Source organism: Manis javanica, chromosome 7 (assembly GCF_040802235.1).
Source record: "Manis javanica isolate MJ-LG chromosome 7, MJ_LKY, whole genome shotgun sequence".
NCBI lineage: Eukaryota > Metazoa > Chordata > Mammalia > Pholidota > Manidae > Manis > Manis javanica.
Genome location: NC_133162.1, coordinates 44,839,935 through 44,961,830, shown reverse-complemented (window position 1 = coordinate 44,961,830; position 121,896 = coordinate 44,839,935). Strand labels below are relative to the sequence as shown.

The 121,896-nt window shown below is 44.7% G+C and overlaps 2 protein-coding genes across 6 annotated transcripts; one reads left to right on the top strand and one right to left on the bottom strand.

Annotated features, from left to right (window-relative positions):
* Positions 1-568: 568 nt before the first annotated feature.
* SGPL1 (sphingosine-1-phosphate lyase 1) lies at positions 569-69,471 on the top strand. Of its 2 annotated transcripts, none has more exons than XM_073240896.1 (15): positions 569-649; positions 1,410-1,470; positions 29,473-29,638; positions 34,381-34,448; positions 37,508-37,655; positions 39,631-39,707; positions 41,102-41,230; positions 57,512-57,600; positions 58,945-59,050; positions 60,485-60,583; positions 61,267-61,416; positions 62,730-62,968; positions 64,077-64,223; positions 65,238-65,358; positions 65,891-69,471. In XM_073240896.1, exons 2-15 carry the CDS (start codon positions 1,444-1,446, stop codon positions 66,029-66,031), a joined length of 1,707 nt encoding a protein of 568 aa, XP_073096997.1. In that variant the 5' UTR covers positions 569-649; positions 1,410-1,443; the 3' UTR covers positions 66,032-69,471. The 2 variants fall into 2 exon arrangements, with proteins under 2 accessions (XP_073096997.1, XP_036854721.1); XM_036998826.2 differs by having other exon boundaries at positions 573-697.
* A 1,448-nt stretch (positions 69,472-70,919) lies between these two features.
* Positions 70,920-75,638, bottom strand: PCBD1 (pterin-4 alpha-carbinolamine dehydratase 1). 4 transcript variants are annotated; one of them, XM_017661747.3, is made up of 5 exons: positions 75,439-75,549; positions 74,744-74,869; positions 72,651-72,782; positions 72,046-72,126; positions 70,920-71,264 (listed from the first exon to the last, which is right to left on the bottom strand). In XM_017661747.3, the coding sequence occupies exons 1-5, from the start codon at positions 75,439-75,441 to the stop codon at positions 71,166-71,168; spliced, it is 441 nt and encodes a 146-aa protein (XP_017517236.3). In that variant the 5' UTR covers positions 75,442-75,549; the 3' UTR covers positions 70,920-71,165. The 4 variants fall into 4 exon arrangements, with proteins under 4 accessions (XP_017517236.3, XP_073096998.1, XP_017517237.2 ...); XM_073240897.1 differs by lacking the exon at positions 75,439-75,549 and adding an exon at positions 75,050-75,338; XM_017661748.3 differs by lacking the exon at positions 74,744-74,869 and having other exon boundaries at positions 75,439-75,592.
* Positions 75,639-121,896: the final 46,258 nt, after the last annotated feature.

The window sequence follows — 121,896 nt, the reverse complement described above, 5'->3', positions numbered from 1 at the left end:
CTGATGAGCATTTTCACTTGAATGTTAGATGATTCCCAACAACACTCAGGAAAATCAAGTCAAATGGGTGGTAGCATTTTTGCCCAACACCAGTGGTCTCTGTTCTCCAATTTTGTAGGGGACAGGGGTTAGATGGGGATGGTACTCCAGTAAGTTTTCATGTCGCTTTTGTTGAAGCATCACTGACCTCGATGTAAGTCTCCAGGAAAGACACAAGGGGCAAAATCTCTTAGTCACCCATTAAAATCACAAAGGTTTCTCTAGGGATCCATCTTGAGTCGTTGTTTTGTATGAGTCTGTACAGAGCTATAGGCTCACCCAGGGGCTCCAAGTGACCAATGTGCCCGGTTAAGTTGGTATTTAAAAAGAAAGCCTGAAGAAGACGATGACCCACTGGGGTCAGAGGGTACTAGTCTTAAGAAGGCCGCGCACGCGCTGTGGGCCTGGAGGGGAGGCGGGTCTCGCGCGCGGGTCGGGGCGTGTGCGCGCCTGGCGGCGGGGCCGCGCACGTGGAGGCGGGGAGTCGGCCCCGCGCCGCGGGAGCTATTTCCGGGCGGGGAGGGGCGGGGTGGGGCGGGGTTGCCGGCGGCCAGTGGCTTCCAATCTCGGCCGCGGTAGGAACCTGATCTCTGCCGTCTGCAGTCGCGCGGTGTGTGTCCGAGGGAAGGAGTGAGGAAGCTGGTTCCTGGCTGAGGAGGTGGGGGAGGAAGGAGGGTCGGGCCTGGGTCGGCAGGTTTGGGTTGGGTAGAGGAAGAAGGGCAGGGAGGGCCTGAGGGGCTAGCGGATACGGGGCGGGCTCGGGTGCGGGCTGAGAATGGGGCATCGGCCACCCCAGGTGAGGGAGCGGAAGGGCCGCGAGTAGGCGGGGCAGGACGCCAGGGCCGAGAGGGAGCGGAATCTGAAACTGCACTCGCATGGCGGGGGAGTGGACTTGGGGCCGGCAGGATCGCTGATCCTTCAGAAGAGAGGAAGAGGCCCTGGGAGGAAGGGAAGAAGTCGAGAGCCAGGCCAGCCTGGTCCTAAAGGGAGTGCAGCGGAGGCAGGACCCGGGATGGAATGCCTTGAGCGCCCCATTTTCTGCCCGCCGCGTCCGCTCGAATGGGCTGGGCTTCGGGGACCCAGGCCCCGGTCGAGGGCGGGCTGGGCGTGTTCCTTAGTATCGACTTCGGCTGGACAGCTTTGTGGGAAGCTTGGTCTGGATTCGTTTGTTCGGATGTGGGGCGGATGCCTAGGGCCAGCAGGATTCTGATTGGCTGGTTTGGGTGATGGGGGTGGAGTGTGGTAGCTCGGAGTGAAATCTGAGCCCTCAAAGGAAAGAGAACCATTTCTTGATTTCTGTGGTGGATGTAGGTGGGCGAACGTGAAGGCGTAAAGCCTTAAAAGTAAACAAACCCGGTTCCTTTTTGCAGAGGGAAGCACTGAAAGGACGGCTGGGAGAGGAAGATGCCCGGTACGGATCTTCTGACGTTGGTGAGTCTCCCAAACTTCTCCCTGATGTAAGGCACTTGGTCCTTAAGTTTTATTTTTAGTCCGAAGGTTCTGAGTGTGTAGTTTTCACCATTGATGCTTGCTTTTGATAGCTGAGCATTTCTGCTACCGTTTCTTTTGGATTTAGTGATTATGAAGGGATAAATGGCTGAGTTAAACATATGAATATATTTATTTCGTACATATGAAAAATGTTCTTCGAAATTTGCAGTTGATTTTAATCTTTCCCTTCCCATACTACCAGAGCACTTTTAAAACTTAAACTGTGTCTGGGTCTGCTGTATATTAATTTTTAAGTGTGTGTCTCCCAGACTAAGAGATGATTCCTTCGAAGGCAGATCTTACCGTCTTACTTGTCTAGAAGAGGAATAAACACCTGTCATGGTCCTCTGTATATTCTGAGTGCTTAACAGATGATTGTTGAATTAGTTGGAATTTAAGTTTTCTTGCTGGGTGTTTGCCTGCTTTGGTAGAGGCTGTTTTTTTTCCTCTTGATACCCTTTTTGCTTTTGTTTCACGGAGCAGGGTGAACACATTGCCAAATGAGGGTTTATAAAATGACGTTTTATTCTTGGAACATTTATGAGTCTATAGAGGCCTTTTAGTGTGAGAATTTCGGGGAGCCCATGGCTTTTCAGAAAAAGTACATTTAGTTTTTTATGAGTTAGTTTGAGTGTGAGGTTTCTGTGCAAAAACACCGATTGAAAAACAGTTCCTTTCCCTTTATCTCACTAACCAAATCTGCCAGTGGGAAATTGGCAAAAACTACGAGTGAGGGTTTTTTTTATACTGGTGTTTACTTTTTATAGTGGCAGAACCTTTTAAGATCTGCTGGAGGGATAAAAAGGGAAACTATGTTTTGATTAGTTCTGGTTGGAGTGAGTGAGCGGATGATTTTAGAGACATAGATAAATAATTGATTTATCCATAGTTCTTGATGAAGAGTTTGCCTAAAATAGTTTTCTTGCCTCAAACTTCGTGGTTATCAGTAGATAATAGACTTAATTAATTTTAAATTTTATTACATGAGCATTAGAAAAGTTGGAAACTGTAAGCAAAAGGAAGCAACCTGCAATAATTCCTCTGTTCAGAGGTAACTATTGTTAGATCCTTGGAGGGTTAGTGAAGAATGATTTGTAACAATTGGCAATTTCTGCTTTTCCTCTTGTAGATCAGTATGTGTATGGTAAATAAAGATGCCTCTATGTAACCAGGATACACTTAGATGCCTGGAGATGTGCTTATTACTTCTTGGGCCTATGGTCTTAGCAGGGAGTACTTTTATTCAAATGCTAACTTCGGAGTCAGTTTTGTTTTGAGGTATTTTTCTAGCTGTCACCACTACCTTTCACTTCCTCATTTGATAATCTAGAATATTTAGGGGAGTTTCTTTGCTTGTTAGTGTAAGGAATTAATTCACAGGAATAATGACGGAGCTTCAAGAATCATCAGTGTGACATGCTGTACATGTTGCTCGAGGTGCTTTCTCTGGGAGAGTTGTCACTCTTTCCTTGACTGTACTGTGCTATTTGAGACTAAACGGTAAAGAACCAGTGACCAAGGCTGGGTTTTCAGTTGGGGCATGATCTGAGTTCCCTAGCTAATTTGTGTGATGTGTGAGACATGTTCTTGGCCCTCTAGCTGGAAACAGAGGACCCCAATTAAAAAATAACTTCAATGCAGGGCAGCATATCATGGAATCTTAGAAGTCATATGATGCCACTTCTTATCTGTGTTGCGCACAGATCCTTTTTAGAATGTCTCTGTTAAGTGGATATCCAGTTCTCCATCTTTTCTGCTGGGGGAATAATAAGGTTTTTACTTTTTATAGTAAAAACTAGGACACAGTACAAGGTGGATTCAAGAATAATAATACAAGCCTGAGAGCCAACATTTATTGAACATGTATTACATGTTAGGTGCAAAACTCTTTGAAAAATATGTGGCATCCTTCTTTTATAGGTGAAAACTAGACTTGGAAAGGGTGCTTCATCAGTCAAGTGGGGGAGCCACATTTAAACACAGTTGGTCTGACTTGAGATCCCTTCTTACCTGCTTTGCGATGCCTCTGGACCATATTCAGCATAAGGGACAGAGTTTGCTGAACTTTGTGACTGATAGAGGGTTTGTGTAGAGCAGAAAGGGTAGGTGAGCTTCTCCTTCTCTGGGCACTTTGGAAGTGTGTGGCTGTTGTGGGTGGGGGGTATTTTTGTTTTCTGCTATAGTCTTATCTGAAAATACATGCTTTATTATACAAGTCTTATTTTCCCTTACATTGCTGTTAGGGTATTATATTGAAATTTAAAAAGTTGTGACTGGGTATAATGTTAGAACTCTTTAATTTAATTTCAGAATAATAAAGGGGCATTATAAGATATTTGTTATGGAAAGAGGGCAGTGGGTCTGATGGGGTTGAAAACCACTTGTGAGGGCAGTGTGCTCTGGTAATAAAACTTGACAATGATCAGGAGTCTGCATATGACAAACCTTGTATTCCCGGCGGAGGAGCTTGGACTATCAGCCCTCAGTGCTTTCCTGCCCGTACTTTTGCCCTCATCTGAGTGATTAGGGTGGTTTGCCTACCTTTCTGCTTGCTCATGTGTGACATGTCATGGACTGTAATACTTTACAGTTGTGCTTCTGGATAAAATGAGTGAGTGTGTATTCTTGTGAGAATTGTGATGCTTTCAGAGGGAATTTGAGTCAAAATATTTTAGCAATCTTTGGCCACTTGAGCAACCATTCTTTTCATCCATATTCTCCTTCCGAGTCCTAGCGGGTGGTATGACTTTGCAAGTTGCCAAATACTTGTAGCTTTTAAGAAAAATGTACTTTAAAACCAGGTCTCCTCCTTAGGTGGTTTTGCTCTTTCTCCATAGAAGTGGTAGGTTAGGGTTACCATATATGCCATGGTAGTGCTTGGTGGGGTGTGAGTGATAATTGTTTATCTAGGGCCGAGGTTCTCAACCTGGGTGATTTAGTCCCAGGGACATTTGCCAGTGACTGGAGACAGACATTTTTGGTTGTCATATACTTGAGGAGTGCTAGAGGTCAGGGATGCAAGTAAATGGCCTATTAGTCACACAGTCCCCAACAGCTAAGAATTATCTGGCAGAAAAGGTCAGCAGTGACCAAGTTGAGAAACCCTGGTCTAGGGTTCCTTACATAGACAATGGGATCAGTTAACATGGGATCTTGCATTCGTATGGGTGGGGGTTGAGTCTTTTCTTAGGGTGCGATCGGTCTGTTATAGTGTTACTTGGGGTTATATTGCCCATGGATCCAGCCCTGCTGCTTTAGATTAATAATATATATTGGAGAGTTTAGCATTTTCTTCAGCAAAATTTACTTTTTCTTAAGTGTAATTCTTATGAAATGCTTTCCTTGTGCTGTTTCTGTCTGTAGATAACACTCTTTTCTTGATTTGGAAATAGTAAGCCTGTCTCAGTTTTTTCAGGTTCAAAAATTCGTATCTTTCCAGATCTTAACAGCTTTGTCTCTGACCCTTGAATCTTTTTCAGGGATGTTTCCTTCTGAGTCTCAAATGGGATTTAAGCAATTAACTGAAAGATGGACACTAAAAGCTCATTTTTGTTTGAATCTGGTGTCTTATTTGTAGGATTATCTAGAAAAAAGGGAAAATTCGTTAGGACCAGTGGGGTCTTTAAAATTTTGTTGACATTTTGAGTGACCATAGTAGGATGAGCATTGTATTTGACATTGTTCCAATCTTATAAATAAAACAAAACTATAATGACAAGTATGATAATTTCTGCAATTTTTGATTAAAGGAAAGGGAAATTATAAATAGATAACCCCCAAATCTTAGTATTGGTCTTGGCTTTGTAGTCACTGTATCAGGAATATTTAGTAACATTACCTTTTTAATTGGACTTTGCCCAATCTAATATTACTTACAGTTTGTACACATTGGTAGCAGAATTGGGAATCAGCCTGGGATTAAAAATTTTCCACAGGGAATTAATTTGTAGTGAATCAGTCCATTTATGGAAACATACAGAATGCAATTACTGAGAGAGAAGCCATGCTATGGGGAGGTAGGAGCCATTTGGAAAGATAGAATAGTGCAGGCTAAAAGTAGCATGTTGACTGTATTAGTTATCTCCTGGCACACTCCAACAGTGTGATTGAGGAGATGCAGGGATTATTACAAAACTGAGCAGGGTGAAGATGACCAACAGAGGTTGGTGGAACACCTTAGAACTAAGGGCCTTTATCATTCTTAGGCATGAAGGGGCAAGAGAGGGAGTAGTTTCTGGGACCTTGAGAGAACTTAGCTGAAGGAGGTAAGAATGTAAGAACGAAGCCACTGCTAACCAGTGGCCTAGTAGGAAAGGAATCAAGGGGAATAAATACCTCAAACTCTTTCTTTTCCTACCCCCTCCTTCTAGAGCCTCTCATTTGTCAAACGCAACTAGAAACCAGGGGATAAGGGAGCCCAAGTGATTTAATTCATAGAGGGCAACCCTGTGAGGCACATAGCAGGGTTGGAGAAGGTTGGGAGGAGGCCTGGAGGAGAAAGGGAAGACACCCAGCATGCAGAAGTCAAGGTAAAGTTGGTTTTGAAATGCACCAGTGAGAACATAAGTGTTTGAGCAGAGTCTTGAAGAACAGATAGGACATGGAATGTTATAGAAAAGGGATGCTCTCACTGATAACAGAAGGAGAGATTTCAGAGGCAAAGTGTTGCCAGGGGTTTGGCAAGCCCTGAGCTGCTTTGTTCCAGTGGTAGACTCAGAATCTCAATTGCCCGATGGGTTTTTAGAAATCTATAGTCCTTTGCTGTGCAGGAATCCCTTCCACAGTGCCCTGCCAGGAGTGGGTGCAGAATACTTTCACAGGGAGTTCTTTCCATTGTTGGACAGCCTTAACTGTTAGTAAGTTTTTCACTTATCCAAATCACTGAATGTATCAGGATTAGGTTTGGCTGTATATAACAGGAAAATCTAAAGTAATAGAGATTTTTGAAAGGTAGAAATAGACTTCTCTAAAGTAGGAGAAATCTAGAGTAGATCCTGGCTGATACAGCCATTCCTAGGTCTTTGACAAGGTCCTACTGCACAAAGTGCATCCCCTCTTGGTCCAGGATAGCTTCTTTGAGCTTGACCTACCAGGTTCATGTTTCATTTAGCCAGGAGAGGAAAGGGAAGGAGAAGGGCTTGTTTTCCTCTTTAATTAAAAATGTGTGCATGTGAAATTTACTATACATACAGAAGGATGTATAAAGCACATACCTACATTTCAAAGAATATTAAGAGAAAATAATCATGTCTTTACTACCCTAAGAAACAGAACATTTACCCCACCTCTGTGTGCCCCACCAAATTACATCTCCTTCCCTCCTTTCTAGGAATAACTATGATCCTGATTTTTAGAATAATTATGCCCTTGCTGTTTAAAAAAAAAAAATTGTGTTACCACCTAATATGCATCCCTAGATTCAGTTTTATTTGTTTTTTAACTTGATATAAATAGATTTACAGGCATACCTTGTGTATTGTGCTTCACTTTATTGCACTTTTCAGGTACTGTGTTTTTTAGAAACTGAAGATTTGTGGCAACCCTGAGTTGAGCAAGTCTACTGGCGCCATTTTTCCAGCAGTGTTTGCTCACTTCTTGTCTCTTTCTCACATTTCAGTAATTCTTGCAATATTTCAAACCTTTTCACTATTAAGTACAGTTGTTATGGTGATCTGTGATTGTAGTGGTTTGGGGTGCCACAAACCATACTCATATAAGACAGCAATGTTATGTGTGTGCTGACTGCTACACTGACCAGCCAGCCATTCTGCCAACTCTTTCCCTCTCCACGGGTCTCCCTATTCCTGGAGACACAACAGCATTGAAATTGAGCCAAATAACAACCCTGCAATGGCTTTTAAATGTTCACATGAAAGGAAGAGTTGTGCATCTCTCAGTTTAAATCAAAAGCTACTCATGATTCAACTTAGTGAGGAAGGCAGGTCCAAAGCCGAGACAGGCCAGAAGCTGGGCCTCTTGTGCCAGACAGCTAGCCATGCTGTGAATGTGAAGGACAAGTTTCTGAAGAAAATTAAAAGTGCTACTCCAGTGAATACACAGATGATAAGAAAGCAGAAACAGCCTTATTGATAATACGGAGAAAGTTTGAGTGGTCTGGATAGAAGATCAAATCAGCCATAACATCCCTTTAAATAAATAAGAGCCTAATCCAGAGCAAGGCCCTAATAACTCTCTACAAAAGCTGAGAGAGGTGAGGAAATTGCAGAAGAGACATATGAAGCTAAGAGAAGTTTGATTCTTGGGGTTTAAGGAAAGAAGTTGTTTCCACACCCTTCTGAAGAGGGTTCACCATTCTGAATATCATTGACAAAAATACATGATTCATGGGAAGAGGATAGCATTTGGAAAAAGTTGATTTCAGTCCTCATGGGTGACTTTGAGGGGTTCAAGACTTCAGTGGGGAAGTAACTGCAGTTGTGGTAGAAATAGCAAGAGAACTGAAATTAGAAGTGAGGCCTGAAGATGCGACTGAACTGGAGCAATCTCATGATAAGGCTTGAGTGGGTGAGGGGTTGCTTCTTATGGATGTGCAAATCTAATAGAGAAGCAAAGCAAGTCGTTTACTGAGATGGAATTTACTCCTAGTGAAGATGCTGTGAAGTTTTGAAGTGACAACAAAGGATTTAGAATATTACATAAACTTTGTTGATAAGGCAGCAGCAGGGTTTGCAAGGACCGAATTCCAATTTTGAAAAAGTTCTGAGTAAAATATCATCAAACAGCATCACATGCAACAGAGAACTTATTTGTTAAAGGAAGAGTCTATTGGTGCAGCAAACATTGTTGTATTATTTTAAGAAATTGGCATGGCCACCCCAACCTTGGGCAGTCACCATCAGTGATGCAGAGCAGTCCTCCTATCCCATTCTTTTGGCACACTTACTCCATGAAGTGAATAAATCACTTTTGGATTTAAAAACAGAAGAGTTTCTTTTTTGAGGTGTAACTTGTACAGCAAAAGACATAAATCTTAATTGTATAGGGCAATAAATATTTCCATATATATATACTATACTCACAGCCCAGATAAATATCTGAAAAATGCCAGCATCCCAGCAATCTCCTCCTATCCTTCCCAGTTGCTACTCACCAAAGGTTATTTTCGCTGTAGATTAGTTTTGCTAATTTTTGAACTTGCTGTAAATGGAAACATACAGTACCTTTTCAGTTGTGGATGTCTTTCTTTGCTCAACATCTTGTGAGATTCAGCCGTGCTCTTACATAGCAATACTTTTAATAATTACTGCCTTGTAGCTTTACAATGTATAAAAGACCAGTTTATTTGTTTTATAGTTGATGAGCCATGTATGTTTCTAGTTTTTGGCTATTATGAACCCATTGCTCCATTCTAGGGCATGTCTTTTGGTAAACATAAACAGACTTGCTGGGTCATAAGTATACTGCCAAATGGGTTTCTAAAGTGGTTGTGCCAATTAGGATTTTCTTAATATATAATTTAGGGAATTAGCTTTGGGCAACAAATCTTACATTTCTGTTAACTGCACACTAGACATTGGAAAGAGCTTTGAGAACTCTTTCCTGAAGTAGTTATGCACTTTTAAAATGTAAAATACCTTTCCTTTTCTGTCATTTCCCCAGAGAATAAAAGCCCACCACCTTCTTTATGTAGTGAAACTACTGATAAATGTTTTATGGAAATAGCGTTGTTGGTTCTTTGAGCATTAAAAGTGCACTGTTAACGACAGAGTTTAGATCTGTAAAACACCATGTGTAGCAGGCTAAAATAAATCCTCAGGAATTTTTTGGAATCTACGTTGTGCTTGGTACTGGGGAGACCTTTTCTGGAGGCTTTTTCTGAAGGCATTTAATTTCACTCCTTTGAAATGCATTTTGGCAGATGGGTGTAAAAAAGAGTACATTAATCTTGTCTTGAGTTCCAGTCTTAATGGTGCTGAGTCTTGGAGACAATTGAGTCAAATAGCAGAAAATTCTGTTTTCAAACTCTAATAAGGAATACTAGGACAAGAATTCCATGGTACTAGACCTCTTCCTTGTGAGGTCTGTTGCAGCCAGGGTTGAAGAAAGCCTAGGATTATATTACCCAGCCCTTTTTTATATGAAACTTATTATTTCAGATGCTTTCCCAAGAGTCATGGCTATCGCAGTCAACAGTGATCTATCTTGCTGACTGAAATCAGGTTTATGATCTGTAAAAATAAATAACTGATTTAATCCTGTTTTGCAGGTAGATAAGGGGGCATGTGCAACCTTCTGATTGAATTAGATTATTGAAGGCTAGGCTAAGAGTTGACTTAACATTTGACTTACAGAACTGAGAAGCAGCTTATTAACATGTATTTTATTACTATCATCTGTAAGAAACACAACGTAGGCATGGGAATCTTAAAGCTCTCCCTTTGTGACTGTGTCTGGGACCTTACAAAGGTAAACTGATGCACCTAAGACAGCAGTTTCCATGCTGCTGACTGATAAGGAAAGGAAAATGTTTATCATCAGAGGATTCAGATTTATCAAACATTTAGTAAGTGTTTCTTATCTGCAGTCATTTTCTTATTACCTTGCTTCATTTAATATGCACAACAATCATGTAAGTGAGTGGTGCTGTCTTCTTGGGAACTTTTTGTTGCGTTATAACAATGGCAGATGAGCAAAATCCAGTTGCATAGAGGTTCAGCAATGTGCCAGAGGCCACACGCTGCCAAGTGAGAGCTAAATGTATAGTAGAAGCCTTTTAATGATCAGTCCAGACTTTGCAGAACACTGCAATTGCTTGTAGCACGCTTATTACGTGACTCATAAAAAGGGTCCATAGGAGTAGTGATGAGGTGTCAGTTCAGGACAGTACTCTGAGTGAAGGGCCCCCACCAGTAAGATGGCAAACTTCCGGCTTCTCTTCGGGGTCCTCGGTTCCCGCCGGCGCCACCTGAAGCCCAATCACCTCTCGCTCCCCTCCCAATCCCAGCACCTAGCCAACAGCCACCAGCCCCGTAGAAGTGACACCTCAATCAATTCATACCCCTTCCTATATAACCCAGCACCTTTCCCTAGTAAAGCAGAACTCTCCGGTGAATTGCTGCTGTGTGTCGCTCCTTTCCTTTCACTGAGGTGGTGTCCTTTTCAGATATCCTGGGTAGTGCCTGGAGTACGTGGTCATGAATTGCCAAAGGAAAAGTGTTTTTATAAAGTTCCATCAGTTTTGTAGTTAGTAATTCTCTTTTTAGATGCTTAAAAAATAGTTTTAGACAATAATGACCCTTTTGTCTTGTTTATACATAATTGTTCTATAGATTTCTAAGTTATTTTTAGATACTTAGGATTGCTTTCATCTTGAGTCCAAAGCTTTACTTTCTTTTTCTTGAACTGCAAAGTTTTGGCTTTCTTTGGCCCACATGGAAACATTATTCAGGATGATCTTTTTTTTTTTTCTTCTTTTCTTTAAAGAAAGCCTGTGAATCCAAAGAATCTTAGGTGGTTGGTCTTAACTGAGAGAACATTTGGTAAACAAAAAGTGGTGACTTGTTCAAAATGCTTTTCTTTCCTTCAAAGTATACAGTTCCATGGTTTTCTGTATATTCACGGAGTTGTGCAGCCATCACCACAATCAACTTTAGAACATTTTCAGAAGAAATCCCATACTCATTAGCAGTTACTTCCTATGTCCTGCAGGTCCTCTAGCCCTAGCAACCACCAGACTACTTCTTTTCTGTAGGTTTCCTTACTCAGAACTATTCATATAAATGGAATCATAGAATGTGTGGCCTTTTATGATTGGCCTTTTTTCACTTAGCGTCATGTTTGCAAGGTTCATCCATGTTGTATAATGCATCAGAATTCCATCCCTTTTTATTGTAGTCATACGGCTTTTCCTGGAGAATTTTAAGTAATGTATATATCCATTAGTGTTTCTGTTTTGTTCTCACCTACAGGGAACATAGGGGACTTGGGTTTACTTTACATATAACAGGATAGTTTGTCATTTTAAGATTACTTCTATGATTTCATTTTATAGAAGGGATTTTAACCTGGGGACTATGGACTTCAGTGACAGGCCTTGAGGATGTCCTGACCCTTCTGTAATTATTTGCAAGATTTTACCAAGCATTTTTTGGTGGGGGAGTTTAGGGACTGAGAAGATTTAGTTTTTGTTGAAAGGTAATTTTCAAAAAAAAAGATAAAATCATGACAGTGCACAAATATAAAATGATGAACACACATTAAAGATTTTATTTTACCTATAATGGGGAAACCAGGCAGAGGTTATAACCAGTTCAGAGGAGACATCCAAAGAACAGACACATTTTAGATTAGGAATTATTAAAATGAATATGCAAAAGAAGTCAAAACTGGGTTTTTTCCAGTAGTGGAGAGGGAAGTCATTTGAACCTTTGTGGACACAGCAGATTTTGCATGTTTATAGATTAAGATTAGTTTGCATTGCTATCAGTTACCTACCGATTCTAGAGCTGTAATAGCTTCCATATAATCAGAACCAGATAACCCAGGGGTATATCCTAGACAGTGCATAATTTTCCATTGGAAGCACACATTTTCTCGTATGCTTTCAACAGGTTACCGGAAAGTCTGAAACACTTCCATTTTTTTTTTCAGATTTAGTCTTACTTCAGTTTTAAAAAAGTAACTCCTTTTCTGATTAGATTTTGAAGGCAGACCGACCTCCCAAACGGAGTTTATATCAGCTGAGGGTCAGTCAGAGAGCCAAGGATAGGTCTCTGGTTTATTCTTTTGAATAGGATTACATGCTGCAAAGTTCCAGAGAAGTAGACTTTGCAGCTTATTTAGGTTAACACTCCTCGCAAATATTCAGTATTTCTCATCTCTAATAGCAGCCTAAGTATTGAAGAGGGGGTTTCAGTAAGTAGTTATAATTTGGAAGTCCAAGTGTCTTCACTCAGTGACAAAGGTAGATAATCCTACTAGTAAAATAAGTATTGGAAGGGAGAAGCCCAGATGACTTCTCCAAATGTGGTAGGCTCAGAGACTACCCCAAGACTTCTCCTTTTATGTATGAAGAATATGGGATTATTCCCACTAGGCCTTGCTTATTATGCAACAAGTTCTCATTTCTGGTCTTCAGAGGATAATTTCTTTTGTACTCTGAAAGGTAACTTCTGTGCATATGCACAGTTATTTAGCCACTTACTGTAAGATAGTTCACAGCAAATTTGGCAGCATTACGTGTTCATAGTACTTTTGCATAGTACTTTCCCCTCACATCTTAAATAATTGCCTTACGCTGAGAATGTATTTACCAACAAAACCCATAATTGCTCTTACATTGACATCCCTCAGCTTATTCCTCTGCTTATATAACTTGCAGTCTTCTCTACTAGTTTAAGATCCCTAAAGTGCCTTTCTTGATGTATTTTAGAAGAGAGGTGTTCAGAATTGTTAGTTGACAGAATCAGCATCTGTCTTTAGTTGATGCCTTGTCCTGACCACAAGTAAACATAACGAAAAATTTAAACGGCCATTTGGCAATGTTTAGGGGTATCAGCTTTCATGAGCTCAGAAACTTTGATTTTCCATGAGCAGGCTCCTAATGCTTCAGAACATTGCATGTCTGTCTCCTTTCTGAGGCCAACATTGTATCTCAGTGGTGATAGGTGCTTTGCTTAAATCCTCTAGTGCTCAGTGTAGAGCAATTCGATTTTGTACTTGTGAAATAGAACTGAGCATGTGTATTTGCTTTTGAGGCATGACTGGAAGGGAAAATGTGGACCATTAAACTTCCTGAGATGAAGTTCTCAGATACTGAATCTCTTGACCCACATAGTGGAGTTTTGGGGGAAGTTACATGGTTCACTTTTTACCGCCGAAGAAATGATGATTCAGTCTCTTCAAACATTTCTGTATCACAGTCGGCTGGAATGGCTGTTTGGTTTTGTTGCTCAATTCTTACTTTAATAACGCCAGGGAGTTTTCCCTTTGGGCTTGTGATCTGTTTTTGCTGATCGACTTATGTGCCTTTTGAGATCCTAAAGACAACAGTGTTTCCTTACCTGTTTACTTTTCACTTTGAAGTTCTGCAGAATGTGTTATGAAAGAGAATCAGATTCACTTAGTTTTGTTTTTGTATGTGTGTTTTTAAGGCAAAGGTAGAGAAAGAATAACATTAACTCTGTAGATCTCTTTTGTTTTTAACTTTTTTCTTAACCTGAATTTTAGTCTTTAGGGTACTATTTTTTTTTTTTTTGAGAGGGCATCTCTCATATTTATTGATGAAATGGTTGTTAACAACAATAAAATTCTGTATAGGGGAGTCAATGCTCAATGCACAATCATTAATCCACCCCCAGCCTAATTCTCATCAGTCTCCAGTCTTCTGAAGGATAACGAACAAGTTCTTAAATGGTGAACAAATTCTTACATAGTGAATAAGTTCTTACATGGTGAACAGTACAAGGGCAGTCATCACAGAAACTTTCGATTTTGATCACTCATTATGAACTATAAACAATCAGGTCAAATATGAATATTCGTTTGATTTTTATACTTGATTTATATGTGAATCCCACATTTCTCCCTTTATTATTATTATTATTATTATTATTTTAAATAAAATGCTGAAGTGGTAGGTAGATGCAAGATAAAGGTAGAAAATATATTTTAGTGTTGTAAGAGAGCAAATATAGATGATCAGGTGTGTGCCTGTAGACTATGTATTAATCCAAGCTAGACAAGGGCAATAAAACATCCACGGATGCAGAAGATTTCTCTCAAAACAGAGGGGGTGAGGTTCTAAGCCTCACCTCTGTTGATCCCCAATTTCTCACCTGATGGCCCCCTTGCGACTGTGCCTGTCTTAGGTTGTTCCTCCCTTGAGGAATCTTACGCATCTCTGGCTAACCAGTCATCTTCCAGGGCCGTACAGGGAAATGTAAAGTTGGTAAGTGAAGAGAGAAGCCATATTGTTTGAAAAGGTTAGCTTTTTACTTCTTTGCAGATTTATGCCCTGTGGCTTCTATGCCCAGCATTTGTCTTCAGGTATCTTTACCACTTGGAGGAATTATGATACTCGGTGAATTCGATATGAGGCACGAATTCTATTTAAGGGTTGTAATTAGGAAGGAAGAAGAAAAGCTATAGATGTAGCATATGGAAGAAAACACGGGAAGATGGATTATTTCTTTGACATATCTTCTTGTAGAGTAACTTCAGCATGTATAGGTTTTAAACTACTAATTAAATTGTGCACACACATTAACATAATAGGAATACAGTTACATAACCAACGCAGATGTATAATTACCAGCCATCTCTAGTGAAGCCAAGAAAACCAGTCAGGCACCCTAGGCATTTGTGAAAATTTGTCTATGATATGATGGATATTGTCCAACTGTACCTGAACAGTCTGAGAGAAATCAGACAAATTAAAGCAGCCCATTTCTGGGATCTGTTCACATCCCATATATTCTTTTAACCGTAGATAGTCTATAGTCATAAGATTTTGGAGTGCTACAACTTGCACTTCTCCTAATTCTTGGTTGAGTTCCAACAGTATAGATCCAGTCAAATTTGTTGTTTTACTGTATGCACAGGCCAGCTTAGATATCTCTTTCTTCATTCCAATGGCAAGTCCAGGAACTGGTGGGATGAATGCAGCTACAACTGCAGCATTGCCTGGATCTTTGTTGAGGTTTTTTGATGATCATCTTCTGGTATGACTCTTCCAGAGAGTGCTGATGTTGGAAATTCTTCTTCATATCGTATCTTAGTTCATTTTCTGGGTAGCCAAATTAGGCTTTGATCCTCTGTATAAACACAAACAGACCCTTTGCCCACACTTTGATATGCCCTTTATACCATTGTGTAGAGCTCATTGGAGGTCACCACACAGGAACTGCTTTTTTTTTTTTTTAAGAGAAAGCAATATTATCAGAAAAAGTGTACCTCCATAGCTGATCATCTGACACCCTTTAAGTGATCAAAATTAAGGATATTTAAAGCATGCATTAATCGTTGATTTACAGTTAGTTTTATCCTATCAAGGCGTAATCCCCCTTCTCTTTCTTTCTTTTTTTTTGTTATCTTTACTCTACACTTACATGACGAATATTATGTTTACTAGGCTCTCCCCTATACCAGGTCCCCCCTATAAACTGCTTTACAGTCACTGTCCATCAGCATAGCAAAATGTTGTAGAATCACTACTTGTCTTCTCTGTCTTGTACAGCCCTCCCCTTTCTCCCCACCCCATGCATGCTAATCTTAATACCCCTCTTCTTCTTCCCCCCACTTATCCCTCCCTACCCACCCATCCTCCCCAGTCCCTTTCCCTTTGGTACCTGTTAGTCCATTCTTGGGTTCTGTGATTCCACTGCTGTTTTGTTCCTTCAGTTTTTCCTTTGTTCTTGTACTCCACAGATGAATGAAATCATTTGGTATTTCTCTTTCTCCGCTTGGCTTATTTCACTGAACATAATACCCTCTGGGTCCATCCATGTTGCTGCAAATGGTAGGATTTGCCCTCTTCTTATGGCTGAGAAGTACTCCATTGTGTATATGTACCGCATCTTCTTTATCCATTCATCTACCGATGAACATTTAGGTTGCTTCCAATTCTTGGCTATTGTAAATAGTGTTGTGATAAACATAGGGGTGCATCTGTTTTTCTCAAACTTGATTGCTGCGTTCTTAGGGTAAATTCCTAGGAGTGGAATTCCTGGGTCAAATGGTAAGTGTGTTTTGAGCATTTTGATGAACCTCTATACTGCTTTCCACAATGGTTGAACTAATTTACATTCCCACCAGCAGTGTAGGAGGGTTCCCCTTTCTCCACAGCCTCGCCAACATTTGTTGTTGTTTGTCTTTTGGATGGCAGCTATCCTTACTGGTGTGAGGTGATACCTCATTGTAGTTTTAATTTGCATTTCTCTGATAATTAGTGATGTGGAACATCTTTTCATGTGTCTGTTGGCCATCTGTATTTCTTATTTGGAGAACTGTCTGTTCAGTTCCTCTGCCCATTTTTTAATTGGATTATTTGATTTTTGTTTGTTGCGGCTTGTGAGCTCTTTATATATTTTGGATATCAAGCCTTTATCAGATCTGTCATTTAGAAATATATTCTCCCATACTGTAGCGTTCCTTTTTGTTCTATTGATGGTGTCTTTCGCTGTACAGAAGCTTTTCAGCTTAATGTAGTCCCACTTGTTCATTTTTGCTGTTGTTTTCCGTGCCCGGGGAGATATGTTCAAGAAGAGGTCACTCATGTTTATGTCTAAGAGGTTTTTGCCTGTTTTTTTCCAAGAGTTTAATGGTTTCATGACTTACATTCAGGTCTTTGATCCATTTTGAATTTACTTTTGTGTATGGGATTAGACAATGGTCCAGTTTCATTCTCCTACATGTAGCTGTCCAGTTTTGCCAGCACCATCTGTTGAAGAGACTGTCATTTCGCTATTGTATGTCCATGGCTCCTTTATCGAATATTAATTGACCATGTATGTTTGGGTTAATGTCTGGAGTCTCTAGTCTGTTCCACTGGTCTGTGGCTCTTTTCTTGTGCCAGTATCAAATTGTCTTGATTACTATGGCTTTATAGTAGAACTTGAAGTTGGGGAGTGAGATCCCCCCTACTTTATTCTTCTTTCTCAGGATTGCTTTGGCTATTTGGGGTCTTTGGTGTTTCCATATGAATTTTTGAATTAGTTGTTCCAGTTCATTGAAGAATGTTGCTGGTAATTTGATAGGGATTGCATCAAATCTGTATATTACTTTGGGCAGGATGGCCATTATGACGATATTGATTCTTCCTAGCCACGAGCATGGGATGAGTTTCCATTTGTTGGTGTCACCTTTAATTTCTCTTAAGAGTGACTTGTAGTTTTCAGAGTATAGGTTATTCACTTCTTTGGTTAGATTTATTCCTAGGTATTTTATTCTTTTTGATGCAATTGTGAATGGAATTGTTTTCCTGATTTCTCTTTCTATTGGTTCCTTGTTAGTGTATAGGAAAGCTACAGATTTCTGTGTGTTAATTTTGTATCCTGCAACTTTGCTGTATTCTGATATCAGTTCTAGTAGTTTTGGGGTGGAGTCTTTAGGGTTTTTTATGTACAATATCATGTCATCTGCAAATAGTGACAGTTTAACTTCTTCTTTACCCATCTGGATTCCTTGTATTTCTTTGTTTTGTCTGATTGCCGTGGCTAGGACCTCCAGTGCTATGTTAAATAACAGTGGGGAGAGTTGGCATCCCTGTCTAGTTCCCGATCTCAGAGGAAAAGCTTTCAGCTTCTCGCTGTTCAGTATAATGTTGGCTGTGGGATTATGATATATGGCTCTTATTATGTTAAGGTACTTGCCCTCTATTCCCATTTTGCTGAGAGTTTTTATCATGAATGGATGTTGAATTTTGTCAAATGCTTTTTCAGCATCTATGGAGATGATCATGTGGTTTTTGTCTTTCTTTTTGTTGATGTGGTAGATGATGTTGATGGATTTTCGAATGTTGTACCATCCTTGCATCCCTGGGATGAATCCCACTTGGTCATGGTGTATGATTCTTTTGATATACTTTTGAATTCCGTTTGCTAATATTTTGTTGAGTATTTTTGCATCTACATTCATCAGGGATCTTGGTCTGTAATTTTCTTTTTTGGTGGGGTCTTTGCCTGGTTTTGGTATTAGGGTGATGTTGGCTTCATAGAATGAGTTTGGGAGTATTCCCTCCTCTTCTATTTTTTGGAAAACTTCAAGGAGAATGGGGATTATGTCTTCTCTGTGTGTCTGATAAAATTCTGAGGTAAATCCGTCCGGCCCAGGTGCTTTGTTGTTGGGTAGTTTTTTGATTACCGTTTCAATTTCTTTGCTCGTAATTGGTTTGTTTAACTTTTGTGTTTCTTCCTTGGTCAGTCTTGGGAGGTTGTATTTTTCCAGGAAGTTGTCCATTTCTTCTAGGTTTTCCAGCTTGTTGGCATATAGGTTTTCATAGTAGTCTTTAATAATTCTTTGTATTTCTGTGGAGTCTGTCATGATTTTTCCGTTCTCATTTCTGATTCTGTTGATTTGTGTTGATTCTCTTTTTCTCTTAATAAGTTTGTCTAGAGGCTTACCTATTTTGTTTATTTTCTCAAAGAACCAGCTCTTGGTTTAATTGATTTTTGCTATTGTTTTATTCTTCTCAATTTTATTTATTTCTTCTCTGATCTTTATTATGTCCCTCCTTCTGCTCACGTTAGGCCTCATTTGTTCTTCTTTTTCCAATTTTGATAATTGTGATCTTAGACTATTCATTTGGGATTGTTCTTCCTTTTTCAAGTGTGCCTGGATCACCATATACTTTCCTCTTAGGACTGCTTTTGCTGCGTCCCACAGAAGTTGGGGCTTTGTGTTGTTGTTGTCATTTGTTTCTATATATTCCTTGATCTCTATTTTAATTTGTTCGTTGATCCATTGATTATTTAGGAGCATGTTGTTAAGCCTCCATGTCTTTGTGAGCCTTTTTGTTTTCTTTGTAGAATTTATTTCTACTTTTATACCTTTGTGGTCTGAAAAATTGGTTGGTAGAATTTCAATATTTTGGAATTTACTGAGGCTCTTTTTGTGAGCTAGTATGTGGTCTATTCTGGAGAATGTTCCATGTGCACTTGAGAAGAATGTATATCCTGTTGCTTTTGGATGTAGAGTTCTATTGATGTCTGTTAGGTCCATCTGTTCTAGTGTGTTGTTCAATGCCTGTGTGTTCTTACTTATTTTCTGCCCGGTGGATCTATCCTTTGGGGTGAGTGGTGTATTGAAGTCTCCTAAAATGAATGCATTGCAGTCTATTTCCCCCTGTAGTTCTGTTAGTATTTGTTTCACATATGCTGGTGCTCCTGTGTTGGGTGCATATATATTTAGAATGGTTATATCCTCTTGTTGGACTGAGCCCTTTATCATTATGTAGTGTCCTTTATCTCTTGTTACTTTCTTTGTTTTGAAGTCTATTTTGTCTGATATTAGTACTGCAACCCCAGCTTTCTTCTCACTGTTGTTTGCCTGAAATATGTTTTTCCATCCCTTGACTTTTAGTCTGTGCATGTCATTGGGTTTGAGGTGAGTTTCTTGTAAGCAGCATATAGATGGGTCTTGCTTTTTTATCCATTCTATTACTCTGTGTCTTGATTGGTGCATTAAGTCCATTTACATTTAGGGTGACTATTGAAAGATATGTACTTATTGCCATTGCAGGCTTTAAATTCGTGGTTACCAAAGGTTCAAGGTTAGCCTCTTTAGTATCTTACCACCTAACTTAGCTTGCTTATTGAGCTGTTATATACACTGTCTGGAGATTCTTTTCTTCTCTCCCTTCTTATTCCTCCTGCTCCATTCTTCATATGTTGGGTGTTTTGTTCTGTGCTCTTTTTAGGAGTGCTTCCATCTAGAGCAGTCCCTGTAAGATGCCCTGTAGAGGTGGTTTGTGGGAAGCAATTTCCCTCAGCTTTTGCTTGTCTGGGAATTGTTTAATCCTGCCATCATATTTAAATGATAGTTGTGCTGGATACAGTATCCTTGGTTCAAGGCCCTTCTATTTCATTGCATTAAATATGTCATGCCATTCTCTTCTGGCCTGTAGAGTTTCTGTCGAGAAGTCTGATGTTAGCCTGATGGGTTTTCCTTTATAGGTGACCTTTTTCTCTCTAGCTGCCTTTAAAACTCTTTCCTTGTCCTTGATCTTTGCCGTTTTAATTATTATGTGTCTTGGTGTTGTCCTCCTTGGATCCTTTCTGTTGGGGGTTCTGAGTATTTCCATGGTCTGTTCGATTATTTCCTCCCCCAGTTTGGGAAGTTTTCGGCAATTATTTCTTCCAAGATACTTTCCATCCCTTTTCTTCTCTCTTCTTCTTCTGGTACCCCTGTAATACGGATATTGTTCCTTTTGGATTGTTCACACAGTTCTCTTAATCTTGTTTCATTCCTGGAGATCTTTTTATCTTTCTCTGTGTCAGCTTCTATGCGTTCCTGTTCTCTGGTTTCAATTCCATCAATGGCCTCTTGCATCTTATCCATTCTGCTCATAAATCCTTCCAGAGTTTGTTTCATTTCTGTAATCTCCTTTCTGGCATCTGTGATCTCCCTCCAGACTTCATCCCATTTCTCTTGCATATTTCTGTGCATCTCTGTCAGCGTGTTTATGATTTTTATTTTGAATTCTTTGTCTGGAAGACTGGTTAGGTCTGTCTCCTTCTCTGGTGTCTCTGTGATTTTGGTTTGCCTGTAATTTTGTCTTTTCATGGTGATAGGAGTAGTTTGCAGAGCTGGGACTAGTGACGGCTGGAAGAACTTCCCTTCTTGTTGGTTTGTGGCCTTCCTCTCCTGGTATAATAGCGACCTCTAGTGGCTTGGGCTGGGTAGCTGCGTGCAGACATTGGTTCTGCCTCCTGCCCGGCTGCTATGGAGTTTATCTCCTCTGTTGCTGTGGGCGTAGCCTGGCTGGGCCCCTTTGCGAGGCGCTGGGTTCTCGCAGGTGTGGATGTGGTCTGGATGTTGTCCTGTGTCCTCTGGTCTTTATTCTAGGAAGAGTTGTCTTTGTTATATTTTCATAGATATATGTGGTTTTGGGAGGAGATTTCCACTGCTCTACTCACGCCGCCATCTTGGCTCCGAAGTTTCCTAGGGTGCTATTTGATCTTAAAATTTTAAGGTAGTGAGTGAAGAACTGGGTGAAACAGGTTTTTCTTTTCCTCAACAGCCCATTCCTGCTTTAAAGCTTGTATTTCTGGCTCTTCTGGAGTAACTTTTGAATAGTGCAATTGCATTAGAGGTGAAGAAAATGGAAGGAGGAGAAAAACAAATTCCTTTTTCTCTGCAGGACTGCATTTTCCTTAGTATCTTTCTATTGAGTAAATACTAGCCAGGAGCAATAAGTTGGTCTTGAGGACTGGACCCTGATGTTAACACTTCCAGCAATGCTTAGTTGATGTCATTTTACCCTAAGAGATGGAGAGCCACTAAGTTTGGTGATTGAGCCTCATTTAATATGTTAAATCAATTATTGAGAATTCTGTTATGAAAGAAATGGATAGAGAAGAAAGGGGCACATTATAATATATAGAAAGGGTTCTTAACCATTGATATCTCTCAGAATCACCTGGGGAAGTTTTTCAAAATAGGTGTTTCTGGGCTCTACTCTATATTTACTGAATCTTTGGGTGTGATACTTTGTAGAAAGCTCCTTGGATAATTTTGATATACTCCACTGGTTTAATTTAGGAGAGAGTATTGGGATCTCTGCGTCTAGTTTGATCTCAGGGAAGGTACATTTTAGTTTAGTCTTTGAGCCTCAATTTTTTTATTGCTGAGATGGCTTGAATGAGGTGGTCCTTTAGTTCTTTCAAACAGCAGCATTTTATGATTTTGAAGACAGCTCTCCTAAAGTACTTTCCAAACTAATTTCTTTCAGTGTTTCTTTTGGAAGCAGGTAAGTAGTGTGTGTAAGTCTCTAGATGAGAGAAGAATGAGATATGCAGTTTGAGAAAGCCATTGACTAGCAGGCCATACCCCAGAAGCATTCTGCTCTTGTAGGACAGTGTTAGATGGTTTGGCAATGTCGCCTTTCTTAGTTGGGAGAGTAGTGAAGCTGTGGGCTCTTGATTTGGCTTTGGAGAAAACTAGATGATGTGATTGTGAGAATTGTCTGCTTTGTACCTGTTAGTCTTCTGATGGTTTGTGCCACTGATAGTTTGGCTTTGGAAATTGGACAGTGAAAGATGTAGTGGAAAAAATAATGCATTTTAGGCCAAAAGGTTTGAGTCCTGGTTCTGCCATTTCTAAGCTGTACGACCTTTGGGCTTCAGTATCTTCACCTTTGAAGGACAGAGAGTGGTCATGAACTGATCTTTAAGCTCCCTTACAGCTCTGACGGTCTGTGATATGATGTATCTTGTGAGCTCGTCAGGAGGGTGCCAGTGTATGCAGAATCCATTTACAAATGACCAGCCTTTCTGCACGTTCAAGCCACTGCTACTGGGAGAGACGTGGAAGAGGGGTGGCTGGATTTTCCTAGAATCTTATAAAACAAACATAAATATAAGCAGTATTGTAATTATTTCACTTTAGTTAAATAAATATTGAGTTCCTACCCTGCTGAAGATGCTAGTTTAGGTGATGTAGGAGATATAAAAATTATGTTTTCTCTTTTAATTTGTATTCTTATATCAGCACCTGGCACCATACAGGGTTCAGATATTAAAACAGTTTTTGATTTTCCCTCACCAGGGTTGAACGTTTTGCCTCTAGGACAGAGTAACTCACAATGCAATTGGCTAATGAAGTTTGGCCCTGATTGACCCTTGAATAATAACTCAGTTGAGGCATACTGGATATTTGGCATATTAGAAATGGAGAGCTGACACTGTTTTGATATGAAGATGAACCTTTTGTAAGAAAGTAGCTTTCCCAGAATCCTGATTTTACGACACAGTAGTAGTCTTACTAGGCATTATTGTTTCGAATTTCTCCTCTAGTTAGTGAGACTTATAGTGGGAACCCAGGTCTGTATTGTGGCCAGCAGTACACATTCAGACAGGTAACAGTTGGAGAGGTACAAGTTGTTACTGGGGCAGAAAGAAACCAGTTCATGCGCCCTTTAGTTTTGATCATGCTACCTTAGTTGACTTTGTGCTGTGGAATGATCAACTGAGCAACATTGCTATGTTCTTTTTGGCTGGGAATCTGTTTCTGTGGCATTTCTGAAATTATTAGTAGAGTAGCTCAGTCTGATAGCAGAAATGATTTTCTTTGATCTTCAGTCTGATTTTCTATAATGTGAGAGGAGCAGGAAGGAGAACGCACCCTGGAGTACTGGTTTGTCTCTGCTTGGCTTTACAGCACTTGGTTTTCTTTGGTACCTTTTTAGGTCTTACTCCTCAGTTATGGGCAGATTGTATGCTGTTTTGAGGCCCTTAGAGGTATGGTTCCAGGTGTCTTGGAATACAACTCTGAGTGTGAAGCCCCAGGTTTTAGTCCTGACTCTGCTACTTACTACTTGGTTTGCCATAAAGCAAGTCACTTAACCTTCCTGTTTTCCCTACCTATTAAGTGAAACCATTCATTCTTAACCTAAGGACCTCATGAAGTTATAAAGTACAAATAAAATAACATGGAATATGTTTAAATTTTAAATTGTGTCAGTTTAAATTTTGAACTGGCCTTCTCTTTCTTAATGAATTTTGTTCCCTCTGTAATCAGGTAGTCACCAAATATTTTGAGCTTTAGAGGAAAGAGAAAGTTGAAAGTGAAACAAATAGTGAACTCTGAGCCCTGTAAAACAGTGCTATTCATACATGGAGTAGGCACTCAGAAAGTAATTGGCGAATGATGGAAACCCTCAAACCAGCAATAGGCATGTCTGTAGCAGTGGCCGCATTGCGGGGCAGCTCTCTTCTTAAGGATGGTGTGGTAGACAGTTGCAGGGGCTGCCTGAGTGGAGATGCCTTTGCTCTGGAATAAAACAAATACAGATGGTTAGCCCCTGTTAAATAATGGAGGAAAGATTGTTATCTCCCACCATCCATGGTGAGTCTGAAAATGTCTGACAGATGTCTTTTCTTTTTTAATATTACTGATTTTTAGAATATTTTTTCTGTATCAATGGGAAATTATGAAACTTAGTTGGGAAGAAGTATCACCACCTAGTTGGTAGCTGCTCAAGCAGTAGTAATTCTGAAAGAAGTGTTTTTGGAGGGAGTGCGTGTGTGGATATTTCCACTATGAGAAGTTTGCTTTCAGAATCTTGTTCTCTTGGAATGATTTAGGGACTGAGAGTTTAATGGCACTGGGGATAGCTGTGGGCAATGGAAAGTAACTTGGGACTGAAGAATTCTGAATATCCTGGACTTAGTTACTTCATCACATCATAATCCTAGCCTCACAGAAGTGTTAAGAGAATAAATTCTAAGTGTGAAAAGTACCTAGATTGTGCCAAGAGGAAAATAGCCCCAGTGTTAACACTTGTTACTGCATTACACAACCGCATGCTAAATTTAAGGAAACAAGGAAAAAATCACTCTCAGGGGCTGGTTTTCAGCCTGAAGGTTATGATGCATTTAGAGGGGGTGCAGCATCTGTTTACTGGGTCAGGCATAGGAAAGAAAGAAAAGTGCATCACAAGTAATACGGTGTTAGGTTTTACCTTGGATTACTTTGGAAACCTTTGTTGTGGTTTTACATCTTCCTATTAGTGTGTGTACTAGATTGTATTGTGAAGTACATTTTTGTGGGACTGTATTGGAAAAGTTTGAAACTAATCGGTCTGAAAAGTAATGTGCCCCAAATTTACAGGATTTGTAGACCTCCACCATCATGTTACATTCACAAAGGGGTCTTGCTTCCTAAAGCGATTTGGGGCTGAGAACATTCAATATGATCAGGAATAGTAGCTACTAAACTCCCATGAATTCTAAAGGCTGCCTTATGTCTAAGAATGATTAAAATTATTTTTATTTTGATGTCTTTTCAGCATCAACTAAAACCTAAATTATTAGATAGGAAATGCAATGAGTAAGAAGAGAAAGGCTGGTTAAGTTTACTTATTGTTACTTGACAATAGCTTCTTACAGTAGTTAATATTTTGAATCTTAATACTACTAAGGTTTTTTTTCCTTCACTTTTAAAAGATTTATGGTATTCTTTACTATCATTTTATATGCATTCTTTGGGCAAAGTATTGTTTCATTTTGTTTTTTTTCTAGAGGAATACATTTCCAATTTGGTCAAACTGTGATGGAAGGAATGCTTTATTTGTGGAAATTTTACCAAAAGTACTGTTCTGTTGAATAAGGGTTGGAGATAAACATTCACACTCACCCACAGACAGGCATATACTCAGATACAATTTATTTATTTTGTGACTGTTATTTTATGTCCCTTCTTTTAGATAAAGAAATAGAGGCACACATTGGTGAAATAATTTGCCTGGAGTTATACAGTAAGCTAGTGGCCTTCATAGTGATCATTCATAGTTCTTCTTTTTCCAAAGATACTATATGTAGATCAAGTTGAAATAAACATAAGCCTAAATATTATAAATATACATACAGGTGTATATAGATAAGTATTTATGTAAGCAAAAAGACATGGTGGGAAATAGTAATTATAATTATATTAAGTTCTTGTGCAATCTTTATCTAGATGTGTTTGTCTGTGGTCATGACCTACTATACGATTTTAGTTTGTCATGAACTGTACCGTATAACCAAGATATATTTTGCCAAGAATATAAATTATGAAAGAAAACTCTAGGATGGCACTGGATTGTAATGTGTTCAGTGATCCTCAGCCCATGAACACTTAGAATGAAGAATTTAAATACTACTGAGAACTGATTCTGGAGTCTTGGGTTCCTAGTCTCTGCTCTGGCACAAACCTCTTTAGATGAGCTTAGGCACATGATTTCACTTTGGGGCCTGTGTTTTTAAAGTGGAAATGTGGGCTTGATGTCTAAAGTTCTCTTTAGCACTTAGATTGTATGCTTCCCAAGGGCCTGGAGTATTGCATCAGGACCAAGCCTGGGGTTTGTGCTGGTTGCAAGGCCCCAAGGAGCTGCCTCATCCTTTTTTCCAAGGAGGTAGCATGTACTCCCCCACTGAGCCCGATAATACAGTGAGCTGACAGCATTGTGAGGTGCTTCTTCATTGGGGACTGAGCCTAGGTTGTTTGTAGTAACCTAGAAGGACCTTGGAATGAGGCCAGGAGATAGTTTCTGTGACCAATTAGTTGCCTACTCAAAAAGCTTGCTAGGACCCATCCAAGTACACTATCACTCTGTCTTTGCCGTATGAGAATACAGAAATGTCTCCTCTTAAGGAGATACATTCAAGGACTTAGAATTCAAGGACGCCCATTATCTTCTCATAGCAATTAGCAAGAATATATATTCTTGCCGAGTATAATTTTATAAATTTTAGCAAGGAATGCCTTTGTATCTTAATAGGCTTTTAAAAACTTGAAGTAGTTTGCATTTGCTGATTCTTTGCTCTCTCCTTCACACTAATTACATTTTTTTGTTGTTCAGTGCTATGAAGAGTTTATAGTATCTACACTCATAGGTATTCTCTATTTTTTGTGTAAATTTGTATCACCAAAGGAAAAGCTGATCTGAATGATTGTTCTTCTATCATCCTGTTAATACACACTGTTTGATCACAGCTTTAACACTAGATTGTTTATAGTGATGGAAATCAAGACATACTTTTGATGATGATAGACTCCTGGTTTTTCCCAGGTCTTCACAGGCACTGCCACTGCCAGTTGCTATGCAGGATTGAGGTTGTTGATAGCAACAGTGGGCTCTGGGGAATGGCCACCAGAAACTATGAGGGGTTGTGGATAAGCAGTGTTTCCATGGACAGCCCTCTAGGGTACCCAATACTTGCCTAATGTTAATTACCTTATGCTGCAGCCTGATTGTTAAGGGTGTGTTTTCAACAAACATTTGTTGAGTACCTGTCCTCCTCAGCATGCATGTTCCTACTAGAACTTTGCATGTAGATATCCAACGGGAACAAAACTCAAACCTGTATCATCTTTTTCTCAAAATCTCTTTGACTTCCCTCAGCTTCCCTTCTTCTAGTCTACCATGGTTAACGCTGACACTGCTTAGCTGGGCTCTCAAATGGGAACTTAAAGATTTGGAATTATCTGCACTCTTCCCACTCCATATATTGAATGAGTTGTCAAACCCTCTTTGTTTTACCTCCAAAAATGTTCTTCAGCCATACTCTTTTCCATCCTAACATCAGGCTATTTAGGGTCAAACCCAGTCAGTGTATTTTTTCCCTGGACAATTTTTGTAATCCTCTTAACTAAAATTTTTGTCTCTAATCTCCGTCTTCCTTTTATTCATCTCCCAAGTTAGCTTAAACATTTTTTACTTTTCTGATTAACAATCCATTCCTTTTGTTTAATTGTTATTGTTCTGCATTTTGCCTTTTGTTTTTTGTTAGTTAACATTATGTTCTGGAAAGATTTTCATGTAGATCATTTAGATCTATCCTTGTTTTAATGTGCATATGTAAAATGTGTGTATTATCATTTATTTCACCATTCCTCTCTGAATGGACATTTATGTTATTTGTATTTTGCTGCTACAAAAAATACCGAAATGAACGTCCTTGAACATGCCTCACTGTGCACATATGGAAGTATGTAGATAGCAAAAAGTGCGATTTCTGGGCCAACAATGGATATACATTTAAAATGTTAATAGATACTGACAGATCACTTTACAAAAAGCACCTATCAGTTTACACTTCCACTGTGCTTTTTTTTTTTTAAGATCGTTTTTAATCTGGACCTAGTGTGTGTGCTTCTCCTAGCCTCAGTTCTCTGATGGATGTGTTCACTAATTTACTTAGTCACTGTCAGCCAGTAAGTTTGTATTCACTGCAAATAGTGTGCTAGGCAGTCTGCTGTATGTTGGGGATTTAGCACTGGGTAAGAAAGATATGGCCCTGCCCTCACCTAGCCTGCGCTATTACTACACAGACCTTTTTGCCATTCCCAGGCTTTATTTATGCGTTTGCAGTTACTATTCTCTCTTCCTGGTATGGCTTTTTTTTTTCCTTTTAACTTTTCTGTGGAGAGAATTTTCTTTGATCATTCTTTTCCTTTTAACCCTGTCTTCCCCAACTCCCCTCTGGTAGGAGTTAGGTAGGCCTTCCTTAGCAACCTCTCTGCACACTTCACTTAGTCCTTTTTATAGTGTTTATCCTGAAGAGTTTTAATTACTCGTTTACATATGTGTGTGCCTGTGTATGTCTGCATGTGTATGCAAACACACATAAATTGTCCCATTAGAGTGTAAGCTCAGTAAATGACATTACCTTAATACTTCCCCCAGCTTTAAGCTGTGAACACTGGAAATGCTTAATAAATGCTGGATAAGTAAATGATTAACAAACTCTCAGATGAACTTGCTGTATTTGAGGCACTATGGGGGCTTGCAAATAGTCTGTCTTCAAGGTCCTACATGTAGTCAGGAAGATAAGAAACAGATGAGTACAGACTGCAGGTCACATGGTGATAAGCTCTGTGTAGAGGCATAAATGAATACTTGAAGACAATTTAATGGGAGAGATGAATTGTCATGAGTGGGATATTCTGATTAATTTTCAGCTGAGAGTATTTTTTCTTGTTTGTGCCAGGTATTATGAGGGATACATATAACGGTATGATATGGTCCCTGGCTCTCAGAGTTTTTTAGTCGTATAGGGCTTTAGAGCAGAGAATACGGCCTATGGCCCAAATCTGGTCTGCTGCCTGGTTATGTACAACCCTCAGCTAAGAATGATATTTTACACTTTAAAAATTATTTTTATAAGAAGATATTTTATGAGATGTGAAATTATATGAAATTCAGATTTTAGCATCTATAATTAAGTTTTGTTGTCACACAGCTACACTCATTTGTTTACCCACAACCTATGACTGTGCTTGTGCTACAACAGCAGAGTTGAATAGTTATAATATAGACCATTTTGCTTGTAATGTCTGAAATATTTACTCTCTGGCCTTTAACAGAAATTGTCTCTGGCCCCTGGGTTAGAGTATGGGAATGATTCAAATAAAGTAGAGAAGGAGAGAAATTCATATTGAGAGGATTAATTTGAGTTGAAAGAGTGGGACAATGAGTACTGTAGTCATATAGAACCTTTAGAGCTGAAATGATGATCTAGCTTATTCACCTCTTATTTTACAGAATAGGCAGAAGATCAAAAGTGGTGTCGAAGTCCACATAATTCATAAGGGGCTGTGTACACTGGAGTGACTGGAACAAACGCTTTGAGGACTTCAGGGGATGATAAGATTATTGCCGGAGTAGGGCCAGATCATGAAGGGCTTTGCCCTTGAAAAATAAGAGTTGATGATCAAATTAAGAACAGACTTCCTTTCTTTCTCTGAATGTAGTATTTCTTTTTTCTCTTATATTTCTAGAAGGCCTTTGAGCCCTACTTGGAGATTTTGGAAGTATATTCCACAAAGGCCAAGAATTATGTAAATGGACATTGCACGAAGTATGAGCCCTGGCAGCTAATCGCATGGAGTGTTGTGTGGACCCTGTTGATACTCTGGGTATATGAGTTTGTCTTCCAGTCAGAGAGTAAGTATACTGTCCCCTCTACAAAGGTATAGTTTCTTTAGCTTTGGGACTCATGGCTGATGGATTATAATTATTTTTTGCCATTTGGTTTGATTGGGATGATTTTTTAAATCTGTTTAAATGGAAAGCAGGGACATTATCTTCTGACTGGTAAAGTTATAATAGGACTCTTACGTAACTATTTCTGCTTTTGTTGATTTTTCTGGATATGCAGCTTATGTAAAAACTCCAGAGAAATTGGTCATTGAAAGGATCCGCGGATATCTCAGAGCATGGCTTAAACCTTCTTCAGTTTCAATTTCTTGCCTAGAACATAATTTTGTCACCTGACATTCCCCAAGCAGGAATTCATAGCTCTCATTAGGCCATCCTTTTAATAAAGCTGATGTGTAATTGCAACAGCACTCATGCAGCAACCATTTGCATGTCTGCTGTGTACCAGGCATTGCGCTGGGCTCTTGGTATAGTTCTGTAAGTAATACAGAAGAGTCCCTGTCCTCTTGGAGCTGAACTTCTAGTATCAGGGGACAGTACACTTTGAGCTTCCTGGGCAGGGACTCAGGGAGCCATATTGACATGGGGAAGATGAGGCCACTTGGAGGGAGTGCAGAAGATGGGAGGTCTGTTAGTGATCAGCTTGTAAATTCTCCATCCTTCCTAAGGTCCTACCCATCTGCCCTCCCCAACTAGAACCTGACCAACCATGTTACCTCCTTCTGAATTATTTTTCCCCACAGGCTGTGCTTGGTAAGTAAATGATAGGAGTGGTGGTGGGTGTTCTGTAATGCTCCCCTGCACCCCTTCCCCACCCTTAGCAGGGAATCTGAATTAGCTTCCTTGGGATAAGAAACCAGTAACATTGAAAGAATTGCTTGCCATTTCCCATTTGTTTAAATTCCTGTTTGCTTCCCTAAAAACATTATTTGAAGGAGTTTTTAAGCTGTACTTTTTCTGCTTTTCTTCCTCTTGCCTCAGAAAAGTCAATTTAGAAGCCAGATTTCTGTTTAATCTCTTTACTATCCAGGTAGCCATTGAGCTGTTCTAATAATATTGCAAAGTTATGGCATAGTAAACATCTCATTTAATTGAAGTGGAAATGAGGTATGATGGCCCTGTCTAAATTTTAGTTCACTCCAGCTTTAAAAACCCAGTCCTCAGTTTCTGCTCCTAGTCCTTGCAAGATTTTTCTCATAAACTATGACAAATTAGACCAACTAACCCTTCTGCTGTATCTGGTCTGTGGTTTGGAAATGGATGCAATCTCTTGTCTTTCTGCTCAGGCTTATTCCTTTCCCAGGAAGCATTTGATTCAGTGGTGCCCACCATCCTGTCCCTCCAAGTGAAGTGACCTATTCCAGAGGACTCTGAGGAATAGCAATAAATGTATTTTATTTCTTTTTTTATTGTCATAAAATGTACATTCACATTGTTGTGCAACCATCACTACTATCTATCTCTAGAACTTTGTTATCATCCTAAATTGAAACTCTGTACCCATTAAACAATAACTCCCCATTAGCCCCTCCCCCCAGGTCCTGCCAGCCACTCTTTTTATGTACTTTCCCTTTTAAGATGGTGCATTTGTAAAATCAGATTAAGGTCAGAGATCTTGAGATTTAGAATTCTTTCACTGTGATTGGTATTAGTTTTAGGTATTTACTTCTATTTTCTGTCCTGCCGTTCCCAGTGCCCCTGTGCATTTTTCATAGTTGGTAGCAGAAGCAGTCTCTGAGATCCTCGTACTTACTTTCCTGCCTTTAGTGTTCAAAAAAGAGTACCCTGGCCTCTGAGCATCCCATGAGATAGTAGTACTATGTTAATGGATTGTGGCCACCTAAATATTTGTGAGCTAAACTGCAAGCCATTTCAGTTAATTTTTAATAAATTCTTTTTTACCACAAAAGTAGTACTTGTTCATTGTAGAAAATTAGACAATATAGGTAAACCATAAGAACAAAATAAAATCTTGCTATCTAGAGATAACCACTATTTACATATTGTTAGCTCTTTCTATATGTGAATCAGGTTGAGCCATACAAAAATAGTCTCTGTAGGTCAAAAATTGTTCAAGATAGACAGTTTCATATAGCTTAACACGTATGTATGCACAATGCACTTTTTGTTTTGTAACTTCTAGTTTGACTTTCAGGCAGATAAAAATGTCTTCCCTCCAGAGATTGGAGATAATTTTGATAAAATTACCATTTTTCAGCTCCTTGCTTATGTAGAAGTATTCTATGTATCACTGAACAATTTGGTTATTTTTAGTATATTGCCACATTTTAGACTAGTGATACATTTTTTTGCTGATCTCCAAACTCTGAACACTCTTCTGAGAGGGAGAGGGTAATTATGGAACACACGGTGAATGTGGGAAGGGGAAGGGGAGGAACTGAAAGTGACAGGAGGGTGGGCAGGGGTAAGCAGCGCTCTGAGGTGTTCTCACTTCCTTAACTCTGCTTTGCCCTGTAAGGACCAGCTTGTACCGCTACTGCTTGATGTTGACTTTAGCTGTAGTGTTGTCCATAGTTCATCAACAGAAATCAGAATTGTGTTATGGGAGGAGAGGATAAACTCTCCCAGTTTCTAGCCTCAGCGCCTTGGGCAACACCCTTACACTCTTTAGCTTGTTTTCTAACAATGTAATGGACGTAATAATACCCACCTCACTTAGTCATAGGGTAGTAGGAGGATCAAGAGGCATTATTTGTGTGAAAGGAATTTGTGAAGAGCTGTGCATTGTTCTTACACCGGCATTTTGTAAAGAGCTGTGCATTCTTCTTACACTGGCATTTTCTGTTTTATTACCTTAAAACACTGAATTACTTTTTTTCTATACCTCTTGGGGCTTTTACTTGAGAGAATCTTTTTAGGTCATGACCACATGATCTTTTCATTTTTATTTTCTCAATATCTATCCTGTATTTGTTCTTTTTACCCTGTACTATTTTATCTCACAATTTTCACAGAATTAGCCTTTTTTTCCTCTTCCATCTAGTCACATTACTGTACTTTTGGACACTTGATTCAATTTGCTGATTTTTAGACTTCTTTCTGCCTCATTAGTTGATTACTCCATCTATTAAGGAAGTGGTTCTGAATCTTTACAACTTTAACATTGTTAGAAATAATCAAATAACAAGCAGCTTAAATATCCAAAACTAAGTTGCACTTATTTGATGGACTATTATGGTAGTATTTGAAAAAGTATTTAGGAAGAATTTTTAATAATGTAGAAAATAAGTGAAAAGGGGGTACAATATTGGATATACAGTAAGTTCTCAGCTACATGTTATAATATGTAGAGCCTAGGACTGAAAGGAAATACCCCAAAATTTAAACAAAAAGTAACTTCAAACAAATGGTTTCAATCCCTTTGTCTTCTTAGTAACCTGGTTTTAGTTCCTCAGTGTGTGTCTTAGTAACCTGGTTTGGTCCCAGACCATTGCAGAGTGTTGATTACAGTGCTAGGCACTATAGGGTAGGTAGAAAGCCGAGATGCAACCTAAGCAAAAACAACTAGCAAGGTGGCAGATAATAAATACCAAAAGAAGGTACAGACACATTCTGTGGTTGTTGAGGGAGAACTCTCCTCTGGCCAGGGAAACTGGAATGCTCCGATCTGGGAATGCAGTAAATGTTCATAGTTTCTGCCTCACATAAAAGCTAGGTCTGTATTACTTATAGACGCATTTGAGATAACTGAAAATTCCTATTGTGCATTTGAAACAGTCCTGGGAGACTAGGACTAGAAAAATTAAGGATTTCTATAAAATCACTGCTCTGTCATTAGCCTTGAGCAAATTATTAATGCTTTGATCCTTAGTTGCCTTTGGATAGAATGTAGTGCCTTCTGTGCCAGCCTCAAAATCTTGTCAGAGTCAGTTGGGATATATTGAATGTGAATTCATTAAAAGGTATAATGATATATTTAGATGCCATTAATTTATAATTATTGCAGTTGACAGGATCAGAATTTCCTACAATATTGAAGGCTTTTTAGGTCCAGAAAATGTTGCTAGGATATGTGTTGCATGAGAGACAGGAGCATAGATCCTGAAAAGCAGCATGGGTTGGTCATTTGTTTTGGGGGAGGAAAGAGAAATGTTGGGCATTGGAAACCTTGGGAAGGTAAAGAACTCTGGATATGTGTGTCATTTGACCCAGCACTTCTGTTTGTGGGAACTTTTCCTAGGTATATTCTCAAGTATGCAGTACATGTTACAAGGTATTTATTTTAGCATGGTTTGCATAGCAAATATCAGGAACAACCCAAGGGTCCATCAGAAACAGGCAGGTTAAATAAGTCATGGTACATCCATGTAATGAATGGAATACTCTGCAGTTATGAAAAGGAATGAGGAATCACCAATCTTTAAGAGAATATTCCTAACTAAAAAAAAAGGCCTAGTATAGTGCTAGAGTGTGCTACCTTTTGTGTAAAAGGGGGGACAAATAAGAAAATGTTTTTATTATTGCTTGTATATGCATAAAAAAATTCCAAAAGGGTATTCTAGAAACTAATTGGAATATTTACTTGGGGGTAGAGGAAGGTTTGGGGGATAGAGGAGAGAGAAACTTTTTAACTCTGTCTGTGGGTGTTAAGAAGGAAACAAATTCTACCTTTGTGATCTGAAGACAAGTGAGATAGCAGAGGATATATTAAATAGTTCATACATTATGACTAGCAGGTTGTGCCCATGGAAATTTATTTGGATAATAGAATGACTTATTTCTTTTAGGTTTATGGTCAAGGTTTAAAAAGAGATGTTTTAAGCTCATCAGGAAGATGCCTCTTATTGGTCGCAAGGTAAGTGGAATCTGTGGAGATCGTCCTCCCTTAACACCTCTCTCTCATGATCATGCCTCTCTGTGTTTATTGAACCTAGTACATAATCTCAAGGGAGAGGGGTGATTTTTGACCCCCACCTCCAAGGAACATTTCACACTGTTTGGAGACACTTGTCATAACTGGAGGAGAGCTCCTGGCATTACTGGGTAGGGACCAGGGATGCTGCTCGATATCCTACAGCACACACAACAGCCCCCACAACGGAGAATTACCTGGCTCAAAATACCAGAAGTGCCAAGTTTGAGACCCTGACTTACCCCCTTCCTCTGACATATTTGACTGAAGGAGAAAGATGTCAGTTAAGGAAAAATTGAAATTAGAAAACTGGCAAGAATGGCATGATGCTTTGGAGCATTTATCAGGGGTGGATGTATACATGGTTTAGATCAGGATTGGCAAACTCCTCTATAAAGGGCTAGATATGAAACATTTTAGGCTTTGCAGGTCGTACTGTGTCTGTTAACTCCTCAACACTCTGCCCTTGTAGACAGGAGAGCAGCGATGGGTAAAGGAAAGAGCCTGGGTCTGTTCCAGTGAAACTTTTCTTTATAAAAACAGACAGACCGGGTTTGGGCTGTAGTTTGCTCATCCCATGTTTAGAAACTTAAAGAGACTGAGCTACTTTTTGTACCTATCTGTGGTATAGTATGTTCCCTTCACTGTATCCTCTGTACCCTCACCCACACTGAGGAGATAAGACAGTCACCTCTGTACCTTTGCCCTGGGTTCTTTATCATGGATGAAGATAAGCAGGGCAGGCCTACTGCAAGCTCTAAGGCAGGCAAATGAGTCCTCATCTCCTTCAGTACCCTGCCCTGCCCCTTAACTTTCCTTCAAGCTTTCTTTTACTCTTGGCTTCCAATTCCCTTTGCCTTTCCCTGGCCAAACCAGAAAAGATGTCATTATCTTTCATCATTGACAAAAAATCCATTCAGCGCACTGTGCTAACTTGCCCAGAACTATGTGCTTTCAGGTTCATTTCCTGAGGGGAAATGGAAGTAATAACTGGGGTGGAGAAAGGGGGGTGGAGTAGATAGGCTTTTATTGGACCACAAGTCATATTAAGACCTAAAATTAAATCACCTTTAGTACTTACAGAGTAAGGGGTAGGGGAGAGGGAAGATATGAAGGATGGACTGGATCATAAAGGCTAATAGCATTTCCTCTTATCATTCCCTGTAGTTTTCCTGCCCATATACACACTTTCCTCCTTCAGTTGCAAATTTGGAGACAAATAAATGCTAGGGTTCCAGAATCCATTCTTAAATTCATAAAATAACAGAATTGGAAGTTACTTAGAAATTCTATAAACAACTTTCATTTTTTAGAAGATTTTGAGGCTCAGAGACAAAAGTTAATTGTTTTGAATGAGTGTGTGTATATCCCTCTCTCATTCATTCATTTATATTCACTTCTTCAACACATGTTTATTGGGCACCTTCTCACTGTCAGGGTACTAGTCTGGGTGCCGGAGATACAGTGGTGAACAAGACTAAGCCCTTTGTGGAACTTTTATTTTAGTAGGAAAGATGGAAAATAAATAAATACATAAGAATTTCATTTTGAAATAAATGCTGTGAAGAAATTAAAATGTGGTAGCCTGAGGCAAGAATTGGGGGTGGGGCAGTACTTGTAGTGCTCTACTGTACCTCTCATTACCATTTTTTGTCTGTTTTATTTTATTACAACAGCATGGTCTATGCACGGAAGCTTAGTTTTCAGTTCCTGTTACACAGTTGCCATGGAGCGCAGCATAATTCTTTACTTAGATTTAAAAAAATCTTCGGGTCCATCACATGCCCCGGCACTGCTCAAGAGTGTGCACTCTGTTACCTGCCATTGCCTGTCCATGAGGCTGTTGTAGACATGTTTTAAAGGAGTGGCTTTCCCTGTGCTTTCATTGAGGGCCACAGCTAAGAATATCTGTATTCTAATAATCTACAGCTAGAGATGAGAAGATCTAAATGTTTGAAGTGAAATCTTGGGCATCACATTTTTAACAGAAACTTCGCTGAAAGCATCACTGTAACACACACAGTGACATGTAGCCATTCTTCCTCAAACCTGCTACCCAAGAGTCTCTTACCACAATAGCAGCCCTTGCCATTCTTCCTTCCTCTGCTCTGTTTGCTTGTTCCCCCCCCCCCCCCAGTACTTTTCATTACCTGACATGTAATTTATGTCTCTGCTGCTAAAAATAAGCTTTATGAGAACCGGAGTTTTTTTCACTGTGTATTGCCTCAGTTTATTTTGTTCACTATGTATCCCTGGCCCACAGTAGTAGTTCAATAATATTTACTGAGTAAGTGAGTGAATGAAAGAAAATATCTCAGAAGTTGTTGGTATGGGGATGGAAAAGAAATGAGTGTAGTTGATAAATTATGTAGCAGGAAGGACCTAAGCTCTTCTTAGCACTTAACAGTCAAATAATACAAGCTGTCCCCCTCCTGAGGAGATAGAATGCAATGTTCCTGGCACTTGCCAGGATGTCTTGTGCCTGCATGTGAGGAGTTGTGTAGAGCCTCCAGATCCCTGGTGTGCTCTGTGCATGTCTGTTGAAGGAGCTCATTCTCTTGCACAAGCACCAGAATCCCTTTTACTGCGACTTCACCCATTTCCTGGCTACTGTTCATGTACCTTTGTTTCTTTAGCACCCAATCTCTGGGTGTTGCCAGAGCAGGAACAAGGTCCAAGTACTGCTCTTAGGTGCTGACGCTAACAAATGCCTGATGTCAACATGGCAGATAAATCGGTGTGGGGAAAAGGAGTGTATTTTGACCTTCAGAGGGAAGGTCATGGTTGACTTTTCAGACTTCCAAGAGACGATTGCACATGCCAGAAAATAGCTGCACAGTCAAAATGTCACCATCTCTCTTTAAGAAGAAAATATCATCTGTGCTGTGCAGCCCTTGTGCAGTGCCCAGCCTGGAGCAGTTCACTCGATACCATAGCTGGTTCTTTATTCCCTGGACTATATTCTTCTATTTCTCATTAACTTTATTTTCTTTCCTTTGAAGATCCAAGATACGGTGAACAAGACCAAGGAGGATATTTGCAAGAACATGTCATTCCTGAAAGTGGACAAAGAGTATGTGAAAGCCTTGCCCTCTCAAGGTCTGAGCTCATCTGAAGTTCTGGAGAAGCTCAAGGAATACAGCTCTATGGGTATGATTTTTGGCAAAAACATGTTGTCTACTTCTGCAGCATGGCTGGCATAGGTTAAGAATAGTTCATCTTTGGCACTTACAAGTTCAGGAGGGCCACTCCCTATTTCAAAGGCTAAATTTCATATTTAAAAAATTGTATTTATGGATTCATCCTTCTATAAAGCAAACAAATCTCAGAGACAGTAGAAATTGGTTGTTTGGTTTGTAAGCCTGAATAAAACAGATACATTTGTTTTTGAAAAGAGAACATATATAATAAAAATGAAATCTAGATTCATAGAAATTGTGGAAACTGCTTAAAGTTTTGATGAAAGAAAATAAAAAGTCACTATAATTACATCATCAAAAGATAAACACAGAAAAAGTATATATCAAAATGTTAACAGTACTTTTGTGTAATGAGCACACACACACATGCATGAGCACCTAAATGAGAAGGGTAAATACAGCAGGTGGACGAGTACAGCCTATAGCATCAGCCTGGATTCACACCCTGGTTTGGCCACTTAAAGTGTGGCCTTGGATAAGTTATTCAACTTTGTATGCCTCAGTTTCTGTCTTTACAAAATGGGGATAATAATAATAATAGTATTTATCTGGAAGGATGAGTGTAGAGATTAAATGAGATCATATATGGTATATAGTAAGTGCCTAATAAATGTTAACTATTATTAACACAAACACGTATTTGTTACAGATTAAGATCATATTACAAATACTTTTTAAAAATAGACTTTTTCATTTGGTATAAGTTTAGATTTACAGGAAATTTGCAAAGATAATGCAGAGATTTCTCTTATGCCCCTTATCCAACTTTCCAGTGTTAACATATGAAATAACCATAATACATTTGTCATAACTAAAAAATTAACATTGTTGCAATACTATTAACTAAACCACTTATTTAATTCTGTTTCACCAGTTTTTCCACTAATGCCCCTTTTTCTGTTCTAGTATCCAATCCATGATACCACACTACATTTCAACAAATACATTTAAAATTTCTAATTGACTGGTGTTGAGTTTTTGACACTGGATAGTATAAAGTTAGGTACAACCCAAGATTTACAGATGATATAAAGTTGGGATTAGTACTGTGAGATGTGTATGTTAAAGATTTCCATGAGTGTGTCTGCTGCTTGCTGCTGCCGTATTACCTCCCCTTCCATTTTTATGTCGCTCCTATTGCCCATACTCTGTAGCAGCAGCCACATTTGTTGCTGTGATGTAGAACGTCACTGGGGAAGCACTTCAGATGGGATGTGGAAAGTCAGACCTTATATTCTGGTCGGGAACCTTCCTCTGAGCATTATCCCAGTGTTGACTGTATTCCTGATCCAGAGAGCTGCAGCATATTCTGCTGGAAGCAGGTGGCTATTTCTATGTAAGTTTCTTTGCCCATCTGAAGGAGGGGCCTCTGAGACCAGGATGCTGAGGTTTCACACCTCATCATGGTTTGTCTAGTCAGGGGCTCAGTTCCCTGGCTGCAAATCCAATGATGCTGTGTGGAAATTTTACACTTTTGTCTTGATCTTTTCTGCCAACTCTGCTCATAACAGTTCCCATGCTTCCTTTGACTCAGTAGGAAGGGAGAGAAGAAATAAGACAGTGCAGGAAAAGGTCAAGCTAAGCCATACAGAGAACAGAAGATGAATATAGCTAAAGGAAGATTTTCCTATTGGTTTGAAGGCAGTTGGGGATGATGACAACATTATTATTGGTCTCATGTATTACTGTGTCTAGATATGTTAATACCTTTTTTATACTGTTAATTGATAGTAATTAATGGTCTTTCATCTTTGATTTGCTGTGAATAGCTCTTTATTTTCTTCATTTAATATAAGAATGCCTTTGGGTTTCTATTCAAAAAATTTTTTTTCTTTTTGTACCCAGAGGGGTTTCTTCCTACCTATTTAATGGAATTTGACTGTCTTTCTAGAGCTTCCTGCTTACTGACCCAACTTTCTCTGCAGATGTCTTATGGCAAAAAGGAAAAGCCTCTGGAGTAGTGTACAGTGGGGATGAAGAGCTCACCAAACTCCTTGTGAAGGTAAATGCCCAATACTTAAAGGGAGTGTGTGCAGTCTGCCAGTTTGACCTCATTTTTCTGCTCAATTTGTGATTTAAAAAAATTACTTGAGTGAAGTTTATTGTTAAAATAAAACTATGTTAAATAAGATCAGAAAGTCTCTTTATTCAACTAGGCGAATATGTGTAGTATATTCAAAGACATCTTCTATCTGTAAAAAAGTGAAGTATTCCCTACGCTTCCAGGCTTTATAGATGCCCTGTGTAGAGGCTGATCACTAGGAAGGTATCATTTGAGATTATTAATGACAAGACATATTGTTTGATGAGAAGAGACAAGGATGGGAACTTGGTCACAGACTTTTATACTTTCTGAGTATCAAATCATATGACCTGAGAATGAGCAGTAGTCTCAATCATTGAAATAATTCTCATTTTTGGTTGACTTTAGAATTGCCTTTGCCTTTTGCTTCTTTCATTTCTAATCAGATTTATTTTTTAAAGCCCATTTTGCCATATAAAATTGGCCTTGGCCTGATAACTTCTAAGGTCTCTGTGTTTGTTATAATTATTAAACTGCTCATTCTTTACTAAATACTATAGGTTTTGCTCAGCTGTATCTTGACCTAATGATCTGATCTTAACATCTATGCTTAAAAATCTTTCAGTGTCTTCCCATTATCTACAGGATAAAACCCAAGCTGCTTATGTAGCAGAAAATCCAACGCCCTTTATGAGCCAGCTCTCTAATTTTTTTCAGCCACTCCTGTTACTTACCCATGTAAATGCTAACTCCTGCCTTTTCTGTTTACTGAGAACACCTTGCATGTATCATGTTTTCCTTTGCCTGCTTCATTCCATTGGTTCTAAATGATGAATTCCATTCATCTCTCAAGGTTCCACTCAGCAGACACCTGCAGACCACTCAGGATGTTTGTTATTCCCTCTTCAAGGCCCCTTGCCATCATATACATTCATTTGGCAATATCATAGCTGTTTTGTGCCAGCTCTACTAAGAGCTTTGAGTGTGTTGTTATTTTGTTACTGCCAGAACCCTATCTGGCAAGTACCATAATTATCCCCTTAGCGTATGAGCAAACTGAACCTCACAGAGGTTATTTGATCTGAGGTTACACAGCCAGAAGTGATAGGCAGAGCTAAGATTTCAAACAGGGTCTGCTTGGTGTTTTAGTGTTTGCTTTTAATGAGATTTGTAATTCTTTTCCTATACTGAAAAATTAAATTATTTGCCTGTCTGTCTCCAGAATATTTTGATCTTTAGGTTGGGGGAATATTTCCTAAAATTTTCTAGTTTCTGGTTTTGTGTCTAATACCTAGAAACTTTTGTTCAGTACATGATTCTTTGTTCTACACAGTGTAATATCTTACTTCATATCCGATGGCATTTCTTTGCAGGCTTATGGAGATTTTGCATGGAGTAATCCACTACATCCAGATATCTTCCCAGGGCTACGGAAGATAGAGGCAGAAATTGTGAGGATAGCTTGTTCCCTGTTCAATGGAGGACCAGATTCCTGTGGATGTGTAAGTGTATGCAAGTGGCATCTAATAATCTTTTCTTTTTAGCTTGAAATAGAAAATTTTATTTAAAATTTTTATTATAATAAGTGATTATTTTACAAAGATCCAAATTAACAGTGGTTTTAAAATACCTCTTGTAATTTTGTAATCCATAGCGTACCAGTATTTTGGCATGTATTTTTCTAGATATTTTTCTCTTCAGTTTTGTACTTTTGAGAAGTTTGAAACTTTAAATTGTTGCTAGAATAGTTTAAAGAGCACCCTAGTTTCACTAAATATATTTTGCCACGTCTGCTCTCTGCTCCTTTCTCTCTGTCCCTCTTTCATCCACCCACCTACTCACCCCCTTACAGTTTTGTTGAACCATCTTGTTTTTTTAATATACTTCTCATTTTATTTAAGTTGTATATCCACTTTATTGTTTTGCTATAAATCCAATCTCATTTAATTGAGCTGAACATTTACTTTATTATTTTGCTATAAATACAATCTCATTTTGTTGGTTTAGGAATGAAGGAAGAGGGGATCATTATATTTAAAGATACACGTTAGGATTGCTTGTTTCATCTGTTCTTTCCAGTAGATGTGTATTAGTGTTCCTAAACTGTGGTTGATAAACATTTGTTTAGATTTGTTACTACAAACTGATACTGTCTTCTCTAGAAAAAACTGAATCTCAGCTTATACAGGTTAGTTAAATTTAACCCAGTATGCTGTAATGGTAACCAAGAAGTCCTAGTCCTATCAGATACTTTTATAATCATTATGAAGTCTACAAACTTAATTATTGAAGGGCCCATCCAAAGACAAGGACATTTTGTAGTTACTTTTTATCCAGGAAGCAGTGTTGTCTTGCTTTTATGTTGGCACCATGAAAAATCAGCATGTTCAGATGTTTAGTAGCTAACAAAACTGATATTCTTGGCATTCATCCCTCAGGCCCCATCCCCCACCTCAGAATTCCAGAACTGTTAAAAACAACCCATCACAACCTAGCAGTGGGTTCCCTTACAGTATTTAGATGAATGAGTGACAGAGGGGAGATGACAGTATACTTAGAATATATATGTGTTCTGTGCCATTAGACTATGAACTATTAAGAGACCATAGATTAAACACAAAACAGTTTGGCTTTACCCAGTGAAGTTGAAGATATATGTGTCTAAAACTCTGAAATTCCACTACTCAGGATATATCCTAGAAAAACTAGTACATGTATATGTCAGGATAGATGTATATTCATAGCATTGTTCATGATACCTAAAAACTGGACATAATTCAAATGTCTATTGACAGTAGGTTGGATGCATTGTGCTTAGACATTAGGGTTAATACTATATGTGCTTCAATCCAATGTAGTTGTAATTCAGATTGTTCCTCAAATTACCCCATTGGGAGCCTCTTGTTTTAGGCTCCGGGGTCCTTTTGTATGACTCAAGTAGTCTTTGAAAGCTTCTTTCTTTCCTTTTTTTTTTTGAATCAAGGTATCATTGATATACACTTGTATGAAGGTTTCATATGAAAAACACTGTGGTTACTACATTCACAAATTATCAAGTCCCCCCAACACCCCATTATAGTCACTGTCCATCAGTGTAGTAAGATGCCACAGAGTCACTCCTTGCCTTCTCTGTGCTACCCTGTCTTCCCTGTGACCCGCCCCACACCATGTGTGCCAATCATAATAACCCTCAATCCCCTTCTCCCTCCCTCCCCACCCACCTCCCCACCCCTCCACTTTGGTAACCATTAGTCTCTTCTTGGAGTCTGTGAGTCTGCTGTTTTTTTACTTTTGGTACTTGTCTTTCTCTGCGTGGCTTATTTCACTGAGCATAATACCCTCTAGCTCCATCCATGTTGTTGCAAATGGTAGGATTTGTTTTCTTTTTATGGCTGAATAATAATACTCCATTGTGTATATGTACCACAGCTTCTTTATCCATTCATCTACTGATGGGCACTTAGGTTGCTTCCATATCTTGGTTATTGTAAATAGTGCTGCAATAAACATAGGGGGTGCATATGTCTTTTTGAATCTGAGAACTTGTTTTCTTTGGGTGAATTCCTAGAAGTGGAATACTGGGTCAAATGGTATTTCTATTTTTAATTTTTTGAAGAACCTCCATATTGCTTTCCACAGTGGTTGAACTAATTTACATTCTCACCAGATGTGTAGGAGGGTTCCCCTTTTTCTGCATCTTGGTCAGCATTTGTTGGTCTTAGTCTTTTCGATGTTGGCCATCCTAACTGGTGTGAGGTGATATCTCATTGTGGTTTTAATTTGCATTTCCCTGATAATTAGTGATGTGGAGCATCTTTTCATGTGCCTGTTGGCCATCTGAATTTCTTCTTTGGAGAAATGTCTCTTCATATCCTTTGCCCATTTTTTTTTTCTTTTTTTTTTTTTTGATAATTATTTTTTATTGAAGGGTAGTTGACATACAGTATTACATTAGTTTCAGGTGTACAACACAGTGATTTAACATTTATATACATGATAATTCTAGGTACCAGCTATCACCATACCAAGTTGTTACAATATTTTGACTATATTCCTAATGCTATACATTACATCCCGGTTACTTATTTATTTTACAATTGGACGTCTGTACTTTTTTTTTTTTTTTTTTTTGTGAGAGGGCATCTCTCATATTTATTGATCAAATGGTTGTTAACAACAATAAAACTCTGTATAGGGGAGTCAATGCTCAATGAACAATCATTAATCCACCCCAAGCCTAATTTTCGTCAGTCTCCAATCTTCTGAAGCATAACGAGCAAGTTCTTACATGGAGAACAAATTCTTACATAGTGGATAAGTTACATGGTGAACAGTACAAGGGCCGTCATCACAGAAACTTTCGGTTTTGATCACGCATTATGAACTATAAACAATCAGGTCAAATGTGAATATTCGTTTGATTTTTATACTTGATTTATATGTGGATACCACATTTCTCTCTTTATTATTATTATTTTTAATAAAATGCTGAAGTGGTAGGTAGATGCAAGATAAAGGTAGAAAACATAGTTTAGTGTTGTAAAAGAACAAATGTAGATGATCAGGTGTGTGCCTGTAGACTATGTGTTAATCCAAGCTAGACAAGGGCAATAAAACATACACGGATGCAGAAGATTTCTCTCAAAACAGGGGAGGTGAGGTTCTAAGCCTCACCTCTGTTGATCCCCATTTTCTCACCTGATGGCCGCCTGTGACTGTGCCTGTCTTAGGTTGTTCCTCCCTTGAGGAATCTTACCCGTCTCTGGCTAACCAGTCATCTTCCGGGGCCGTACAGGGAAATGTAAAGTTGGTAAGTGAGAGAGAAGCCATATTGTTTGAAAAGGTTAGCTTTTTACTTCTTTGCAGATTTATGCCCTATGGCTTCTATGCCCAGCATTTGTCTTGAGGTATCTTTACCACTTGGAGGAATTATGATACTTGGTGAATTCGATATGAGGCACGAATTCTATGTAAGGGTTGTAATTAGGAAGGAAGAAGAAAAGCTATAGAAGTAGCAGGCGGAAGAAAACATGGGAAGATGGATTATTTCTTTGACATATCTTCTTGTAGAGTAACTTAAGCATGTATAGGTTTTAAACTACTAATTAAATTGTGCACACACATTAACATAATAGGAATACAGTTACATAACCAACGCAGATCTATAATTACCAGCCATCTCTAGTGAAGCCAAGAAAACCCGTTAGGCACCCTAGGCATTTGTGAAAATTTGTCTATGATATAATGGATATTGTCCAACTGTACCTGAACAGTCTGAGAGAAATCAGACAAATTAAAACAACCCATTCCTGGGAACTGTTCACATCCCATATGTTCTTTTAACAGTAGATAGTCTGTAGTTGTAAGATTTTGGAACACTACAACTTGCACTTCTCCTAATTCTTGGTTGAGTTCCAACAGTATAGATCCAGTCAAATTTGTTGTTTTACTGTATGCACAGGCCAGCTTAGATATCTCCTTCTTCATTCCAATGGCAAGTCCAGGAACCAGTGGGATGAATGCAGCTACAGCTGTAGCAGTGCCTGGATCTTTGTTGAGGTTTTTTGATGATCATCTTCTGGTATGGGTCTTCCAGAGAGTGCTGGTGTTGGAAGTTCTTCTTCATATCATATCTTAGTTCATTTTCTGGGTAGCCAAATTAGGCTTTGATCCTCTGTATAAACACAAACAGACCCTTTGCCTACACTTTGATATGCCCTTTATACCATTGTGTAGAACTCGTTGGAGGTCACCACACAGGAACTGCTTTTTTTTTTCTTAAGTGAAAGGAGTATTATTAGAAAAATCTACCTCCATAGCCGATCATCTGACACCCTTTAAGTGATCAAAATTAAGGATATTTAAAGCATGCATTAATTGTTGATTTACCATTAGTTTTATCCTATCAAGGAGTAATCCCCCTTTTCTTTCTTTCTTTTTTTAAAAATCTTTAATCTACACTTACATGACGAATATTATGTTTACTAGGCTCTCCCCTATACCAGGTCCCCCCTATAAAGCACTTTACAGTCACTGTCTATCAGCATAGCAGAATGTTGTAGAATCACTACTTGTCTTCTCTGTGTTGTACAGCCCTCCCCTTTCTCCCCCCTCATGCATGCTAATCTTAATACCCCCTTCTTCCCCCCCCCCCTTATCCTGCCCTACCCACCCATCCTCCCCAGTCCCTTTCCCTTTGGTACCTGTTAGTCCATTCTTGGGTTCTGTGATTCTGCTGCTGTTTTGTTCCTTCAGTTTTTCCTTTGTTCTTGTACTCCACAGATGAGTGAAATCATTTGGTATTTCTCCTTCTCTGCTTGACCTTTGCCCATTTTTTAATCAGGTTATTTGCTTTTTGGGTGTTGAGGCATGTGAGTTCTTTATATATTTTGGATGTTAACCCCTTGTTGGATATGTTGTTTACAAATATATTCTCTCATACTGTAGGATGCCTTTTTGTTCAACTGATGGTATCCTTTACTGTACAGAAGCTTTTTTGTTTGCTGTAATCCCATTTGTTCATTTTTGGTTTTGTTTCCCTTGCCCGAGGAGATGTGTTCAGGAAAAAACTGTTCATGTTGATATTCAAGAGAATTTTGCCTACGTTTTCTTCTAAGAGTTTTATGGTTTCATGATTTACATTCAGGTCTTTGATCCATTTCGAGTTTACTTTTGTGTATGGGGTTAGACAATAATCCAGTTTTATTCTCTTACATGTAGCTATCTAGTTTTACCAACACCAGTTGTTGAAGAGGTTGTCATTTCCCCATTGTATATCCATGGCTCCTTTAGCATATATTAATTGACCATATATGCTTAGGTGAATATTTGGATTCTCTCTTCTGTTCCATTGGCCTATGGGTCTGTTCTTGTGCCATTACTAAATTGTCTTCATTACTATGGCTTTGTTGTAGAGCTTGAAGTTGGGGAGCATAATCCTGCCAGCTTTATTCTTCCTTCTCAGGATTGCTTTGGCTATTCAGGGTCTTTTAATTTTAGAACTGTTCTAGTTCATTGAAGAATGCCATTGGTATTTTGATAGGAATTGCATTGTATCTGTAGATTGTTTTAGGGAGGATGTCCATTTTGACAATATTAATTCTTCCTATCCATGAGCGTGGAATGAGTTCCCATTTATTTGAGTTTCTTTGAGGAACCTCCATACTGCTTTCCACAACTGTTGAACTAGTTTATATTCCCACCAGCAGTGTCGGAGGGTTCCCCTTTCTCTACATCCTCGCCAACATTTGTTGTTGTTTGTCTTTTGGATGGTGGCAGTCCTTACTGGTGTGAGGTGATAGCTCATTGTGGTTTTAATTTGCATTTCTCTGATGATTAGCGATGTGGAGCATCTTTTCATGTGCCTGTTGGCCATCTGAATTTCTTCTTTGGAGAAGTGCCTGTTCAGCCTCTCTGCCCATTTTTTTAATTGGCTTATTTGCTTTTTGTTTGTTGAGGTGTGTGAGCTTTTTATATAATTTGGATGTCAACCCCTTATTAGATACTTCATTTATGAATATATTCTCCCATGCTATAGGATGTCTTTTTGTTCTACTGATGGTCTCCTTTGCTGTACAGAAGCTTTTTAATTTGATATAGTTCGACTTGTTCATTTTTGCTTTTGTTTCCCTTGCCTGGGGAGATATGTTCATGAAGAAGTTGCTCATGTTTATGTCCAAGGGATTTTTGCCTATGTTTTTTTTCTAAGAGTTTTATGGTTTCGTGACTTACATTCAAGTCATTGATCCATTTTGAGTTTACTTTTGTGTATGGGGTTAGACAATAATCCAGTTTCATTCTCTTACATGTAGCTGTCCAGTTTTGCCAACACCAACTGTTGAAGAGGCTGTCATTTCCCCATTGTATATCCATGGCTCCTTTATCATATATTAATTGACCATATACACTTGGGTTTATATCTGGGCTCTCTATTCTCTTCCACTAGTCGATGGGTCTGTTCTTGTGCCAGTACCAAATTGTCTTGATTACTGTGGCTTTGTAGTACTGCTTGAAGTCAGGGAGTGTAATTTCCCCATCTTTATTCTTCCTTCTCAAGATTGCTTTGGCTATTTGGGGTCTTTTGTGGTTCCATATGAATTTTAGAACTATTTGCTCTAGTTCACTGAAGAATGCTGTAGGTATTTTGATAGGAATTGCATCGAATCTGAAGATTGCGTTAGTCAGGATGGCCATTTTGACTATTAATTCGTCCTCGCCAAGAGCATGGGATGAATTTCCATTTATTGCTGTGTTCTTTAATTTCTCTTAAGAGTGTCTTGTACTTTTCAGGGTATATGTCTTTCACTTCCTTGGTTAGGTTTATTCCTAGGTATTTTATTCTTTTGATGCAATTGTGAATGGAGTTGTTTTCCTGATTTCTCTTTCTGCTAGTTCATCGTTAGTGTATAGGAATGCAACAGATTTCTGTGTATTAATTTTGTACCTCACAACTTTGCTGAATTCAGATATTAGATCTAGTAGTTTTGGAGTGGATTCTTGAGGGTTTTTTATGTACAATATCATGTCATCTGCAAACAGGGACAGTTTGACTTCTTCCTTGCCAATCTGGATGCCTTGTATTTCTTTGTTTTGTCTGATTGCCGTGGCTAGGACCTCCAGAACTATGTTGAATACCAGTGGGGAAAGTAGGCATCCTTGTCTTGTTCCCTATCTTAAAGGAAAAGCTTTCAGCTTCTTGCTGTTAAGCATAATGTTGGCTGTGAGTTTGTCACAAATGGTCTTTATTATGTTGAGGTACTTGCACTTGCCCTCTATACCCATTTTGTTGAGAGTTTTTATCGTGAATGGATGTTGAATTTTGTGAAATGTTTTTTTGGCATCTATGGAGATGATTATGTGGGTTTTGTCCTTCTTTTTGTTGATGTGGTGGATGATGCTAATGGATCTTCAAATGTTGTACCATCCTTGCATCCCTGTGATGAATCCTACTTGATCATGATGGATGATCTTTTTGATGTAATTTTGAATTCGGTTTTCTAATATTTTGTTGAGTATTTTGCATCTATGTTCATCAGGGATATTGGTCTGTAATTTTCTTTTTTTGTGGTGTTTTTGCCTGGTTTTGGTATTAGAGTGATGTTGGCCTTGTAGAATGAGTTTCGGAGTATTCCCTCCTCTTCTACTCTTTGGAAAACTAAGGAGGATGTGTTATTAGGTCTTCACTAAATGTTTGATAAAATTCAGTGGTGAATCCATCTGGTCCAGGAATAGTGTTCTTGGGTAGTTTTTTGATTACCAATTCAATTTCATTGCTGGTAATTGTTGTGTTCACATTTTCCGTTTCTTCCTGGGTCTTTCTGTTACTTCTCGGAAGGTTGTATTTTTCTAGAAAGTTATCCATTTCTTCTAGGTTATCCAATTCGTTAGCATATAATTTTTCATAGTATTGTGTAATAATTTTTTGTATTTCTGTGGTGTCTGTAGTGATTTTTCCTTTCTCATTTCTGCTTCTGTTTTTGTGTGTAGACTCGCTTTCTTTCTTGGTAAGTCTGGCTAGGGCTTTATCTATTTTGTTAATTTTCTCAAAGAACCAGTTCCTGCTTTTATTGATTTATTCTGCTGTTTTATTCTTCTTGATTTTATTTTTTTCTGCTCTAATCTTTGTTATGTCCCTCCTCCTACTGACTTTGGGCCTCATTGGTTCTTCTTTATCTAGTTTCATTAATTGTGAGTTTAGACTGTTCATATGGGATTGTTCTTCTTTCCTGAGGTAAGCCTGTATTGCAATATACTTTCCTTCTAAGCACAGCCTTTGCTGCATCCCACAGATTTTTGTGGTGTTGAGTTATTGTTTTCATTTATCTCCATATATTGCTTAGTCTCTGTTTTTATTTGGTCATTGATCTATTGATTATTTAGGAGCATGTTGTTAAGCCTTCATGTGGGCTTTTTTGTTTTGTTTACATAATTTGTTTCTAGTTTCGTAACTTGTCATTTGAGAAACTGGTTCATACAATTTCAATCCTTCTGAACTTACTGAGGCTATTTGTGGCCTAGTATATGATCTGTTCTTGAAAATGTTCCATGCGCACTTGAGAAGAATGTGTCCTACTGCTTTTGGGTGGAGTGTTCTGTACATGTCTGTTAGGTCCATCTGTTCTAATGTGTTGTTCAGTGCCTCTGTCTCCTTACTTATTTTCTTTCTGGTTGATCTGTCCTTCGGAGTGAGTGGTGTGTTGAAGTGTCCTACAATGAATGTGTTGCATTCTATTTCCCGTTTTAATTCCATTAGTATTTGTTTCACATATGTAGGTGCTCCTATGTTGGGTGCATAGATATTTATAATGGTTTTATTCTGTTATTGGACTCTCCTCTTTATCATTATGTAATGTCCATCTTTGTCTCTTGTTATTTTCTTTGTTTTGAGGTCTATTTTGTCTGATACAAGTACTGCAACTCCTGCTTTTTTCCCCCTATTGCATGAAATATCTTTTTCCATCCCTTCCCTTTTAATATGTGTATGTCTTTGGGTGTGAAGTGAGTCTCTTGTAGGCAGCATATAGATAGGTCTTGTTTTTTTTCCATTCAGTGACCTCTGTCTTTTGATTGGTGCATTTAGATCATTTACATTTAGGGTGATTATTGATAGATATGTACTTATTGCTATTGCAGGCTTTAGATTTGTGGTTACCAAATGTTTAAGGGTAGCTTCTTTACTAAGTCTAACTTAACTTGCTTAGTATGCTATTACATACACAATCTAAAGGTCCTTTTTTTTCTTTTCCTCCTTTTTCATCCTCCTCCATTCTTAACATATTAGGTATCATATTATGTACTCTTGTGTATCCCTTGACTGAGTTTTGTGATAGTTGATTTAATTTTGCATTTGCTTAATAATCAATTGGTGTACTTTCTTTACTGTGGTTTTATTTACCTCTGGTGACAGCTGTTAAACCTTAGGAACACTTCCATCTACAGCTCTTCCTCCAAAATACACTGTAGAGATGGTTTGTGGGAGGTAAATTCTCTCAACTTTTACTTATCTGGAAATTGTTTAATCTCTACTTCAAATTTAAATGATAATGTTGCCTGGTAGAGTATTCTTGGCTCAAGGCCCTTCTGCTTCGTTGCATTAAATATATCATGCCACTCCCTTCTGGCCTGTAAGGTTTCTGTTGAGAAGTCTGATGATAGCCTTATGGGTTTTCCTTTGTATGTTTTTTTTTCTCTCTCTGACTGCTTTTAATACTCTTTGCTATTTGTTCATATTTGCTAATTTAATTATTATATGTGTTGGTGGTATCTTCCTTGGGTCCCTTGTGTTGGGAGATCTGTGTAGCTCCATGGCCTGGGGGACTATCTCCTTCCTCAGACTGGGGAAGTTTTCAGCAGTTACTTCATCAAGGACACTTTCTACCACTTTTTCTCTCTACTTCTTCTTCTGGTACTCCTATAATGAGAATATTATTTCTTTTGGGTTGGTTACACAGTTCTCTTAATATTCTTTCATTCCTAGAGATCCTTTTTTCTCTGTGCCTCAGCTTCTTTGTATTCCTGTTCTCTAATTTCTATTTCTTTAACCATCTCCTCTACTTCATCTAATCTGCCTTTAAATCCCTCCATTTTATGTTTCATTTCAGATACTGTATTTTTCAAAAATCTCTCTCTTGAATTCCTCCCTGAGGTGTTGAATATTTTTCTGTAGCTCCGTGAGTATGTTTATACTTTTTACTTTGAAATCTTTTTCAGGAAGATTGATGAATTCAGTTTAACTTTCTGGTACTTGTAGGATTTTGGTTTGTACCAGGTTCATTTGACATTTCATATATGTAACAATAACTTGCTGTAGGTGGCGCCCTTTATTGCACAGAAACTACTCTCTGGAGCTGCCCTCAGCCCCCCTGGAGCGATCGCTGGGGTTGCAGGCAAGTGGCGCTGGTATATGCTAGGAGGAAAGAGGTCTTTTCTGCTTCCCAGATGCAGTGCATGCCTCTATTGCCAGGGCCAATGGTCTGAGTGTGCAGGGAGGAGCCTCTGTGCTATGCCCTTGTACCTGTCATAGCTGGGGCCACCCTCTGGCTGGCCTGTTGCAATGGCAGGGGCATCAGGGTTGCAAGCCAGTGCCAGCTGGGAGGAAGGAGCGGCAGGCTGAGTTTCACAGTGTGGAGCCTTGGAGCTGTGTTGCCAGCCAGGGGAATGGAGCGCCTCAGGCTCCTGCACGTTCCAACCTTCTGGGCTGAGTGCACTGGGACAGTTTTGTCCACCTGTCCTTTCTCCTGATCAGCAAGCTCTGTGCAATCTTTGCCCCATTAGCAGCCTCTTTGATTTTGGAAAGTCTTTCAGAGTGCCTGTGTTTCTTTTGCCCCAGAGTGACCAGTTGTGGGTACCTATTCTCCATAAGCAGTTGGAATCTGAGTCTTTCCAAGTATTCCACTTGTCTTAGTTTCCCAACACCACTAATCTCCAGAGCAACATGTAATGTAGGTTTGTGCGCTCAGAGAAGATCTTCTGGGGTGGATGGCTCAGCAGTCCTAGGCCTCCACCCCTTCCTGGCTCTGTTTCTCTTCCTCTTGCCTGTGAGCTGGAGGGGGAAGGGCTTGGGTCCCTCTGGATCATGGCTTTGGTACTTTACCATCTTCTGTTGAGGTCTTCTCTTTTCCCCATGGGTAGGCAGTCTGTTGCAGCCTTTTTTCCTGTTGCTCTTTCAGGATTAGTTGTATTTGCTCTATTTTCATATTACATGTGGTTTTGGGAGGAGGTTTCTGTCTCACCTCTCAGGCTGCCGTCTTTAAGTCAATCCTCTTCTTTCCTTTTTTTTTGACAAAATATTTTTATCTGATTAAATATTCTAGGTTCATCTTGCACATTTTCTGCTCTAGACCCAGAACCAGCTATTGGTCCAAGGAGCCTTGGTTCATTTATAACTATGTAAAATATTTACATGGTTTCTAAGTCAAATTTATGGAACAAGATGGATAAAAAATTAACCAGAATCAAATCCAGAGAGACAAATAGAAGATACAAAAGAGAGGTTAAGAGACATGAAAGATAAAGTGAAAAGGCTAACACACATCTAATTTGTGTTTAAAAGCAGCCTGAAAAAAATAGGTAATCTGTAAAGTATAACTGTTAGAGAACAGCTGGTATTCTGTAACAACAATGGCTGGGCCAGTTGAGATAGAAGAAAGATGGGCTGTTAGTTGATAATTGTTGGAGCAGGGCTTTTATTTATTCTGCCTTTGATTGTGTCTAATCTACTCTTAGTTCTTCCATTGGGTTTTTAAGTTTCATTTACTGTATTTTTCATTCTTGAGAATGGTTTGGTTTTTTTTTTTAATCTGTTCATTTGTTCTTTATAGTCCCTTTCATTGTCTTGTGTTTTATTTATTTAGATATATTGCACATAATCATTTTATATTCTGTCTGTCTGATAATTCCATTATTCATGAGCCTTCTCTGCTTGTTTCAGTAATTGCACTCGTGTTGTCATGTGTCCTCATGTTTTGTTTTTGTTTTTTACTGTGAGTCATTTATTTTACTGAGAATCTAACTTTTAGGCCTAGGTTGACATTAAGTTCTTCTAGAGAAGGTTTGTAATTGCCCCTGTCAATTGCCAAGGAGTTGCTGGGAAGTGCTGCGCATTGAACCACTTTAAGTCCAATTCTTAGCTTGTAGTTTTGTAATACAGACATAGTGTGAATTCAGATCATAAACTCACATAAAAGCTGTTTTGTTATATATTCTTGAGAAATCCTTATTTTTCTTTATCTGAGCATCAGGGCTGTGAAGAGCAGTTTTTCTTGCTGTTCCCTTCTGCACAAGTGGGGTTTTATTTTTTGTACCCCTAAGAGTGTGGGTGTTGGCCTGATTTTTTCAGCCATCTCCTATTAGATCTCTCACCTTGGATGAGCCCTAAATTTATCTCCTGTTCATTCGTCAGAGTGGGAATTTGAGATCTCTTGGGGTTGGCAGCAATTCTCAAAGCCTGCTTTGCCACTCACTCACCTTGTAGGATTTTTGATTTTGCTTTGTTTCAGGATTCAGTATATTCCTTCATGTTAGCTCAAGGTTGGATATAAAAATTATTATTTGATGTTTTATCAGCCTTTTTAGTTGCCTCAGGTAGGAGGGTTGCCCAAGGTATATAATCTATATTGCTGGAAATAGAAGTTTCATAATTGTTTTTTTTCTCCCATTTGAGAGACTTTTCTGTATTTGAAAGCCTTTCTCTCTGGATCTTCTTTTTCCCAGTTTTCCTACGATACTAGATTGGTCCTTAGAGAATATGATTTCACAGATTTCCAGCCATTCGTTACTCTTCTCTGCACGCCTTTTGTTTTGTGTATGACCTGCCAGATGGACATAATTCTGTGAGTGTGGAGTGGCATTGACCATTCAATCTCTGTCCTTTTCATCTGGATTCACTAAACTTGCCTTGAACCTTTCCTCTGAATCAGTATTTTTATTCTCAGCACTTTTTATTGTTTGCTGCTGTCCGGTGTATTTATTAGGTCTGTGTCGGTGCTGTTAGTATCCTTTTGGGTCTGCCCTCTCATTTTCTTGTTGGAGTGTCCATTCTTTCCACTCGTTTTCTTGAATTCATGCTCTTACTGATACTGTCCTATAGTAAGAAACAATTCTAGGGAATTTCCTTCTCTTCCTTAGGTTGTTACCTTCTGAGTTGGGCTTTTATTTTGTATGCTACTTTTCTCCTTTTTGTGTTTGAGTAGTTACCATGCCATTTTCTTTCATTTTGGCTCATGCTTTGGTGACTCTGTACACATTCTGTATATTCTGATGCTGATGGATGATTGCTTATCTGAAATTACTTGGTTGAGGGCAGGGCTCAGCTAAAGCTTTGTTTCACTTACATTAGACTATCTAGGTTTCTTCTGAGATTTTGTTAAAAGTTACCTACTAGGGTTCACTCTGCCTAGTTAGAAGAGGGTAATACCCTTTGGGCTTTGATTATTTATTTCTTTAACCCATCTGGTATCCCTGAAGTCTTCACTTTAAAGAGTCAGTCCTGATATTTTCCTTCCCCATTTTGTTTTTACCTCACTAGCTGCCACGTCTACCACTCACTGATCTGAAGAGAAGAAAACCCCCTCCAGTTACTTTTCTAAAGATTTGGGGGTACTAATGGGAATTCTCAGTGTTTTGCTGACTTATCCAGTCTATTTTCAGGGCTTGGAGGAAAGATTAGGAACTGTGTTTTGCTTTCTGCTGTGCTTTAGAAACTTGTTTTTGAGTGTAAAAGTAGGAACACCTAGAGTTTTAGAACATCTACAGGAAACTTGTATTTGAAGTTTGTTGCATTAGATTATCTCTCTCCTTGTTTGGTGGCTGTTATTGCAGGATTTTTCTACTTTTTTCCCTTATTCTTGTTAAGTATTAGGGAAGAAAAAAATCTGTGATGTAGTTTCAGTCTTCCATTTTAGTCCAGAAATCCAACCCTAGGATTTTTTTTTTCATTGCTACAGTTAAACCATACCTTTCCCATTATGATCTTTTTCTTAGTGGTTATGTCAGGGATCAGGAGAAGAATAGTCTAAGTTCTCCAGTCTCTTTTAATACTTAGATTTTTGTAAGAGAACTAATTACCTCTGAGGTTATTTGAGTTTCTCTTTCTCTCTGTCTCTCTCTTGGTGAGCTGCTTTTAGTGAAGACAGGTCAGAGGTGAGATGCAAGAATAAAAGCCCAGATGACTGGGCAATCTTCAGCCTGTTCCCAACTAAGGTCTTAAGCTTTTCTCATTTTTCTGTTCTTCCATTTTAAACTGCCTCACCTTTTATTAACTTCATTTGCCTCAGTTAGAATGGATGGGAGGTGACTTCATATACTAAAAGAAATTAGGTTACCCCAAAAAGCAGTCTTAGCTTGTGCAAGTGCCACTGGGTCTAAAACAGCATCTCAAAGAAAAATTTCCAAATAGGTCATGTTTTGAGCTTTTCTTTTCTGTCGTGCATATCATATATTAGAGTGAGAGTTTTTTAAGGGTTGGAAGAAGTTGACTAACATGAGAAGTCAGTGAGGCCTCTCTCCCTAATTTACAGTCAGATTTCCATTTTTCTTTGGGCACAGAGGGCTAAGGGAAATGGGAGGATAGGAGCATATTTAAACACAGAACTGGGGGATCAGAAATAAAAATTCAAGTAGAGTTTGGGTGCTCCTGCATTACAGTCAAAAGTACACTGGCATTTACCTACGAATGATGTTGATTCAATTAGTTATTAAACTAAAATAGGACTTGTGAAGTGGGTGACTAGGGGTTTGGGAATATTTTTGCTTAGGTCATTACCAGTCTTCAGTAAGCGATTGGCGTGCTAGAATTGGACTTTGCTGGTTTTTCCCAACTTTGTTCACAACAGTTTGGCTCTTTATGTGACATTCTGAGGTTTTGTGCTAGACCACAGGATGTTCTGCTGATTTGCAGAGCTGGCCTCAACTGTAAGCATTTTGTGTTCTCCAGCCTGGAAATGCAGAGACCTATAAACAAGGGTCCTGTGCCCAAGTTCAGTGCATTTCTTTGTGTATGATGGTCACGTGTTTCATACAGACTTCCTGAGTCAAAAAATAACTAAGTTTTCTCCACTGATCTTCTGTACAACTCCTGCCCACTGGAATTTTGTGTCCAATAATATTCTTGTCCTATATGTGGATATTATTTTAGGAGATTTGAGTAAATCACCATCTGCCATTCCATCTCATATTAAGCTACACTAAATACAAAAACATAGAAAATTTTACTTAGCAATAGATGCTAGTGGATGACATTGGTGACTACTTTAGTCTCACAGGGGCTCAGTTTCCTCATCTGTAAAATGAAAAAAACTAAGATTATATGAATCTTCAGAGATGATATATCTAGGAAAATATCTGTCTGGCTCAGTGCTGTGGCTTTTCTTTATTTCTGTTTGTGAAATGATCTATTTTTAGATACCAATGATCTACTTTTAGACCAAAAGATAGCCTGATGGGTATGACATGCCCATGATCGTGGTTTGCTAAGAGTCAAATTAGGCATTAAGATGTGTAATTGAGGGTCTCTTAGGTGTCTTCTACTGAACTAGGTGCTAGAAATATTGTCATGAATAGATTGGTCCCCACCTTCATGAGTTTGTAGTCCAGTGAGGAAAATAGGATGAACAAAATGACCTCTTGAGTATTTTTGTTTCAACACTGGTAAAATAATTCGCCTCTATCACAGGGGTTTGGCCTAGCCTCAGGACAATATTTTGCTGCATTTAAAAACATTAGGATTTTTGTTTCAATTTCAGATAAATAAGATAGCAAACTTCTAAGTAGAGGCTTCTGCTTTTGTCTTTCAAATTTGTCAGAATCACAAGTTCACTTTGGAATGTCTGAATGTCTCTTCTTAGTCTTCTAATGTATTGAATAGTTTACTAGAATTGTAACTTCATAATTACACATTCCTCAGTGGGCATTGAAAATTTAAATGCAAGTCAATAATACTCATGCTTTTGAATGGTGTAAAATGTCCTATCCTATCTTCAACAGGACAAATAATGAAAAGAACAACAGATTGTATACAGGTAGGATCTGGGCAGTTGTGCATTTGTCCATACAGTGTGGACCCTCTGCTCATTCTTATTTAGTAGTGTTTACTCTTCTGACCCAGAATTGCACTTAACCAACGAAGCCAGGTTTTCCTTCTGGAAGATGTAGCAATGTTTGTTCTGCAGCATGCATCCAAGACCTTACCTGTTTCTGCATCAGACGCTGTCAAGACAAAGGTAAGAGGTGCATGCTGATAGCTATTCCTAACTTTCCTCCACAAATGGCATCTCTTTTTATTATAGGTGACCTCTGGGGGGACAGAAAGCATACTCATGGCCTGCAAAGCTTATCGGGACCTGGCTTTTGAGAATGGGATCAAAACTCCAGAAATGTATGTATGTGTGGCTCTTTTTTTCCCCTTTCAGATTTGTCTGTTAGGAGTACTGATGTATAAAACAGGCTGGCAAGTGTATTTTCTGCTGTTTTTTTCCTTGGGCAATTCTAGCCCTCTTTCCTCCTGTCCTGTGCTCTTAATCCTTATCTCTTTCTTATTTGGTGAAATCCTAAGTGGATCAGCCAGTTAATTTTAAAGGTTTTCCATTTCCCACCCCCCTCCCCAAATTTATGCATGGCTTATGCTGTAAGTAAGAATGAGACTTTCTCTAACAGCGACGGAGTTACAGGACTACATCTTTGAATTTTCTGATATTTACTATAAATTATCTGGAGCCTAAAGAAAGCTCTCTACTTATCTTAGTTAAGTGAAAATTATTTAAATATAATAGGCAATGTCAGGTGCTCCCACCCTAAGAAAATTTAAGCCTGAGGGCTATTTTCTGGGAGGAACAATTCTTTAAATCTTGTTGAGATGTACTCATATTGCTACCCCATGGACATAATTTTGACATTTGGTTGCATTTTGTCCTCTAGATTCTCTCCTCGTACAGTGTGTTTATACTGCATCTTTTAGATTAATGCTTTTCCCACAAGTGTCAGTGATTAAGGGTTTTATTGCACATGATCTCATGGTATGATTCATACTTAGCCTAAGAGTATAAATCAGGCTGCCGTCTTTCTTCATACATAAATCTTCAGTGCTTGGTACTTAATAAGAGACTTTTCTCCCTTAAAGGGAGCAGGTTAATTTGTAAGAGTGGAATAACTGAGAAAAGTCTAGAAGCACATACTTAACCGTGACTCAGTTTCCTTTTCGATTCTATTTGAAATGCTGCTTTGAAGTATGTAGGAAAAATGAGCATTTTAGTTTCTCATAGGATCGTGATCTTTCAGAGATGGAGGGGACCACTGATTTGGTGCTTGATGGCCGTTTTAACTTGCCTGTGAAGCAGTCCTGTGGTTTTTGTTAAAATGTGTGTTACAGAAAGCTTGCTCCCCATTGAGATGCCTGTCTTTGGATAGCCAACCAGTAGAAGGCAGTACTTCTGTCAATCTGATCCAAATTCCCTATTGTTTATTTTATTACCTATCAGCTCTAATTTCTTCTTCTGTTGCCGAAATGATTTCCTAAATAGTAGCGAAAAGATTTCTATAGAAAAACTGTTTACCTCTTTTTGTTTGTGCTTAAAAAAAGTTAAACAATCTAAATAAACACTTTAAAATTTGAGGGAAAATAATCAGAAGTTTGCTACTGGTGACTTAGATCCTGCGAATTGTGCCCTCTCTTGAACCCTGTTTTAATCTGAATTTCATTATTCTCTTCTCCCCTGTCACTCAGTGTGGCCCCCCAAAGTGCCCATGCTGCGTTTGATAAAGCAGCCCATTATTTTGGGATGAGGATTGTACGGGTTCCACTGAACAAAATGATGGAGGTGGATGTTCGGGTGAGTTCCTCTGAAGGGCCACTGTCTGCCTTGGGCTGTGAGAAGCAGGAAGCGCACCTGATTGACTAGCTTTTTCCAGTGTCACAGGCACATGGGCTCTAACTGCCTTTCACCATAGCCCCCAGAGTTGTACCAGCTGCCCTGGGGCAGTAGTGAGTGTTTGCAGCTTGAGTGTTTTCAGAAATTCATGAGGTGCAAAAGGAAGATGATTTTGTCCCTAACTTGAAACTTTAAAGATGTGGATTTTGCTGCAGCAACACCACTTTCTCCTCTGTTTGTAAAATGAACGTGGGTGAACTTGCCCCAAGACTCTCAGTGTGGATTTGATTGGCCTGAATTAGTATTGTAATAGTAATTTTTTTTTTCAGGAGCAAACTATCCAATTTATTAACACTAGCATTATCTCCTCCCCTTCCCATCTTTATTGAAGTTTTAACTGACAAATTAATTGACAAATTATAAATAGTATATAGTTGAGATTTATAACTTGATGTTTTGATTTGTGTATATATTATGAAAAAATAATCACCACAATCAAGCTATTTAACATATCCATCACCTCACGTAGTTACCATTTTCTTTTTTTCCCCCATGCTTAAATACTTAAGACTACCCTTTAGATCTCTAAGCAAATTTTAGGATTACAGTGCAGTATTGTGCAGTGTAGTCACATGGCCATACATTAGATCTCCAGAATTTAGTTGTCTTGCTTAACTGAAGCTTGGTACCCCTTGACTAACATTTCCCCATTTCCCTCATTTTCCAGTCCCTGACAGCCACTGTTCTACTCTTTGCTTCTATGAATTTGACTGTTTAAAGACTCCACATATAAGTGAGATCAAGCAGTATTTGTCTTTCTGTTCTGGCTTATTTAATTCAGCATAATGCCATCGAGGTTCATCCATGTTGCCACAAATGGCAGAATTTCTTTTTTAAGGCTGAATAATGCTCCTTTGGTAATTTCTTTTATGTCCTGTGTAGAAGAGCTCTCTAGTTTTCACAGCGCTGTTGACGTCACATTTGAGCCTTAAGACGGCCCAGGGAGGCCACACAAGCTGTTCATACTGTTGCAGTTCACAGATGAGGAAACAGACTGGGGGAAGTTAAGCAGTTTACTCAAGGTTTTAACTGCTAGTAGGTGGGTCTAGGACTCCCATTTGGCTTTTCGCCTCTTAGCCCAATATTCTTTTTATCCCTACAGTGATGTTGCTGTTTGTTTATTATGCTCTCAGACTCTTTCCCTAAATGTACCCATCTGGCCAAATTTGTACTCTGCCACCGTGCTGGGGAGGCAGTTTTCTCAGGTTGGAGCGGTGAAGGAGGGGCACCAGTGAAACTAAAATTCTCAGTTAGTTGCCTAGATTGTTCTTGGCAGCAAAAGAAAAGAGTAATTGTGACACAGCTCCTCGTTTCCTTTGAACTTTAAACCCCTAGGCAATGAGAAGAGCCATCTCCAGGAACACTGCCATGCTTGTCTGTTCTACCCCACAGTTTCCTCATGGTGTGATAGATCCCGTCCCTGAAGTGGCCAAGGTATGTGAGAGAAATGGGCTACTAGGCAGTCGAATTTAGATTTTAAAATAGTATCTGCTCATGCAGTACTTGGCAAGAAAAACACTTCTCAGTTTAGATTTGAGCTCAGCAGTGCTGATCAGCTCTCATCTACCCTACGTAAGCCCCGTGGCTCTGTTTGGAGCCTCTGAAAGATGCTAGCTTCTGCTACAGGGGCTGGGTAATAGGAGGAAAAAGGATTTGTTTAAATTGAATATTCTGAAAGAGTAGGGACGTTTCAGTTCAGATCAGGAGATAATCTGCATTTAGGGGCATGCATACTGGAGGGTGGTTTTCAGTGTGCTGCCCGTAGCACCCCCTTCATCCTTCCCCACCCTGCAGTCCTACTGCAGGGCCTTTTCACCCCCTACAGAGGCAGCCTGAGTCAGACTGTACTCATTTCCTGATTGATTCTACACTGAGTTTGAGCCCTGAATCTTTGAATATAAAATAGATAGCACATTCCAGATGAATTATTTTAAAGGCTAAATACATTAGAAAGATGAGTTTTTTAGGAATGTCAAAAATAGCTAGTTTTTTAAAACATCAAAGACATGTACATTATGTCCTCATGGTTATAGCCTACCTTTCCACCCATGTTTTGCAAATTTTTGTTACAGGGTTATAAATAAAATTCTCTTATGGTCTTTGTTTTTGGAAACTAGCTGGCTGTCAAATATAAAGTGCCTCTGCATGTAGATGCTTGTCTGGGGGGCTTCCTCATCACCTTCATGGAGAAAGCAGGATACCCACTGGAGCAGCCATTTGATTTCCGGGTGAAGGGTGTGACCAGCATTTCAGCAGATACCCATAAGGTGAGCCAGGGAAGAGAACAAATGGTAATCAGAGTAGACAGTTGATTATTTTGACTGTTTTCAACAAAATAAATTGACTAAGGCATTGGCTTTCCCCACAAATATAAAATTGAATCTGGTTCACCAGAGCAGCTGATTGAGGTGACAGGGTATGGTGATAGAAGTGACAAGCAGTAATGAAAAGGAACCTTTATCTTTGTGTTCTATGGCTAAGAGAATTTCTGAAGCCACTGACTGTATAACTTGAACATGTAGTCTAGTGGCCTTTACAAAAAAGTTCCCTGAAGGCTTGAGATTGTTTGGGGTTGAGGGTGAAGGTGAGGTTGATATTGGGATTCCTAAGAGGATGTAGCAGCTCTCATGCTACTGGGGCTCCTGCAATTAAATGACAGGAGTATGTTGATGGAATAATGCTTTGGAAAAAGGGAAGAACTTACGTGCTCAGTAATGTTTGGCTTGTAATGTTTGAAATGTCTATGCCTGCCATCCATATGGACTAAGACAGAGTCTAGATCAGTTAGGAACTCTTTTATATATCCAGATGTGGAAGGCCTAGCAACCTCAGGAATGTGTGCCTTGCTTTGATTTCACTTTCACAGCTTGTTTTAAACTAACGTGTAATAAAGATCTGTTTTCCAAACTCAAAATGATCAACAAATCTTCAGTCAGGATCTGATTTGATTCACCTTGGGACCCAGACACACACAGCTCCTATGCCCTTTTTCTTTCTATCCTTGTGTGGTTCAGAGAGTGGAATTAGTAAGCTTTAGGGAGAGTTAATTAAGAGAGCACATTTTCTTTATGGAAACCAAGTACAAAGTTTATTTTAAGGCTGGGTCACGTAAGCCTCCAGATTCTGAACACCATGATATTCTTAAAAAGGAAGTGTAACATGGAGCAAAAGACACAGGGAGGGAGTCAGGTTATTATTTTAGTTGCTCCAAGTGACTTGAATTCGATCCTTTTGCTGCTTTCTGGTGGAAATTTATCTTTGCTTCCATACTGTTATACTGCCTTGGAGTAATATTCTAATTAAGGCAAACCACATGCTGGGTGAGAAAGAGGAAAAAAACTCAGTAACTGGATAAGACATTGTTCTTCCTGGGCCCTGGATTCCTCATCCCTAAAACAGAGAATTTATACTCCATCCCTTAAGTTCCTTCTACTCTTTAGCCTTTGAAGTTTGACTTCTTAATGTGAGTGGGGAACAGAGAGAAACATACATGAAGGACAAATTTGCATGATGAGAGTTCAGTGTTACGTCTACCATACAGAACTGCACACTCACCTGTCTGCTTCTTCCCTGCCCCCAGTATGGCTACGCCCCCAAAGGCTCTTCAGTGGTGTTGTACAGTGACAAGAAGTACAGGAGCTATCAGTTCTTCGTTGGTACAGATTGGCAGGGTGGCATCTATGCTTCCCCAACCATCGCGGGCTCCCGGCCTGGTGGCATTAGTGCAGCCTGTTGGGCTGCCTTGATGCACTTCGGTGAGAGCGGCTATGTTGAAGCTACCAAACAGATCATCAAAACTACTCGCATCCTCAAGTCAGAGTATGTGTGGAAGATTGGGATTCTGCCTTGTCTCTTGCTTTGTCTGCTAGTAGGTTCAAGGCATCTGCGTGGCCAAGCACCCCTATCCCAGCCCGATTGCCATCCCCTGAGTGACCAGTGGTTTAGGATGGCAGTTTAGGAGTGTGGGTTGGGAGGATAAGCTTCCTTGCTCTGCTGTGACTTGGAGATTCAGTCAGGGTTTCACCTGTAGGCCATCTTGTCTCCAAGGATGTCTTACCAACTGGCAGCTTTTCAAATGCTGAAGTACAGTTTAATGGTTAAGCCAGTGGTTCTCAAACTTAAACATGCATCCTTATCTCCTGGAGTGCTTGTTAAAATGTAGATTGCAGGGCCCTACTCCTAGACTTCTGATTGAGCAGAATGAGAATGACGGTCTGAGGATTTGCTTTTCTAGGAAGTTACCAGAGGATACTGATACTGCTGGTGTAGGAATCACATGTGGAGAATCACTGGAGTATGAAAAGAATAGCAGATGGGGGCAGAAGGTGTGGGGTAAAGGGGGTATGATGAAATTGGGGTTAAACTAATGTTAGAACTGGGCCACATGCTTTGTCTGACATACCTGTGCACGTATTACCTGCCTGTGTCTCTGTGTGTGTCACTGGGATTGGGGAGGTTTTCTCAGAATCATGAGGGTGAGTGAAAGCAGCCAGTAGGCCTGTCTCATTTGAAAAAGTCTGCATATGGTTCTGATATACCCATCTGTTGAGAACTGCTGTACCATTTCCTACTTGAGGGATCACATATATGACCTTTTAAACTGTAGAGATGGAGGGATTATTTTTCCATAATTTTTTAAAAATACATCTTTATGTCTCAGATGCTCCTTGGAGCATATCATAATTTAGGAGTTGGGCAGACAGGTTAGGAGCCAGTGATTCACTGATGGGGTTTGGGCTTTTGAATATTTGTAATGTTTAGGAACCACTTATCTCAGCCTAGCCACCTTGCTTGAAAAGAGGAGAAAATTAACCCCCCAAATGGTTATATATTGTGTTATGAGGGAGATGTTAGATGGTTAGAGATGATGGCCAGAGGAACATATGTGGCTGAATTTCCTTTCTGTTTACTTTTTGTTTGATTTAAGACTGGAAAATATCAAAGGTATCTTTGTTTTTGGGAATCCACAATTGTCAGTCATTGCTCTGGGCTCCCGTGATTTTGACATCTACCGACTTTTTAACCTGATGACTGCTAAGGGGTGGAGCTTGAACCAATTGCAGTTCCCACCCAGGTAAGCTTGAAGAAGCCTCTTTCCCTTCCTTTGCTCCATGACTTTTGAAAAACTTGAGTAGCAGGGTGACCTGAAGTACAGACTGACTTCTAGAGCCCAGCACTTCAGGGGCAGCTGTAGCATCTATGGGATTTCTGTCTTGCCACCTGGAGTTATTCAATATCAGGAAAAAGACCATTAACTTTAAAGCTGGCAAAATTAGGTGGCAGCATCTTGAGCCCTGTGGTCAGTCCTGAGACCATTTTCCCGCATTCTCTTTCTAGGCTGTAGACTCTGATACATCTTGGGCACAGCCGTCAGATGGCTCTTACACTGACTTTTTAATACTCAGTAATACTTAGCTCAGAGCCTGCCAGAGGGTCTCTAATAATCATTCAGCCCTGCTCCTGTCTTTTTAATATGCTTCTCTAATCTAATCATCCATGATACTTTTGAATAAACTCTCCACACCAGCAGAATAGGCCTCTTCAGTGTCCTCCATGTGCCCTGGCCCTTTCACATATTGGCGCCATTGCCGGTTCCATCCATCCCCATTTTCTCTACTTTTCACAAGCCCTTTGTGCTCACTCTCCCTCTGGGGGTGGGTGAGGGTCAGTGGGGAGTTTCTTCTTTGACCTGAAGTCCTTTGAGACCCCAGCCATTTGGCTTTATTTCCATGAGAGTTTATCATCTAAGATAAAAAGCATCCCATTGTGGGGTCATGTGGTTGAAGGCATAGCAGTTGCCAGTTTTTGAGGGCAGGGGTGGGACAGAAGAGACAGCTGTGTTTATTCTGTCTGGATGGTACTTGATCATGCTGAGGCCATGAAACCCCCATTTCAGCCCATGCTTGACAACCATGTATTTGAGAGCTCTGATTTCCCAGGACTGGGAACAACTTGGATGGCTGCCCCTGGTACAGGTGACGTGAAGAAGCAGCCAGTAAATTCCTGTATTTGAGGCTGCTTTGTTGTAGAACACTTATTTTTTCTTTTTCCAAGGTTCACCTCTCCTTGTCTCTCTCTTCTCCCATAGTATTCATTTCTGCATCACGTTAGTGCACACTCAGAAGCGAGTAGCCATACAGTTCCTAAAGGATGTCCGGGAATCTGTCACTCAAATCATGAAGAATCCTAAAGCCAAGACCACAGGAATGGTAGGAATTCATGGGGTTTTTTCATCCTGAGGAAATTTAGGTGTTGGGGGGGAGTTTTGCAAGAATCAGATGTTCTTGAGTCTGTTCTTGCCTTTGTCCCTTTTTTGCAAACCCCTTTCCTTATTAATTGGAGCTGATGGTTTCTGCCTCATCCATTCCCAAGGTTTTTAAATCTCAAATGAGAGAGAGACTGTATTTAAAGCACCTTGTAAATTTGAAAGTACTATATACAATGGCAGGTGGTGATAATATACATTTGGAAAGAGAATTTTGACACAGGGAAGGCAATAAGCGTGTTTCCTGTGAAGTTTTCTAAGAAAATGCCATAGGATAGTGCCTTTGGGCAGAAAGGCAGACTGGAAAGTCCTGTGGGCAATTTACTGAGCCAGGTGTCTTTCTGACAGAATGGTGCCTGGGGTGGGAGTGGAGTGAGGAGGAGAGGGCACATAGGGGAGGGGGAGATGATAGCCACAGCTTTATTTTTGTCCTCTACCCCTCATCACTAATAATGATTCTTTGACTGGATTTGCAGGGTGCGGTCTACGGCATGGCCCAGACAACTGTTGACAGGAACCTGGTGGCAGAATTGTCCTCAGTCTTCTTGGACAGCCTTTACATCACGGACACTGTAACTCAGAGCAGCCAGATGAATGGTTCTCCAAAACCTCGCTAAGCCCAGACTCTTTCTGGCCCCAAGGGTCTTCTGGCTTTCAGAAGGCTCTCTGGGTGTGGAACAAGCCACGCACAGTTTTATTTAACATGCTGGTCTTGCTCCCTAGAGCACAATGAGACCGACCACGAGACAGCTTGATCCTCAGGATTCCTGTTCCTCTTTTTATCATCCTTTTGTGATTTTTAATATGAAGACCCTGGAGGATTCCATTATGTAATTGTTTTGCCCTTGTTCTTAATGTTGTCTTAGGAATTGTTTTAACGGTTTCCTTCTCTAACCTCTCTACCTTTAACTTCCCTTAATGACTATGTGGTAGCTCTGACCTGTCCTGATGCCTCTGGGAAGCTAGGGTACAGTTTATGAGGTGAAAAGGGTGTTCGTTATCTCCAGCAGATTGGCTGGTCAGGTAGGAAGCATTTGGTTAACATGTTTCCCTAGGTGGGTGGTAGGTGTGCTCTGAGTGGGAGGCTTGTTCAGCCCTCCTCTTTGAGTAGGTTACTTGTCTCAGAGTCACTTTTGTTGCAGCTCATTTTGTTTTACTGGGACAGATTGACCAGGCCATTGTTACTATTATGCAGGATTGGCATGGTCGGCATACCGGCCCAGTCGGCTAAGGCAGGTGTGGAGTAGTCCATCGGTCCTCTTCTGTACTTGCAGTCCCCATTGATACTTGGTTGCCACTATGCCTGGAGATTCTTGTTTGAAATTAGAAATGCTTGCATTTCTTTGTTCTTGCTTTCAGGAATTAGGAAGAGAACATGATTTCCTAGAGAATCTAGAACTCTCTGGTCCTGGTGCTGCCTCTTTGAATTGGCAGTATTCAAAGCACACCTGAACCTTCTCTTGGGCTGGTGGTAATCAGAAATCAGACCCTTTTCTATATTTTTCGAAGTATCAGAGGAAGATGAGCACCTAATTCAAGTACATGTCACCAAAGTTGGTGGTGGTCCTCCCCTGCCCCGCCGCTGCAGGCCATCGTGTAGGAGAACATGTCTGCCTGAAGAACAGCTCAAAGTACCTTTACAGGTTGTGGTGATTACCCATGGTGGGTGCAAAGAGCCTGTGATAGCCTCCAAGGCAAGGAACATTTCTCCCCATTTTGTGTTCTTCCTGCCTCTTCCTCCTTTATTCAGCTCCCAGAGGTACTATGGCAGTTTAGCCTCAGGTGCTGGATGCTTCTCAGCCTTGGCTAGAATGAGGTAAACATTTTGGAAAAGGAAAACATGATGGCAAGTGTCAGTTATGGTCTAGGGCCTGGGATTCCTTCATAAGACTAGTTGCTCAGGGTGGTGCAGGGACCAAACCCTGTGCCCACTTCCTGGCCTCTTCTCTCCTGCAGGGGACCCTTTTGTCTGGGTTGAGCCACTGTCCTGTTCAAATGAAGACATACTGTGTGCCTTTTTCCTCAGCACTGAGCATTAGAGGGCTATTCCTGACCCAAGCCCCAGGGGGAAGGGATCAGTTTTTGAGTTGAGGTTTTTGTTTGGATAGGGGGAGTACTTAGGATAAGTCAGGAGAAACTTTCCTCTGTTCCATTACCCTTCTCAGGGACTCCTGAATATTCAGCCTCTTCAGGCTGGTATCCTTTGGCCTCCCTTACTGGGAATGCTGGCTTGGAGAGCCAAGATGACCAGATGTCCCCCAAGCTCCTTACCATGTTTGTCTGACGTGTTCTTTGGTGCATACTCCTACACAGTAACTCACTAGCTGGCTGTGTCATTGCAGGGCTGGCATGGGCTGTGTGTGCATGTGTGTTAGAGAGAGAGGCTGAGATCCTTTGGATGTGGGAGTCACATTCCCTCCAGTTGCTGAAGTGGTGGGCACCTCCTGCGAGAGGAGCTGTGGGCGGAGCTGTTAGGAATTATCTCTTGGGTCTCCAGTGCATTCTTTATATTGGAGGAAGTCTAGGGGCCCAGAACCACCCAGCAGGCACCGCTCTGGTTTGTCAGCTGCTAAAATGGAGAAGCAGCGTGCTCTACAGAGTGTGCCATTGCTTCCAGTCTCCTGGGACCACCTTCTGTGGTCTGACGACATTGCTGCCTGGAGGTGATGGTGTTTTTCAAAGGGACCTACTGTAGCCACTTTTAATTTATGATTATGAGCTTTACTTTAGTTTGACATAACACTTGTGGGGTTTCCATTCAGTATGTATCTGCACATAGTAACACCTAGTTTGGCAGAGTTGGGTAGAATGTCTTGATGTCAGGTTGCTGGCAAATGTCCCATTGACTTCTGCAAAAACTAAGCTGTCTTACTTCTGCATTTGAAGTAGCATGTGAGTTTTGCCAGCTTTTACTCTTAGCAAGTTTTATACTTGGAAAATGGTACTTGACTCTTTTAAAATCTTTTCTGTCTTTAACCTTTCTATTCCTATCTCAGTGCTTCCTTCCCAACTGCAGCAATAATCTCTTAAAAGGCAATTAAGAAATTAAATGTCCCAGATTACTCACTGTGGATGGTTGCATTCATTTGTTAATTTTTAGGCACCCACAGGAGATCCCAGATTGTGGTGGCATCTTCAACTGGCTCCTGGTAAGAGATCGCCCCCTTGTGGTTAAATGGCTGTGTGACCACTAATACTTAGGGCCACTAGGCAGCTGCAAGAGAGCAGCAGCCGCACTCAGTTATGAGCACTTTCATAGATAGCTCCTGCAGGAGTGGTGGTCATACCTGTCTTAAGTCTTTAGCTCCCCAGGGCCAGGGTGTCCTGCCTTAAGTTTTCTGTCATCTTTATCGTAAATTTCTGCTTATACCTTAATGATGGATTGAGCTATCTGGGGTCTGCTCCAGCCCACTGGGCACTGTGACTCTGCCTAACTGAGCTCTGCATTTGGTTTGGGAGCTTATAGACGCCCTCAGATTGTCTTTGCATATGTAACCACTGGGTGTTTTGCTCCATCATGAATAAGAAGTGAGATGTCTTTCCGCAGGGTTATTCAGGTTCTCAAGGCTGTCTGCCATTCAGGTAAACCCAGCTTTTCATTCTTTCAGCCTATTTGGACTTGGCCAGAATCAGGCTGAGGAATGCCGTCCTTGCTCTGGTTTTCTGCCAAATGACTCGGTTGCCTGAGCACCTACTTGCTTTGGGGTAAACCCTCGAGACAGCGGGGCCAGGATATGTTTGGTTAGGAGGCCTGGCCCATCCAAGAAATGGCTGCGTGCTTATACCTGCTCCTTACAGCTGTGGGCCCCCTTGCCTTCTCTGCTGGTTCTTGGTAGTAACTAGCCACTCTTAGCTGGACCCAGTAGTGACAGATGTAATGATGGCTAGCCACCAGCTATAGCCTGGGTAAGCAGTCAGCTGTCGAGTGCCTTTAACTGAGTTGGATCTTTACTGCCTTACTCCTTGTGCTGCTTTGTCATAATCTCTCCTTAACAGCCTCCCCTGTAGTTTCAATCATTTGCATGAATTTTAGAATAAACATAATTATTTATGAAAAGTATTGTGTCTTTGTCCCACATGAAGGTGCTTCATGCAGCTGTAGTGCCCTCTAGGTTGGCGTTTCCAGCCCTTGATCCATGAGTGTAAGCAGAGCCAGGAAGCTGGTGTAATACATAATCCATACCTCCATGTCTGGTGGCTTCTGTCCCCTAATCCGCAGTCACCAGGTCATAATGCACTTAGAAAAACTTGGAGCAGATGGCAGACCAGTCTGAACCTTGTTGGTTTTGATATTAAGCTTTGCTGAGAACTTGCTGTTAACATAGGTATTGATAATCCTTCCTGGCATAAATATATATAGGCTGGGAAGGGGCCCCATCAGTCCCTCTTAACCAACCATATGCTTATTTCTCAACCACCAGCCTTTGCCTTTGCTTTCTGGCCCTTGTTGCAGGACCAGCTCATCCAGAATTGTGACTTTGCTAGATGCCTGCTCCAAGTGACCCTGGCCTTTGCAAGTCAGCTTAGTACCCAGGCAGCTTCAGGTTGGAGGGTCATAGGTGAGACCTCAATAGGAGATGGACTTCCTAGACTTCTGCATAATAACATATGTGAAATGATACTCCTGTGGCAAGCACACTGTGAGAGGGTAAGACAGCTCTTGATGCCCCCTTCTCCCAGTCATGGTGCATCGGGGGAATGTTCTGTCCTAGTGAGTTCCTGAGGTGGGGGACTGATCTGTGTGAATCAGCTTATCATCTGCTTAGATGGTACACAGCCTGTCACCTCCTAAGCTGTGGCTTTTGTCATCTCCCCTACAGAGTAAAGTAGGCAAGCCTTGAGACTTAGTAGCTAAGCTTCTAAGAAACTGCAGAAGCTGTCAGGACTAGAAATCCCCCCATCAGGTGTTGCACACCAGGAAGAAGGTACACTCACCCTGTGCATGTGATGCAGGTGCCTTGCACACGTTTGTCTTTGCTCACCATGCTCGCTCAGCCACTCTGCCTCCAGAATCCTTTTCAGGTCTTGGAGGCGTAACTCAGATGGAGCCTCCATCCACCCTTGTTAATCACTTAGTGTTCCGCCAGCTCATATCTAATCCTTGCATCTACTGTGAACTTAATCCATTCTGCCGAGTAATAGTTAACTGTTACCTGCTAATTCCCCCAGATGATCGTGAACTCGAAGGCAGGGTAGTTTGGTGCCCTTTTCCCCTGAGTGCCTTGAACGGTGCCTTGCGCTGAGTTAAGTGCTCTAAGTGTCTGCTGACCTCAATGGGGACTGACCTGTGGGAAGAAGATTCTAGAGCCTGAGGCCAAGTGAAATAATAGTTTTATTTGAGTCATAAAAGCACACGTGTTTGTTACGTAGGATGGAGTTGACTTTAGAGCCTAGTTTCTCAGATAAGACTGTCTATCCTAGACACAACTTCCATCACAGTTTCTTGGGAAATTAATTAGAAAGAGAGCAAAACAAAGCCTGCAAAGGAAACATGACTGTTGCTGGGAAGTTGTAAAGAAAGAGTTTATTCGAATTAGTGTACATGTAACAGTGCCCCAAGGGTGGAGAGAGTAGGGTGGGGAAAAAAACAACATGATGTTGGCAGTGGTGCTGGCATTTCCTCTTTCCATAGCAAGGACTCAGCCCCAACGGAGGCAACAATGTCAGTTTTGACTGTAGCAACATTTCAGTCTCCCTTGTTCCCTCTCTGGTTCCCCTTCCCCTGAGGAATCTGAAGCGGAAGGGTAGTGCCTATGTCATGGACACTGCCACTTGTTCAATGAAGCTGGCCAGGTTTATGTCCCGTTCTGAAAGGCCTGCACATTCATGGGTGCTCAGGGTGATGTGGACCTGAAACAAAACCAGAGATTCAGGACCAGCTGATTCCACAGACCTCACCTAAGAGCAGGGGAGTCACTGGCCACTGGGCTCAGCCCCATTAAGAGCTCCAGAATAGCAGCCAGTCACTACATTCCCTGGGGGCTGTCTTTCTGGCAAATCTTCCCACAGTAGTGCACAACTGTCTTCTGTTACATCTCCACAAATAATGTGAGTTCAACTATAAAATAAAAATGAAACACCCAAATACCAAGAGCAACCTAAAAGCTAAAGATGAGACCAAAAACCTACTCTGTCTCCTCCATGCTAACCCTTTACAGGTCATTTCTTAAAACCATCATGTTTTTTGGAGCCCAGCATAGCTCTTGGCACACGGTAGGCACTTGATGATGGAATTCATTCAGCATACAATCTTATCTGTTTGTTGTGCAAGGGTATTAGTTCAGATTTCTTATTTTTCCATTCTTCCTTCCTATCTCCAGAAACGTTTAGCCATTTAGAACTGTTAACAGTGAATACACTCGATTCCCACAGCCTTGCCTCCCTTAGTTTTTGCTTCCTTAATGTCTTGTCAATGTTTACTTTAACCTTGAGTGTTTCAATTTGCATTTCTTTAATTTGTAGTGAGACTGAACTTTTTCCACAGGTATTAATGTTCATTCTCAGAAAGCCCAAAAGGAGGAGTGGACAGTCAGCCTCTGGGTGAGGAGGGCCCACGGGGAAGTCCATGGAAGGGCCCTTCAGAATGACACGGAGTTCTTGGAACTGAACCCCATGAGCACACATCACTCACCTTGTTGTACACGTTAAACCATTCAGGATGGTGGTCCAGTTTCTCAGCCTGCAGGGCCACTCTTGTCATGAAGCCAAAAGCCTGTTTAGTGAAGTGAGACCCGGGTTAGTATTCTGAGAGGACTACTGGACACCTCCTTATGGTAGTGCAAGGTCTATATACAGGAGGGTGGACTAGCTCCTTAAAACAAGGAGACCTCCCTAGCTTGAATCATCCCACCACCATCCTGCCACTGGTTCTGGGGGTGGAGTTCGAAGCGGGCTTTCTGCAGTAGGAAGAGTCTTGTTACCAAATCACTAAGAAGGTGGAAACCAGAGAGGTTTTTAGTCTTGGCCAATCTCTTGATTATCTACTAAGCTGTCTTCAGATGTACATTTGTTTCCAACTTGAACTATCCCCTCTAAGGATTGTTCCTATAAGTTCAGGTACGGAGAGCCCAGGACCTTTCTCCCTACTGTCCACTCTCCAAGGGTGACACTTCCCCAGTAAGCTGGATTAGTGTAGTGCCTGAGAGTCATGGCTAACAGGACGTCAGGGGAGAGAATTTCTGTAGTGTGGCCCCATCAGCCCCAGTCTCAGAAAACTCTTCCACCCTCATGCCGTACCCTATTGAAATCTTTGAAATGAAACTGCTTGAAGATGGCATCTCGGCCTTCCAGCTCATTCCACCCCACAGCCCTCAGGTTTGGCAGCAGCTGGTCCCTTTCTTCTGCGCTCAGCCTGTGTGCTTTGCCAGCCTAGGAGAGGAAAAAAACAAAGTCCCAAGGGCCTTTCTTTTTACAAGACAAAGAGAGGGCCCGAGGTCTGTGGGGTAATTTAGCCAGTCTGCACTGGCTGCTCTGGTGACACAAGGGGAGCTGGTCCAAAACAATTGATGGGGAGGTATCTGCTTTGGAGATGGGACTCTGGCTTCTGCACTGACAGGTTTTTAGATTTCATGTTCCACTCAGACCACAGAAAATCCTGAGGTATAATGCAAGTCACTGGGACTGAGAAACACTCCTCCCCCACCCCTGCACTCAAAGCCTTACAGAGGGCACCCCTGGGAGAACAAACTTGGTCTCTGTTAATGAGGGAGTAAGCAAAATCAAGCCTGGATGCTGTGTGTCACCCATACAGCCTTTTAGGCAAAGAGTACCCCAAGCTGTCTAACCTTCCTTTTTCTATTAAGGACCTTATCTAGCTCACTCCCACACCCTTACCATTACTTGTCATGTGTATTGAAGAGGAAACAGGCCCAGCAGGGAAATGAACATAGGCATCGTTCTCAAAGTGGCTGTGTGCGTCAGCATCCCTGGGGCTGGGCAAAGGAACTAGCACTTAAAGCAGGTTCCAGGTGATGATTAGAAACTAGTTAATGACTGGCATTACCTCCCAGTGGGTACTCCATCATGCTCCCATGTAGCATTTGGCTCCCGGCTGCCAAGCCTAGGTCTCCAATTTCCATCTTTTTTTCTATTCTGACAGCTTGGGAAGCCCAAGCCATAGAGCTCAATCCCAAAAGGGGAGGCAACTGGCAAACCAGTGCCCCATCCTATTTCCCTATTGTGCAAGTGCTCTCAAGGCAGTCCAAACTGGCACACTTCAGGCTATGAGTAGAACTGTCAGAACAGGAGGCAAAGGTCAGTTCCATCCTCTAGGAGGATCCAGGTCTAGGAGCTTAAAAGACCCCAGAATTTAGGGTACTGGAAGCTACCTGAGGACAGAAACTGTGGCGTGCTACATTAAAAGGGAATCAGTGGGGCCTAGGAAGAGAATGTGAGGGGGGTTAATGTAGCTGTTAACGGGACAGTTGCAGACTGGAGTTTTTGCAGGACTTGCTCAAGCCCCACTTCTGCCATTCACCAGCCAGGTGGCCCTGTGGCAGTCATCTCCCTTGGCTTCAAGGGTGAAAGGGAACAAGAACTTCATAGATCAGCAAGAGGAGCCAATGAGACACTTGAGTAAATTCCGCTGTTATTAAGGGAATGTCATCCACCTTTTTAAGGAGCCTTCCTGGGACAGGCCTTACAGGTTTGGGGTGAACTGGGAATGCACTGTGGCACTCTCTCCTTGAAAATGAGTATTCTCTTTGGACTTAATCCAGCTTGGTCTGCCTCCTCTCCTGGGCTCCGGAAGGCTAGAGATGGCAGCAGAGGTCTGCATCATGTACCCAACCCTGTCTGTTCTAGACCTGGCCTTTCTCAATGGCTGATAAGCTATCCGTGTATTCCAAGCAACTGGATGACCAGATGTCAGCCAAGGCATCAGAACTCACTGTTGAATTCTTCAGCTCTGAAAGGAGTGGGTGGGTACTAGTGAGCTCCTAGGAGGCCCTCCTTTCTCTTCAGAGTCTTCCGGAACCCCCAAATTTCACAGCAGGGGCTGAACTGACAAAACCCCCCAGAGATCTGGGCTCAGGGAGGGGGAGGGGCACTGTTTGCTTAGTAAATCACAGGTCAGGCCTGGACTCAGCCTTGGTCTCTGGGCAAGTGTGCAGAGGGGTTACTGATTACCCACGCCCTGCATCTCTGGGGCCTCATTCACCTATCAGCCTCACCACCTCCCCTCCCTTCAAGCTACAGCCTTCAAAATACCCTCCCAGATGTCACCACAATCCCAGCTGCTCTTAATGCTTTAGGGCCAGAAACGGGCTTTTTAATAAAGCCTTTCTTCTGGGGCTAGATGCCCCCTCTCCTCACTGCCCCCACGGGCTCACCTTCATCTCCCTGGATGACTGACAGCTGAGGACGGCCTGAGAACCTCCGGGGGCGGGAGGAAGGGAAAGCTCAGCCTGGAGGAGGGATGGTCCTGAGCAATCACATCCCCACTGCTGGGCACAGGCCTGAAAGGAGGCACCAGGAGCTGGCTCTGAGGCCGAGGGCAGCACAGAGGGCTGAGCCAGAGATCCAAGCGAGAGGGGTAAACAGGCACACAGAGGGAAACCCAATTATGTCTCCAGTCGCCCTCCCGTCAATACAGAACAGAACCATGCCACAAAGGGGGACAGTATCTGCGGGCTCACCAGGCTGTGCTTCCCCCACCTCAGCCCAGGTCCCACGGCCGTGCGCAGGGAGGTCACCAAGCCCCGCCCGCAGCGTTGAGGCGCCGAGGGCCCCCCGACCTAGGAGCTAGGGGCAGGCCTGAATAGGGCCTCGCTGCCACCGGGACTTGCCATCATCCCTCTCCCGGCCTCGGCTTCCCCTGGGGCACCACCCGGGGTGGGAGATGCCGACTCTCCGAGCCCGGCGCCCGGCTGGTTTGTAAGGGGCTCGGTGGGACCCTCTCCGCCGCCCGGCTGAGCAACCGGCCAGGGCGGGAAACCCGGCGCGCCCCGTCCTCTCCTCTGCCCCGCCCGCGCGCCCCTTCCTAACCGGGCTGCCCCGCTTGCGGCGGCGCGCGACCCCCGCTCACCATGTCCGGCGGGGCGCCGACGCGGCCGAGCAGCAGGTGGCGGCTGGGAGGGCGGGCGCGGCGACAGGGCAGCTGTCGGGCGGGGCCGCGCTCGGGCCGCCCCCGGGCGGGGAGTGCGACGGGGAGGGGCGGACCCCGTTAATCATTAACCCCGGCCTCTAGGGACGCGCTCGGCCGTCCTCCCTTCCAGCACCTTCCTCCGTGCCGTTGTCACAGGGATCTCAGGAGTTAAAGTCAGCGGGCTCCAAACGTCTGCATTTCCATCGTGCTCTGCCGTTTAACCAGTTGTGGGACCCTGGGTGCTAGATTACATTTTTCTTTTTAAAAAACACCTTGTTGAGTTACTGACCTACAGTAAACCACGTATTTAAAATGTATAGTTTTGATGCGTTTTTGACATGTGTATGCTTCCGTGTAGCCATCACCATGGTCAAGATCATGAACATATCTATCACCCCTAAAAGTTTCCTCCTCTTTCCTGGACAACCATTGGTTCAATTCCGGTCACTATACATTAGATTGCATTTTCTAGATCTTTTTGTAAATGGAAATCATACAGGATATACTCTGTGTCTGGCTTATCAATCAACATAATTACTTTGAGGTTCATCCATGCATTGCATATATTAATAGTTTCTTCCTTTTTATGCCTAAGTTAAATTTATTTTGCAGTATTACATTGTATGGATAGGCCACAATTTGTTGTTTATCCACTCACTTGCTGATGGACATTTGGGTTGTTAACAGTGTTTGGCTGTTACAAATAAAGCTGCTATGAACTTTCCCATGCAAATCTTGGATATATGCTTTCATTTTTCTTGGGTAAATACCTGGTAGCGAAATGGCTAGGCAAGTGTTTGTAACTCGTTAGGAAGCTGCCAAATTGCTTCCCCAAGTGGTGTACATCCCCACGAGCAGCGTGTGAGAGTTCCAGTTCTCGTACACCCTGCCAGGCATACCCATACTTGTTCTGACGAATTTTTCATCATAGTAGTATTTCATTGAGTTTTCTTAGTGACTATTGATACTGAACACCTTTCATATGCTCATTTACAATTGGTAAATCTGGTGACCTGCCTGATTAAATTTCCTATTTAAAAAAAATTGAACTGTTTTCTTACTGGGTTCTGAGAGTTCTTTATTCTGGGTATAAGCGCTTTTTCAGATATATGACTTGCAAATATTTTCTTTGCATTCTCACAGTGTCTTTCAAGGAACAAATATTTTAAATTTGAATGAAATCCAATTTATTAAATGTTTCTTTTGCAGATTGGTGTTTTGGTGTCGTAAATAAGAAATCTCTGCCTAACCCAACATCACAAAGCTTTTTCTGCTATGTGTTTTCATCCTTTGTTTTCTCCTATGTGTTAGTGGTTTTTGGTTTAACATTTAGGTCTGTGATTCATTTTGAGTTAAGCTTTCATATACTTTGAGTTATGGATCCACATTTTTTGCATATGGATATTCAGTTGTTCCTTTCTCCACTGAATTGCTTTTGTACCTTTGGAAAAAAAATTAACTGTATATGTGTGGGTTTATTCATAATTGACCTACAGTGTGGACTCTATTCTGTCTCACTGATGTATTTGTCCATCTTGATACTAATACCACACATCTTGATTATGAGTTTTGTAAGTCTTGGGAGTCAGATAACATTAAAAAACTTTTTTTTTCTATTATCCTCCATCCCTACCCTCCACTTTTATTCCTCTGCTCCCAAAAGTAACCTTTCTAATTTATTAACATATATTTTTGTTGGTGTTCTTGCAGCATGTGTTGTCTCATCTATGTGGATTTTTAATTTTTGTAAATGGTACTGTATGCCATATCTCATCCTATTTTTTTCAAAATGGAATAGTTAGTGGGAAATTTACATTCACCCATGTTGCTGTATGTATATTTAATCTGCAGCTTCTAGCTGCTGCTTAGTATCCTGTGGTGAGAATCCACCATGGTTTGTCATTCTGTCAGTGGTGGGCACTCAGGTTGTTTCCAACTCCTTGCCACTACCACCATCACCACTGCCATTGCCACATACATGAGTGTGTAACACACACACACATACACACAAACAGTGAAACAACAAAGAATGATGCTACAGTAAGCATCTCTTCCAACTCAATAGCTCCTGGCCTATAGGAATTTCTTAGGCAACTTTAATATATGCATATTCTATAAATCCAGCAATTCCCTCATGAGTATATATCCCCAAATAATTCCAGATGCTACTGAGAATAGCCGTGCCAGTCCTCATCTCACCTGCAGTGTGTGGGGGCCTCTATTTCCCTACAGTTCTCACACAAACATACTCAAATGGGCATTATCTAGCTTTAGATTTTTTACCAAGATGTATGAAAGAATAGCTCAGTGTTTTACTCATTCACTTATTTTTCTGATTACTAACGGTTCTGAGTACCTCTTCACATGCTTGTTAACATTTGGGGCTTATTGCTTGTACATAGCCTTCTAATATCCTTTGCCTATTTTTTAGAATTTACAGTGTTCTTTTTTTTTTTTTAACTTGATTTGCAATTTGTATCTAGACACTAATTACTCGTCAGTTTTACATACTGCAAGTATCTCCTCCCATCCAGCCATCTGTATACTAACTTCTTCTGTGATGTCTTTTGTTGGTTTAAATTTTATGTTTTGGTGTAATAGATGTATCTTTTTTCCTCTGCCTTATAATTTTGTCCATTGAAGATTTACTTGATAAGTCCCCTCCTCCCCCTGCCACAACAATATTCTCCCATTTCCTCTGATAACTTTATAGTTAGATAAATTTAATACCTAAATATGAATAGTTCCCTTTTATGTGTAGTGTTGGGCAGGATGTAGCTAGTCTTCAAAGATGGCCCTCCATTGAACCTCGACTCTCAGTAGTCGTGCTTTCTGGCTTCTGCTAATCATCCGCCTGCCACTGGGGCTGGGGCTCCTTGGCCATGAAGACCTTCAGATGACTTCAGGCCTAGCAGGTAGCCCACTACAATCACATTCAAGACCCCAAGCAAGAACATTGCTCAGTAGAGACCAGTCAACCCATGGAATTGTGAGAAATAGTAGTACATTTTTATTTTAAGCCACCAAGTTTTGAGGTGGTTTGTCATGCAGTAATAGATACAGCCGAGTAGATTTCTGAACAGAACTGGTACCTAGAAGTGGAGTGTTAAGAACTCCCAGCCTGCGAGTGGGGGTGTGAAGGTGGAAGAAAGGTTTCAAAGACAGTAAGGAGGATTTCACTCTGCCCAGGATGTAGAAAGCTGCAAAGAGGGTTGCTCCCATACTAGCAATGAGAAAAGCCTGGATATACTCCAGAATCATCACTTCCCTTCAGCTTGCCAGGGAGTGAGGGCACAGGGTAACCAAGTAACCTGAATTCCAAGGGAGGCAGGTCCCCTCCAAGGAGAGACAGGACACACAGATGCGCTTGCCTGTGCTGGCACTAGAGGAGGGAGGAGAGATATAACTTCCATAAAAATGGAGAAGAAGAAATAAGCTAAAATTTTAACAAATTGCTGGAAGCCAGGTGTGTACTGACATGTCAGTCCCTTATAGCTGGGGACCCCAGATAGGGGAAGAGTTTACACACACTAAAGCCTTTTATTTATGGGCCTCCACTGGGTGCTCAGGAGAAAGAGTGCAGGAGGGAGAGATAAGGGAGACCCCCTTGGCCTTGCAGGAGTCAGGAGGATTGGCTGCTGCTGGGGAATGTACAAAACCCCCTTGTCTCCTCTCCAGACCCTTGTCTCAAAGGAGCAAAAGTCTTAAGTAACTAGGAGAGGTCCGATAAGGCCTGCTGCTCCCAGGGCCCCAGATGTGACTTCCCATCCCTGGGGGAGGTGCAGGAAACTGTCTGGGCTCAGGATCCTATACGAATACCATTAGAAGTTGTTTACCTCTGTGGGTGAGCCGAAAACTCCCCAACAAGACCCATGGCAGATGTAAGACAGACTGGCGGCCCCATGGGAGTGAGCAGGAACATGGAGAAAGCTCCTGCACCCAGGGCAACAGAGAGCCCACCTCCTCTCCCACCAGGAGCCCAGCGCTGGGCTGTGGACAAGAGTAGTGGGAGTGTGTGGAGAGACACCCCTTTTGTGGAATGCTTAGGAAAATGCCAGTTAGGGCCACAATGACACACCTCTTCAAATGCCAGGAAAAGACACGCACCTAATTCTGTCTGTCAGGATGTGGGGCCACTGGAACTCTCATATATTGCTGAGGGAAGTACAGAATGGTTCAACCACTTGGGAAAACAGTTTTTCATGAAGTTAAACTTACTCTACCTTATGAATCAGCAATCCTACCCAAGAGGAAGGAAAACAGCCACACAAAAACCTATATGTACATGTGTGTGGCAGCTGCATTTGGAAGTAATTCAAAAGTCCATCATCAGATGAATGGATTAACAAATGTGGTCCCTGCATGTATTGGAATACTAGCCAGTGATATATAAAAGGAACTGCTAACCTGTTGAACAAGGATGAAACCCAAATGCGACATAGCTCAAAAGGCTATAGACCATATTATTCTGTTTATATAACATCCTGAAAAACACACAACTATAGAGAGGGAATAGGTGAGCGATTGCAAAGGGTTGGAGGGGAGGGAGTTGACTACAGAGGAAAGTTTTTGGGGTCATCAAAATATTTTATATTTTGGTTGTGTGGTCAAATGACTGGATACCTTTGCCAAAAAGGATGAATATGTAAATTATACCTCAATAAACTTGAATTTTAAAAAAACTAATGTAGGTTGTGAAATCTCAGGACAGTCATTGCCACTGGGAAGTTAGTGACAAAAAGGCTGTGAGTGAGCTTCTGCTGATGTTCTGTCTTGACCTGTGTAGTGGGAATATGTCGGTTTGTCAAAATTCCTCAAGCTGCACATCGATGAATTATGCTCCATTTTGTATGTATCTGTCAATCTGAAAATAAGAGCCACAGTGAGGGGCAAATGAGCATTTATTTAGGATTAAAGAATTATAATTCAGGGAACACAGATTCAGGTGAAGACCCACACAGTGTTCCCCTTGTAGGGTGAAAGCGAAAAGGTTTTAAGAGGAAAATGAAGGGGCCAATGACATGAGTAGAAGAAAAGAAAAAAAAGAGGTTTTTCTATAGGTGTTAACAAGCTTATCTACCCTGGGTCAGCAGTGATTAACTGTGGATCTTTTTTCCAGGAAGCCCATAATTGCCAGGCCTGTGATCAGGGTATCTGTTCTCCTGCTGACTTCTCAAATACATTTAGTTCAAATGAGGGCAGGTAAGGCAGTTTCACTACACACTCCAACTCCATTTTAAAATGGCTCCAGTTATACTGATTTTTCACATATACTATATTTCAATAAAAGTGTGTTTTTTTTTCAAAGACAGTGGAGAAATTATTATTGGAAAAATAGGAACTCCAGAACAAATAGGAATACTGTGTCTTCAGTAACCTGAAAGAGAGAAGGGGTGCCTGATGGGTCGGGCTAAGTTTCTAGCTGCCCATGATAACACTGAGGAGGGAGAGAATGAGATCAAAAGGAGCTCTTCAGTTTCTGAGCAGAATTTAGAGGAAACAGAGGGGACTCAAGACAGTCTTTTCAACTAGCAAAAGGCTCTCAAGGTAAGAAATGGCTTCATGGTAAAGATCAAGTCAAGGGAGAAACTCTGAAACTCTGTTATAACCTTAGGAAGATTTAAGGCTGCTTCTCATAGATACTCCTGGGTAACAATAGGGCTGCGTGAATCTCAGGACGTGACTCTTAGACCAACTTCGCCAAACAAGAGCGTTGTTAAACATCTTAAGGACATCATTCTGCAGCATCCCGGCCCTCTGCCAAGGTAGAGAGGGGCCTCTCTTGAAGATATTTGTGGCTGCAATTTTTGTGTAGTAGAATGAACCTCAAGAAGAGCTATAGGAACCTCACCAAAATGTTAAAGAATTCTATTGGTAATAACACTACCAACTTGGACTGAAAAAGACAGAGATAATTCAGAATGAGAGTCTACTGGACTTCCTACTATGTAGGAGTGGGAATCAGGCTGAAAAACCTACCTCACTTCAAACATGAGAGTTTCTTATCAAAAAGAAAAAATAAGCCAGATTTCAGAGACAAGAACTCTGTTTTAGGCCAAGAGATAAAGGCCCATTCCTGGGGCAGGACGGGGCTGTGACCAGGAGCTATCAGTATGTGCCCTGCTGGGTTTCAGAATTGCTGTGGCCCCAAACTGCCACGAGCCTCCTTCTCCTTCTCCCCTTTTGAACAGGAGTGTTTGTCATAGTTATCCTTTCCCTATCATTGTATGTTGGGTGTGGGAGGATTAAATGTTTCTACAGTCACTGCAAAGATGGGATGGGAATGTGGTGGATTAGCACTGGATCTTAAATTTTAGCTCACATGGCTATGCCTAGCTTTAAAGGGAGTGGGGAAGTCCACTTGTTCCATGTGCCTGGGAGGCAATGCTGCAAGTATTTGAGGAATGCATAGGATCCACTACCCCATGACGAAGCACCCAGAGAAGTTGGGTGCTGGTCCAGTGGAAAGAGAGGTTGTCCTTTTGGCTACATAGCCTGGCACTGGAGGTCGGGAATATGTGAGCCTCCAGTGGTATGGTCTGGCCTGGGGGAACTTCTGAGGCCCCCTAGTCACCTCTTAGAAGTTCATAGTATCTGGATTTGTTTGGGCCATCTCCAGATCATCCCATTCTATGCCCAGAATTTCACCCCTCCATTAACGTGACTAATAGTTATGTCTTCCAACGGCAGAAGTAGATCCAGAATTTTGTATAAGCCTGGTGGTTATATAATTTTGGAGGCCCTCTTTAAGAAAAAGAAAACAAATTAGAAAACAAAACAAGTTTAAGTACAAATGTGAATCTCTATTATTTATTTAGAAGGAGAAAAAAAGTCACAACACATTACAAATTTGAAAGAACTACTGTAAACAGCACAAAGTTCAGAAAAATAATATAGTTCAATTAGGTGCCTGACACACACCTATGATAGTTTTATTTCCTATAGCTTTCCCTACAGTTTCATTGCTTCTTCATTTAATGGTAGTTTTCCATTAGTATTTTGTAAAGAGAGAATAGCAAGATAAATGTTGATAGCCATGCTAGAAGAAAGACTGACTATTTTGTTGACAGGTCAGGTGCATAATCTGATCTCACACATCTATGTGCTTGCTGGTTGGACTGGACAAACAATGACATTCTGGTAAATTCTATCTATGTAATACAAAAAGGAAAAAATGATAGTGTACTTATAATTGCATATGTTACTTACTGAGAATATTCCTAACAGGGAAGAGGGTGTCTTTTTTGAATAGGCATTGATGAAAATGTCTGTTTAGGAATATTACATGCCTGATGACGCAAGACAAGGGCTTAGTCTATTGCATTTAAAATATCTTTCTTTTGCAAATTCTGCAAAAACAGGTAACAGTATGGGTTCCTGGATAGGTCCCATTCAAGTGAAGGTCCTGGGGCTGAGGCTTCTTTTTTCCCATACTAAATGCAGTTCCTGACTTCACCTTTATTTGGTGTCTTTCCTAAGCATGTTTCCTTTCTTCCCCCTCCTGAAGGATGGACAATGGCTCTCTAATTCCCTATGGTCTCTTGCACTCTGCCCTGTACTTAATTCCCTCTCAGCAAATGTTTCCCAAATGCATGTTGTGTACTGTTTGTATGTTTGTTTTTTTGGTAACGGAGATGGCTACTGAGCAACATAGGAACTGCATTCAAGAAGTACTGGCTAACAATGACAAGTCTGAAACTCTACCATTGATGTAGCACTAATTTTTTCCAGATCTAAAAAGTTAGGGGAAAAAACACACTTTTTCTTTTGATTATAGAAAGAACATGAAAAACAAAACAAGCAAAATGACAACAAAAACAGCAGAGGTAATATGGCTGGGCCTAAAGAGAAAGGTAAAATCCACCTTCCCACCCCACGCTGTGTCCACCCAGGACCACTGTGCAGAGGCACCACAGGAACCAGAGTCTGGCTCCTCCTCCACTTGCCTAATTATGGGATCTTGAGCATGTTACATAACCTTTTGGAGCCTCAGTTTCCTCATCTGGGGGTGACAATAATAGTTGCTTTACAGGGTTTTTGTAACAGCTAAATGAGATATTCCATGTCAAGTGCCTGACATTGCACCTGTGTCCTGTCAACTCCGCGTTGAATGTCGCCTACACACAGCTTCTCTTCCCACCAATGCCTTTCTCTACTTTCTGCTCCACTCTAGACAGATGCAAGTGAGGGGGTCAATACCCCACTCTCAACCAGTGGGCCAGGCTTCATGGGTAAACATCTGCTTGCGTGCCCTTCAGTGGAGCAATTCTGGTGTGACCTAGGCAATCTCTCGTGGGGCCCAGTGGGATCAAGCCCTGTTGCCCTCAGTGATACCCTGCTCTTAACACTTATGTCCTTGGCTTTCCTCTCTCCCCCTCTAACCTGCTTGCTGTCTTCTTTTTCTTAATTTGTAGGATAATAGCCTCTCTTTTATAATATAGGATGAAAATATTTTCTCTGTCATGTGCTTTTTAGCTTAGAAATGTTCAGTTTTTTAGAGAGTCAAATCTGTCTACTTTTCCTTTATGATTTCTGGATTTCGTATCTTGCTTATTAGGATTTCCTTACCCAAAGATTAACCAGAATTTGTCTCTATTGTCTTCTACTAATTTAACAGTTGGTAAAAAGTGTTCAGGTCATTAATCTCTGTAATTTAGTTTTAAGTAGCATGTGAGCTATAAAAATAATAGCACTTAACATTTTATTTTCCAAGTGGACAATCATCCATACTATTGTTGCCAGGCAGCAGCGTCTGGGGAGGTCTCTCCCTGCGCACTAGGTGAAGCAAGAGGAGAAACCTCAACCTGGGCGGGGAGGGTTCTTGACTCTGGGAGAAAGAAATCTCAAACAGGTCAGACAAGTGTAGGTATGGAAGGAATTCATTAAAGCAAGAGCAGCAGGGAATGACAGCTGCCATGCAGGCAGCAGAGAACAGACAAGCGCAGAGGGAAAGAGGGCAAGTTCTCCACCTTTTCCCTTGCCAGCTCCTGAAACCAGGGTCACATGGCATCCTGTGTCTGCTTGGATCTGCACAGCATGGGGACCATCCCCTACCACGCCAGGGTTTGGGGGAGCTGCAGACACAGGATGGAGTGAGATTATGTTCTGAGAACGTCCCAAAGAAAGGAGATTTTCAGGCAGGCTACTAAGCAGATTGCACAGTGGCAGTTCTGTCCAGGTGGCCGAGGTGACGGAAACATGCAGGCCCAAATCTGAGCTCTTAGCAGCCCCTTCCTACTTACCAGGAGTCAAGTGGCGACAGAGTGAAGACTTGGAACTAAAATGAAATAGCAAAGAGACAAATAGCAGTAATCTGAGCAGTGAGAAAGCTTTATTTGAAAGTACTCACTTAAAGAAAGGAAAATGGTATCCTCAGAGAAGAGGTGCACTGAAAATTTGGGGATTCTGTCTTTTAAGGCTTTCAAGAAAGGGGCAAAGGGCAGAGGGGAGGTTGTTGGGCATACGTTTGACTTGTGGTCTCAGAGTGCTCTGGTGAGAGACACCGTATCTCCTTTCCTTTATTATCAGTCCTTCAGCTAATTCTGCTAAATAAACCCAACACAAGGGATTATTTATTCTTTTTTTCTCCAAGATAGTGGTTACCCTCAAGTAGTGGGGACAGATCAGTTAAGACTGCCTGCCCTGCCTTAAAATAGGCTATTGGGTTATAGTCTGATTACCAGAGAATTTGTGAGGAATCTTACTTCTCAACTCTTTGCTTTTTAAAATGGAATCTTAGCCTTAAGATGGGGTCCCTCTCCATTTTTTATATTTCAGCATTTTTCATCATAGGCAGGAAAAGTTAATCATGATGCTTGTCCCATGTCTGCCCTGCCTCACTATTTAGAATACCTTGACTAGTCCATCTTTTCCCCACTGAATGCTACTTTGGATTATACCAAATTCCCATAATCCCCTAGTGTGGTTTCTGGATCCTCTGCTCTGTTCCTTTGATCCATCCACCTGTTGCAATTACTCTAATTTTATCATGTGTTTTGACATCTTCTAGGTCAAGTCTCTTCTAATTTTCTTCTTTTTCAAAATATTCTTGGCTATTCTTACTTGTTTACTCTTTCAGATGAGCTTTAGAATCAGCTTGTCAAGTTCTATAAAAATCCCTTCAGGATTCTGATTGGAAATGCATTGGATTTATAGATTTAATTTGGGAAGAATTGGCATCTTCATATTATGGAGATTGCTATCCTGAAGCATGATATACCACTCCATTTATTCAGGCCTTCTTTATGTCCTTCAGTAAAGTTTTACTGTGTTCCTCATATAGGACTTGGACATCCTCATTAAGTTTATTCTTAGGTATTTTATAGTCTGGACTGGCCATTGTGCATGGGATATTTTTCCTATTACATTTCTAATTGACTATTGCTGGGTATATGGGAGAGGTGCGAATGTTGATGTTGTCTCCAGTCACAATGATGAACTCTCTCTTTAGTTCTAATATTTTTCTGTGGCTTAGAAGAACTTTGAACCAGTCATGCCCATCCCACACTGGACGGGCCTCCCTCAAGGACAGCTCTGGTTGACGACAGTTGAATGCACCAGCCCTCTGGGGCAGCCTAGGGGCTGCTCTGTGGGGCAGAGCTTTCCACTAGATGGCCCCTAGATACCTTCCAATTCTAAGCTTCTACGAGTTCACAATTCAGGTGGTTGTGTCTGTTTTCAGGCACTGTCTCCCTAACTCCATGATAATCAAGGGCAAGGTCCCTTACCTCCCTTCTTCCTTTCCTTCCTTATTTATTCTTGTTTGATTTCTACATGCCAAGCACTCTTTCAAGTGTCAGAAAGGAGAGGAAGGAGATATTGAGATCATAGTTGCAAGTATAAATGCTTCACACCCCCAGGATGCAAGCAGTGCACTTAAAATATTCTAAATTAAATTTGAGTGTGGTAGAGACCCGCCCCCAGTGGCTGGAAGTGCAGTATATACTCTGGGGCTCTTCCTCTACTCCATCTCCTTAGGCAGTTCATGAACCCCGGGGTGTTGCACTGCCCCCAAGGGAGGCTTCCATTCTGCACCAGCCAAGGGTCCAGCTTCTTTTCCTGGGACATTGTGCTTACGTTTGCTTCAGAGGGAGCTGCTGCCGGGTCCTGGGCCTCCATGCCATTGCTGAGGCTTCCATTCCAGCAACCCGCATTCTCTGAGATTCTCCAAAGAAGGGCCCCTTTCCTTTGGCAACCAAGGATGCTCCTCAGGGACGCTTTCAGTAGCTCCCCTCCAAGGCACCCAGCCTCAGAGCTGGTGGACAGGGACAGGGTTAGGCCCCTGCCTGGTGAAACCCTGAAACTGGCCTCCTCTGGCCCCCTTCCTAAGGCCATGGAGGTGCCCCCAGAGCTGCTCCGTGGCATGAGCCAGGGTGTGTGTGTGGGGGAACCAGTTTGGTTTCCAGCCATCTCTGCAATGGTTTTTTTCACCAAGAGGGGGCAGGGCTACCTCAGGAAATGATACCCATTCGTTGGGATTTTAGGCAGCCTAATCAAGTCCTTTCTTCAATGCTCAGTGGACCTTTACTGAGCTCCAGGCTTTGCCCTGGGCTCTAGGTACACTAAGATGAGGAGAAGTAGGACCAGCTTCCTGGAGGAGGCAGTACTTGAGCTAAACTGACAGTGTGATCTGTGCCACCCTGAGGGAACAAAGCACGGGAGGTGTGATACAGATGAGTGGTTGCTGACTGCAGTCCTGAATCCTGGGGCATCAGGTACAAGGGGCAGGGGTGCTGGGATGCTGAGAAGTAGGTCAGGCTGTGGGCACAGCTCACGAGAACCCTGGAGCCGTGCCAAGGAGCCCCATCCTGGGGCAACAGGGAGGACCAGACAGTTTCCTTTAAAAACACCAAAAAACAAAAAAATATTTTCATTATGAAACTTTCAAATAGAGTTGACCTTTGGGCAACATGGGTTTGAACTGCATGGACCCACTTACATCTGGATTTTTTTCAATAGTTTTTAAAAAAATATTGGACAATTTTTTGGAGATTTGCAACAATTTGACAAAACATTTTCCTTTCTCTAGGTTACTTTATTGTTAAGAATATGGTATATAATACATATAATACAAAATATATGTTGATCAACTATATTATCAGTAGGGCTTCCAGTCAACAGTAGACTATGAGTTAAGTTTTGGGGAGTCAAAATTATATGTATATTTTCATTTGTCCAGCGGGTCAGTGCCTCTAACCCGTACATTGTTCAAGGATCACCTGTCAACTGTATATACCAAAGTATGTAGTATAATGAACGCTCATGTGCCTACCAGTAATGATTACATTCTGCCATGTTTTCCTTCATTCCCCCTCCACACTATAGAAACTTTTACTATAGAAAGTTTCAAACACACACAAAAGCAGGGAGCTAGTATATAGATTCTCACAGACCCACCACCTACCCAGTTCAATGGTGAACGACACCATCCACTCCTCCCCAAGCCTCTCCTCCCACCCCGGGATTGTTTTGAAACAAATTACATATCATTTCATATACAAATTTCCAGTGTGTATCACTCAAAGTAAGGGACTCTTTAAAAATATATAATTCCATGATCGAACCTGAGCAAAGTTAACAATCACTCTTTAATTTCGTCCACTATCCAGGACTACTATTTTTTAGCCCAGGAATGGCCAAGATCAGATTAACATTTCAGGAAGGTCACTCTGGCAGAGCACAGAGGAGAAAAGAAAAGGGAGGTGGCACCAGGCTGGAGTTGCGGCGGTCAGCCAGGAAAATTTTATAAGCGATCGGGAGAAAAGCAGTGAGGATTTGAACTTGGCTAAGGCAAGCTGTTAAGGTGAGAGCTGTGGTGAGCTTACCAAGTGCAGACACTACACACATGGTCTTAATTAATCCTCACAAAGCCCTGTGAAGGAGATCTTGTTATTTCCCCATTTACAAGTGAGGAGACTATGGCTCAGAGAGATCGAGTTGCTCAGAGGGACATAGCTATGAAGTTGCAGAGTGGGGCGTTCCCAAGGCCCTGGCCCCTCACCACCGCCAGCCCCGCTTCCCTGCAGCCCGCAGGCCACAGATGGGGAGGCCTGCTCAGGTACAGGGGTACTGGGGGAGTACAGGGGTGTCTAGGATCTAAGGAGTGGGAGAGGGAGCTGTCTGCTCTCCCAATTCCCATGGGTGCCCACAGGGAGTGGAGGCAGCAGTGGTTGGCATGAGGTCCCCCTTTCTAAGTTGTACAGACAACACACCAAGGATTCTGACCAACTGCCCCCTTTTCTGCCTTTCCTCTGCTGGTCCCCAATTCCAGCCCCAGCTATGCAAGCAAGCTCCAGCCCTTCCTCCCAGTGCAAGGCAGGGTCCAAGGACCCAAGTGGACTGTCCATCCCCATTCTCCATATGAATGGGGGAACAAGCCAGGTGGGTGCCAGCTTCCGGCAGTAGCCACCACTGTGGGCATCTCTCAGAATCTAACTCAGACTGGGCTTAGTCACCCCAGGGCCTTGGGGGCCGACACAGTCACTGTTGGTTGACCTTGTAATATGTCCTTAGGAGAAAGACGTGCTCCCCCATCCTTTACCGCCCTCCTCGTACCTGGTAGGACCCCCTGTCTGTTATCAGGGTGGGAGACAGAAGGCTGGCCAGCTCTCTTGGGCACTGATGTCTTGGTGGAGCCTTCCCCTTCCCAGGGCCAGCAGCCAGGGGCAGGGGTGGCTGTGGGGAGCAGCGAGCTCACAGACCTCCTGCCTGTGCAAATGACACGTCAGGAGCCAGGTGTGGTGGCAGCCTTCTGAGCCCGGAGTCGGGAGACCATGGTCAAACTCAGGCCAGCTCGGGAGGTGTGGTGTGAGTCTGGGGCCATTTTTTGGGTCTTGGTTCCTCCAGCTGTAAAATGAAGTGGTAATACTGTCTCATGGCTCCAGGGGCATCCTCTCTGGAGACTCCCTGGCAGGCTCTGAAGTGCTGTGCCTAATGATGGGGGGCATGAGGCTAGCGTTGTTCCCCACTGCTTCTGGACCTTTGGGCTGATATGGAATCTGTTCCTTCCTGCCCCAAAGTCAGAAGGATAGAGAGGGATGGGGCCCCACCCACTGAGAGATCCCATGAAGCTGCCTCCTAGAGCTGCAGCCCTGTGTCCTCCCGGGATCATCCTCCCCAAGGCGGTTCCCACGCCTAACCTACCTTGGTAATGAATCAGCCTCCCACCAGTCTCTGCCCTTTAACAGATTCCCCCTAGTCCCAGTGCTGCCCACCTTCTACCTCCCTGCATCCGCACGAGCACATTGGTTTCATCAGCAGGGGCTGGGACTGCCAGTGCTGTCCTATGCTGGGGCCCAGGAGGAGCCAGCCTGCCCCATCTGAGCCTCCCATGGTCTGGGCACGCTGGGCACCCTGGGTTGGAGCTCTGGGACCAGTGATTTTGAAGGAAGACAACCACATCCTAATGGGTGTCTCTGAAGCCTGGTGGCCCCAGGAGGCCAGGTGATCGATGTTTATGGATGTCTGAACCAGAACCCTGCACACCTATGCCTGCCCAAACTGAGAGGGCTGCTCCCACAGGAGCCTCAGCTGTGGCCACCCCAGGGCCAGAGGGACATTTGGGTGGTCCCGTATTCTATAGATGAGGAGATGGATGACCAGATAGTGAGGGACTTGCCCAGTCATCACCAGTGTGGCAAGGTGGGCCCAGGCCCAGGTTTCCTGTCTTACCGGCTGGGTTCTCACCTCTGCAGTGAGTGGGCATCCAGACATGTGAGGGGCTGGGCAGGGCTTGTTCCCATCCCCCATCCCACCCAAAGGTCCTGGCGGGGCTCTGGTGGGCCGGCCTCTGCTGGCTGACTGTGGGCTCGCAGAGAACCAGAGGGAACCTGAGGGCTCAGCTTGCCCCGCCTGGCAGCTGTGGAACTGGAGGCACAGAGAGCCATCTGCCGTCAGCCACCTGCCTGCTGCTGAAGATCTCCCCTCATGCTGGGCCACCCCATTCTGCCTCACTTCCCTCCTTTAGAACCACCTGTGGGCCATGAAGGGCAGTGCCCCCGGCTGCCCCCAGCTCAGCCCCAGCCTGCCCCTGCAGGAGGGACTAAGAGGACAGTGTCTTCTGCCCTCCCTCCATTAGGTATTGGGGCCCCCCAGACTTCATTGCTCCTCCTGGGGCCTCCCCTGCCCAGCTTTGGTGGGTATGGGGTGGCTGCTAGGTTCCTCCCTGCAGCAGTAGAAGTGGGCATGGAGATGGGGAGTCTGGAGACCTGGACTGGGGCTTCTCCCTGCCCATTGCTGTGTGATCTTGAGTAAGCCCCTTCACGTCTCTGAGCCCCAGTGTACTCACCTGCATGATGGTAATAATCCACTAGTCTTTTCTTGACCAAGTGGGGTCAAATCTGAAAGAAAATATTAGACAAGTGTAACGGGTGGCCTGTCCTGGGATGGCCAGAAAAAGGCTGAGAGAATCAGTGATGACATAGAAGATGGGTTCTTCCTGGACACCAGAAGACTGAATATTGATTCCAGCTCTGTCAATGATTTGCTGTGTGGCCCTAAGCAAGTGGTCTACCTCTCTGTGTCTCTTAAAACCATGAAGATAAATGTTTTTCCATGCTATGGTATTGACCTCCTGCCAACAGGGGAAGCTAAGTGTAGAAGAGCTTTAAGATGCTTGGAAGAAAGGTCATCTGGAAAATTAAGGGATTATTAACAACACCCAATAATCACACTGTCTGCTAACAAAAGTAATGACGCCCTGAAGTTGGGCAGGGAAACCAGTCCTGTCAGCATGGCAGCTCCTAGATCGTCTTCCTCTCTGGCTCTGAGGGCTAATAACCCTCTGTGTTTATGTGCTATGCCTCTGCAAACCGGCCACTAATTAGTTCCTCCACGGGTGTGCCCAGGAGGTAGGTAGGCAGGGCACTGGGTGATGAGAGGCCGAAGTTCTGGGAAGGGGGTTCAAGCCCAGTCACACAGCCAGTTAGGGGTGGGGCTGGGCTGAGAACAGAAGGATCTCTGGGTTCTCAGAGCCCACTTCTGCTGCTGCGGTGAGCACCTGGGCAGACAGCAGGCCCTTGCTGGGCCTCAGTTTCCCCACCAGAGCTGCCAGTGCAGGAAGATGGTGAAGCATCATGGGCTATGTGGCTAGATCATCTTTGACTTGCCTACCCACCCTTTCCTCTCTGCCCTCCTTGATGCTGGTGCTGGCACAGTGAGGGCTCTCTGTGCCCCCACATCTTTAATTCTCAGCTCTGTGCCAAATCCTCTGTGGTGTCGGGAGTCAGCAGGCCTGTCATGTGAGTCTCTGAGCCCAGGCCCCTCATCTGTGAGTGGGGCTGTAATTCTCGCCCTGCCTGGACCTCTGGTCCAGACCCGGGGCTCAGGGAAGCCCTGTGTGGGCAGGAGATGACCCCGCAGCCTTCCTCCAGGCCAGGCCCCGGTGAGGGATGGCCCACTCAGGCCGCCCTGGCCGGGCAGGGGGAGATGCAGCCACCCCTGCCACCGCCCTTCCCCACCTGTGCTGAGGCCGGTGGGGCCCGTCCCCATCCACAGCTCCTGTGCCTCCTGTCTCTTCAGACGACTGCTCTCATTCTGTCTCCTTTTTACCACGACCTACTTCTAACTTTGGGCATTGAGGGAGGGGAGGAAGAGAGCCCTGCGGTTTCTCCTCTCTTTCCCTTTGTCCTGTTTCTGTCCCTAGGTGCCCCCCCGCCCCCACGCTGCCTGTCCTGACTGGCTCCTCGCAGACCCCCCGTCCTGCTGGCACTCCTCCCTCGGCCTCCTGCCTTTCTGTCCTTGTCCTTCTCTCTCTCCCCGCCTCTCGCTGCTGCCTCCTCCTGAGAGCCCCCCGCAATGCCCGCCCCCGTCCGGATGGCTTCCCCTTGGTGGTGGTGGTGGGGTTCATGGGGAATGCCCCATCTTGCCACAGTCACGCTTGGCCGCTGGTGGCCGATTGGGTGGACTCTTAGTGTTGGCAGCTGACATCGCGGCCACTCCCTGCTGGAAGCCTCATCTTTCTTTGGTGTCTGAGATGTTGAACTCTTCTGGCCCACCTCCCACCTTGCTAGGCAAGCCTTGGGGGGTCAGTCTGTCCCTTCCATTAACTGCTGGGGCAGCAGGCAGCTGTAGGTGACTACCCAGCCCCTTCCATCTTCTTTGGCTACCAACCCGTGGATTTCCCTCATCTTGGTCCCTATTGTTCTTGTGGGGCAAATCTGCCTCCTGGCTTCAGAGATGTGTCTATTATAATCAGGCCTGGCCAGTGGGCGCCCATCCTGGGGTTTTGCTGGATGAGGAAGGGAAACATCCCTTTTGGTAGGATGGGTGGATGTCCACTTGGAGCTGCCAGGGCAGCCTGGCCACCTCAGGGACAACCTGCCCAAGGAAGAGGTGGGCAGGGAGGAAAACTGAACCCTGTAATGGAAGGAGAAGATTCCCAAGCCCTCAGAGGAGCAGCTGGACCCAACTAGGTTGGTTCAGTACCTGCCCTGCCCCTTACCCCAGGTAGGAGGCCTGTAGGTGCACCACAAGAAGCCACAGCTGGCAGTGATTTGGGGAGATGAGAGCCCACCTGGGGTCTGCAGCGATGAGTTTCTAGGCACCTGATAGGCCAGGGCTCCTGCAGGGATCTGTGGGAGCATGTGCCTGAGGCACAGGGCAGGACTGAGAGGCGGGAGCCCTGCTCTGAGGCCAGCCTGTTCCAGCCCTGGCTGCCAAGATCCGAGAGCACTGGCAGATATGCCTGGCAGGAGATGCTCCTTGGCACGGGGGAGCTACCCTTGGCAGCACCTCCAAGTTCAGCACTTGGGAGGTTCCTAGAGGCAGTTCTTGGAGAACCCATAACCAGCCCCGGGCCTGACTCAGCCTCATGCAGCCCTCAGCTTCTCTGTTGGCAAGTGTGTGCTTGTCTGGACCCCTGCCTGGGTGCCCTGCCGGCCAAAGCTCCTCCTGGGTTTACCTGGATCATGTACATCCCAGAGCATCCTGTCCTTTGAGGGATGCAGGATGTGAGGGCAGGAGGGCCTTTGGAGACTATTTGCCTCTAGCACTTAAAGTTACAGAGAGACCCAGAGAGGCTAAGCAACTTGCCTGAAGGCACACTGTGGGTCTGAGGCAGGCTAGGCCAGGACCATGGCTTTGTGATGGGCTGTCCTGGGCTCTTGTCACCTGGTGAGTCTCTGGGGTCTCAAACCAAATCAAGGAACTCTGGCTCCAGGGTTCATGAGCTCTGCAGGGGGAGGTCAGTGGGACCCAGCCTATGGTCCCAGACTGCTCCATCTGACACTGTTGGCACCTGCCCCACCTGGCCCCGCTGGTTCTACTGACTGTCTCTGCTTCTCAGAAGCCTACCTCAGAGCTTTATTCACCCCCCACCCCCCGCCAGAGGGCCTAGCAGGCCCTCTCCTTGTGCTGGCAGCACAGCCATCTCTGGGAAGGCTTCCCTGACCCCAGCCCAGCAAGCCTCCCACCTGACCTCCCTTAACACCAAGATCTGACTTCTTGTTTGGTGCCTGGCATAGTATGGCCTGAGACAGTGGCCTCTCGTCATTTACCCCTTTGTGAGCATCTCCTGACTCAAATTCCTCCATGTGTGTGTTGAGGGCTGGACGTTCAAATACTGGCTGCACCACCAGCCCACCTTCCTGGGCTCGGTGAAGTGGAGTTAACCAGACCCATAGGCTTTGGAGTTGGGCAGACCCGGGTTTGAACTGTAACTTAGCTGGGGTGGTCCCTTCATTCTCCATGCCTCAGTGCCCTTGAGGGTAAAATGAGGAAATTAAAACCCACAGCGTGTTTGAGGATGATCAGGATAACATATGGAAAGTGCTTGGGACAGCATGTGGCTCAGCGCAGCTCTCCCTGACTGTCCAGGCTGCCTCTCCCTTCCTCTCCCTGCCGCAGGGTCTGGCTCAGCGCTGAGCATCCAGGAGATGTTAAAATGTGGGGAAATAGCAGGAGAAGGCTGCCTGGGTGGGCTCTGCTGGGGAGAGTGATGGTTTTTGTCAGCTCACAACTGCGTTCAGAAACACCCATTCAGCACTCGCTTCTGAGTGTGAAGCTTTGCAGGGCTGGGAGGCCAGGGAGAGAGGGGTGGGAGGTGGTGGAGGATGAGGGAGAAAAGAGAGAGAGACAAAGAGAGATGGAGACTGACAGGGAGGAGGAGAGATGCAGAAAGACCCGGAGGGAGAGAACGGCAGACGATGAAACAAAGACAAATAGGCGGGGAGAAATTCAGAGTGTCCAGAGGTGGGTAGTGAGCAGAGAGCGTGTGCAAGGTCAGGAGATGGAGAGAGAGATGCAGCCATGTCCCCTGTGGCCTGACCGAGTGAGCCTCCGCCTGGGCTAAGGTGGCCTGGGGCACCCTCCACGTGGGCAGACTTCCTTCTGAGTGGGGGCATTTGGGGTCTTTTATTTTCCTGGTTGAGGTTGTGTCTCCTCATGCCCCGGGGAGTGCTGATGAGGGCCTCTGCAGCTGGGGGCTGGCCGCTGTGGAGCCGGCGGTGTCCTGATGGATGGGGGCTCGGGGATCCTGAGCTTTGTGACACGTGACACTAGCAGCCCCTGAGAGGGGCCGTGCCTGCTGGGGCCCGTGTCCTCTGGCCATTCAGGGAACACCTCTGAACGCTGGAGCACTGGTGGCAGGACTGAGGTGCGGTGGGGAGAGACATTCACGTGGGCAAGCCTCCAGGGTGAGGAGGAGGAGGAGTGGGGGGTGGCGGCAGACATCTGTCTCACTCTGGGGTGGCGGAGTCCTCTCTCATCATCATTCCACTGCTGCGGCTTGGATGCCACCAGTTGGGCAGCTCCCCACCCCAAGAAAGCCTACCGTGGTGCTGAGAAGGCTTTGCTAGGCTGAGGGCCTACTCTGGCCCTGGCCACCTGATGTATGTGTGTGTGTGCTAAGGTAACCTGTACGCCGGCCTGTAAGGCCACAGGGGTGCCTGGAGGAGAGAATTCTAGGGACTTTCCCCTGCACCCTGAGAGGAAGCAGGGGGGTTTCTCTTTGGGTGACTTACTTGATCTCAGGCCCCTGTTGCCCTAGACTTCTGACAAATTCATTTATACTGAGATGCTAGGATGTTACTTTGTAACTTCCCCTAAAGAGGGAAGTTTTTGCCCTCAAGTGATACATTAGTTATGGTGGAGTGACAGGCAGTGGGGAGCTGGGGGGAGAGACATAGCTGGGAGGGTGTGCTGTCTGGCTCCCATTCCCCACCAGAATGGCTTCCCCTTGTCTTGACTGGAGGTCCTTGGCAGGTAGGGACCATTTCTTCTGTGTTCACCCCCTCCCAGTCTGGGTCCAGGGGTCCGCCCCCAGTGCCCTAGCCCCAGGGACTCACTGTGAGTGCCAGGGATGGGACAATAAGTACAGCCTTTGTGCCCATGAGCCACATCTCCAAGCAACACTGCTGCTAGGGGAGTCCTGGCTGTGGGTGGCTTGCTGTGCTGCCTTGGGCAAGCCACTGACCTCTCTGGGCCCCCACTGCCCATCTGAGAGAGGCAGGGTTTGGGCCATTTGGTCCTTGATGGCTCCTCCAGAGGTAGCAGCCCTAGATGCTGGGCCTTTGACACACCTCAGGTTGCCTGTCAGCATCTGGGCTGGGCTCTGAGTACAGCGGGACAAGGTGGAGGGGCTCCAGATGACCGAGTGGCCCAAACCAACAGGGTAACCAGACTCTTCCAGCTGGAAAAAATGAGAATTCTAATTGCTGGAGGCTCATAGGCTCCCTTGCCCAACTCCCATGCTCAAAGATGGAGAAACTGAGGCCTGGGTAGAAGGATGGTTTGCCTGAGTCCCTCAGTGTTAACGTTGAGTTGGAACAGGTCTCCTGCTACTCTGCACAGTTGGTTGGATCTTGGGGATAAATCCTGGTGGGCTTCCTGTTAGAGGAGAAAGCTAAGATGGGTTGTAAAGGAAAGTGTGAGTGGAGTGTTGTCCTGGAGGGAGGGGCCCCAAGAGAAGGAAAAGGATTGGACTGTACATCTCTCTTTGACCTGGGTGCCCCCTGCATCCTGGAGCTCTAGAAGACCTAGCCAAGGGCCCTGTCAGAGCTGCCAGTCCTGCACTTGCCCCTGGCATACTGTGATGGAGGACACCCCTCCACGTGATGTGGCCTGGGCCAGACTCAGCTGTGAATCACCCATGAAGCTGAGGTGCAGGGTAGGTGCCTGGGATGCTAAACTATCTCCTTCATGTGATTTTAGTGAGGTTGCAATCTTTGTCATCCAGAAGTTTGACAGCCATAGCCAGCACCACCTTGCTCACCCCAGTCCCCTCCAGGCCTCCCCAGGCTGGGGAGTAGGTACAGAAGGCAGTGGGGGACTTCAGGTCCCATCCATCAGCTTAGGGAGAGGGGTGGAATTGGCCTGACTGGGGGCAGCCCACCCCACCTTCCACTCTGCCTGCTTCTACTCTTCGGGTACCTCTCCCCTCTGGAAGCCGATCCCACTGTGCTTGGATATGCTGTGTGGGTTTTCTTCTCTAGATCCCTACTTACACTGCTCCTGCCAATTGGAACACCATCTCCATTCCCTTCAGCTATCCAGATTCTTCTTTCAAGCCCTTCATTCAAGACTTCTGCCCCTAGGAAGCCTCCTGCGGCTGGCCCAGCCACAGCACTTAGGCCCCTGGGGGCAGGTGAGCCCCACTTGGCTTGCTGGCTCTGTGATCAGGCTGGGGCTGTTGGAGCACCATGTCAGAAGGATGGCGAGGCCGTGTCCAGGCTCAGCTGGAGAACTGCAGACTCAGTTAGTGATGTCTGCCAGGCTCAGGCAATGGGGCACTCAGCGACTTGTGTTTGCTTTCTTTGCTGAGTCATCTGGGCCACATGGCCATTTATCTTAACACTCCTGTTGATGCTGTGCCTCTTCCATTTCTTTCCCATCAGGAGGGGAGACATAGCCTCCTGATGGCAGGTACCCTGCCCCTGCTTCCTCTGTGTCTGTCATGGTGCTAGGCACATGTGAAGACTCCACAAATTCTAGTCATTGGGGAAGGCGGGGGTGGGGGCAGTGAGTAAAATGCTGTCACTTTCCCTAGAATTGGAAACCTGGGTCATAAGGGCATGAGAGCCATTTGCAGAGGAGGGCTGAGGTGGCCCAAAGTGGGGAAGCATTTCCTCAAGGTCCTAGAGGGAGTGAGCACTGGGAAGGTCTTTGCTGTGGACTAGAGGTTGCTGTATTTCTGAGGAGTGTTTCTCAGAAATTGGGTAGGGCCCAGTGACTAGCCTGGCATCAGGGGTCCAGGCTGCCACCTTATGTCCCCTGGCCCCCGCAGAGGATCTCTTTTTTCTTATTTGAGGCTCAAGAGCATTTGTTAGTACACCTCCTACCACACTGGGAATACACACCTGTCATGATCCCCATTTTCCAGAAGGGAAAATAGAGAGAGCTTGGCGTTCATAGCTGGGCTCCAGGTCCCACCCAGCAGGTTCATGGTGGCTCTGGCACCGAACACGGGCTGTTTTCAGTTCAGGCCAGGAATCAGTCTTGTCAAAGAAGGAGGTCTTCCTTTATGGACCCTGATGTGGGGAGTGTCTGAACTACAAAGTCACTGATAGGTTATCAGTTTGGAGCAGCTTGTGATCAGATGGAGAAAATGAGGCTTAGAAAGGATGAGGGGCTGGCTCCAAGCCACACAGCCTCCACTAGCATGCTTCCTGACAGCCAGGTTCCCCAAGGAATGCAGAATAGAGGGTGAGCAAGGCTGCATGCCTGGGCCTTTGCTGGGGCCCTGCACTGCCCAGGCCTGAAGACGCTGAAAGGGACCCACAGAACTCCTGCCCTGGCCAACATGGCCCTAGTATGTGCCTTTCTTTCCCACCATGTCAGACACTGACTTCCCACCCATCCAGTAGGAGAAAGGAAAGAGAGACCTGGGCATGGGGAAGCTGTGCAGCATGAAGACCATGGTACAGGCCTGGTGCTCAGAAGTCTTTAGCTTGGCCACTGATTCTCTGGGGCATATAACTCTCTGAGCCTCAGCTGTTTCATCCCAAAATGAAGTGGGGTCAGGGCATTTCTGCAGTCTCATCCAACTTCAAATTCTCACTATCGTGTAAATGACTGATGGTAGACTTTTGCTGAAGCCATGTTGGCAGGAAGTGGGAAGGAGAGCCTGATGCAGGAACTGCTAGGGGGTGCTGCAGATATGGGTCATGATATGGTCCAGAGAGAGGGGCTGGGGGCTGGGACATTTAACCTACTTCTGAAACCCCTCCCAGGTTGGCCTTTCTATTCTTCCTGTTTTTTCTCTGCCTCTCCTTCTCCCCTCCTTGTTCTCCTGCCACAGCTGTTAATTCAGTTCTCCCCTCAGCATGGAACACTGGGAAGAGCTGGCTCTTAGCCAGATTTGCATTGGTGGTTTATTGATTTAATTAATCAGTGGCTGTAAACAGCGCTCCCCTCCTCGGTGTGAAATTGGGCAGGGGCTGGGCATCCAGAGGGCGACTGGCTGGCATAAAAAACCCAAGGAGGCTGCTGACATCAGGGGACAGCCTGTTCCAGGGACCTGGGGTTCTTGTGACCTTTATCCCTCTTGGACTCTATCAGAAGTGCCATTGCAAGTAGCAGTGACAGCTTAATCAGGCCTGGAGACTCTCCCAGGGAGAGGGGCCTTACTGGACAGTGGGCAGAGGGAGCCCTGCCTCCAACAGCCTGGATCCCACCTCAGCCACACCTCCTCCTGCAGGGCTCTACCTGGTGCCTTGGAAACAGTGTCATTTCATCCTCAAAAACAAAGCCCCAGTTCCAGGCCTGTGGCAGGCTCTCCTGTGCCCTCTCTTGCCTGGCATCTCCATATGCCCTCATGGAGCAGGCATTTGCTGCATCTGTAGAAGAGGCAGGAGGGACTTTAGGTGACCTGCAGGCTCCCAGATGAGGGGGCACTGGGAGGCAGAGACTTGGGATACCTGCTGTCCTTGCGCCAAGGCTGCGCAGCCTGCCTCCCATTGCCTTCTCCGGGTCTCGTCTTTCTGGCTGTTAGCGAGGCTGGAGTTGGCTCTGTCTTAGGTCCCTTCTAGCCCCATGGCCATCTTTCCTCTCGTGCCAGGGAAATGTTCTGTGCCATGGATGCTGGGCACTGGACCAAGGGACTCTCATACCTCGGGTCAGCCAGTCCTCACTCCAGCTCTGCAAAGTGGGCAACATCATCCCTACCCTGTGGATGAGCAACAGAAAGGTTGAATGTCCTGTTTCAGGTCACACAGCTCTTAAGTAGCCAAGGTAGGTTTGAGCCCAGCCAGTTCTAGGAGGGATGACAAGGACACTGATGGGTGATGGGCTTCTCTTGGCGTCTTCCTCACCTCACTGCCATATCAGCCCTTCCAGTCAGGAACAAGGCACTTCCCTCCTCCCCAGAGCTTGAAATAAAGGTCTGCCTTTGGGAATGGGGAGGACAGAGATGCCACAAGCAGTCTTTGACCCTGTTCTTTGGCAAGGAAGACAGGAGACCAGGTTGGTGGGTAGCAAGTCGGCCCTACTTCCCATAGGGAGCAGGAGGCTGGGCAAGGGGGATGGAGTGCTGCAGAGGGGCGCCTTTGCAGGAGGGCTGGGCACAGGGGACCAGAGCTGGGCAGAGCTGGCAGGCCCATTGCCCAGATGAGAATGCTGAGGTCCAAGGCCACACAGTCGGGGAGGAGGGTTCTCTGGGGGAGCCTGGCCTGGCTTTCTGCTAACTGTCTCCCAGTTTACACCCCTAGCCACCTGGACCAAGGTGGGCACCGAGCAGGCACAGAAGGGCGGGCGGGGGCAGGGATCTGCTCCATAAGCCTGGGTCAACGGCATCCGTCTTGTGGGTGCACAGGTGCTGGGGGACACCTGCTCCGCCTCCTCCTCCTGCCTTGGCCCGACCTGCCCCCCTGCCCCCTGGCCCCCACCTGCCCTGCTTCTCTACTGCTTCTCCCAGTTTCTTTCCATCTGCTTCACTTTCCTCCCTCTCTCATCTTATGGGTCTCTCATCTCTGCCCCATCCCCTGGGTGGTGCCAAGCCCTCCAGTGCCCAGGCCCCAGGGGAAGGTGTAGACTCGGGTGTGCTGGGCTGGGCCGGACACTGTGTGGCTGGGCCTTTACCATTCCCCGGCTGGCCGCTCTGAGCCTCCAGCCCCTCACCTGTGGAATGAGCACAGGGGTGCTCATCTCAGGGCCCCTGTGGGGTGGGAGGGCTTCCCACAGTGCCTGTACTTCCCAAGGTTCCCTCCGCTTCATGCCCATGTCTGGGGTCACTGCCACTGTCATCCCACCACTCTGCTCCCAAACCTGGGTGTGCAGCCCTGAGAAGGGACAGATTCCAAGCCCTGTTCTCCCAGCTTGCCTCTGCCCGCTTGGTGACACCTGTGCTGTATCCCTGTCAAACAGTCATTCTCCTCTGGTGTGTCATGATCATTAACAGGGTGGATCAACGGATTGGGCTCCTGGCCCCACCACTCAGCCTGTTTGGACATCTGTAAAGTAGGAAGAATAAAGCCTCCTTTCTGAGCTTGACGAGAGAGCACCTGTGCAGCTCTCGGCACAGGGCCTTCCACAGATGTCAGAAGGGCTCAACAAATGTGGCTGACTTCTTATGGAACCCCACTGGGGTCGGGGCACTCACCCCCTCTGGGATGGGGGAACAGGGGGGTCTGTTCTCCATGACACCTTGGCATGGTGAAGTGCTTCGGTGCCCCAAGGAGGCCTCACCTCTGCCTGCTCAAGGGCCTCCTCTCCAGAAGGCTCCTCTACTGCCCACACTGCTGACACCTTCCCCTGGCCGACTGGTACCGTGTCCAGCTGGCCTGCTCCTTCTCTTTCACCTGGGGTTGCAAAAGCCTCCCAGTGCTTGTCCTGCCCCTCCCTAACCCTCTCCATTCCATGCTCAATCTTCATCTGGATGGATTTAAAAATCCATTTTATTGGAGTATTTCTTAGTATAAAGTGCTCAGATCTTAAGTGTGTAGCTTGATGGATTTTTGCATGCATATACACCTGTGTACTTGCCTCATTGATCAAGATACAGAACAGTTCCAACAGCATCGGAGGTTCCCCTGTGACCCTTTCCAGTCAATAATCTCCCCAGGGGTAACTGCTATTCAGACATGAATCCCCAAAGTTAATTTCAGCTACCCTTGCACTTCCTTTAAGTGGAACCATATAGCAGTACTCATTTCTGCCTGCCTTCCTTCAGTCAGCATCGTGTCTGTGTGATCCATCCACAGCAGCGTGTCCCACAATCTGTTCTTTTCCATTGCTGTGTAGTATTTCCTTAAACCAGTGTACCATCACTCACTTCTCCACTCTGCAGTAGATGGCATTGGGGTTGTTCTCAGTTTTTGGCTATTATGAATAAATCTGCACTGAGCATTTTGTACATGTCCTTTGGCAGTTGTTGGTTTTCATTTCTTTTGTGTAAATACCTGTGAGTGGAATTAGTAGATCACAACACAGGCATGTGTTTAGTTTCAGGCAGTACTGCCAACAATTTCCCACATCGCCGAGCCAATTAACACTCCCACCAGCTACGGGTGAGGGTTCTGGTAGCTCTGCATTCTTGTCAACACTGGGAGTTTTCATCCCTTTAAAATCTGAGCCATTTTTGTGGGAGTGTAATGGTATCTTGTGGTTTTAATTTACGTTTCCCTAATGGTTGATGAGTTGGGAACTTTTCACTTGCTTAGGGGATAGCTGGATAGCAGCCTTTGTACACTGCCTGTTCAGGTCTTTGGCCAATGCTTTTTTATTGGGTTGTCTTTTTTTTCTTCTTGATTTGGAATTTTTTGTCTTTCTTCCTGTTTTTGCTTTTACATATTCTAGATTTAATGCACCTTTGGATAATGTGTATAGGCAATGTGCTTTTCTGTCTTCACCCACTTTCTCACCCTCTCAGAACCCCTTGCTTTGCCTAAATGGGCAGTGAGGTTTCCCACCACTGAGCCTTTGGATATGGGATGCCCTCCACCAGGTGGAATCTCTCCCCTCCACCTCACCAGGGCTTGCATCGCAAGACCTATATCAAACTCCACCTTCTCTAGAAAGTTAGCCTTTGCTGCCTGCTCCGTGGTTGATTTTCTGTGTTTTCTATCATAGTAGCAGGCCACTGGATGCAATCAGCAAATGAGGGGCACAGTCAACTCTTGTGGTGGGTTTTGGAAGGTAGGGTTGAGGCATGGGCCGGTTTGCCTGGGACAGTGGCCTTTCACACCTATTGACACAGCATGGTTATTAACAGCCCCTCCTGGAGGCCCTGAGGGGAGGGGTAGAGGAGAGGGTGCCGAGAGGCTGATAGCGAAGAGGACATTCGTTCTAGGGCCTGGACTGTGTCTAGTGCTGACCTGCCATCAGTATGGTAAGTGTGCTCAGAGAAATCCTTCACCTTCTGCCCTCAGTTTCCTCTTCTGTGAAATGGGGAGACCAAATCTTCACCTATGTCTCACCAGGGGGTTATAGGAGTGAATGCTGTCGGATGCGTGTGTGACAGGGGCACAATGCAGATGCACAGGGAAGCCACTCTCGCCTCCTGGAGCCCCTGCTTGTGAGGGGAGGTGTCAGACTCACCCACCCACTGCAGTGTGGTATGAAAATGGAAGGGCCCTGAGAGGGCAGCACTGAGCATGCTCCAAGGATGAGGGGCAGGTCTCCACGGGGTAGACTGGCTGAATATGAGTATCAGCTAAATCCAGCTGGTGGCTAAATGTCGTTTTCTGAATGTTCATAATGTTTCATAATTTAATTTTTTTTTTGAGAGGGCATCTCTCATATTTATTGATCAAATGGTTGTTAACAACAATAAAATTCTGTATAGGGGACTCAATGCACAATCATTAATCAACCCCAAGCCTAATTCTCAACAGTCTCCAATCTTCTGAAGCATAACGAACAAGTTCTTATATGGTGAACAAGTTCTTACATAGTTAATAAGTTCTTACATGGTGAACAGTACAAGGGCAGTCATATCACAGAAACTTTCGGTTTTGATCATGCATTATGAACTATAAACAATCAGGTCAAATATGAATATTTGTTTGATTTTTATACTTGATTTATATGTGAATCCCACATTTCTCCCTTATTATTATTCTTATTATTCTTATTATTATTTTTAATAAAAGGCTGAAGTGGTAGGTAGATGCAAGATAAAGGTAGAAAACAGTTTAGTGCTGTAAGAGGGCAAATGCAGATGATCAGGTGTGTGCCTATGGACTAAGTATTAATCCAGGCTAGACAAGGGCAACAGAACATCCATGGATGCAGAAGATTTCTTTCAAAACAGGGGGGGTGAGGTTCTAAGCCTCACCTCTGTTGATCCCCAATTTCTCACCTGATGGCCCCCCTGCGAATGTGCCTGTCTTAGGTTGTTCCTCCCTTGAGGAATCTTACGTGTCTCTGGCTAACCAGTCATCTTCCGGGGCCATACAGGGAAATGTAAAGTTGGTAAGTGAGAGAGAAGCAATATTGTTTGAAAAGGTTAGCTTTTTACTTCTTTGCAGATTTATGCCCTGCATAATTTAATTTTTTTAAATAAAAAAAAATGAAAGCATAAATCGGGCTCCTCCAATGCTCTTGGCTGCCTACAAGGAGCCACCCTCCTATTGTCTCTAGGTGCCTAGATCGGGTGGGCCCTGTGCAGGGCTCCCGCCTGTGCCATGTGTAGGAGCTTCTCTGACAAAGGAGGACACACGCCCCATGTGACTCGCTCTGCATGCTCCCTTGGATGCCAGGTGGCTGTGGTCAGGTGTGCAAGGGATTGAGGGAGAGTGACTCAGTGCTGGGACCCTGCCAGTGGTGGCATGTCAGGCCTGGGGAGGGGGCAGAGGTGGGATGTGACAAAGGCGAGCTCAGAGACTTCCATAGGCCAGAGTGGGGTCGCTTAGAGGTCAAAGCCCTCAGGTATCTCATTGTACAGCTGGGGAGACTGAGACCCAGGAAGTGGAAGGGACTTGGTCCAAGTCTCACTGGAAACTCTTGGGCCAGATCTCCCCACCGACTTCTCTTCCCACTTGCCTCACACTTGCCAGGGCTTGGGAAGCATTTTTTCTGGGTTCCCCTCGGGTTTCAGAAGCCTGAAGCTGCTTGGTAAAATCCCAGGCTTGGGCAGACCTCTGTGTCTTGACCCGGGCTCCCCAGCACTGAGATCCTCAGATCCAAGGGGGCCAAGTGGACAGCTCTGGGTGCTGGTGCCAGCTCTGCAGGCTCTTGGGGTCAACCGTGTGCATCTCTTCCCAGCTCTGAGCTCAGCGACCAGAGGCCAGGAGCCTGAAATCAGCCCTGGTGAGAGTATTCACACCATGGAAATTGGCAAGTGCTCAGAGGCAGAGCTTTTCCCTGGAGGCTGAGTGTTGCAAATTACCAGCACTTTGCTGCCTGGACCCCTCCTCCCTCCAACCATGGCACTCCCACTTTATCTGCTTCATACATTGAGTTCTGAGTGAGATTTCATTTGAAGGAGGGTTCTACTGCTTTACAAATATTTGAAAAATCATTGTTTTGGATCATTCTTTGTTTTACTCTATCCTGGGTATACTAAGTAAATCATGTGTAATGCACTGCCTGGCCTAACTTATGTGTTCTGAACTGACCTCTGCGTTCTGGGCTCACCTGGGCTAACAGGTGTTTCAAATTAGCCCAAGTAGTCTAGGATATCACCTGGCTAATGTGTGTGTTCTGTTCTAACATGTGATACTGGGCTAATCTGTTAGTTGTAGGCTAGCCTGAGTTAATGTGCATGTTCTGAGACAGCCTGTAGGCTCTGGGCTGCCCTTGGCACCTGTCCCAGGCTCACCTGCAAGACGGGGGTAGATTCCTGTTCCTTCCCTGGAGACAAGGACAAGGGGCAGAGCCAAGATCCCAAACCCTCTTAGTGCTTCAGGGGTGGAAAAGAAGCGCCCAGTCTTCATTCTGATAAATGAGAACATCCAGAAGCTACCCAAGAACCTGGAGTTCCTTCAGGAGCAAGAACCTCGGACAGCCTTCGGAGGCCTAGAACCAGTCACCTCCTGGACTTGAGGAGGAGCAGGAGGAAGACACACCAGCTCTTGCCTGGGTCAAGCAGGACTGGGTTGGGTGGGTAAGGGACAAGGGGTCACTGCGGGTTCTGGAGAAGAGGCCAAACAATAGGAGCGCTCTGTCCTTTCTGATTCTTCTTGCAGCAAGAAGGTGGGGAACTCATATAAGGCTTGGCTTCTCCCCCAGCTTCAATGGGAACCCCTCTTTAGGAGGCCTAGCATTTGTGTACAGCTTTGTGTCACCAACGTCATCCCACCTACCCATGGATTTGGGGGAAGGAGGGTCATCTGCCCAGTCGGCAGATGAGGCCACTGAGGCTCTGAGAGGTGAAGACCCGAGACGGAATCCTAGCTCTGGCACCAGTGCTCCCTAGACTCTATGCCCCCCAGAATCCTCAGTCCAGATGCCTGCCCTCTGCCCTTGGCCCACTGTCTGCTGCCTCCCCAGGGGGCCCTGAGGCAAGAGCTGCAGTATTCCCCATGGCTCTTGGCCCCGGTAACCTCTCCTCTGCCCAGACCAAGGGCCCAGTTGGGGGGATCTGCTAGGCCTCCTGGGAAGAGCGTTCCCTCCACGTGTGTGCCCTGTGGGTGTCACCATGCCATGCCACATGGATGAAGTGACAAGGGCATCACTGCCCCATCCCCACTGAGGCCACTGCTGACCTCAAAGTGCTGGACACACCCAGACAGTCAAAATTGACTCACCCTGTCCTTCAGTACCTAGTTCCTGAGCTCCTCCAGAGGGTGGGTACTATACGACCCTTGGCAGATATGGCCCCTGTCCTCTTGCAACTCACTGTCCCTGAGCCCAGTCAAGCTTCACTCCCTCTATGTGCAAGACTCCTTCCCCATCCCCTCCTCCAGGGAGACTTCCCTGACTCCCCACATGGACCTGAGGGTCAGCCTGTACCCTCCTGGGGTACCCCCAGGCCCTCACTTCCTTGGGGCTCCTGTGGCAATCCCAGATCCCTGCCCTGGATGGGGGCCTGGGAGCACTCCCAGCCAGCAGGACAGCTGAGGGCCTTCATCCCCCCTGCCCAGGGAAGGCCAGCACTACCCTCAAGGCCATAGCAAGGGCCCTTCTCCTGTGTTATCTGGGCTGCCTGGGCAGGCACAAGGGTCTCTACATCAGGTAGTGCTCAGCATGGGTGGCACCTGGTACTCGGGGGACGCAGGCTCTCTGAGCCTTGGGTTTGTGAGCAGGATTCTGGATTTTTCAACCAAAGTTGCTAGGCTGACTAGTGTTTCTGTTTCTGGTGTCTCACCCACCCCTCATTTCTCCTGTTTGGTCAAAATCAAGATCGGGTGGGAAATCCTGTATGAGGAGTCCAGTGTCCTGAAGGACCCTCCACCTCTCCCACCCCTCACCTCCTCTCCAACCAGATAACACATACCCCTTTTGAGAGCGTAGATTTAATACCCCTGCTGCAGGGAAACATTTTCTGCACCTCAGACCACGACTGTTCCACCTGCTCTTTGCTTTTGTGACTCCTTCTGCTTCTGCTTTGGTGCAGCCATCCTGATTCCAGGGAAATGGTGAGCGGGCCTCCCTGGCTATTTAGTCTCTGCCCCTTTCACCCCACCCTATGGAATCTCCATGATTGTGGGGACCTGACCTGTCAAGTGAATGAGTGAACGAACAAATGAATTGTGAGATGAGACTGTAGGAATGACAAGAGTGGGAGCAGGGAGGCCAGCCAGGAGGTGTAGTGGTCCTGGTGAGATGAAGGGGCCCAGGAGCCTCCACTGCCCTTAGCTGCATAGCCCTTGCATGATGAACCTGAGTGGCTGGTCCTCCTTGGGCTGGGGTAGCAGTGGAGCTGGTGAGAAGTGGTCAGATTCTAGGCTGACATGGAAGGTGGCGCCAATGGGTTTTGCTGGTGCATTGGATGTGAGGTGTAGGAGAAAGACTTTTGGCCTGAACAACTAGAGTGATGGAGATGTCACTGAGCTGGGAAAGGCTTAGTGGGAACGGGTTCTGGAGGGAGCCTGCTGTCTCAGCTCTGACCTTTTCAATGTGAGCTGCCTGTTCAGCTCCAAATGGTGGTGTATGGTGGACAGTGGACAGTGTGAGTCTGGAGTTCAGGAGAGAGACTCAGACCCAATGGACACATTTTGGAGTTCTTGGTGGATAGATGGAATTTAAAGGTATGAAATTAGATGAGCTTATCGAGGGCATGTGTGTAGACAAAGATGTTCAAGTCTGGCTCCCCAGGGCCAGATGGCTCTAGGAGTTCATGGCTGGGCAGATGAAGGGGAGGAGGCACAGCAGCCTGGGACCTCGAGGGGCCTGATGAGAAGGAGGAAGAGGAGGGCTGGGGAAGGTTCCAGGAGGTGAAACACGGGAGGGTTTAGAAGGCAGAGAAAATGTCTGGGAAATGAACCTGGGCTATGTGGGAGAGGGCACTGAACGTCAGCACAGACGGGGGTTACTTCTTCCATTGTCAATAGGGAGCTACTCAAGGTTGGTGAGCAGGAGATGGACATGACAGGGCAAGTCGTGGGGGCCCTCTTAGTGGTTGTGAATAGGAGACGGGGCTGCTCTCATGGGAGGCTCTGGACATTGATTTAGGTTTTGGGTGAACTTAGGCTTTAGTTCTCTCTTCTATTAAGCGGGTAACAATCCTAACCTTGTACAAGGAGGCCATTTCATGGGGGTATTTATTTACCTGCCCCCTCTTCTCTGAACACCATGGCCTGCCATTCTGACTCTGGACACAAGGTGGCAGCAAGCCCCCAGCAGCCCCACATGTAGCCCCAGACTGGGCCAGGACCTTTAGGTGAAGGGGATGAGGCTCCAGGCTGCCCCATTCCAGACTGCAGTTTCTTGGTGGAATCTTCTCCCCCTACCCATGCACCAGCTCCAGTCCAGCGAGGAGGTTCAGGGACCTCGGGGCCCAGTGGGGAGGTCATGAATGAGAAACCATTCACACTATCCATGTGGGGCCTCTCTGGGGCAGCTTTGTGCCAGGCCTGGGGTACTGGGCACATTCTGTGTAGGGCTGCTGTATGTAGCATATAAATACAATATTTGAGACATAATCATGTTAAAGTGTTTTTTGTCATTAATCCAAAATTCAAATTTATCTGGAAACTTTGATCCTGTGTCTGTGGCCCTCATGGGAAACACATCTAGTCACTCACACATCTGCTCTGAGCATAAGGTGCTGGCCCAGGCTGCCAAGGCTGAGGCTGTCAGAGAGAGAGCTGGTATAGGGTGGGTCAAGCCAAGCTTCAGCTCATGGTCACATCCCCTGGATGCTTGTTCATCTGTCTGTCCATCCATTTATCCATCCACCCACCCATCCATCCATCCATCCACCCATCCATCCAACCATCCATCCATCCATCCACCCACCCACCCACCCACCCACCCATCCATCCATCCATCCATCCATCCATCCATCCATCCATCCATCCATCCATCCATCCATCCATCCACCCACCCACCCTCCCATCCCTCCCTCCATCCATCCACCCACCCACCCACCCATCCATCCATCCATCCATCCATCCATCCATCCATCCATCCATCCATCCATCCATCTATCCATCCATCCATCCATCCATCCATCCATCCATCCACCCACCCACCCATCCATCCAACTATCTGTCTGTCCATCTGTCCATCCAACCATCCATCCATCCATCCATCCATCCATCCATCCATCCACCCACCCAACCATCCAACCATCTGTCTGTCCATCCATCTGCCCATCCATCCATCCATCTGTCTGCACATCCATCCATCCATCCATCTATCCATCCATCCATCCATCCATCCATCCATCCGTCAACTATCCATCCATCCATCTATTCATCGCCCACCTGTCTGATTCACTCCCTGAGGACTAGTAGGCTCTGAGAACACAGAGGCCACCGACTACTATCCTCACATTCTCACCGGCTCTATTTCTGTCCTTGCAGATCTAGCCCACCAGACTTCTCTCTGGAAATTTGGCAGAACCTGGTGACAGAGCCAGATGGAATCCATAGTTTCTGTCTGCTCTGCGGGCTCTGCTCTTCATGACACATTCTGGCTGGACACACATTCCACTTGCCCCCTGACTGAACCAGGGTGTCCAGAGGGCTGGGGTGGCTTAGTGTCCTCAAGAGTGTTAGCAGTTGTGCTTTTACCAGGTAGTCTTGTACATGAGTAGGACTGGGAAGGGCAGGAGAGGGGAAGGGGGAAACAAGGGCTAGGGGAGGCTGGTGCTGCGGGCAGGGTTTGGATAAGAGGGCCCCCCCCACATGGAGAGACCACCACACTCTCTGTCCTCACCTCCTCAGGGAACAGGGGGCTTTGGACCCCAAAGGCCAGATCAGGGATGCCCCCCAGATATCAGCTAACCTCATCTCTCAATCCCCGGGTGCTAGATGTGGAAACTGATTCCCTGAGAGGGGCAGTGAGTGACCCAAGGTCACATAGTGTCCTATTGCCTATATGAGCTTGCTACCCTGTGTCTTCCAGGCTCTGATCTGCTCCAGCCTCAGGCTCTGTGAGGTACCTTCTGTACCCCAGGGGTCCCTGGCAGGCCTCAGACTATGCCATCTGCAGTGATGCATCCCTGGGTCCTGAACACATGCCTCATCCATCCTCTTCACTGGTAAGAAGAGGCACAAGGCAGGTGAGTTAGTTTAAAGTAACCTGCAGTCTTTTTATCACCTTGATGGCTACAATGGATTTTGTTTCAGGGAATATCTGTAAGACTTTAATTAAATCAGAAACTCAGGCCCCGCCAGTCTCCCTACTGCTTATCAGCTTCTTAAGGCTGTGATTCATTACCCAGGATTATATTTTTTTCATCCCTGAAATAATCTTTAAAGGCCTTCTATCAGGGAGATTAAAGCCATAAGTCATGCATGCCCATGTGGATGCTTTGCTTGCTCAGCCCATGGGTCGGGTAGAGCCGCCCAGGGCACCAGCCCTGGCATGGCTTCTGGCTGGGTGGAGGTCTGGCTAGAGCTGTGGGTGCTGTGCTAGCCTGGGTGGGGGGCCAGTGCCTGAGCACAAATACAAAGGGAGAGAGAGACTCGCCGAGTTCCTCTCTAGGCCTGGTGCCCAGCTCCTCACCTTGTTCTCTCATTCTTCCTTCTCTGCTTTGTGATTGTCTCCTTCCCTGGTCTCTTCATCTAACAAGTGTTCGCTGGCCCCAGTTCTGGGTCACTCTGCTCAGGGTGCTGGGCACAGCAAGACAGACGAGATGCCTTTTAGGGACACAGAGAAGCAGTGACCCATGGCACCACATTACTTCTCTCTTGGCCTCCATCTCTTCTTCCTTTTGTCCCCGTCCTTCCATCCCTGACCTTCCTGTCTGAGTCTCTCAAACCAGAGAAGCAAGGCTTTCTTTTCTGATGAGAGGAGGGATTGCTTACTAGAGGAAATGGCCTTTGAGCCCATCGGGATTGGCTTACTGTGACTCTCCCCTGGGCTGGCTTCCTAGTGGGCAGGGCAGTCTCGGTCCAGGTCCCCAGGCCCTTGAGGATTAATGAGGCCTGAGGTCCAGCCTCTGTTGGGGACAAGGTCAAGCAGGAATGTGGAGAGAGAGGGGGCGGTCTGCCTGGAGGAAGCAGCAATGGGGACTCAGGCTAGGCTGCAGAGAGTTTGGGCCTGGAGGACAACCCACCCTGCTCTGGCTCCAGAAGGATCTGGAATAGATCTGAAACCCCAGGCACCAAGTGCCTATCTCATTTCTTTTTGAAGTAAAATATGAGGTACTGAGGCTCAGCTCTCAACAGACTCCTCCCAACCTAGCCCCTGACCACTGCCAAGTTCATTAAGTTGCTTGTCACACCACAGATGTCCATGACTTTGGGAATGTTGCTGTCTTTTGTGCCATGGTGTCTTGAGTCATCGGCACTGGCTCCCGACTGTGGCGGCTGTGTGAACATGGGGGCAGACAGGAGATGAAGCTGGGGAAGTTGCACAGGGAGGTCTTCGGTGAGTCTCCCCTGGCACTCAAAATTGCCTGGTACCTGCTGGAGGGTGAGGCTGGAAGTGGCCCCAGGCACCTGGTTGCCTGAGTTAATATGCAAGGGGTGTGTGTATGTGAAGAAACTCCTGCATGGCTGTGGATGGTCAGAGACAGGATGAGAATCTCCAGGCAGCTGGAACCGAGGATGATTGGGCCCCCACCCCAGCCGGGGCCTGCAGCTGACTGCACCACAGCACACGACTTCCCTGCCTTTTCTGAACGTGCCTTGTTCCCTTCTACTTCCTGGCTTCTGCACAGGCTGTCCGCTGCCTCCTCCCACCCTGGACTCGTGCACCTGTCTCAGCTTGTACCCACCGCCTTGGGGAGGCCAGGCCCCTGTCCCATGCCCTCCTAGCACTGTGCCCTCCTCCACACGGGAGTTGATTTGTGTAGTGACCTGGGGGGCAGGCTCCACTTTGGGGCTGTTGGTCCCACAGGGCGGGACTGTAGCTGTTGGCATGGCTGAGCACCCCTGCCTGCCACAGAGCAGACTCTTCACGAATGTTTGCCAAAGGAAAAGAACTGAGAGAAGGGTGGTGGGCCACACTGAAGGGACTCTGGAGACATGGAGCTCCCAAGAGGGGAAGATTCAGGTCCCTGGTGATCTAGCATGGCCCAGACCTGGGGAGGGAAGGGGCACCCAGCCCACCTTTCCCAGAACACAGAGAGTGTCCATGATGCAGAGGACCCTTGGGGCTGGCCCTGGAATGGGATTCTGTGCCCAAACCTTGAATGGGATTAACCTGGAATAAGGTTGGTCACCCCCTGTCTCTCCCCCCAACCCCCTGTCCTTTCTCACAAGGCCATAGAAGTGGCCTGCGAATGAGCACATAGCAGAGCCCACTGTCCTTCCTGGTGTCCCAGATCTTCCTGAGGTGGGACAGCAGCTGCAGCTCCTTTACACCATGCACTGGCCAGGCTAGCGGACATTTATATTTATATTGATTTGTGTCACACATGATGACTTCATTTGCTCAAACAAAACTCAGAAATACATGCAGAATTTTTCAAATCCAGGGCATCCTGAATTTCTATAACATCTGCTCCCAGAAGTGTGTGTCAGTGTGTGTGTGTGTGTGTGTATGCACACACACACAAAGCCCCTAGACTTTATTAGACAGTGACTGAGTTTCAGGGGTTGTGGGCTGACCTGTGGTTCATGCAGGGGTTGAAGGTGAAGGCTGATCATTGAGAGGCAATTAGCTTGTGATTTCTGAGTGGGTAAAAGTCTTTCCTTAAAATAATAGCTCCAGCTTATCAAGCACTCCGCATGCCATCTGGGGAAGAGTTGTTTGTACATTGCATCTGAACCTTGCAGCAACTTTGTGGCATAGTTGCTACCGTCCCATTTTATAGTTGAAGGAACAGAGAGTCCACAGAGCTTCATTTATTCATTTATTCAATCATGGATTCATCAAAATCTTTATGGTTGGCCTACTGTGTGCTGGGCCCATGGCAGGAACAGAGGAGCTGGGCTGAAACTCAATGCAGCAGAAGCAGAAGAGCAAGGATAACAAAATAACAAAGCTGCTTCTTTGTGTCAGGCTTGGTTTCGCATCCATGACCCCACTTCACTCACCAACTGGGGGAGAGATGCTTTTATATGACCCCCCATCTTCAGCTGGAGAGACAGCGTGATGGCTGTATCTGCCTCGTGGGTGTTTCTGTGCTCAGACCTGGCCTTGGCAGAAGCTTCCTCGACTTGATCCAGGGTGCAGGACAACTGAAGGCAGCCAGTTTACTGCTGAAAGAGCACAGTTTTTGAGTCACAGTCCTGGCATTGAAACCTCAACTGCCATGAGCCTCAGTTTTCTCATCTGTACAATGGGGTTAATGAGAGCTCTCTCTTCCTGTGACTTTTGCAAGGGCTAAGGGAGACAGTATGTGTAAAGAACCTGATAGAATGCCTTTGCAAGATAACAGGTAACAAGGAGGAGGAGAAAAAAAAATAACTCTCTATTTCCAAAAGATAAACTAAGAAGCACACAAGATGTCCCTGACAGTTCCTGGCCCCAGCTTTCCCAGCCCAGAGGGAAGAGGCCTGTGGCACTGTGTGTGAGGCCAGGAGTCAGGGTTGTGAGCTGTGTGACTGGCGGTAAGGCTGCCTCCCTAGCCTCCCTGTCCTTCCTCATGAAAGGGGCAGGCTGAGTTGCCACTGTAGGCCTCTCCAGGGCCTCCCAGAGGCTTGAGCAGTGTCACGGACGGGAAGGCTCCCCGAAGAGGTCCCGGCTCTGCTCAAGTGGGAGGACGATTGGCATTTCTAGTGCTACTAATGATTTACTCTGTTTCACCTCTTAAGTGACTAATAAGCTCCTGGCAGAGGGAACTTCCAGACCAAATGACTCATCCCCTTTCTGTGTGGGCCCTGTGGCCACCTGCCCCGCCATTCCATCTGCACCCTGTGCCTGCAGCTCCCTCTCGCCAAGGATCTGGTCTTTGGTCGTTCTTTGCTCTTTGAGACCCTGGGATCTATTGTGATGGCTCCCAGAGGCCATGGCACTGCCAGCTGTAACCAACAGACAGTTGTTCTAACCTCAGAGTCCAGTGGTTGGGGCTGTTGGGAGGGTCCGGTGAGATGGTATATGGACATGATGGCTGGCATGCAGCCCACGTGGTTGCCTGGGAAATGTCAGGCTCTCCTTTCCTAACTCCGTAGTCCAAAGCCTTCCCCTTCCTGAATACCAGCTTCTTCATCTACAGGATACGGGGGTTGCAGCCCCATGCCTGGGGCTACCTGATGCTCTCCAAACCAAGGGCAGACATCACTCATCAGTTGGAAGCAGCCTCCAAATCCTTAACCCAGGAAACCTCCCCCAGTCTGTTAATGGAGGGCTTGAACTTGTAGGGGCTGGAATAGTGTTGACGTGGAAAATTCATGGATTCTACACGAGGAGAGGATTTAAAGCCTGTGTTGTGTGAGAAAAGGAAGAAGAAGGGGAGGAGGTTGTGGAGGAGAAGAAAGATGATAACCTGTCATGTGCATGAGCAGTGTTTCCAAAGCATCCTTACCCAGAGGATGCCCTGGGATACCAGACAGCCTGCCTGGCAGGGAGCTGCAAGTTGGGGGCTGGGACCCATTGCCACTCTGTACCCATTGCCCTTTCTAATCTTTGGCTGTTGCCACCACTACTAATAGCCTGCTCTGTGCCAGCCTCGAGCTGGGCATGTACATCTCATTAATCCTCACATCCACTTGCATCCCCATTTTACAGATGGGAGGTGGGCAGAGCTGGACACACTGTGACTCAGTTGCCACAGGTTGCATAGCCAGACAGGAGCAGAGGTGGGAGGGCCCCCATCCTTCCCTGCTGGACTTACCCAGGCCATTAGCCAGGGCTCTGACATAGAATGAATTCTATAATTTGTAAACGCTTTTACAGAAGAATGTCGGGAAGTGATAAAAAGTATCTTCGATAGATTTACAGAGCAGCTGAATGCCAGCATGTTGCCCCCCTCCTGCTTTCTCCAGGATCCACATGCGACCAGAGAGAAAGCCCAAGAAGGCTTTTGTGGCTGACAGCCAGGCCTTTCATCGGTTTTTACAAGACAGGTTTATGGCATGGAGGAGACTGGGGATGTGGGGCGGAGGAAGGGGGCCGCCTCTGTCTCGGACCGAGGCAGGAGCATGACTGACTGGCAAGCGAAGCCTTGGGGCAGGACAGCCCCCACCCCTCCCAGGGGCTGTATGCCCACTCCACCCATGCCTGGAGCCTCCAAGGGCATTGTGGGGGTGGGCCGGAAACCTCAGTCTGTGTCCTGGGTTTGCTGCAGAGAAGCAGTGTGACCCTGGGCAAGTGACTTTCCCTCTACGCGCCTCAGTTTTCGGGTCCCTAGTACAAGGGTGTTGGCCTAGAGCAGTGGCTCCCCACCCCACTAAGCAGAACAAACTGGAGTCATGAACAAAACCCCTGCCCCGCCCAGCCTTCAGGGATCTGGTTCATAAGATCCAGGGGTCTGAGTGAGGCGTCCGCTGTGACCCTGATGGGAACTGCAGCCCAGGGCTGGGGACCACTGAGGATCTTCAGGGGCCGTGGCCCAGCGGCTGCTGCGGTCAGGAGCCTGTGGTGCTGTTTAGAGTCCCACCCCGTCGCCTGAAACGCTGCTTGCTGGGACCATGGGTAAGCCCCAGGCCACCCTGTCACACCTGGCTCCCCGAGTCACCTGCTGCCCAGGTACAGTGGGGCAGGGAGGCTTGTTCAGCCTCCTAGGCACATTGTGGAAGAGAAGTACCATTAGCATGAAGTGCCGTCAGCTGAGAGTGTGTGGCACAGCACCAGGGGCCAGGGTCTCACTTGTGCTTTTCCGTTTTCCCCATGGGTATCACTGCCATTCCAAGATAGGTTTACCTCTGAGATGATCTAAGAGCTCTACCTCTTTCCATCCCTCCTGCCACCATGATCTCTCTCAGGATGACAGTGGTGGCCCCCTCTGTCTCTGCCTTCATTCCTGTCTCCCAATGTTGTCTGTTTTCCATACAATGGCCAGAACAAGCATTTCCCCACAAACCAGGTCCTGCTGCTCTCCAAAGGCTCCTGTTAGACTCAGGGTACCCTCCCCACTTGCCCGCCTCCCCACCTGCCCTGCTGCCAAGTCCCTCTTCCTCTCCCTACTCTGGAGCACTCTCTCCCACTTCACCTGATTCAGGGTGCTACTGAGTCCAGAGATGGCTCAGGTGCCCACCCCTGTGAGAGCCTCATGGCCCCCCAAGAGCTCCCATCATCTCCTGAACCCCAAGTTTGTGATGAGGCGTTCTATGTGCAGGAAATAGGCAGCCTCACGAGGTTGGAATGGCATTTATCTGGTTCTGTGTCATGCCTGGCCAGACAGGGCTGGCACATAGCAGGCACTCACTTAATGTATGAGCCTGCCAGTGGGGGCAGCTGGGGCCCGATGGGACTCGCAGATGGAGAGGCTGTAACCGGGAGCCTGCGAGGGTGCAGGTCAGGGGCGGGGTGTGAGGAAAGCAGGGAGGAGTAAGGCTGTGATGCGGGCCCTCGTGTCCTCTTTGCTCAGCGTCAGCCCACCAAGGCTGGACAAAGTGGAGGGCCTAGAAATCACTGCCCACGATGCCCCAGGGTGTGTGAGCACAGTCTTCAAGTGTTTAAAGGGCAGTGACCTAGAAGGAGTAGGCACATGTCTTCTGGGTGTTCTCGGGAGTGAGATGAAGACGGGGTGGGGGGCAGGGGAGGGGAGGAAGAGAAGCAGTCACAGGAAGGCAACTGTAAGCCTGGGGGAAGAACTTTCTAGCACTTAGTAGATGCTCCATAACAAACAAACTGCCTAATGTGGTGTTGAGCTCCTGGGAACTAGAGGCATTCGAGCAGAGGCTGGTGAGAATGAGCTGAGGAACAAGAAAGTTAAGCCGATGGCTCCTAAGTCCCTACTCTTTTTAGTTCCAGCTTGATGCCACCATACATAGGAGCCACTGAAGGATGTCCCCTTGTTGATTAGAGTAGGATGACCTAGGGCCCGGTTTGCTTGGGACTAAGGGGCTTCCAGGGATATGGGACTTTCAGTGCTGAACCAGGGATGTCTTGGGAAAACTGGGACAAGATGGTCACCCTGATAAAGAGTGTCTTGTGGCAATGCACCCCTCCCACGCTAGTGTGGCTCTGGTCTTCACAATGAACTCCAAGCTGGCTCAAATGCTCTGGACTTCCCTGCTTCCTAGCGGCATAGCCTGCTAGCTGGGAGGGGCAGACCCAGAAGCCCTCGAGCCAGGAATTCTCCGTGATGGTGGGCCAGGCCAGCCAGAGGCCTTTCTTACTTGCTTCCCATGGGTGGGTGGGTGGATGGGAGGCTGGAGAGGTTAGGCCCATGGTTATCTACCTCCCTCTGTCACGGGACATTTCTCCTCCCTGGCCCAAGGCCAACTTCTAGACTTCTAGCCTCTGCCTCCTGTGAAAGGAGGAGGGATGGGGGGGGTGAGAGGAAGGTTGTGGCAGAGAGCCAGAGCCTCCCCTCCACTAGTTTCCTGTCTCAGCTGTCTGTCAGGCTGTCCCCTGCACCCGGCCCCCACCCCGGATTCTCTCTGTCGCCCCCTGAGTCGGCTTCTTCCTGCCTCAGCTTCCCCACAGTCAGCAAGGAGGAGGTGGAAAGGGCTGACGAGTGGGGTGGGAGCCTCTCCTGCTCAAGGCTGCTCTGTACAGCAAGGGGGCAGGCAGACAGGAAGTCCCTGGAGCCCCTTCAGAGGCACAGAGCCACCCTGTCAGGCATCAGGCCATCAGCCCTCGGTGGTGCTGGCCTGGGGTTCCAAATTCACCGTAGCTGGGCTACGGCCCCAGGTCTGCCTGTCACCCAGCTGAGCTGGTGGAGGGCTAGTAGCCGATGATCCAGGGAAGGGACAGCATCAGCCCAGAGGCCGGAAATTCAGGCCTGTGCTGACCTCACCACTGACCTTGGGCAAAGCACTGCCTCCTCTGAGCCTTCATGTCCTCACCTGGCAGCAAGTTCTCGCTTCCTGCCATGGGCTGTGTGGCTCAGATGGCAGGACCTTTAGCTCTGACACCCCAGGCGAATGCAGGGGCTGATTCTTAACTGGAAACTGGGTCACAGGACTGGTTCTTGATCAATTTACCAAGGAGATGGACCCCCAGCTTTGCTCTTTGTCACTTTGCTCTTTGTCACACATACCCTGAGCAATGATTCCCTCATGGCTTCCACACCTGAGTATGCATACACACACACCCACCCTCACATAACCACACCTACCTTCATCCACACCTCCAGACACACTCGTGTACTCACATACACACACCCCTACCTCAGAACTGCCTTCTGAGGGAAGGTGCAGCAGCAAAGAGAGTGATACAACAGGATGAGAAATTGCTAGAGAGGCTTGTCCTGGAGCACAGAGGGGTGGGGGGCGGGGGATGGAGGGGGCCTTGGGGAGCAGGAGGCAAGGGGGGCAGATCAGCTGGGCACCCATGCCTTGTAGGTGAGAAGGCCTGAGCCCAGGCCTCAGGCTCTCTCTCCTCTGACTGAGGCCTGTCCGGCTGCCGGGAACCCTGTTCCTTCTGCACACCCTGCTTCTGGGCAGTGGCTGGGCACTCCCAGCTACATCCCTGACACTGAGCTGCAGGCCTGTTTGATGCAGGAGGAAACAAAGGGGAAGAGTGGAGGTGACTGGCCCAAGGTCATACAGAAACAAGAAGGAAACCAGATCTCCCCAGAGAGGCTGTGAGATGCACCAGAAACAGTGTGCGTCTGTCAGGAGTTGGTGCCTGCCTGCCCAGCCCTCTGCACGCCTGGCCTCAGCCATCCTCTCTGAGCCTTGGTTTCCTCCTTTGTCGACATGGGAGCCTGACCAGGCCACAGTTCTCAGTCTTTTTCTGCAAAACACCCCTGAGAAATCTTCAGCTTCAGCTGTGACAGGGCCTTAGCTGGCAGGATACCTATACTTGGGTGTGGGCTGGAGGCAGGGCACCTGAATTTGGGGCCAGAGCAGGGAATCCTGATGGGCAGGAGAGGGTTTTCCAGTGAGAGTGCCTGCGTGGGTGCCCCAGTGCATGTGTGGTGCTCTGGGTTGCCCGTCTGCCAGCTCTTTCCCTGCAGAGGGTCACGTGACTGCTCAGAGGTCTTGGGTCAGCAGAGGGAGGAAACCCCCATGAGGAGCTCAGGAGCCCTGAGGGTCCTTTCTTACAGACTGTGACATGAAAAGGTTTGTGGGAGCCTGTAGAGGAAGGACTTCCATCTGCCTGGGGTGCCAGAACATTTCACTCATGAGGGCCAGATGTTCATCCAGGAGCCATAGTGGGTTCACTGGGAGGAAAGTCAGGCGGAGCCGGGGCTCAGCAGCTCTGTGCTGCCTCTCCTCAGTGGCCTCTCTGTCTTCCTCCTCTTCTCCTTCTCTGGCCCGTTCACCGGCCTTGCTCCAGATTCTTGCTCTGGTTTTGACCATATCCTCAAATACAAATCCCAAAGAATCCTGTGTGATGGTCTACCACCCTACTGGGCAGAGCTAGGCCGCATGACCTGCCTCAGCCCACCCACGGAGGGCCTCGTGTTCAGCCCCAGTCCAACTGGGGCCATCTGGAGGGTTTGGAAGAGATCATTATAGCTCAAAGGGGACATGGCTTAGCAGACACCCTTTGTAGCATGGGGACATTGCACAAAGCTTCCTGGCAGGGACATGGACTCTTTGGGGCTGCATGGATGCAACTGCCTTGACCTGCATGTGTGTCTGCCTGAGATGGACAGTGGGTAGGACTGCTCAGCGCTGGGCTCTCCTGGGGAAGGCTGGAGGGGCAGCACACGAGCCAACAGTGTGAGCAGCTGCTGCTGAAGCCTTAATGCAAGCTCATGCTGCGTTAACAGTGACATCTGTCCCACTCTGCTTAGACGATAGGCCAGGGGACTTCACCCTTGGACGGACATCAGTAACTGCAGTGTGTCTCCTGGAGAGGAGTTGGAGGCACCTGGGCCACAAAAATCAGGCAGGGGCAGGGTGACTGAAGGGATCCTGGGGTTGGGCTAGGAGGGAACACGATGGCTGCTCTCAGATGCCTGAAGGGCTGTCCCAGGGAAGAGGAATTCCCTTGCTCTGGATGACTGCTACAGGCAGAGCTAGTTTCTGAGATGCGGCGGGAGGAGAGGCACTTTTCAGCTCAAATGAGGAAGAAGATTCTGGGTCAGCACTCAACCCCAGTAGAGGTACAGGGACAGGTATGAGAGTCCTATCACTGGCAATAATGCATGCACAGGATGGCATTTTATTGTATATCTCCCACATCCAAGGTACTCAAAGCACATGTGGTCCAATGGACACCCAAGAAGTGCATGACACAGTCCCTGCTCTTGAGGGCGATGGTCCTGTCTGGGAAACAACCGACTCAAAACACACACAGGGAACTATGCAAGGGAGTCTCAGGTCAGTTCCTTGGGCTCAGGACTTGGGCCCAGTTAGCTGCCCTGCAGTGCCACAGGCTGTGTCTCGTGGACAATAGGCCACCTGGCCTTGGAGGACCCACAACTTTGGGCAGTGATGCTGGAAAAGGGATTCCAGTTTGGGGCACCAGGAGGGAGTTGGATGTGAGCAGATGACCTCTGTGGTTCCTTCGAGTCCAGAGCTCCTTGGCAGAGAAGAACACCCGCAGAACTCTGAGCAGCACACAAGGTTACCGAGGACAAGCAGGGATCCCAATATAGCTGCTGGGAGGAAGGCAGCAGCGGGCAAGGGGAAAGTAGGTCCCCTGAACAAATGAGGTGGGGCACGAAATTAATGAGGCTGGAAAGGGCTGAGATCAGGGACTCATTTTTAAAAGCTGTCTTTTAACAAGAAAAATGATGAAAAGAAATTTGGGCAATGGAGATGTAATGGGGATTGCGAAAGCATCTATCAACTGGCAGTCAATTGGGCAGAGAGGTGGGCCTCCTGGAGAGCAAGGAAGAGATGCATATCAGTGGGTCTGGGGTGACCCCTGCACGCCATTCAGGGCAGAGAGGAGCTGGTGATGGAATGCCGGTGATAGTAATGGGGAGACCTTGTCCTGCCCACACTTGGAAGTCTCCCCATACTCCAGCTCTTTAGCGGGGCCATGCTGCCCCCACCCTGCCCTCACACTGTGCTTGGCCATGCTTATCCCACCTCTGGCCTCTGTTCACATGGTCCTCTTCACCTGGCATGCTGCTTTCTCCTGCCCAATGGGGGCCTTGTTCCAGATGACCTCTAAGGATCCTTCTTCTCAGCCACACTGCAGCTCCTTGAATAGTAGGTATAGGGGCTGCCCGAGTCACCCCCTGGGGGACCGAATGCTTTCACCCTTGTCTCTTTGGGAAGAATAGATGCTGGTGCCTGAGTGCCTTGGGGCCTTGCCCAATGTGCTCTACTTGAGGGCAGTTGGCCTGGGGCTTCCTGGTGGCAGAGGCTCCATTGGATTCCTTTCTGGTCTGCCTGGCCCCTGATATGACACGTTGGGCGGAGGGCAGGCTGAATGGATGGATGAATGGATGGGTGGATGGAGGGGTGGATGGATGGAGGGGTGGAAGGGTAGAGGGATGGATGGATAGATGAATGGATGGATGTGTGGGTCAGTGGGCGGAGAGATATCTGGGTGGGTGGATGGATGGATGGGTAAATGGATCTACTCTATATGACCACCCATGTGCCATCTGGCAAAGGGCACAGTTAGCTATGTTAGAATCACTCTATCCTTCACTGGGTGTGAGGGTGGAGAGAGAGGAGGAGGAGGAGGAGACAGGGAGGAGGGAGGGAGGAATCAGGTGCTCTGGCTCAGACCTGAGGTACTGGGTCTCTGAAGGAGAAAAAAGCACTCTTCCTGCCTCATTCTAGGGCTCCTGCCATTGGCCTCTGCCAGTTGGTGGCTGAGCTCTAGGGGCAGAGGCCAGCAGGGGAGCTGACTGGGACAATCAGCAGGTGGGGCTTTCTTCCAGGTCTTCCTCAGACCTTGTGCTGCAGGGTGGCTCAGGGGGTCTATCTGGTCTCAGGACAGAGGGTGGGGCCTGCACCTGAACCTCCGGTCTCCGGTGCTCTTGCTTGTGGCTGGGGA

Coding starts and splice junctions, on each gene's coding strand:
- SGPL1 (XM_073240896.1), top strand. CDS start 1,444: ATGCCCGGTACGGATCTTCTGACGTTG. Junction 59,051..60,484: donor TGATGGAGGTGGATGTTCGG/GTGAGTTCCTCT, acceptor TTAAACCCCTAG/GCAATGAGAAGAGCCATCTC. Junction 64,224..65,237: donor CAATTGCAGTTCCCACCCAG/GTAAGCTTGAAG, acceptor CTTCTCCCATAG/TATTCATTTCTGCATCACGT.
- PCBD1 (XM_017661747.3), bottom strand. Junction 72,783..74,743: donor AGTCATCCAGGGAGATGAAG/GTGAGCCCGTGG, acceptor TTCCTCTCCTAG/GCTGGCAAAGCACACAGGCT. Junction 71,265..72,045: donor GGTTTAACGTGTACAACAAG/GTGAGTGATGTG, acceptor GTTTTGTTTCAG/GTCCACATCACCCTGAGCAC.